This window comes from Xiphophorus couchianus, chromosome 11 (assembly GCF_001444195.1).
Source record: "Xiphophorus couchianus chromosome 11, X_couchianus-1.0, whole genome shotgun sequence".
NCBI lineage: Eukaryota > Metazoa > Chordata > Actinopteri > Cyprinodontiformes > Poeciliidae > Xiphophorus > Xiphophorus couchianus.
This window is the reverse complement of record NC_040238.1, coordinates 16,698,185-16,823,954: the sequence shown is the minus strand read 5'-3', so window position 1 is coordinate 16,823,954 and position 125,770 is coordinate 16,698,185. Positions and strand designations below refer to the sequence as shown.

The following is a 125,770-nucleotide window of genomic DNA, read 5'->3' as shown; positions in this document are numbered from 1 at the left end:
TTATACAGTTAATTGTACTGGAAGAAATATGTCACATGTATGTAGAGACATCTACATACATGTGTTCTACTTGTTCCTAGATCAGAACGCTCTGGATATGCATATCAGGAAAACAATTCTAAACACGGCAACCTGTTCCAGAATCACATGATGACAACAGGGTTAGAAGAAAGTTGGTCATACAGATAATCTCCTGCTGACACGCAGGACTTCATCTGGTATTGCCCCACCTGGCAACGCACAGTTCATTCAGAGAGATAAACGTCAAAAGTAATTTTGACGTTTACCACACACATGTACACACACACACACATGTACACACTCCTATAGATCTTTGTTGTTGTGATTTGCAATCTGCCTGCTGCAAGCGTGTTTCCACGCCCAGCGTCCCCTAAATCTATATGCTCCATGACTGGATCAAGTTGTTCATCAGCATCACGTAAAGTTACATTGAAATATTTCTGTTAAGTTCCAGAGCTGAGTCAGCAAGCATGGATAAGAGCAAGTTTGAGTGTTCATGTGACTCGGTTTCTTTGTGTTGAAATTACAGCAGAAGGGAGAACGCAGGCATACAGGCGGTGGCCAAAGTACACTTAGCGTGAGATAAGATCAGTGTCTAATGCATGTGCGAAAAATAAAATTGAAAAAAAGAGCAAAATATATGTGCAAAAACACAAACATGATTTAGCTGGCAGTTGGTGAATGTAGCTCCTTGCATATGAGCAACAAACAAGCATTCCTCATCAGATTACTGCGGAGGGCTCAGAGACCCACTCATGCAAACCCACACAGGCGCTTTCTCACTGTGTGTATCCAACTCAAACATTTATCCACTGCTCATTACCTCCCAACAATAACCCGCCTCCAACAGCCCTGATGTGACCCCTCCGTCAGCGGCGTGAAGCTGAAGGGCAGACACACAGTTCACATGACTTTACAGACTCTTTTTGTTGTTGTCATTTTTGTTTGTCTGTCGGGAAAATGAAAAAGACATACGTAATCAATCATCATGAATATCCCATTAACTCACTTGTTTTTTTTAAAAAAAAATTCTATGCTTTCTTTCTTTCTGTCACTCATTCTCTCTTGTTTCTCCTTCAGTGTGATGCAATCAATAACGTAAAAAAGTGCCTGTGCTGAACACACAGGCCAATTCTCTTGTCCCCTCTCCCTCCCTACCATTGCCCTCTTTCCCTCCCTCGCTCCCTCCCTCCGTTGCTCTGCAGCTTTTCTCTCCTGTCCTGTCTTCTCTCCCTGTGCTTGAATGGAGAGGCCGGGTCCTCTGGAACCTGCGCCCCCCTTGCAGGGTGCAGAACCCGTTGCTGGGGTTCCTGCTGCCAAGATGGAAGCGCCTCCTGTGGATGAGGGGGCAACATTTGCCAGCTCCAAGCTGTTTTGGTGTGCGTGTGTGAAGCGTTGGCTGCCTCTGGCCTACAGAGAGGAACTGTATCACGTCTTACGACTCACAGGCCCCCTGGTGAGTAGACGGAAACTTAAGTGTTGCTCTTTAATCTGCACAAAACTGCGATCGGAGTGACTTTACTTGATTTGATTTAATGTGTGCTGTGCTGTTCATAACCCAATTTCATAGTGCAATCATTTGTGAATATTTTATGTGTGCTAAAAGTAAAAAAAAAATGCTTCTGCTTATCGAATAGAAGCATAATTAGCCCATGGCTGCTAATTTCACATGAATTGCTATCTAACTTCTTTACTTTTTAGTTGCCTGGATGCAGTTAGTGGCAGTAGCTAAATCAGTCCAAACTGTGTTTCTACAGCTGCTGTCCCGGATTCTGAACTTTCTCCTGCCGTTTGTTATCACCATTTTTTGCGGTCACATTGGAAATGCAGAGTTGGCGGGATATGCCCTTGCCTCAGCGGTATGAAATTGTTCTTTTGCAAGATTAACAATGCCATAAAGTTGACGTGTGCATGAGTGTGTGTGTTAAGATGATTAGAAAATATGACAGGTGTCTGAATTGTTAGCAGTTCTTGACAGAACGCGTCTTTTTATTGACAGGATTCAATCTGTGGATTTTAAGATGTCATCAAATAAATCTTAAAAAATTATGCTTATTTTAAGTTCCAGTTTGTTCTCTTTCTTTCTATGTTTTGATCAAGATTTGTTTTCTAGTGAAGTTGAGAAATAAGATTTCAGTTTTATTGTAGGACATAAAGGGGCTTCTAATGCAAGCAATTTCCAAACTTGTGAAAGTTCTCCAGAAGTTTTCCAGAGCCGTTCAAGCTCCTCCAAAGAAAGAGTCAGTTTATGTCATTTATTTACAAAAATAAGGTTTACTCAATATTCATAGAGTGATCATTCAAAGGTTTGGCGATAAAAATGTGTTAAATAGTCTAAAAACACCCAGCTGGGCAACACAGGGCACCAGAATGCATTATGGGAAAGAAAGAAACCCGGCAAAATCAGCGTTACTTCGGCATTTATGAGCTTCCTAATCAATGCTGGAGGCCAAGCGTTTTCCCTGAAGGTTCTCTTTCCACACATAAAGCAGCAATGCTACAAAACAACAACGGTTTAGGAACAGCTTGAGAAGCACTTTAATGTCTGGACTTAGGCCGCCAAATTCACCAGAACTCCATCTAATGGATCAAGGGGCTCCACAGATCACAAGGCTGACCAGTGGAGGCCCCACTTTGCAACTTGCAGGACTTCCAAGGATCAGCTGTTAACATCTTAGCGCCAGATACCACAGTGCACCTTCAGAGGTCTGGTGAAGTCCACCTCTTGGACATGTTAAGGCAGCTTTGACAGCAAAAAGTGGTCATGATGTTTTGCCTGACTGGTGTGTTTCAAAAAATAATTTTGTTCTTAACATGTGGAATTGCATAGAACTTTATAATACATAAAAATAGTCTGATGAAAAAATGACAGCAGCTTATACTTTGCTTCAATTGAGCAAATAAATTTGAAATTCTTTTTAAACTATTCTTTCTGAGATATTTTCTCTAATGAGTTTAAATGGCTACAAAGCTCAAGGTGGTTTGTGGCAGGTAGACTATGCTGGTCAGGTTTAATGTTTTAAGTCCTCTAATAAGTTTGTTTCTCATTGGAGACGAGAAGGGCATCGCTCCACAGATAACAAAACAATAATAATAAGTGGAACAATTTTTTTCTTTTAACGTTGCAGCAATCAAACTCTTCTTATAATTACTGACCATTTTTTTATGTTTCCACTGGTATTTTGATGATGAGCAACAAGTCTTGTAAATTCAAAACAGGACTCTGGCTGGGAAACTCCAAAACATTAATATTACATCCAAAAATCATGGTGTTAAAAATCCAACCGAAACATGCCAGGCATGAACAATTTTCAGTCTGAATGATGTTGAGGTTAAAGGTTGCAGTTGCAGCAGTGATGCTCATGCCTATAATTTTTCTAGTTCCCAATACTCCACTCATACCAGCCACACAGCCCTAAAGGCATGTAACTTTTATAAACTATAAGAAAACAATTTAAAAGAGAAGAGCCTAAGTTTATAAGACTTCCCAGATTTATTATATTTGCACATTATTGTAAATATGTGTATTCTTACGACCTATTCACCTCTGAGTAATTTGTATTAAACTTAAACTGAGTTTGCAAAGTTGATAACAAAACATCTTTCAATTGTAGGCAAAATCTAGATATTTGCGTGAACAGCAGATCTAATGTGAAACGTCTCATAACCGAGTTTTGTTGTCTGTTGCTTTAGACGATCAACGTGACAACAACTGCAACAGGCTATGGCCTGACGATGGCGTGTGATACTCTCATTTCTCAGGTGACCGAGTGCTCCATCGGTGATTCATTGCGCTTGAAACCATCCACTGAAACGTCCCTGTTTTGCAGACATATGGCAGCAGGAACATGAAACGTGTGGGAGTTATTCTACAGAAAAGCACCCTGATCCTGCTGATGTTTTGTCTGCCTTGTTGGGCTCTCCTCGTCAACTCCCACAATTTACTGCTCCTTCTTCAGCAAGAGCACGAAGTGGCCCGGTATATCCTGCAGCTCTGATATCTTTACACTCTGTCTGGGAGAAACTGTGGTTTAGAACATAAAATACAAAAAAAGGCTTATCTTCATCTTCAAGGCCAAAGCTGGAATCCTTATCAGTAAAACTGACAGCTAAATTATCTTTAAGCTGTTTATTATTTAGCTTTCTATGTGCCTTATCATTGGACTAAATCTAGTAAGACCCCAAGGTGAAGATTTCTATCTTTTTAATTCATTTATTACATTTACAATAAAGATTTAAAAACATAATTTTCATTCTGCAGAAAATTTTCTTATTTATGAAAAGTCAAAAATATAACTGTTTATGGCACTTGTTGAAAAGTTGATTTTTTTCTTTCACAACATTTCAGAATTGCCCACCTTTACGTGATGGCGTTTCTTCCTGCTGTTCCAGTGAGTACAATGAACTAAACGCGTCTATTTCTATTTAAATATAAACTAAATACATATTTAAAAAGTATGTATTTAGTCAGTAAAGCAATTCAACAGAAGCACTAAAAACTGCAGTTTTACCAAAAATGTTCCACAGTGGGGAAGCTGTAGTCAACGTGCCGTCCTGTGTTAGATTTCCACAATATATTCTTTCATATTGAGGCCAAAAAGTTTAACTTTGGTCTCATCTGTACAGGACACCTTCTTCCACCTGCTTTCTATTTCATACAAAGCTTGTGGTGACCTTTCTTTCAACAATGACTTTCAAGTGTATCAACACTTCTTGCCTTTCTTCCATACACTCCAAATTTTAACATCTGACCTGTAAATCTCTGCAGCTCCTTTAGGTTTAGCATGGGACTCCAAAGCCCATTCTCCATTGTCTAGTCTCAATCTAACTGGTTAATGTCTGGTTTGCTTCTAGCCAAGTTGAGTTTATCTCCACTAAACGTGAGAGTAAATATGGGCATGAACTTGAGCGGGAATGTGGGATTGTGGTTGAAGTTCAGATGATGCAATTTTGCACATGTATCCTTGGGTGCCAGCGATCTCTCTGTATATTTGTTTGTTGTGAGTTGCTTGTTTCACCTGACAATGCATGTGCTGTTCTACCACAGTAGATAAGAAAGGTTTGGACCTGAAGGTTTGATGGTAGAATTATTAATTTGCAGCTCGCCATCTCGTCAACTACTATGGCCTCACGTTTGAAAATGATGGTGGAGATGTAGTTGTTTGAGGAGTTTCCAAGGTCCGGCCTTTGCTCATCTAGTGACGTAAATCACGGGCCAATCAGCTGTCAATAAAAATCCTTGTGCGTAATACATGGCTTGTACCTCTCTTGAGGTGGTTATGAAAAATGGGGAGGAACCATGGTGGACCTGGTAATAGAGACGTGGCTTTCGATAAGCTTTGCCTGGGTTGACATTAGGTAGACGGCCATATCTTGGTAGTGTTTTGAAGGTAATTGATTGTACTTGATGTTATTGCACGTTACCTGAGTAAAAAGGTCTGAATACAGATTCTGACTTTGTGCTGGTCAACCACACAAGATGCCAGATGAAAACACCGAAGCCTGTAGTTGGATGTGACAGAATGCTAAGAGAGTTCTCGGGTTAGAAAAAGGAAAAAGAAATCATTTGCCATTTAAATTGTAGGGCTTTACACAATTTGCAGGTGTCCAAGGTTCTGCGGGTGTACTTAGTTTTTCTGCAAGGAGAGTCTGTGGTGTGTGGTTTCATACAAAAAAGAATACAAATCTCCATGCTAAATTTGTAAAAAATGTGTAGAATCAGGTGAAAGCCAGCTCATTCACACATGAAATCTTCTGAACTTACGGGTGCATTTTCTTTTTACCATGGCTGTGGGATCATGCTTAAAAACAAAGTAAAGCTTAGAATAGTCGGAATTTGTTGGCTTGATAGTTCTGCCATTCCTGTTTATCTTTTCATTCTTATTTCTAATGAACTAAGATAATCCAGCAGTTGAATAATTGTATTATTTAACTGCACACTGAGATGGATAAGAAACACAATGTCCTTTTAAAAAGTCGATGCTGGGGGCTAAATTGTTACCATCATGGTTGACTTTCAACAAAAAATACCAAGCTCTTTTTGCCATCTACGAATTTAAAGCTTTTTAATTAACAAACTGAGTTTGCCTCATTTAAAAACTCTGCTGCAATTTGGAGGCACAAAAAATATGAGCGGACAGAAAGGACATTCAATGACCTCCTGAAGCACATTAGCCTGTAAGAGTGAAAATATCACAACCAGTTCAAGAAAATGACTGTAGAGTTTACTCTTGAATGTTTAGTTTTCCCAAGTTCAGCCCACTTTATATGCATTTCATATTTTATTCTAAGATATATGACATTAAAACAATACTGTGGGAGCTTTATTAATATGACCTACTTATGCACTTAACACTAAATAAAACATTTGAGATTCATAGATCTCAATATTACCATAAAAATGTAATGTTTTAAAGATACTGTACACCAGGAGATATGTGAGATTAGTCATAAAAAAAACAACTTTTGTCTCTTTTTGTTCCAGGCTATGTTTTTGCATCAGCTGCAGGTTTCTTATCTACAAAACCAGGTACATTCCCGGAAAAAGTATTCTTCTGCTCAACTACCTTATATCTCAAAATCTGAGTTTGTGGAAACTTGTTAAGGGAAAACCTTTCAACCTGTTTTGATAGTTTAACTGTATTTCTTCTCTGATCCTGTCTTCGTTTCCCTGTGCTGATTTTATTGGTTTACCTAGTTTATTGGTGCCACAGTTTTCTACTAAACTTTCTACTTTGCTATCTATCTTCATGATGTCATACCTGGTACTCAAGTACTCCCTGACTGGTTTATCAGTCAGGGATAACATTATGATATTTGATTTGACTAAATGATCCATTAATATTGAATCTTGTTGGATAATTTCTTTGATGTACATTTTTCTTATACATGTGATATTGCTTGATATATTTATTTTCCATTTCAGGTTTTATGGCCAGCCAGTGTTTGAAAATTGTCACTGCAGACTGCCTTTCTAATTATAACTTCTATGTTTTTGTATCTATTAGGGAATCATTCTACCTCAGATGTACACGGCTGCAGTAGCCAACATTTTGAACTTGGGGATCAATTATCTTCTTATTTCTGAGCTCAAGCTGGGTGTTACGTAAGTGTGTGTAACATTTCCTGCCTTTGAAATTTCGATGGACTTTGTATTGACTGATAAGGTATCAAACCTCGGGAATCAGAACAGATAAAATACATAATCAATATCATCAAAAGAGCAGGAAGTCAGAGAGAAAGGGAAGGTATGGGCTTATGCATTCAAGAGAAGGATTTTTTCCCCTGCATTTTATCTTACGCTTTGTCTTTGAAGGGTAATTCGTTTTTTTTGTTCAGACTGAGTCAGCAGTTCACTGACGTTTATTATTTTTGATCTTTATTTAGAGAGAAAGGGTCAGAATAGGGCAAAAAACAGACAAGAAAGAAATGTTACGGCTCATTCCAGATTCCAGCTGGACAAACATTTGATTCATCAGCAATTTGACCAATCGGGCCTCCCTGTTCGGGTCACGTCTCCCCACTCCTCACTTGCTCCATATCAACCAGGGACACCTGCTAAGGGCCTATTGAGCGATCTTACCGTTCCATTATGTACAATTCGCAGTGTATGTTTTTCCTCTGTGTGGTTCTGCAGAGATACACTTGTAAAATTACATCTTTTAACCGTCTGCCGTAAACCAGATTAAGAAATAAATCCGTTCTGTCTTGTGTGTGTTTGCAGTGGATCAGCAGCTGCCAACAGCCTCTCTCAGATCATCATTTGCCTTCTGTTGTTTGGCTACATCAGGTGGAAGAAGCTCTATAAGCAGACATGGGGAGGTAAGATCAAGAGGCTCTTTTATCAATAGACTGTCACAAAAATATACTTGGATTGTTTATTTCTGTTAATTCTGATGATTATGGATTAAAGAAACAATTTTTTTTCAATGTTTTGCCTGAATTACACCATTGTTATGTGGCATGGAGGTGATCAGCATGTAGATCTGCTGAGTTATTAGATGCTTTCAGCTTCTCTGCATTGACTATGGAGTCTCAGAGGTGGACAGAGTAGCCAAACATTTGTACTCAAGTAAGAGTAGAACTACTTCAGCATATTTTTCCTCAAGTAAAAGTAAAAAATAGCCGTCCAGGAAATTACTCAAGTAAGAGTAAGCAAGTATTTGGTAAAAAGTCTACTCAAGCCCTGAGTAGTTGATCACATTATCAATCATTTAATATTTAAAAACGACACAATCAGACAAACTAAATTGTAAAGTTAAGTGAAAACTTTGGTATTCTAAGGATCAAAATGACAGATTTTAGGAACAATAACTGCAGCTTCTGAAAGGAATAGAAGCTGCAGTTATAATCATTGCTAATACATCATTTCTACTCCATTTTTTCCTTTCGCCTAACTTTCCATTGATACATTTTATAGTTTCCCTCCTGGTAAAATGTTTGTTTGACTATCTACTGTTTTCCAGATGATTCTGTGGAATGTTGCCTATGATTTCTATTTAAAAAATGTTTAAAAAAAAAAAAAAACTATTCTTATGTAATCACATTTTTTCCCTCAAGTTTAGTTAATTTTATTAATCAAAATGTATGTCTAAAATCAAAATATAAAACCCTGACAGACTAAAAATATTACAGATATTCATCTGGGTTAATGGAGTCATGCTTTTTGCTAAGAACCTGGATAAAACTCTTTGCAGGTTGGTCCACTGAATGTCTGCAGGGCTGGGGTTCCTACATGAAGCTGGCCGTTCCCAGCGCATTCATGATCTGCTTTGAGTGGTGGGTCTGGGAGGTTGGAGGCTTTCTTGCAGGTATGTCTTGTATTTTTTCTTTTACACGATTGCATCATAATTTTGACGGGAAATGTGCAAAAACGTCTTGGCAGACCTGATGAGAGTTTCTGTAAGTTGGTTGGTTTCTCGGAATGGAGCAATGATTCCCATCCTGTGGAAATCTTTAATATGTAATATGATTTATACATACAGAGAATAAAATAAACAAAAACAACACTGTATGTTGCTTTTACACTTACATCTGTCAATTTACAAGTCTGTTCATGGAATAAAACTCAACTAAAGAAATAAAGTAAATTTACCATATTGGCTCAATTTATTTATTTAGAAATGTGCTTTGCCTGTACAAATATTAATTCTTCACAGTAAAATTTTCAGGTAGATGCATCATCTTGAAATTAGGTTTTTTTTTGTACATTCTTTTTATTGAAAAAGGTGAATCCTACTTGTCGTATTGATTTAGTTTTGCACCGGTCCAGTAATATTTGTTGTACTTGCTGACATGCTCTTTCCCAAACTGTTATACTCAAACCCAAAACTTTCGATTATTTTTAGGTTGGCTTGGAGAAGATGACCTGGCTGCCCAGCATCTGATGGTAGAAATAGGAGCCATAACATACATGGTACGCATTATCAGAAAGAAATGATCATGGTTATAAGCATTTGAGAACCGGGTCTTATTTACAAACATAACCCGGACTGAGTAATATACTTTCTTGCAGTTTCCTTTAGGTATCCACGCTGCAGCCTGTGTGCGTGTGGGGAACGCTTTGGGAGCCGGCAACACATCAAGAGCCATAATCACCTGCAAAGTTGCCTTAGTTCTTTCAGGTATGAAGATACATATTGCATGCACTTATACTGTAAGTTAATTATGAAGTGGCAGGAATCTGATACATTGCTTTAAGAACATGTGACATGCACAAGTAATCAGCCATTGATTGATACATTTGATGTGTATTTGATGATGATTACTCTTGACCATTTTAATGCTTGTGTTCAACAATACGGCTCGTTTGCTGTTCCCAACAGTTAGTTACTGTATCATGTTTTTATCATGTTAAGCACTTTGAACTGCCTCTTTGCTGAAATATGCTACATAAAGAAACTTGACTTAAAGGGTTTTTCAGTGTTTAGCTTCATCTTCTTCAGCCAGTTTCTTCTGTATCTACCATCACAGGATAATGCTACAACCATCATATTTTACTGTGGTGCATTCAGTGTTAGGCGTAGCTTTCTGTCACGAATGACTTTTCTTTATTCCACATATTTCTTGGGTTACTTGAAAGGCTTCCAGCAAACTGCAAATTGGATTCCTTCTTGGTTTTGTTTTGTCAATCTTCTGTATATTTGTGAAATGTGCGACTAAACAAATCCCCCATAGCTAACTCAATGATGCTTTGTTTTGGTCTGTCACATGAACACCTCTAAAGTTATAGTTTATAGTTATAGTTTGTGGTTTGAAATTGACAAAAAGTGGAATTAATGCTAGTGAAAAACATTTTCAAAGACTCTAAATTAAACAGCTCTGACACATTCCTACTGGAAGGAAACTGCTTGTGTTATATCCAACACATATAATGATTATGATAATTGCGCGTCTCTTAACACCAATCTTGAACAATTTGCAAAGTGTCGTATCTTTTCTTTGCACCACAGGAGTGCTGGCTCTGTTCCAGGGGTTCATCCTTGCTGGCTGTAAGTCCGTCGTTGGCTACATATTTACCTCAGACGAGTGAGTCTTCAAACCAACACACACATTCATTCCCATGCAGTGAATAAGCCGCTCTGTTTTGATGAGCTCACCTTGTCTTCTGCAGAAAAATTGTGCAGCTTGTATCAGACAACCTGACAGTTTACATATTTCTTCAGTTCCTTGATGCACTTCTGGTATGTTTTACTTTTGTGTTTTATTTTAATTAGAAATGTTTTCTATCAGTAAAATGTTTTTTTGTTGTTGTTTATTTTTGGGGATCCTTCAGTGTGTCTGCTCAGGAATTCTTGTTGGATGTGGGATGCAGAAAATCGCAGCCCTGTCAAATTTGATATTTTACTACCTCATCGGCCTACCTGTCGGAATAGCACTGATGTTTTGGGCCAAGCTGCGAATATTAGGTAATTTGTTCTTAAGCATATTTTCTGTCCATATCACCACATCAAAAATGCCCAAACATTTTGCAACTGGTGCAGAGACTGCTGGGTGTTTTGTGTGGAACCTTAAGATAGGAATGATCAAAAATCTTGTTTTCCCCAGACATGTTCACGTTCTGTTCAGTGCATCCGTCAGCTTTCTGTTATTGTTGAAAATGTCAAGGTTTTCATTGTTTGACCAATAGACAGACTCAACTTGACTAGTGCGATACATGGAAGACCACAGCCCTTTTTTTAAATTCAACGTCGTCTCCGAGGTGCTCCCTAGACGCTGGTTTTTATCCAGTCATAGGCAAGATGCTTTATGGACAAACCACAAAATAAATGTCCTTCATACCATTCTGGTCACAACAAATGGGTGGCAGAATGAACTGTGCACATAGCTGTTACTGCTCAACTTTGTAAGCTAAAGAAGACAAAATGTTAGGGATGCACCAAATTTGATATTTGATACTGCTACTATGGCAGTGTTTATCGATAATCACCAATATAACAGAATTAGATACATTGCCCTATGCTTTCTGCTTCTGTGTAATCCCCCACAATCCTTCCCTGCATCATAATCACTGTCACATGACTCAATAAATACCACATAACCAGCCCCCTAAACACAAACAAATGGCACCAAGATGGAAATAAAATTGGTTGTTCGTTTTGGTCGAGATTTCGGACTGATACTGATATGTTAAAAAATGACTGACATTGGCCAATACCCATGTTGATTGTTTCACCAAAGTGTTTTATTGCTGGGCCAAGTGTCCTCTTTTTTTGGATACTAAAATATAACGACCATGCCTTAAGTTTTTACAGTAAACTGAAAACGTCTGGGTTCTGCCTTGTAGAGAGTGAAACCTCTAAACATGATTCTCAACTGGAAACATGTTGAATCCTCCATCTGAGTCTGAGACGTCGTAAATGAATAAATAAAATCTTGCTGTCGTAAAGGCGATGGACAGACTTATTGGGGTTTTGTCTGCAGAAATGAGGGTAAAGAAAGTTTGTTGTGGTAGAGAAAGAGCCAAGCTGAACGGTAGCGCTGTTGATTTACTGGCCTGTCGATTTTGCAATTTTCGTCTGTGGCTATTCTGACTAAAACAACAACATCATGGAAACAAGTGGCTGTATTGAGCTTCCTCCACAGGGTGCCTGTCTTTAGCTTGATCAGTTTTATCAAACGTTGTCCGCATCAGGAAAGCATTTTTGTTAGATAAAGCAAACAGACGGATGCTTAAAGGTCAGATTTAATCCATTCAGTGATTCCCTCATGGTAATTTTATAGTAGCAGAAACAATAATTGAGATTTTGAGTATCATTCTGCAGCATGCAGTCACACTAAATTTACTTTACATTAATCAGAGTGTTGCCCTATTTTCTTGCATTTTCTTTACAATTGTTAGTACATGCATACTGAATGACCAGCTCCTAAGAAATAAATTGGAAATTATGTTCGATGTTGATATTTAAGCTCAGAGATATTTGCAAAGTCCATCCACCACTCTTCCAACCATTCATCATTCTTTTTCCCTGCAGGCCACAATTTGCCTCCTACTTTTTGCTGTCCACTTAAATCAGACCTACACAGAGCAGCATCACTCCTCTGACCTTGTGAAATAAGATGATTAGAGTCTCTGTCAATATTTCCTTTGTTAAGCAATTAGGAACATCGTCAAAAGTGTTAGGAAAGTGTGTTGGACGTACATATATTTCAGACTTTCTGCTTTCATCTTCTAACTGAAGGCAAATGCTCTTTAAAGTAACTCAAACAATGGATTTGGAGTTTAGTGTATCTGTAAATATTTGTTTTGTTAAATAGATACAAAAATAGGCCCAAGAGCTGAAATGGTGTCATGATGAGTATTTCTGTTTGATTCAAGAATAAAACATCTCAAACTCATAACTCATTTGGTTACTTTCTTTTACCTAACTCAAAACTTGCTGCAGAGCGTAGTAATTATTTGTCATGTCCGCTAATCTGTCTTTTCAGGCTTGTGGCTCGGTCTCCTAATTTGTGTTTTCATCCAGACGGGTTTCTTTCTTGCTTTGATCTTTAAAGCTGACTGGAAAAAAGTGACGCAGAAGGTGAGCTATTCTCTTCTTTCATTATAGACGTATACAAATGTTCAAATAAGAAGTAGATTCAATTAAAAAATATATGTATATTTTGAGGTCAAACTAAACTGTGATATACATGTTGGACCTTCATTTATGCTTTTTAAGCAAAGAGTATCATTTTTTGATCTGTTGTCTTTCCATACTGATGTTTTTTTCTGCTGTACCAAGTTTTTTTTGTTACTATCAAATTTGTTCTACGGTTTTAGATTGGTTTGCAACTTCAATTTACCATTGCTACTTCATAAAAAACACTAATTACATACCTGTGTACTTCAGGTTTTGCTTATCTGTTTATTCCCCTTATTCATATAACATTTAATGATTACATCAACGTACATAAAAATAATCATTCTCAGACTCTGCAACACATTTGTCAGAAGGATGAGTCCTATACTCACATCAGGAAATTACTCCAGTGAGGAAATATTTATTTAAATAAGATTTTATTGACCAAACAAATTATTACATGCAATCGGTGATTGTATCTATTAACTCTGAGGTCAATTTCCTGAAGTTTATTTGAAGCAGAAGAAGGACAAACAAAATAAAACAATTTTAAGTCAAAATAATGTTTTAGGATCTTAAGCCAATGATATTGTAAGGCAAAAATAATAATAATAATAATAAAAAATCATAAACTATGTGGAACCTTAATATATTTCTTTTTTATGTAACTGCTGCTTTGTGTGCTACAATTTCCTTTTGGACACATGTCTGAGGATTTATTTAGCGATAATAATTTAATTTCAAAGTGTAAACACAGTGAAATGATCACTAGTTAATAGCTAAAACACCTTTGTTTTAGCTGTATTTAAGTTTAAATAAGCTTAAACAGTTTATTTAAGGTTTGTTTATAATCTGACTGTGTTAATTCCCTTTTGGAAAAGATTGTTCTTGCAAGTAAAAGGTCAGATATGATGTTCATGGCAACTACACAGGTGATCAAACCTAAACTAATAAAATCAAAATAACTGCCATTATCATAAAAGAAATTTACAGGACTCACAAAAAGGTAAAGTAGATTTAGAGCAGATTACAGAAAATTACTCTATATCCTCAGTTATGAAAGCAGGGATAAAACTTCCAGCTTGCAGCAACACATCACTGCACGGTTGATAAGAAATGTTTTCCTTTCAGATCAGAATAGATCAGCTACCAAACGATCAAAAGTGCAAAAGCATAAAATTGCAAAGTCATGAAATGGCGAACATCTTTTAAAAAAAGAGAAAAAAACCCATTTTGTAACGTTTATTTAAAATGTGGATAATTATGACAAAACACTAGTCTACTCACAATTCACACTGAAGTTGTTCCGTGTATAACTATTATTTTTGTAATTAGATCTTTTATTATTTACTGGATCATTTTTTGTAAATGACAAGTTTGGATTAACGTTTGTATTTGTGCCTAACTGGACATCTCGTCAACATGCTTTAGGCTCAGAGGCGAGCTGGGAAAACTGTGGTTGTGGCCCCAGTGCATCCTGTTAGTGCAGTTCTAAATGAAGCAATCTTACCAGATGTCATTGTCTGCCCAGATTCGGTAGGTACACATTTCTCTCTGAAGCTTTGACCTACCCTGTATGCAAACCTCTCATTTTCTATATTTTATTTTGTTATCCTAAAGGCCCAAGAAAAGAGCGAAACAGCTCTCAGAACAGAGGGCTACAGTCGGGTTAATACCCAAGATCAGGAGCTGAAAGGAGGCCGTGAGTCAGAGGAAAGTCACACCAATGCTGCAGTAAATGAGGCAGACGCAGAAAAGAGCAAAGAATCATCTGACTCCAAAGCTGCAGAGAAGCTCTCCACCTCTCAGCTGATCATGCGTCGGGGACTAACTTTGCTGTTCTCAGTTCTTATTTTGATAACAGGTGTTGTATTCCAAATTGCTTTTCCTGTAGCAGCACCCAGTGCCCAGAGTGTGGCCAACGCCACGTTAGACTGGGTTAATTTCCCCACTCCTACCCCACTGGATGCACTGAACCTGACCACAAGCTTGTGAGCTTCTTGGAATGGAGACCCCTGCTGACAACACGTGGTTACTGCACCCGCTCCATGCAGTGGGGAGAAGAAGAAGAAAAACGCCTTACTGGCCAACTGCTGAGTGAATCCACAGAAGCCAGCAAGCGATATGAAACTCCACTGACTAGGAAGAACCAGTGTTTTGAAGTAAAGATCTGGTTTTAGCCCTATCAGTCAAAAGTACATGGCTGTACTGTGGTGAGGAACATTGATCCAAATTCCTCACCAGCACAATAAGTATAAAGTGCCAAATGTGCCGCTATCAGTGCCGTGCGGTGAGGTTCATGACTGGTGAGGCTCCACCACAGTCAGATGTACAAATCAAAAATCAAATATGGAAGCTATATTTTAATTTTGACCATAACTAATTAAAGCTTCTAACAATATAATAGCAAGAGAGATAAAAGAATGTGTAAAAAGGTAATTTTTTACAATTATTTGGATGTTTTCTTTGGCTGACCTCTCTTTTCTGATTAAAATTGAAAATTATGTGTAATCCGACCTTTATTTTATATATACAAGTACTGTATATCTCTGTCATTCTGTTGTAAAACGAAAAAAAAGGTTGTCGTTTCTCATTTACCTTTCATTATCTAAAATCTGGCAGCCAAAGAGAGTGGCTTGAGCAGTTCTGTTTGTCTGTATCCCCCCCAACCCCTGACTGTTTTCAGTCTTTTCAGTGTGTAGAAGAAGAGCACCTGTTGCTTGTTGTGTTTATGATGCTCAGCACTGCCCCCTATCACTGAGGCATGGTACTTCCTGTCTCGCTCCGCGCATTTTCACTGAACATTTATGGTCGATCAGAAAGACTAAATATGCCACAAACATTCATTAAATTTATCAAACAGACTGTGGAATGTCAATATATGTAGAAAATGTGTAACTAAACTAGTACATTGGAATGTGCCAATTCATTCAGTTGTCTGATACAGCGACCCCAAAGGTCACTTTTCAGTCTTTGTCTCCTCTGGACTACTTTTATTTTTTTTTTTACTAATTGGAACATAGTTTTTAACTTTAAAAACTTGAAAATTCAAATTTGCTTTAATTTTCTCCAAATTTATGATTACAACAATGGCGTTTAAAATGGTTTTGCTCTTCAAGGCCTGGGTAAAAAGTAAAAAAAAAGTAAAACAAACTTTTGATTTTTTATTTATAAATTGACTTTTGTTTTAATTATTGAAACCAACAACAATATTAATTTAAAGATTTATTTACTTTTCTGAATTTTGGCACTTTTGGACCTCCATACAAATTTGACATGAACATATTATTGATTTGATTTCTGTGTGAATTGCCCTGTATAGTAAAACCTTAACCCTTAAGTAATTTTATCATGCTTTAGAGAACTAAACATTGAGTGTAAATATGTATTTTGTACACATGGAAAAATTACCTGAACAGATGTAAATACGTATCACTAAATAATATGTTAAATAGTGGTTTTATTTTTGTGTCATTATAAATTTGTTCTGAGTTTTGTCTTGGCATGACTGACTAATTAAAAACATTTCAACTGAACAATGTGATTGTGTGAACATTTTATGAACATTACCAATAAAAATAATGAAGTCAATCAAAAGGAAATAGGGATGATGAAGTACTAAAGTCAGACAGGTATGACACTATATGACTAGTTTTAAATAAATGTGTCAGTTTTTGGTATTGTCTAAAGGCACTGACATCAGAAAATACAAAAAAATGCATGCCTCATGGCTTCTATGATGGTTAGACAAAAGACTACCTCCATTTTATTGATGAAAACTGAATTTCAACTATTGATTTCGAAATTAGGACTCATCATCACATTAGCGCAGGCTAGACGTTTCCCAACAACATGACACAACAAATAAGGTAGCATCATTTCTTAAGCGACCGTGGTACACCATGACTCTGAAATACAATTCAGACAGGAGATTTTTGTCTCTTTCCGCTTGTTAATGATGCCACAGCATGTTACTGATTGCAGTCTCTGGAGGTAAGTAGGCCAAGATTGCAGTCTCTGTGAGGAGCCTCTGGCAAGATCTCCGCTGATGAGCAAAATGTGTCCATGTATGAATGCAACCTGATTTACATATTGCATTACAATAAATTATTTTGCATTTTAAAGGACTAAAACAAAGAAGTGTCGGCTGTAAGATTAGTGTCTCAACTATGATCTGGCTTCATACTGTATACAGATACCTGTCAAAACTCACCAGAATGTGCTATAGTTGTAGTAATACAGCATGCTGAAAGGAATGCTTTAAAGTGAACTTTACTGTTCACCTTTTTCAACATGACTTATTACACACTATGTTTACTTTACTTGCATGTAGCTTCATGTGTATCATATAAAGAAGCAGATCAGCTACATTTGGAGGAAGGTAAAAGAAAACGAAACAAGCTGTTTAAGTTTTGGCATGTTTGTACCGGGAGATAGCACTGTGCAGTGAAAGAGTATTTGCTCCCTGACATGTTTCAATTGCTTTTCAGTTTTATTACAACCTAAATAAATCTAAATGTTTTAGATCCTCAAGCAGTTTTTAACATCGGAGAATGATTACCAGTCTGAATAAGAACTTGCCCTCTGAGCCAAAAAATTAGTTGTTTGCCTTTAAGAGTTTACAATTACTGGAATTGAGTTTTTAAATTGCTTTGGGGGAATTTTGGCACACTCTTCTTGCAAAATTAATTGTTTTAATTAAGACACATGACAGGGTTTTCATGTTATGCATTTATGGTTTCACCAATATCAGTATCAGTTTGTTATATGTTCCCTGAGGAAACAAAGTTGATCATCAAACTATCACCAGCATGTTTGACTGTCTGAGTTACTGTATTTCTCCTGTCTTAGCTTTATGACTAATGTAATGATACATACAAGTTCAACTTTGGTCTTGTAAAACAACAACATATGTGCTGGTGAAGATGTTTGTTTTTTCTGACAAATTTGAGATAGGTAGTTTTGTGCCTGTAGGCCTGTAGGATTTTCACCTTGAAACTCTCTGGCTCTGTCTTTTTCTCATTGTTGAATCCCAAACACTCCAATTTAGTGAGGCCAGCTGTTCTTTAGATGCTGTTCTGGCTTCTTTTTAACTTCCTGGATGAGTTGATGTTAGACTCTTGGAGTGAATTTGGTTTCTTTAAAGTAGAACCTTTCAAAATCTTGGCATTCTTGATGACCTAATTTTCTTACATTTCTCAGAAACTGACATTGTATTAATCATTTTCCAAAATTCACACAGCAAACTTATTCATTAACAAAAAAGATCGGACAAATTGTTCACAGTTAACCTGGGTGAATTGTTTTACTTATGCCCAGTTCGTCCCTGATAAGCCATAGCAAGCTAGTCATCAGCTCTGGCGGAGGAACAGGTGGTTGATCTGCTCACTGGGACATGTTTTTATCTGGCATGTTGTGAAGAGAGTGCACAGACATTTCATTAGAATCAAATTTGGCAATGAAGATCAAAGGAAAGACAAAAAAATCAATGAGAAAAAACAGCCTTTGTGTCTTTGATGATGAAAGCACGCATGCAAAAATGCACTGTAGCCTAAATTTAACACATAATACCGTTTTTTATTATGGCTTTTATTCAGATTTTATAAAATAGAGAATGTATGTCTCATAAGCTTAAACAGCATTTGCACATGAACATTGTATTTCATTTCCTTCATTTTTCTATGACTAATGTTTAAATTGAAAACCTGACTGTGTTCTACTGTGGAATGAAAAGCGTAGGATACACAGGCAGATTTTGTGCATTTAGAAGGCACACGGCGACAATGCAGCAGCATCGTTTTAGTAAGCAGAGAGGAGCTACATCCAGAGTGACTTTAATGATGGATGACGCTTTAAACAAAGGTCCTCTGTGTACTGTGTGAATGCAGAACAAGAGCTGTGAAATGTTCTGCTGTGTGTCGAATAATACTGTATTATTCAGATTAAAGGGAGCAGAAAATGCTCAAAATAAAATAAGATAGCAATACTATATACATAAATATATCCATAACATTTTTAAAGTGTTGATTTCGCTTCAATGGTTATTTTTAAAGGCTATAATTATGTCTTGTTTTCTTTTAAATTAGCATAAAAAATAAAATTTGTTTTATAAATCTAAATGAAGGAAAATGTGAAACGCACTAAAGTAGGTGTGTGCTCTCCAAAGATCTTTGACAAAATGTATTTTATGATGCAACTGCCTTTTTAAAAGAAAAACATTTTGTGTCAATAGTGGCTTTTATTGACTTTTATTAGACAGAAAATGGGAAGAAACAGGAGGAAAGATCTGCAGAAAAGGTCCCAAGGTTAGGAATCGAACCACAGACAAATAGTTTCAGTAACAGAAGAAAAAAACGCTTATTTCCATTGTAGCTAAAACAATACATTGACAAGAAAGCAGGTCAGTTACGGTCCTGCTTTCTTTTAACCAGCTGACCAGCAGTGTGTGGCAGCTTGGACTGTATTAAACCCAGAGAAAACATTTTCTGTATTTATTAAGATAAATCTGAAGCATAAAAATATCTTAGTTGTTGTTTTTTTTTATTATTCTTTGAGCTATCCATTCTGAATATAGCAGATTTCCATTACTTATCTTAAAAAGCTGTAACATAAGGATATGTAAGAAATGTTTTGGTAGTCTCTGAGGCACTTCTTGATTTTCTCAAAATGATGAGAGCAGTTGCTGTAAAACAGGATTTTGTAAGCTAAAATAATTACTACACTACCTTGTATTAGTTTACATATTTAGTTTGATTAGCATGAGAAAAAAACATTTATTTAATAAGTTAGTTGTTTTATATTTGTGTACTTGTTCAAAGCAGTATAAAGTAGTAGAAATCACTTTTCAAAGCTAATCAAACTCAGCCATTACCTGTTGAATTGAGGTTTTTTAGAAAAAATTCAATATTAACTTTAAAGGTCGTTGGAGGACGTCTGGATAAACTTATGGCCCACCTGAGAAAAACTGCTAACTGGTGCACGAAGTTTCAGTATGATTTACTATTGTATTTGTTTGTACTGGACAATACCAACACTGAGAACACTGGTTAAAGTTTAGTTACATAAATTATTTACATTCTGGAGTGGATGCACACAAACAAGAACACAGCAAATGAGTGTCGCAAAATTCCTAGCAGCAGAATATTGACTGAAATTTAATCCATACTTGGAGTTTTTTCAGATATTCCCTCGTGGCACAAGCCACAAAGTGCTTCAACATCAGTGAACAAAGTACACAAAGCAATCTTGCCCCTAATAGATCTACAGTCACTACTTCTGGTCTTGAATTGCACCTGATTCTGAAGATACCTTCCTGCAGCTGGCAAATGAAGGCAGGCTACAAAATTCAACCCAGCTAAATGGGGTTAATTAGACTGACAATGCTGCTCGGCAACCGTTCTGTGCAGCCTGTAAGGATGCAGATACAAAAGACACGTTCAAAGCCAAGAAGCTGAATTGGGTCCCAGAGCCGCCATAAAGATCGACGCATGCAGCTGAGCGTCGTTCTGGCAAACAGAAAAGAGAAAATTGTAAATAAGCTCCAAACAATTCACTCTGAATTACTTGATGATGTGTGATTAGCAATGAAGCCAATCTGCAGCATTGTCTGAATATGATGCGCTGATATTGTGAAAAAGGTTCACCTGGCGCCCCGCTTACTCCCACTTAGATCATGCTAAATGGGCAAATGTTAATGAGAGCAAGAGAAACCAAGTGTTTAGAGAATCACACAGGAATTAATTATTGTATAAACTACATATGTAAAGACTATCAGCATATTCAAATGACTAACATTCATAACTCAACTAAACTCCCTGGTTATTTAAATTAAGCAAGTCTCATGACTGAACACAATCACTAAAAATAAATAACTGAACAAAATACAACTGAGTCTAAATAACTAATAAAACAAATAATAAACATAATGAACAAGCAATTGCAAATTACAAACGTGGACTGAAAGGAACATGAGATATTTTTATATCAGCACAGCTTTGATTAAACCCCGCATCCTATCAAATGCCAGCTTAATTTGGAGAAAGAAGATCGTTTTTGATGGTTTGAGATTCTTTTTTTTATTTCTAAACGATGAGAGGATACGGTTGGCAATAGGTGAGTAACAGAGAAATTTCCCCTTTTCACTCCAGCATCTGACAAGAAGAAAGGACTGAGATACAATATTGTGAATTTCCCTCTGGGATTAATATATATAAAGTATATCCATTCATTACTTGAGTAGCATTTTTGACAAAAATTACTTTTACGAGTGTTTTAACTATGCTGTACTTTTTACTTTTACTTGAGTAATTTTATTAAGTATCGCTACTCTTACTTGAAATTTAAAATACTTTAGCATTCCTGGATACTCTGCACAGTGTTTTGTTAAAACAAACATGTTTTAACCAAAAATTCACCAGACACAGACACAAACCTGCAGCTTTTGTTAAAATTTCATAAGTTTTTAAGTGACAGAAACTAATTTGGAAAAATTTTCTTTTGCCTCATTTTGTTATTTATATGAATTATTGTCATTTCCACTTAACTTCAAAATTTGGTCTGTCTGATTATGTAATTTTTAAATATTAAATGATTGATAATTTAATCAGCCACTCAGTACTTGAGTAGGTTTTTTACCCAATACTTTGTAAATTTGAGTAATTTCTTGGATGGATACTTTTTACTCTTACTTGAGTACAATTTTTGGGTACTCTGCCCACCTCTGATTATGGATAACTAAAAGAAAAAAGTGATAAACATGCTTGATCTCATGTTTTGGCTCTAATAAGACACAAATGTAGTTGAAGATGGCTTTAAATATACCGTTTTGAATGTTTTGAAAAAGATGCTCTACTTCATTTAGACCACAATTTTAGTTTGGTAACAAAAATAAATTTAGGTCATTTGAAACTGAAAGGAAAACAAAGTCTCTTTGAAGTTGTGCCACAAAAAAGCTTGAATATTAAAACCAGATTGTGACACAATAAAAGTATCTCATAGAAATGAATCATTGAAAAGATGCCGATTGAGAATAAATCTCTCTTATTTGCTCCGGCAGGTGATGTGTTGCACAGCACCTTTGTGTGCCTAAAACTCTTTCGTTTTTTTGACAAAAGAATTCACAATAGCTCAAGAAGGTTTCTGACAAGTTTTTCTGCTTTAAAAGGTTCACACAAAGGAACCTAAATGCCATTATCAATTAATTTGTCACTTTGTGCAAGGAATAGTAATCAGTGAAAAGTGAAAAACCAATACAGCACCTACAAATGCTCTATTTATGTAGAATACGGAAAAACATCTAGCAATTATGCAAAAGCATGTCTGGAAAATTGAGATTATTTGATAGGAATTAATTTAGATAAAATAATGTGGATATTGTACAATCCTCCATATGGCTTCTTCAAGATCAAATAATGAACTAATTATGGCTTCAAGTAGTTCAATCAGATCACTGACAAGCTATTTCTTTTGGTTGGAATGATGTGTCTCATCTTCAGCAAAATGACAGTTTTTAAAAAATAAAAATCTTCTTGGAAACAGAAGATTTAAAACCTTTTCCTAAATGAAAAGCAGACTAATTAGGAACCTGCAATCCAGGCAGATCCCAAGCTAATAAAGTGAATACAAGACATCCGTTTTTTAAAAATATTTGTGCCATTCACATTAGATCATTTTTGCAATTACCATAATAATAAGATCTCTGTATCTAAATGTCACCTAACATCCAGAAAGCATTGCGTTTCACTCTTTTTGCTCTGAGCTGGAAACTCGTGAGGCAAGATCTGCAGCATGAGTCAACACTCAGAGCAGCAGAGAAGGTGATTCGTCTGTTTCAGTCCGTCTACTCACTCCTCCACTTGTGTTTTCACTCTCTAAATCTTTCATTCTCAGATCAGGTTCGGCAGAAAACAAGAATCAGTGCCATACTAAATTATAATTGTACGCTAAAATCTCCCATCATATACAGACAGGAAAGCTGGGAGTAATCAATAACTAATTACCAGCAGGATAATCAATAACAGAGAGTATGAGAATGGACAGCAGTCGTGCTGCTACGTCACGTAAACAAGCTTTTCACTTCTGGAAGAAAACGGCGCCAAAATGTCAGAGAGGTGTCACACATTTTCAAGGGTTTATAAATGTTTAAAGGAAAAGAATGCTTTTAATTCAAATTTAATTTTCAGCTTGCAGCTTTGCAGATAAAGTTGTACAAAACTAGAACCAACACTTTATGCATAATGCAATTTTTTAGCATTAAAAATAATACTTCAATTGTAACGGAACACAAAACGTGCAAGAAAACACCAAAAACAAACATTGTAAATAAATCTGCAAGGAAAAAGAGCAGACTTTGCTGTGTTTTGTTGGGATAGTGATAGATAAGTTAGTGCAAAATTTTGAAGTGGATCTGTATTGATAAATAGTTTATAAAGGTTTTTGACAAATAAAAATCTGAACTGTGTGCTATGCATTTTGGATTCAAATCTTACACAACCACCTTTAGTAATTTAAGTTAAGCATATTTTGAGGCTTTACACAAAATTGAAGGTATCAAATGTGACCTAAAGATGCTTTAACGTTCTCTAAAAATCACTTCCACTTTATAAGTGACTTGTGAAAGCAGTTACTTGCACTGAATTTATTTAGACATATAATTTATTTATTTGTTAGAATCCTAGTCTTTTCATCGTAACTTTTTTTGTTGGGATGTAACAAAATCCAAATAAAACACAGAAGTTTGTAGCTGCAATGTGAGAAAAACTGAAAAAAGTTCAAGAGTTATGAATGGTTTTGCGAGGAACAGTAAATGACAAAAGCCTGAAACAAACTGGACAGCCAGGTTATTGACTAAACATGAGAGCTACAATATGATGCCACTACTTCATCTGTGGTGCAGAATAAGTGATATCATTAAACTGAAAAGCTTTTCACCCATCTGTTCAGTTCTCTGAAACCCAACAATGACAACAGACAGCAGAACAATCTCATGTCATGTTCCCTACTCAGAAACACTCGTTTATTTTTCTCTTTCTGAGTAGCTGTACCACCTGTCACTATGAAGCAACACACACACCTGATTCCTGTTGAGCCATCATGTAGTACACCTCATGTTCTGCCATTGTAACCCTTCATACTTCACACAGTGAGGTGCTCCTCTCCCTCTCTCTGTCTTTCCCGTTCAAAACTCTCCCAGTGGGTGGTGCTGTTTTTGTACCTGCTCAAATTCAAACACTTAAAATTTTTGGCACACCAGGCTGCTTCATTGCACTTTGAATGGATTTCCTATCAGTTAATCAAACATTCAATGAGTATTTGCTCCCCCTTCTGCTAGGTTCAATCATTAAAACACAGTTAGGGGGTCTCCTTCACAGGATTGAAGAGCATCTTGTCAAACACTCAATTAATTTTTACAGATTCAACAACTCCCTTTTGCCTTGGTTGGGGGAAAGAAAAATAAAGGCTAGAGAAAGAAAAAAAAAGGCAGAGAAAATTTACAAAGACAAGCTTGCGATGGAGGGACAGGGGACCGTGGGGTGGGGGTGGCACTAAATGTTGGCTCTCATTCATTTTCCGGGATCAATGATGCAGCAAGGCCCAACGGGTCCTCCTACCAACCAAATTGTATTCCTCAAATCTCTCCCATCCCAACTGCACACACAGAATCACGCACACGTAAAATACGCTCCACCAACCATCATAGCCGGCGTGCGCCGTGCCGTCACACTGCAGTTCTTGTCGCACCCCGCTGGATGACACTGGCAAGACGCCGCTTACACATGCCGCGCAGTCACTCTTTAATGGCAACACTTGCAACGTCAACCACTCCCAACCCTTCTGCGTTTGCGCGTCTTAGGTGGGGTTTGTGCTGCATGGGGAGTGATTTTAGAGTTTTTTGAGGAATATGGGGTTTTCTTTGAAAAGGGTAGGGGGGCTGATGATGCTCTAGGAGGCAAGGGGGTGCGGGTGGTTAAAAGAAATCGCAAATGAGAGGAAATTGTTTTGAGTCAGAGCAGATTTGGTGGAGAGAGATAAGAGCTGATGACATCGGTTGTGGTGTGATTAGGATTAGGGGAGTAGAAGGTTGTGGCGATGAAGGGGTGGGGGCTGACTGTGTGCACAGGGGGAGCTTTTCATTTTTTTCCTTTTTTAGTGGTGGTGGTGGGTTTATCTGTCTCTCTCTGATATAAAATTCTTCCCGACTACGAGAAATGGGAATTGAGGGGAAAGATGAGGAGATAGGTGGTTTAGATAATGGTGGAACCGGAGAATGGATAAGGGCAGGGGATGTCACGCAGAAAGATAGAGTGAGATGGAACAAGAAAGAGTGGAGGAAACAAAAGAAGTGAACATTTAATAGAGAGGCAGAGGTTAGAGAGAAAAGAAGGGGGAGGTAAGCAAGAGAGGAGACACAACTAAAAAGCAGCAGAGTAATTTTTGACGTCGTCTTCCCAGCACCCCCACCTGCTACCTCCCCGCCCATTTGGTTGGTGATGGTAGCTTTGGCGGCAAGAGTTTTAGAGGCTTCGGAGTGAACAATGACGCAGAGGGACCCGTCACGTCTGCCCCAGCTGATAGCAACGACGACGATGATGCCCACGGACGATAACAAAACCCCCCTCAAAAATCAGCTTCTCGCAGAGAGCTAAAACCTGACGGCACGTAACGGGGTACGTCACGGCCCGTCACGCACGGCACGCAGCCGCCGCTATCTCACGTCGGCAGCGTGCATGTGTGTGAGGGGGTTTGTTACAGCAAGCCAGCAAAGACACAAAGACAGAGTCAGAAACATGGAGGCAAAAAAAGGCAGGGTTAAATTCAGCTGCATATACTTGACATTCACGTGTCTGTGACCTGAGAGTGAAAAACAAAATCAAAGCATTTAAAGCTGCGCCTCTTGTACGAGGGGCAATCTTGTGCAATTTTCTTTTGTCATACAGACAAAAAAAAAATCTAATGCAGCTACTAAAAAGAACCCTACTGAGAGCCATTGCTTTGAAAAGCGGTAAAAAAAAACCTCAATTAGGCAGTTGAAGGCGTACGATGGGGGTGGGGTCTGTCTGTCTCATATTTTGTGACTATATTTTCTCTTTAGATCGACACACAGCATCAAGCTTTTCACTTTCTTTTCATTAAAATAACATTTTCCTTGTAACTTTCTGACTTATTTTCTGGTAGCGTTGCATCTTTATTCATCGAATGCTATGATGCCATTTCACTTTTGTCAAAGAACCCAATCAGTGAAGAATGGACATGTCTTAGAAAAAAAAGTGACAGGCCAGATGAGAAGCAATTCAGCCACGACTGAAGCAGGCGAGAATTTGCTCTTTTCATGGTGTGATGTATGAGTGCTGAGTCTGATGAGTCATATAGAAATTACTTGAAACAGTTACGACAATGCTGCACTCGAAATTGTAAAATAGAGGCCTAATGTTTTGGGAATTTTCATCATCTTTTATGAAGACAGAGAGAGAGAGAGAGGGGGGAAAAAAAAAATCCAAAACAAATTACAGTCACGACATGTGACGGTGGAGGAGCCTCTCCCCGTAATTAGGTTGGACGATGCCTTAATCAATTTCATGTCTGACCTGCTAAAACAGGCACTGCGGGAACACATTATGATTGCGCTGTTGATTTAACAGCGGCGTCCTAATGCAATGGACGAGTCCTCTCTCAAATGCCACCAGCCCTGATTTGTCTTCTGTGAGTCATCCGGTGTCCAAAACAGTGCGGCACCGTGCTGCTCGCTTCCCCCATGACACACTGTCCTTTCCGTAACACCTCTGATAAAGCGTCGAGTCAAACAGACAGTGCCAATGGAGACTGCCTGCTGTGGGAAGAGAATGTAAACAAGGGCGCCGATAAAAAAAAATGTAAAAAAAAAGAATCTAAAATCCGAAGCAAACAGGTTTTTGAGGACATCTTGAATGAGTTGGTGAAAAGCGTTTCATTAAGCTTCTTGATGTGTGTTTTTGTTTGTTGAGGGTTCAATAGGGTTGGAGGGAAGGGGGGCAGGGGGGGGCTTGATGACAAATTCATGGTTGGAAGTGACTCCGTGCTTTGTTGGCTCCCAGGCTGAAGAGGCTCATTGACTGTGGCAGCTGGTTGACCTTGGAGAAAAGGCAGACCTCTTTCTCTCACTTTCAGCTTCACCCTCCGGAGCTTCTTTTTTTAAAAAAAAAAAATCTCTTTCAAGGATGTGAAGCGGGAGACGTCGACTCTGACGTGAGAGGCGCGGGAAGGGAGCGGGTGGCACCTGGACTCACCGGCGGCGTGTCGCGTTCTCAAGCTGTCAGTAGATTTGAATGGCTGAAGAGCCTCTCGGTTTTGAATCGATCTGCTGCTGCTCTGATGAATGGTGAAAGCAGTCATGCTGTGTCTGGTTTTGTAAACTGATTGGAAACAAATTCACCTGAGTTCTTTTGGTCTGTGTGTAAATTACATCTTGTTTTAAAAAATTCTGTAGCTTTCTTTTATAGCTTTTCTATAAAAGTCAGATTTGTGGATGGTGCTAATAATAATTGTCCAGTCAACAGATTCTCTGTGGATCTCTGCAGCTCTTCTAGAGTTGCTATTTGTCTCCTGACTGCTTCTGTGAATACTGTGACTTACTTAATACTGTGGAAAAACGGAAACTCTAATAACGTAAACAAACATTAACATTTTTTTTTTTTTTTTGCTTTTCGGCAACCTTTTTTGTAATATTTATGGTTTCTCACTGAAAGCCTTTGGGTGTTTACAACATTACACTTTTCCTTTGATATTCTCAGTGCCTCATGCAGCAAATCAGACATGATACATGAACGATCCTCTAGCTTATAACAAGCTTTGATGGCCAGTGAAATGATTCTACGATATAAAAATAGTCCAGATGTTAAGGTTGAGATAACTGTCGACAAAGGCAGCAAAGACCTGTGCAAAAGCACAAATCTTTAGGGAAGGAGAGAAAAACATTTAAGTTAATTAGTTTTGTAAATATCTATACACAATATTCTAAACCTGTTTAAATCACACTATTTAACATTACAAATTGACAAATGCACAACTTTGTCTATTTTACTGAAAATAGAATAGAAACAAATTCCAACTGTGACAAAATTAGATGAGCTGTAAAACAACCATATGGTATTCCTTTTAATGTGTCCTTTAAGCATAACTAAGTTTATTGTAGTCTAAATGTGTGCGAAAAGAGTTGAACCGAAACAACCTTTCCAACATGTGCAGGAGCCAGCCCAGTTTTTGTTCCAATGTGGATGTTTGTCTGTGTCTCACACGTAGTGTTTAAACAGTTCGACCGGATATTTGGTCGGACTGAACAAGCTGAAGGTCGCTACCAGAAAATGTAAAAATATCAGAGAACCAGCTCATGTGGCGATGACAAAGACATCCACGCAGGAACATTCTCAACTTGTCTCCCGTTGCTTTCTTAACAATGTGAAGTTTCGAGCCCAGTAAGTGGCAGGGAAATATTAATAATCAGAACGTCTGTCAATGACGCTGTTGCCCTGACTACACAGTGAAAAGGCTAATTGCTTCTCCGCGGTCTTTCTCACCTGAATGTTCCCAGACTCCTGAAACTTGCATAAATCACTTAACTAAAATGTTGCCTAAATGAAATGCTTCATAAGATGCAGCTGTGATCGCATTCACACAGGAGGGAGCGAAGGCGGCAGAGCAGGCTATAGCAACACGAGAGCAACTCCCACTCCAGTGATTTGAGTTTTTTATTTTTTTATTTTTTTGCCGCTGTTAGAGAAGCAACGCGAGCTGCTACTATTAATACAAATAGGCTGAATTAGTTGCTATTCTCATTGAGGAATGTGGAAATGGGTGGGGGTAACTGTGGAGGTGAGGTGGAGTCAGGGGAGTTAGTGGTGAGGAATGAAAGGAGCAAGATGGCAGGCGGGGTAGATGGGGGGGAGAAGGGGTGCGAGTTAAACGCAGAGTGACACACGCAGAATCAAAACAGGTGATGACTACATTTACCTCCCTTTCCCCCAATCCTAATGTTTCATCTCTCTGTAACTAAGATGAGCGAGACACTTGAGACGTTTTTATATTTTATATTTTATACTTGAATAGTCTTACCTGACCTTTTTCAGCCAGTCTGGAGTGTCAATTTATGTGTTTTTAACTAGGGGCTTAAAAATGGAAGTTAAAGAAGTTGGTGACGTCAAGCACTTATACGATGTTAGTTGATCTGTGCCACGTCGAAGGGCAGTCTTTCTCATGAGTAATATCCCTTTGCTGCCTGCAACTACATGTGGTGAAGTATCTTTATGGTGTGATACGAACATGAGGGCTTTAAGCTTTACATCCTTTTGTGTTTCTGTTTGAGAGTCTTATTTTTAAAGCACAAATTGGAGTAATTGCCCTGTTTTAAAAAAAAGAATAGGCTTCACATTCAGCAGGCTGGTAAAACTTGGTATGGGGAAAATTGAAGAAGCCACTACCTTTAAATCATGTTTGTGGCAGCATTTTATAGAAGGACAATAGGCACAGTGATAGCATGTCAAACAAATTCCAGCTTCTAACTACAAAAATGTAGAAAATGGTAAACAGCTTCTACCAATGCTAAAGTTCAACTTCTGATTGGAGGAAACCATAGGAATATTTCAATAGTGAGTCTGGATTGCATTTGATCATCCCTAATTCAAAATATAAAATACTTTGACTGAACTGAATAATTTCATACTGAACCGAGCGAGTTTAAAACACATTTTATTATTTGTTGAAACTTTACACTAGTTGTGACAACTGAAAACTAAAATCTGGTCTTGTTTCTGTGAAATGGATGCATAGTTTCATGAAATGTTTTACACATAAATTATTCAGGTTACAGAAATAAATACATCTGCATTTTGACAGACTAAACTTTCTTCAAAACATTGGTCTAATTCTTCACTAAAGGACATCATTGCTGATAAATTTCTGAAGCTCTGATAACTTTCATTGATATAGCTCTTTTGTTTGAGTTTTTGGTTATGTGTCGAGTATTAGAATCCATTGAGTCGTAGCATATGCTACCATCTGTAGCTTTTAAAAGAAAAAAGAACGGAAAAGACACAGAAGAAAATACACACACATGATGCAAACGGTTGATTTCACCCACAGATTTTGTTTGCACCAATTACGACAGCGGAAACATCATGCCAGGAGTAAATCACACAAATACTAATTTTTGCTCTTTGATTAACATTTTGTTTGTCAGTTAATCATCTGGCAAACATCTCCATTTCACCAGCGAGGCTGTGAAAGGTCAAATCATCAATCTGCTATTCTTTTTTTCAGATTCCATCTGTTTACTCTGATTTCTCTGAGAGCGTAATGTTTTCAGTGGATGCAGTCCACGAGACAATGTGGCACAGTAGCTACACAGCTGTGGCAGCTCCTTTTTTGGGCGTGTGTGTGTGTGTGCGTGTGTAGATATATATGTGTGTGTGTGTGAGAGAGAGTGAGTGTGTTGCCTACAGGTGACTCATCGCACTGCAGATGACCACAATGTTTTTCTGCCGCCTTTCTTTCTACTTCTGCCTCTCCTATGATTACCTTCCTCTGCTTCTATTTTTCCCAGCACCAAACCTCACGCTGTCCATTAGTGCTCTCCAGTAGGTGTAAAGAGCATGCAGTCCCAGAATACATGATGCCACATGTATTTGTGCCTGGACTCAGCAGAGACAAAAGGCGACAAATGACAAGACAAACCGAATGTTTGCATCTTGATTATTTTTTATTTTTTTTAAATGATTACTTCTTTGCCACAAAGTGAAAAAATGCTTCAGCCCAGGTGTAATGAGCCATAATGTCATGTTACGATCTGATTGGCGTGGCGAGCGTCACAGAAAAAGGGGTGGGATGAGAGGCTGGTGACACACAGAGATAAAGAAAGGGAGGGCTAAACAATTATGATGATGATGGCTGATGATGAGGGGCCATGAGCCAAAACAAAGGCAGCTTGGAGAATAAAAAAGGGGGTGAGGATGCCACCTCATTTTCAGCCTTCACTCCGCCTAAAACTGCCATCCGTCACCATCCATTTAGCCCATCCATCTCTCAGTTGTGCCCTCCCCCTTTATTTGTATTCTCCATTGTCCAGTCTGATTCGGACTACTTGATCTAAATATTTGATTTCGTTTGAAAAGCATATCCTCAGAGCATTGTATGTTCTCTTAAAATATCTTTGGCAACTTTCTTTTTGTCAAATTTAAAGAAGTTGATCTAATCTTATTGGGTATTTTATTGACCCTATGTTTGGGGTTTTACTTTACTTTTTTTTTTTTTTTTAAATGTTCAAGCAATGAACATACCAAGAATAAACATAAACATACCAAGATGTTTTATTTTTTCTAAGTCACTAATAATTTATGAACAAAAATGTGTTGCCATCAAATCCCAAACCTTCCTGGGCAAAAAGGACAAGAGCAGATTAACCTAATCTTGGGAACTGCAAATCCAGGCAGGATAAAACACATACACATGCACGCCCACCCCCCACCCCACACACACACACACACAAAGAATTTACATTGTAATTACCCCGGAGGCTCTCCTCGGGTCCCAGTGGGACATCAGGCTGAAGACAGCCTCAGAAGAGTCCCAGTTGTCCCATCGAGGAGATCATTAGCTCGGTTAGGGTAATCCGTGACACGCTGCGCGGCTGTGTCAGTGTGTGTGACCGTGCACGCGTGCTTGTGCGCCGCTTGTGTGCTCATGCATTAAGTGGCTGTTAAATGGACTCCGCGGCCTTTGGCGTCCGCGGACATTAGCTTCATTGGTGTGATCTGAAAAGTTATTTAGTGACAGCTGGGATTTCCCTCCCCAGGGACGTAGCTGCTGACGACTCATGATAGCGGACATGAATGAGAAAGGAAATAGGCGTTAAATTGAAAGACCTGGAAAACTGCTGGGGAGAACCCCCCTCCTGAATGGATGATAAAAAAAAAAACAACACATAACCCTAGAAATATATACTGCTGATAAAATGCTCAGGATTACTTTTTTAATGTTTTAAGATTTCAGTAACATACGGCAGGTAGAACAAAAGAAAAATGCTCCAAGATTGATTTTAATTACTTTAGATATTTTTATATGCAGGTAGATTTCTATAATACATTTTTAAAGTACAAAAGCATGAACCTGTGTTGGGCCCTGTGTTGCATGATCTTCTAAGTAGATGTTTTAATTGTCTTTGTTCCTTTTTTCACATCTCTGGAGAACCTATGTCAGGGTTTACTGCGGAGTAAAATCTGCATTCAGTGCTGAGTTGTCAGATTTGCCTTTAGACTCTGAACAGGCCAATCCACTGAGACTCCCTCTCTCTCTCTTTATCTCTTTCTCCCTCTTCTTCCCTCTGCGGTTCTCCCCCACCCCTCTAACACTGTTGTTTGGAAAATTATCCCCTCTGCTCTCTCGGTTGGAAAATAAAGTATAGTAAAGGGGCCTGCGAGGCTGGGGGAGAGCCAGAGAGGGCAACTGATTGGTCCTATTGTTTAAGAGTGAGGCTTGCTACCTCTTAGGGTGTAATTGGTGCACATGGAGGGTAAATGTGTCTGGACGTGAGAGGAAGGGAAATTAAGCGAAAGGTGGGCCTTTTGTCTGAACAATTTCAATGTATATATTTGAAGGGAAACAAAAAGCAGAAATGTTTTCATGCTGTTATGTTTTGAAATGCTTCTTTTTATCATGATAAAGGTAATATGGGCTTGCTTTACAAGGTAAAGACCAAAGACCATTTGAAGAAATTCAAATGGTCTTTGAATTTCTTTAAGGATTACAACAAAAACACCATCTAAAACCATGCGTTTCTTCTCCTTAAACTAAAGATTAATCTACAAGATACACATTTTAATTCTCATACAAAATATCAAACATTAATATACAACAATATAAAATAAGGTACTTTTTATTGATTTATAATGAAACCACATAATTTTATTAACTACAACACAAGTCCCATTTTTCTGAACCTCATTGATAATTTTTGCTTTATGAATCACTGGCACAAAACCCTCAGTCAAAATAAAAGGCTACATACATGCATCAGGGTTTAACTTTTGATAATTAAAATAATTTAAAAAAAATTACAATTTTAAAATATTATTCCATATTAAAAATTATGTTTTAAAAAATCTGTATCTCATGTTTATGTTTGGCTTAGTGTGATAAACAAAACTCTCTGTATTTCATAAGGTAAATTAAAATGACGAAAATTAAACTATATCTGATTACAACTGTATTTATGTTTACAGTTCTCATAAATTGTTTTATGTAATGAGTGGATGCTTACTGATCAAACCTTGGCTGTCCTGTTTTTGCACGGCATATTTATTGTGTTTTTATTGTGTTCTTTTATGTGTGGAAAAGCAGCGAACGAGTTTCCTATCAATAATAATAAATTACCCTTGATTCTTAATTGTTGTTGGCATTTGTTATGCTTTCTTTTTTTGTAAATCTGTTTTTATCTGAAATGGGGATATACTATTATGGGAATAACTTGATACTTTGCCACACTGGCGAAAATTGAAGAAAAGTTCAGCATTATGTTGAATCATGATTTGAGTAAAATGCAAATAATACCCAAAAAACCAAAATGTGTTTTCACTCGGTTGTTTAGGATGTAAGAAAACACTGGGAAGAGAAAAATTGTGAAATGGAAAACAGCAGGAACTCTGAAGTCGCTTTAAGTTACACTCAGCTGTACTGAATGTCTGCACAGCCAAAATGTTTACCTTTGCGATATAAGAAAATAAAGTCTGAATATCCGTGTGAAAATTAAACCACAAATACATACTGGCACACTGGTATTTATGGTGCTTTAAAATTATTTTACTCTTTTGTTCTTCTTTATTTTTACACCTGTTTTATGTTAATAAATGCACTGCTTTGTAAAATATTTCACTGAAAGAATGTTTTTAAGTAGCATTTCTAAATACATGGAAGAAATGTGAATTGCAAGAAGGTTTTCAAATATATTCTGAAACAAGGATGTTTACAATGGCTAAAAAGCAAAAGCACAACAACCTCCCTCAGATGTTGCATGTCTTGGTGAAAGCCATCCAAGTGTGAATAAGTAGACAACAACAACAACAAGCGATGCAGAAATCCTGCTCCCAGGATGACCTTTAACCAGCAGGACGACTTGTACGTCATAGGCTGGATTGTGAAAACTCTCGGTGTAATCTGTGGAGAAGAATTTGCCCCACTGCATCATCAAAGCGAGTCCTCCACATCTCGTTTCTACGTCTCTGACTCTATTTCATATTCCAGTCACAAGCAGTGTGGTGCAGCTGCTCATAGGGTGCAATTTGGTATTATGGATTTTTTTTTCCTTTCGGTTGGGTTGATAAGTTTTTTGCCTCAAGGTCTGTCTGAGAAAGGGGGTAGCTGAACCATAATCATTGGCTTGAAACCAAAGGAACGTAGGGTGAAAAGATTGAATATTATTCCAGTCGCAGGTATTCCAAACATGCGGCAAAGATCTTTGAGCGCTTCTCCGTATATACGTGCCAATTAGTGAACTTGCAAGACAATCCTTTGTGATATTATTTGATGCAAGTGTGTGTATGTAGGTGTGTGTGTACAGTGTGTCTAAATTGGAAGGCTGTAATTAAATGCGTAGACCTCTCCACTATCTCCTCCTCCAGCTAGCGCCAGTGACGCACAAACCGCAGCACAGCCATGAGTCATCAGGCCCCCAGGATCACCACCCCTCCTTCTATCTCTCTATCCCTGCCTCCATCCACCTCAACACAGCTCTCTACAACCCTCTCTGCCTCTCGCTACACATTCCCATGTCCCACTCTTTCAAAATTACCCACCAACATCACCACCACCTCCCTCAGGCACGCACACGATACAAGGAGTGCGCTTCTGCTAACGCCCCTCCCCGTAAGCTCCTCGAGATTCGTGCTCAATTTCCACCTCAATCCGACACACTCCTGTTTATCTCCACACATCTGGCCATCGATCTCCCTCTTGACTCGATCTGTCTTTACCCTCTTTATCTGCCTCCTGTTAACCTCTCCCCGCCCACCCGTGAAGCGATGGGTTAGTAAGTTCGGGGCGCACTCATGGCCAGTGTCAGGAACAGGAGGCGACATGGGCGAGGAGAGAGGTGTGAGGAGGAGTTTTATTTTTTTATTTGAGGGAGACAAATTTCAAGGGGAGAGTGGGGAAAAAGGAGTGGGAACGGCAAGAAGAGGCAGCAAACAAAAAGAGAAGCAGTGACAGTGCGAAGAGTATAGAGGAGGCAGTGAACAAGTGAGAGGAAATGAGAGGGAGAGCATGATTTTAGGCATTTGCCACCTGGTGTCCTGAATCACTATCTGACTCATGCTAATCTCTTGTCTTTCTAACCAAACGCATACAGAGAGACATGTTAACATTAAAAAAACAAAACAAACAAAAAAAAAGAAAAACTGCAAGAAGAGTCAGATCGGCACTTTTAAGTGTCGGTCGTCAGAGAAAGAAGAAGAAGAGTCAGGAGCTTGAAATAGAGAGGGCTAAGAACCTCTTGACTGTCCAACCAAGTCTGTGATGTGGTTAAAGAGGAGAAAGAAAGGAGAATGCTTCAATTCTATCCCTCTGAGTGTTTATGATACGAGTAGGAAGGGAGAGCATATTAAATGTATGACTCATAAATGTGTGCCCCACCAACGCCCTGCAGAGAGGGCTTGCATCCACTGCAACTGCAGGAGGGATAAAAAAAAAAAAAGAAGTCAATTTCGTGCTTTAGTTGGTGTGGTTATCCAATTAGTTACACAAAACATGTGGCTAAGCGGATGTATGCCTTTTTTTAAATTTATTTACAAATGTGTAGCAAAGCTGTCTGATGAAATACTACATTCGGAGTGCAATAGTTTTTGTACTGGGCATTAGTGACAGAGGAGATCAGGCGCCATTATCCTCTGAGCTGACTGCAATACCGCGAGGAATTCTGCACAGAAACGCGTGAGCTGTGTGTTCATTAACAAAGCCACCAGACTTCATTGCTCAAATTTTGAGTATTTTTGTAAAATCTGGTTCCAACATGCACATCCTGAATATTTCTGGTAATGCTATTCTTTACTAGTCTCAGCTAAAGATAACACACGTACAACTTTGTTTAGAACATATCCTATATGATAAATGTAACCCAAAGCAGATTAATGTAAGTCAAGATGGGTGGTACCCTTTGAATCTGATCCATGTCTGGGCTGGGCCAGCTGCAAAATGATTGTAAATATATAAGTAGAACCACAGTGGAAGGATAAAAGCAAATCATTGTGTTTGAATGACCCAGTATAAAACCAGCCCTGCATCCAATCAAGTATCATTTTTTTATATTTAACAAAAATATGTTACAGTTTCTTGGTCCATCTCAAATTCCCCAAAGTTACTGCGTGGAAACATTTGGAAAATTTCAAGGGATGTGACTAACTCAGCATAATTCAAAACCTTGGTCTTCGAGTGCGAGTATTTGTTTTTATTTATTTAGTGTGTGAGTGAGTCAACAATTCAGAACTGAACAACCCTAAGTTCATTTTTAACATCCATCCATTTTCTGTTCACCCTTGTCCCTAATGGGGTCGGGAGGGTTGCTGGTGCCCATCTCCAGCTACGTCTCAGGCGGGAGGCGGGGTACACCCTGGACAGGTCGCCAGTCTGTCGCAGGGCAACACAAAGACATACAGGACAAACAACCATTCACACACACACACACCCCTAGGGAGAATTTAGATAGACCAATTAACCTAACAGTCATGTTTTTGGACTGTGGGAGGAAGCCGGAGTACCCAGAGAGAACCCACACATGCACAGGGAGAACATGCAAACTCCATGCAGAAAGACCCCGGCCGGGAATCGAACCCAGGACCTTCTTGCTGCAAGGCAACAGCGCTACCAACTGCGCCACTGTGCAGCCCTTCATTTTTAACATCTGAAACTTAAATCAAAGTGTTACAGTATAAGCTCTTATTATCCAATAACCAAGGCTACAACTTGTCACTCCAACATTGTTCTGCATTAACCTACCGCTCATCCCTCAACCGATCCCCTGCTTGGACTAAAGAGCTCAGAGGAACGTGTGGAAAGACTTTTTCCATGCCAGAAAATCAGGAAAACTCTAGAACCTGATGGTGTTTCCCCCTCCTGCCTGAGACCCTGTACTAACTCAGATCTTTTACAAGATCTGCAGAGCGGAATATGATGGCTGACCTTCTCTCCATCCGGGACTCAGACAAGGAAAAAGAAGCTAAGATCTGCAGACCCCACACATTCTGAACACAAACTGTTTACCTTTGGGTTGTTGCTATTTGCAAAGACTATTTTTCCCCACGTCGTCTTCTGACCAACACTTAACTGTTGGAGTGCACAAACTACTCTGCTTTGAGTCAACACTATATATGCAGTATTTGCTCTAACTATAATTTCTAATAACACTGTACATATCCATTTTACTTTAACAAACCTACTTTTATTTCCAACCAAATTAATGTATTAATATTTAATAATTTTTTATATGTGCACAAACCTGGTCAATAAAGCTGTTTCTGATCCCGATAAGAGTAGAACAAGCAATATTATTTTGCTCCCAAATATTCCTGCTTGACGATGGTCCAAATCTGCCAGGTTTAATTGTTTACTTTTACCCTGCCTGGCTCAATTGGCAAATAAATTAAAGAAACCGGTTACAAAAAAAAAAAAAAAAAAAAAGAAAGGAGGCTGACATTTGCATACAAAGACTGTTGAGTCAATTTGAAACCCATGATTAGAAAGTTCTTGACAAAAATGTTCCTTTTCCTTCCTTTCTTCAGTGATTCTGTTTGATCTGAGTCACTGTGAGTTTTTGTTATGATCTTAAAATGTTTTCCTTCCTCCATCCAGGTGGTTTCTGGGGTAGACAATCATAATCATTTTTGGCTCATTAAACAATTCACTTTTTAACCACTATCACCAAAGGCAACGTCTCGGCCAGGAATAGTAACAAGGCAGCATTTTTTATGGCTAAATACAATAATAAATCATCGGCTTTTGTTGCTGGAAAGGGTGGACTTTCCCTGGGCCAGAATGTAATTTTCACACAATAAGTTTGAGTAAAAATAGCAGTTTGACATTTATACAAAAATGTAAAAATGTTTTATTTCATCCAATTAATATTTGAAAGCAAAATAATCATTCTTAATGCTGGCAAAATACATGTTTCTGTAATGTCATTGTGATTTATTATTAAGGAATATTCAACATTGTTCATGTGTGTGACTTTATACTTCTATCATGCTCAAAATAAAGAATAAATATAGTAAAAATAAAACATTTAGCTCATTATGAAACAAAGGCAAAAGCAAAATAAAGAATGAAGAATGACCAGCTAAGTTTAGAAGGAGTTTTCAACTGTGGAGAATATTATGTTCAATAGTTCTGCTCTATATGAGAAAAAAATCAATAAAAATAAGCCATTAGCTGTTAATTAGTCAGGCTATCTTGTGTGGTAACTAGGTATTAGCCTAACATGTTGCTTTTACTGTTTTTTACAACAGTATTTCTTAAACATGCATGAAAGAATCAAAGGAACGCTTGATAAGGGAACAACATTAGAGCATGATCTAGAGCTCAAAAAAGTCAAATTTACATAATGCCCCACCTTTAACCTGTCTTTAAAATTTAAAGATTTAAAGTTTAAATCATAGTTTAAGGTAGCTGAGGATGTTTGAGGTTTTAAAACTAAAGGTTTTCAGTTTATTTCCAATTGGAGAGGTGAGTAGCAACTTGTTTGTAACCCAAAATCAAACCTAAGTAGGTATTAAACCTTAAAAAACAAACAAAAATCACGTTTCATAACAGTGACAGTAAAATTCCACCCATTTGTAACTGGATGTCCTATTTTCTTCATGGGGCCAAGAGGGCTATGCTGCCAGATGTACTGATACGTTCCATTGATTATGTCATGCTGTTTTACTGCTCTCCTTCTACTTCACATACTGCTACTCCAATCATGGAGATTTAATACCTGCAGTCAAAATGAACCCTGGAGAAGTCACAACTGCTTGATGCTGTCTTTGTAATACACATTCAAGTGGTCTTCATGACTCTCCTAATGCTTAGGAAATCAGGCCTGACACCTCACCACCTCTAGTTTCCATTGTAACCCGGACTTGTGTCTGTTTTTCACACTTTGTCGGTTTGTGGGTGTTTTTTCCCTCAGGCAATGTGTTTTCTACGTGCTTTTACCTGAGATACTGTTGGCATTGTCTCAGTGTTTCTTGCTGTATTTACCCCATGATGATGACAGACGTTCTATAAAGTGACTCTTTTAAGTTCTTAGTAAAATTTACTGTTGCAACTAGAGATGAAAGCAAGTCATTGCATTACTATATAAATTCTTTTGGGCTTACAGGATTTGAATTCTTTAAGGTTTTAAAATCAACCTGTGCTATGCTTCCAACATAATTCAAAAAGTTAAAAACATAAACTAAAAAACACTTAGGTGATAATGAACTTTAAATAATGAAAATGTGTGCTTGTTAGTGGATTGTAATGGCTCTTTTATGTCTTTTTAAGAATAAATGGCATCCCACGGCCTTTCAACATAAAAATCTAAATCTGAATTAAAATTCCCCAATATGCCACACCCGAAACGTTACAGAAAGATACTATGGATCATAATAATATTGGCTTATTTTACACTTCTTAAATATTTAGAGAGAGGACTGCTGACCATTATCTACTCTTACTATGAAAATACTAATATTTTCTAAACATGGTCAGTTTAGGTTACGTTAGGTAATAAATGGCAGAGTACTTATTAAATGGAAGCGCATTTGCAAAGTCCAATAAAAAAGGGATTTGCATTTTTTTTTTTCTCATAAAATGTTACTCATTAGTTTTGCCCCAATTAAGATTTAATAAAAATTTCTGCATGTTGTGCAAGTGGCTAAATAGAGAAGAAGTGAGAAGGGATAACATTTTCAGGCCAAATTTGACAAAAGACATATGAGGTTGAGTGAGGTTTCTATCTTCTAATGCGTCAAAACATCAAACGGCCTTTCTGCTAGCAGAAGAAGACTTAGTTAAACCGCTGTTTATGCCTGCACAGGCAAAGTAACAACAGCTCCAGTTTTAATCTCTGTTTTTAGGTTCGTAAAGATTCAGTAAATTCACTGTCCAGTAGTCCTTGTCATCAGATGAGAAGCCAAAATAAGTGTTGCAGTAAATCAGTGTTGTATCTTTCTAGATCAGTTCAGACAAAAGATAAAAAGGTTTCCGCTGCCACACCACCCTCTCTTAGCAGAAAACTAAATGCACCAGTGAAGCAAAACAAAGTGTGTGACCAAGACCGCTGACTACAAGCTTTTTGTTGCCAGGTCCACCAAAAAAGGAGAAAAAGCCTTTATTGTTCGCAAAAAACCATGCACACCAAGTCCCTCATTTTTTCTTTTGTTTCTCCAAGAAAGAAAAAAAATCTAATATAAATATATATGAAATAAATAAATATAATTAATTGTGACTGGAAGCAGACACTACTGGTGTGATGCCATTTGTTTGTGTCAGTGACAGGAGCTGCCTAACCCTGAGCGGGAGGAAGCTGCACATTTTCCTCTCTGCCTGTAGCATTTTAAACTCTATTAGTGCAGCTTAATGAACTCAGAGTCATAAATTGTGTCAGCAGCCAAAGCATTTGTGTTTGGGGTGAGGGTGGCAGGTTATTGTCCACTAAATAATGGGCTATTATAACCGTAAATAAAAATATTATGATTTTATATTATCACGGTATTATGATTAGAGCTCTAAGATGTGTTGTTTTGCATTTTCCTCAGCATGTTTTGACGTAGATGCGTACAGGATTGTAGGACGATCTTCACCCTTTCACATAAACTGTTCTAAAAGAACAATTAGGGCAAACATGTGGATTTAACTGGAATTTCAAATTAGCCTATCACTATAATCTTATAGTCATTTTCTACCTTAAATGTCTTTGGAAGCTGTTTGTGTGATGCTGAAATTTCATTCCCGTCTCGCCTGCATGCTCATACTTTCGATTTTTGACACATAACACAAATAAGCGATAGTGATAAAGTTTACATCTAACAGGATACCTGTGTTTCCACCGATATGATAGCTAAGACAAATCCGACAACAGGCATCTTTTATGTACATAATGGATCTCACTGGAAGTTTTTATTGTGCTGTAGGTTCCAAGGTGATATTTGACTTAAAGAAGATTTTATATATATGTATATACATAAACCATATGCAAACAGAAAAAACAGAAATGAATGCATGTATAGGAAATGCGCTGTAAAGCTGCTTAGGTATAGTTACTTGGACTAGGCTGCCTTGATGCAGTGGTACTTAACACACTCAAACCTCTTTAAGGACAAGCAGGTTTAGACAATGGGCGATTGTAAATGTAATATTTACAACTAAAGAACTGTTAGATTGTAAAAACTTAATTCTAATCCTTTCTAAGCATGTAAATTGTGTAGAATATTGAATAAACCTAAAAAAAAAAGTTTATCCATGGGACATTTTGGCATTTTATTCTTCTTTGCTTCTTTTGAAAATTATAATATCCCTAATAAGAAACATTATATTCATGCTCGTAAGCTAAAACGTGAGAGGCAAAGGAAACTATCGCAAAGACAGGAAAGAAACATCATAACAGAGAAGATGATGAACTGAAACGATAGAGGAAGAAAGGGCTTATGACATTCAGTTACATCCAGAAAACACATCTTTGTTTCGGGGAGATCACTCTCTGGATTAGTAGAAGTGACAGATAGAGAAATGGGAAATTTCATTTCCAGCTGGTGCTATCTAAAAAATGAATTTTGTGAATACTCAGCTGTCTGGCTGTAGGCTTTATTCAGCCTTTTTATTGCTGGAATCCTTTCACATTTTTCAAGCCATGGGCTTACACTCTCAGTACAGGAGGATTTCTTTTCCATTTGAAAGAATAAAAAGCCAGAGTACAGTAGGTAGATTAAACAGAAGCCCCCTCATGTTGGAGTCATGGTAAAATATTTGCATGTTACAACACTCTTTCATCTCTGAGAGGTTTTGCTGTTTTTACATTCAGCGAAATGTGGGATATAACTGAAACAGAGAATCTAATTAAAAATATTCTAATACATAATTTACTTAACTTATAAGAAAGTTGGGCAGAAATAAGAAGATGCTTCAATGTACAGGACCAACATTCTCTTTGAAGGTTCCTTTTGCTCAAGACAGGTAACACCAACGAATAATAATTATAATGTTTGCCAAAGATTACAAAACTTCATTACATCTGCACTTGCCTTCTGGGTAAAGGGACAAGACTCTTTGCAATTTGTCAGTGGATGATGATGATGACAACATGACGAACACTGTGATGTTCCTATTTAATAAATGACCAATTCCGTTTATTTTAATTGTTCTCATCAAACATTGTCTGCAACTGAAAGCAAAAAGTTAAATCTATGTTTTACCAGTGTCTGATTCCTTTGCGCTGCCATTCTACCCGACTACTTTCCAGGAAAGCCAAGTGATATGCATAATATGTCAAGGCTTTTTAGCCATATTATTAAAGAGAGCTTATACTCTTTAATAACTGATTAGGCACTATAATAGGACCACCTGTCTAAATATCTGTTGGCCGCCTTCCTAATCCTTAAGGCACTTACTCCACCACATGCCAAAATTTATATCTGCTACCAATAACTTAACAACAATTCATTTAATTAAGAGCTCTAAATTACAAGGCAGGGCCTCCACTGATTTAAATTCAATCAACCCAAGTTAAAATAAATATTTTTCAACCTGAACATCAACTTTTCCATTCAAAATATGCAGATTATGATTTCATTCACAAATTAGCTTATTTATTTTGTTATCGCCTGTCATTTGTAACTTTGTTTCCTCTTCTTTTGTAGTTGGTCACATAAAAAGTGTGTTATGTCCAATGGTTTTTGTCCTTGAACAGGAACATAAATTTGAAACCAGTGATACAGTAACACTGTGTTTGACACTTTTGTAATTGTCACTTTTAGTTTAACACACTATTGTGTATTAAACAAAATCCTAACTGACAAATGACAGGTGTTATGGGATCCCAGCTATATTTACCAGTATGATTGCAGCAGAATCTTGACTGCTTTATCTTCTGCCCATGAATAAAACCACAATCCAAAAAACTGAACCCCATATTGGTTCTTTATGTACAAGGGCACTTTTTTTTAAAAAAAAACAATGAGTAGTTGACATGCGTCCTTCATTTAGAAGATATTTATGCAACACAGACATAAAAGGTTCCAGCACAACGTCAGAAAATGCATCATCACACTCTTAATTTTAGGTGTTATTTCTGAACGCTGTAAATGATTCATTTTTACTGTTACTATTTTATTGTACAAAAACAGTAGATCTGATATCACGACTCTGGGTGGGTGCTTGCAGAAGTCACAGCCCACATTTTACAACTCAATACGTTTATCTATTTTCACAGTAAGTTCAAGGTAACAAGCAGGGATAATCCATTTACACTTCAAAGGAGATAACTGGACTCGATAGGCAAAGAAAGCGCCAAAGGAAGTCACGATGTGACTCAGCAAATATCGAGTCTGGCTAATCTGCACTGCTTCCCTTATGCAGCAAATAAGGGAAGCGTCTCTTTCACAGAAAGTGATGCTCTGTACTTTGTTTTACTTGGAATTGCCATCAAGAAATCGTAAATCTTGAAGTGACCTTTTTTATTGTTTGATGTATAACATTGACCTTCATTCCGTTTCCATTAAAGACTTTTTGGAATTGGAATGACGAAGAGCAAAGTACTGAATAATTTAATGTTTCTAACACGTTGACTTGCTACACGTTGTCACAGCTTGGAAGGCACTCAGCTCTGTATAATCCTTTAATTTCACCCTTTAATTCTGTTTCTTGGAAATCACTGTGTTGCATCTGAAGATTAAAGCTCCTCTGTCAAATGTGATTATTTTTTAAGATAAAAAAAAAAGCGTATACACCTGTAAATAAACAAGTTCCACCGACCTATTTTTGGCTTTCCTTGCCATATTAGAGGATGTCACGGATGTTTTACTTTTTTTCTCCCAACCTAGATAAAAAATATCTTAGAGTGTGAATGAGAGTAAACCTGAAATGTCTGTAAAAACCATGTCCTGATACCTGTAACAATCAGATTAGATTGGTATTGATAGGTAACTTTTTCTCAACAAGTTATAATCTGCCCTTACCTGAGAAGATCCTGCATTATCGTCCCTGCTGCTGGCCTCTGGTTGTATGGCCTCACTTTGCTCTTTCTGTTGTGACAATAAAAAATTATTTTAAAGCACAAATTCTGCACAGAAATTAAGGAGAGCTGGGTTTATTCATGGCATTAAATATCCAATAAAGGATGTAACTTAGGCAGAGGAGGGTAGCGTAGCTAGACTGTATTTACGAATAACACTACTTAACTTATTGCTACTAAAAGAAAAATTTAGCTTTCCAAAAAATTGAAAAAAGCTACTTAAGCACCGAGTAACTTATCATAAAATCTAATTTAATATTTTAAAATGTCATCAATCAAAATACCGAGTTATGTTGAAATTCCGGCATTTCAATGACTAAAATAGAATAAAAAGCAGCAAATAAATACAAAATAACACATTCAGGTAGAAAAAACATTTTTTCTAATCCATTTTTTTCAACATTTAACAAAATTAATTCTTGCAATAGTTACTGTTTATACATTGGAACAAAGTATGTAAAGTAGGTCTCCAAATGGCACAACAGGCTCAGCAGAAAGAAAATCACTTTAGAACAGCAAAGCTGGTGTAGAAACAAGAGGTCTGTGTCTCATACATTTTGGGATGAAATGTTTCTTCTTTCTTAATTGAAGTTACTTGCATTGGATAGAGTATCCTGAAATTGTACCCAAGAATAGTGCTAGTTCATAATATTAATAAAGAAACAAAACATGCTTCATCAAGCGAGGTAAAGATAATTTCTGCTCATCCTAGGACCAATGTTGTCACTCTACGCAGCTATTTGTTGGGAGTAAACACACGCTGAAGAAATTTGTTAAGCGGTATTCATTTTTTAAACTTTGCAATTCTTTACTGAATGCCAATGTTATGTACGGAGAGGACACATAACCCCAAATATTTTCCTACCTGAGAGATTTTAACAGACAACATTGTGGTTGCCTCGATGGTCTGACTGTTAACTCTGCCGTGACATATTCTGAACTGCAATTAGCTTAAGCACTCGGTAGACTCTGGCTAACAGTTAGCATTGAAGATGCTAATGTTAGCATCTGCTTTGTAGCTTTCTGTCAAAGCTAAATAACTCCAGTTGTGTACTTCCCCTAACATTACCACAAGGTAGGACGGACTTACAGGTAGCACAGATAAACAGAACACCTGTTCCTCATTGAAAGTCGTTCTTCATTATAAGGGGCGGGGCTACAAACACAACAACGCAACGAGAAACTCAGAGCTGCTTAGATCTCACTCTCAGTGAAAGCGCTCTGCTTTTGGCGGAACGTTATGACGTAGCAGCCTTGCGGCCAATCACATGCGGGCATATGGGATCATACAATTATGAGAAAACAGAGCGGGGGACAGACGACAATCGGATGGTGAGGAGGAAAGTGTGTTGCAAAAACACTTAAACATAACTGACACCTGTAAGAGGAGCAGCACCTGAAGATTATATAATAATAAAATATTATTTTGGGTCGGTTCCGCAGATTTGCTTGCAGCGTGTTGTTTATTTGTTTTTGTTAAAAATTAAAATTTGGATTAAAATAGGCCCTATTATACAAAAGTAAGAATGTCTGCTTTCATAACAGAACAAATACTTGCAATTAATCAAATAAAACGTTATAAATCAAATATAGAGAACATAAGAAACATTCCTATTTGCAAAATTTTGCTAAAATATGGGGCTGCAGATGATAATAAATTAAGAGCCATTTGGGAGCCAAACCAACAGGCTCTTCCCATCACTATGTGTCCCATATGGATTTTGCTCAGGCTGGATGCCTGGTCCAGTCCTTGAGATCAAACACCCAGCAAATTTTAGAGGCCTGGTGACAAACCATTGATTTTATTCAGATGTGTTGGAGAAGGGATGCATCTAAAAATCTAAAATCACCTAATAAGATTCGCAGATAGATCACATGTCCTAATGTTTTTCTTCTAATTTCTTGTTTTCAAAAGAGAAGTGTTTGTTGTGTTTATATTAACTTTGATGGAACTTAAATACATAATCTATGTTGAAGCATCATAGAGTTCTGTATAAGTCTAACCAGGTGGACCAAGCACAATTGAGTCATTTTAAGATGCAACGACATGACAGCATACAAACATTTGATGACGTGGTAATTTGGGGAGACTGGAAAATCCCCTGGAATATTATCCAAAATGTATGTACAAGATTTGACTGAAATTGTCCACAGAAGATGTGGCAGTTTCAAGTGGAGCATTTTGAGTGTCCAATTTCCTGTATTGCGGCTATTAGATGATCTGAAGTCATTACCATCATTAATATCATTATTTATGAGTTGCCAGCTCCAGCGCCTAATAATTCACCGTATGCAGGATACATGATTGAAACTCTTGCTTGAGCTATATTCCCACCACAATAGAGCTTGATATCTTCTTTTAAATCTTGAGCCAAAATGAATCAGAGGAAGATAATGATTAGCAAGGCAAAGACTGATTACACTCCTGCCTTGCTGTAACCCTGTATTAATCATAATAATTTCCCTCAACCTGACACCTCAAGTGAGGCTACACTGTTTGCTTTGATACCATCAGGCTGTCATCAAAATTATATTAACTTGACGGTGGCTTCCTGTTTGATACCAGGACACAGACGGTTTGATTTGCATTGCCACCCTCAGAAAGGCTTCGCAACCCACACTAAGGTTGTTTTTCTTCTTTATCGAGCTTAGCATGGCTAAAATATCTATGAAGAGAGACATTTCTCAACACCAGAAATGATAAATCTAGCTATACAATTAGAAGCACAAGTACTCAAGTGTGTGCAATCAACGGTAAAAGATTCATGTGTTAATTATGCTAATTAAAGGTCAGCAAGTACAACTGGGAAAATATTTACAGCAAAAAGCAGCGAGCATGTGTGGTCCACGTTTATGTAGCTGGAGCTACATACCCTTCTATAGCTTTGTCTCTATTAACCTCAAATGCCATCTTGTTGGTTTTATCTAACACATACACACACAGTTACGTTACCCTCCTCTGCCTTTAAAGGATCAGAGTTTTTTTTTGTTGTTGTTGTTGCTGTAGGTGTCAGTGATGAGTCACACTAGCAAATTACTGCATTTCAAACAGCTTTCAGATTACTTCCCTTCCAGTCGGGTGGTGCACTGATAACCGATAACAGTTTTCACTTCAACAAGGAGTTTTGGAGGACTCATCTGTCCTTCTGTTTGTCTGCCTTAAGGTAAATCTCTAGTGGAGCCTTAACCAGCATTTGGCCTATACCACAGTAAAAACACTCAAATGCAGAAGCAAAAGAACTGAAGAAAATAGCCATTGTTTCTACAAAAGAGTTAGAAATTCGTTAATTACGAGTTCTTTTATTACACGATATTGTATTTACCTTGCAGCTGCTGGTGTAAAATCAATCCACTTACGTAGGAAAATGGTTAAGAAAAAGCCTATTAGGTTACTATTCATAGAAAGGCGCCATTAAGCCGATTCTGAAAGTTCATGTTTTTTGCCTTAAAGGTGCTGCTTAAGATGTGTTCGTGTCTTCCATTTATCGGATCTTCGTCAAACATTTGATTAAAAAAGCTTAAAATAACTGTAATCAAGCAGTCTGTTGTCATGATTGTGGACCGTGGAATGTGTTGGGTATGTTTCTGTGACTTTTTCCAATGCTTGCATCAGTGGGCAGTCAGTATTCACACCTAATACCTCATCAGGTGTCTGCTGAACGACCATTCATTGTCTGATGATCAACCTATCCAGGCTATTCCCATGATAAAGAATAACTTCCTTAGACAAAACTCACCATGTATGTCCTCAATGCTTCCCAGGTCCTAACAGCTAGGACTGAGATGAATTAGAGATGTACCTCCATGAGATGACACATTTCTTGAGTCACTTTTTTCTTTGTGAGATATTACCTGGATACTCACCTGCCTCCATTATCTTCTGCTGCAAACCAGGTTTCCTCTTCCTGTCTGGTAAATGGCTTGTACTTGTGTAGCTCTTTATCAAGACCAGAGGAACCCAAAGCGCTTCACACTACATTCAGTCATTCACCGATGACTGAATGTGTACGATTCACGAACACATTCACATGCTGAGCCCCTGGGCAAGCTACTATTCAGTAAAGGAAACATCCAGTGAGGAGTAGCTATAAGGTCAAATCTGACCATCAGAAGCCAAGGAAGGATGGATTTGAGATGATCGGAATGCAACAGTCGGTAAAATAACCAGCTGTGTTTTATTTTATGAAACTCAAAATTTCAAAGTCAGAAATCCAAATTCAAGGGGTACTTTTTCAACTGTGCTTTATTTGTTGCATTTCTTATATTTTAGAAAATTAATGTATTATTAATAAGGTTAGTATTTAGGTTGTAAAGTACACATACTAGTTTTCTAAGTTGCTCCATTTTATAGAAATTACCCCCCAAAGTCCCAGTATCACAGGTTTGTGAACGACTCTTCTCTTGCATGCTGAAGGGTTAAAAAAAGTTCAATCTACTTCAGTTAATTTTTTATTATTATTTTGGTTGCAAGCTTAGCTGATAAAACTATCATCTTTGCTTGTGCAAATTGAAATTACAGAAATAAAATTACTTAATGGCAAACCTACCAAAATTAGTAGGTTTACCAGTTTTTCTGAAAAAAAAAAGGTTGTTGGGCAAGGATGAAATGGTTTTCAGTCATATGAAAATTTGTGCATTTCGTTAAGCTGCAGAGGAAACAATTTTCTTCTGTAAAATTGCCATCTAAATTTTCTCTCTATATATACGTATCCTATCCCAAGTATAAGGAGCTTGACACTTCAACACTTGAATAAGAAGCCAACATTTGCTCTGATGGCTGATGATGAGCACTAGTGCCGTGGCTGAAATATGATTAAATATCATTTAAATGTTTACATCTGTCAATGCCATGAATTTTAATGACTTATCATTTGAACAATATTATTGTCATATGATTTTGATTGCATTTCCTATTTAATGGAAATTTGAGATGCACCAATTTTATTCGACCTGCTTATTCAAATTTTTATTGGTTCTCATTTCATTTCTCTGTACATGGTCTAAATTAAATTAAAGTAAATATGAGAATTCAGCATTTTTATTCATTATTTATCGCCATAATTCCTCAACAGTGAACTACCAAGAAAATTAAAGTGAGTATGTGGGTACATAATGTCTTATTTACACTAATGAAGTAGGCACAGTGTCACAATCATTACTTTCACACAACACAGATCTACCACACAAGAAAATAAATCAGTGAAAAAATGTCAAAGACAATTTCTCTGAAATTCTTTAAAAGTTTTTTTGTATAACTGAATAATTGAAGCTGTGCACATGTGCTCAACTTATTAGAAATTGCAGGTGTTGATTCACTTTGGTTTCTTGCAGCAAAGGTGTACGCAACTGTTGTTTTTCTGCCACAATAAATGTTTCCCATCTTTGGCTGGCTCTGTGCCATGAACTCAAACGATATGGATGCAAACTAGTATTCTAATAAAGCCACTTGCTGCGTTCTGCTGTTTTACATGGCAGCATTTGGCTGGAGGACAAGTCTCTTTCCACAAGGCCTTGCACTACTCTGTTGGCGTGTGTGTGTGTGTGTGTGTGTGTGTGTGTGTTCGCCTGGGTTGGCTCAGTTCTCTTGCAGCCGTGTGTTTGCTGATGCATGTGCCAGGTGTCTACAGGGGACAGAGGAAGAGATTGATGGTGAGCACTGCTGTTGCACGCCCTGTTATGAGTCGCCTCATCAACCTCAAATTCATTGCCTGCTCCTGGCCTTCGACACCATTCATCACTGACACCACCACTTTCTCAAAGGTTGCGATGCACATTTTAACAGCTAATAATCAAAGGAGGTAAATAATTTCTGAGTAGCAGACATTGAGAGTGCGGGACAACAATTGCCAGGAATGTGCACACATTTTTTCAAGCAGGATCCACTTTCAGAGGCACCACGGACTCCGGTCATAAGTCTTTTTATGGGTCTAAAAGCTGTTTGGCCATCACTGGCAGCTCTACGCATCATTTATACTAGCTTATAGATCCAAATATTACTTTTAACACCATATTCATCATGAGGTAGATGTGCTAACCTGCCACAGAAAACTTACAAAGTGGTGATGTTCATTTAGAGGGTGATGCAGTGTGAGCAGCAGGGCATTATTCTTTGATGTGCCGGTTAAAGATTTACGGAGCTGATGGGAATGGAAGGCGTATTTTTGCCACCTTCAAGCTCCTTCTTTCTTTCTTTTCAAAGATTTATTATTTTCTCTTACAATAAAAATGCAGAATCATATTTTTTTTCAAGTGGAAAGCTATATGTCACTGTGTTTTATGGCAAGTACTTACCCTTTTTTTGTATTCTATTTTTCTTTTTTCTCTTCCTGTTTCATTTTAAAGTTGTATTTGAGTATTTCTGCTCATCCAACACACGTCCCCAGTTGTTCCAGATCTCTGACCAAGTCTAAGAATCAGATTTGGAGCTTCAAACAACGTTTGAAAAGGCTTGCAACTGAAATTGTTGACAGATGATCTCAATCTACGTTTTAGTTGTAATTCACCAGAAAACCAAAAGTTAGGTTTACAAAACCCAATCCTGCTCTTTGTTTAATAAACAAACACAAACAACAACTCCAAGAGTGACCAGAGCACCATGAGGTTGAAATGTCGTCTGGTGATGCAGTGCTGCCTCCTTTAACAATTGACTCACATACCAATGTTAGAACGAGAGTGAATCAGATTCACAAAAATAGGCCAAAAACATTTATACATTCCTTCTCACAAAAAAAAATAAAGGTTGTCATATCAGATTTTTTTTTTAGGTTATATTGCACTGCATGCAGTAATTTCAAACTTTTGAAAAAGCGTGTTGCTATCATGGAAAAAGAGAGAAAAAAAACTTGACTGTAACTCTGTTGCAGATTATAGTGTGGGCGCCAGAGTCTCTCGCATCATCAAGTCCCTGCAATGCATTGTGTTGTAGGAACCTTATGGTGCAATTACTTCCCTCCTCTGACAAAGTGGCGTGGGCGGAAATAGCTTCTGTTAATCATGAGCTCTATTTTATCACTTCCAGGTAGAAACCGTTCACAGGGCTGAGCGAGGAGCTGCATTAGCGCGCTTGCTCAGAGATCCCCCCGCTTGTATTACCGTAATTGTGGCCAGAATTGTGTCGGCATTCATTTTTCCCTATCTCCCGGTGATAAAGCATGTCGATTTTTCACCTTACCTCACAACCCTGCTGCCTTGCTCCGTCCAATACCAGGACGGTGAAAGAAAACCTTAATTAAATTAAACAAAAGACCATCTATATGTAGCCATTGTCTTGTGTTAGCAGCTTGCACATGGAACCATCGGCGACATCTCCTCCTGTGGTTCACTTGTTTGAAATGTACATGACTGCATGAGAGGGAATGCATGTTTGAGCATGCTGTTTAAGAGATAAGAGAGCACAACAACAAAGGGAGAGATGGAACCATTACTGTGAGGCATCTGTGTGTTCTCCAGTGCATGTATTCCATTAAATGCAGCCATGGTGCATCAGTGTTAAACTGTGTGAGTGGCCGAGCAGGCGGGGGAGCGTGAGTCAGTGCGGGGGTGCGGACATGGAGTGAGGGTAAGGGGCCAACTAATGCTGAGTGGCAGTTGATAATACCAGACCGTTATATCAGCATCTGCCCTCCAGCTTCATACTTACCTCTGTGAGCCTGCTGCCGCCATCAAGCATTTCAACTAAGATGAACATACGCTCACACAAACATGTCTGCCATGCAAACACACTGAGTAACACTGCATTCTGCAGCAAACAATCACTTGTGCAGAATCTAATCAAACGGAGGTTATGCGCTGCCTCAAGGCATTATTACAAATTGCTTCTCCTTTTGATGTGTTTCTTTCATCCATGGACTCAGACCCCATATTGTAATGCAGAAAATAAGTGACACTCTTCTTCTGAGCCAAAATAAAACCCTGGTTTAGTCTTCAGGTAAAAAAAAAAAAAAAGAAAAGCCATTTCCTACCTAATTCTGCAAATGGATTCTAACACTAGAATGTATGTACGTGCACCACAAAGACCGGAGATGTTAATCCTGATTGCTTTTTAACATTTAAACGGGTCTTCTCAGAACCTTTCTGTCACACCTGTGAAATATAAAACCACCTGACATGATATTTTAGTAGCATTGATTCAGAAATACCAAAATTAAATTTTTAACTCTCCACAAATTTTTTAAGCAATCATGGAGATATCTAAAGAGGGGTATGTCAGGATCCTGACACTGGGCTGTGCTTGTGTGTGGGAGGTCATTCCTTAATGGAAGATCTTTTCTGGAGGTTGTGGTCAACCTGCTGCAATCTCTACACCTGTCTGCAATTATCCCTTAGTTAGCAGAGGCTTTTAAGAAGCTGTTGGATGGCACCTGAAGATCAGGCATGCTTTCTCGCTAGTTGTTTATTCCTTGTGTTCTTTGTTGGTTTACCTCCTGCTGTGGCTTGCACGCCATCCTGTATCCAATCTATTGCTTTATCTAGTTCTTCTCCAGGCATCCATTTACTCCTCTTCATCAACAACAACAATCTATCCCAGATGACCTTCCACCATCTGGATCCTTCCTTCCTCTCAACATCCACCTTCCACAACTGGACCATAAGGTGTCATTATTCTTCCTCACTTCAAATTTATTCAAAGCATATTAAGCCTTTTCTAATCACATCACTCTTCCTCCTGACGTCACCAAGAACCACAAGCCCAAGTCTTTCATCATTGTACGTTTTCATACACTTACTATAAATAAAGCAGATTCCTGGCGTTTAATTTTGTAAATGATAAGAATGACAGTGGCACAAGCAGAATTGTTGCTGCACAAACCAGCACAAACATTTAATATCAATTTTGTTTAACTGGGAAAAGGTTGGGGTGGCTGGTAGCTTCACTTAGGCCATTCATTTAGTGCACAGTTAAAAGTTCTTAATTGTTCACCATTATTAACCAGCCATGTGGTATCTTATGATTTGCGGCTTGTGATACACCACACAGTCCATTCATCGACTTATCAGTGCACGGTTTTGGGAAGGAGGAAAAGGAAAATTGGTACCTACTGTATCTTTGTGAGCAGTAGGCAAGAGGAGGGGCACATCCTGGACAGTCACCAAACCACTGCAGAGTGACGCAGAAATACACAGAACAACCATGCATGCAGGCACTCATAACCGAGGACAATTTACAGTAACCAGTTAATCTTACTGCCATGTTTATTTGACTGTTGAATCAAATCAAAGTACCTGGAGATACTTCATGGGGAGAGCATGCAAACCCCATGCAGAAAAATCCCAGGAGCTTCTTTCTGCAAGGCAACGGCGCTACCAACTGCACCACCGTGCAGCTTGTTAGAATAGAATAGAATAGAATAGAATAGAATAGAATTGAATTCAACTTTATTGTCATTGCACTGTCACAAGTACAAGCAACGAGATGTAGTTTGCATTTATCCAGAAGTGCTCTACGAGATATAAATATTTATTTACGGATGTACAAGACTATGTATGTATGGACTATAAGGGGTTATAGCAAGAGATATAGATATTGTGTATAAATATAAATATAAATATGGGAGCTTTATGCACGGATTATACAGATTATACAGAATATACAAGAATGTTAGGAAATGGATTATATATGTATATAATATAATACAAGATAAATAATGGCAGATAAGATTTACAGATTGTATGTGTGTGTGAAGAAAACAGTCCGTGATGCATGTTGTTGCATGAATTATCAGATGTCAAATATTTTCTTTCTTTGAAATGTATTAATTTGCATGAATGAGAAATTCATCAACTCTTTGCTTCAGGACGTTTTAAGCAATATAGGGAAAACGTGCCTTTTCATGTCCCATAGTTTTGATATTAAGGTTGTGATTAGCATTCTACAGTATTTTACTTAAAATTCGTTTTAGTTTAATGAAGCCTAATTATACAAAAAGACTGCACTAAAATGGATGCACTAAATAAATGCACATTTTGTTTTATAATCCCAAATGCTTCTCCACTTCCTGATTGGCTCTTATTTCCCTAACAAGGTAAAACGTGTTAAGACTCTAATCGGTACACACAGCAGTTGCTTAAGAAACCAGGCTTCATATGATTGACATGTTTGTCAAATATAAATTTAACCATGGAACACCGGTGATAACTCAGAATCCCTGTTTATGATTACCTGAACACACAGCGGAATATAAGCCCATCCATAAACACGGAGGCTCTCAGCCAGAAGCGAAACGCCCAGATGCAGTGAGAAATAAACTCTTTGAGGGCTGACAGCTGAATCTCGTTGCACACAAGGCCGAAGCAGGGGTTTGACATTGACAAATGAAATGTATGGAAATGAGTTTGGCTTTAATGTTGTGACTAAGCTTGTTTCTACATAATGCACAAAGATGCCAGTAATGACAGCCCAGTGTCTTACTTTATCTGCGGGAAAGCCAAATGACAGGAATAAGTGTACTTTTTGTGCCCTTGAGCCATGATGCACAAAAATGTACCATTATGGCAGACCTTGGGAACGACTAGCTGATGGGGGAAGTGGAATGCGCTTTTTATTTTGTGATAAATGGAGCAGAAACGGGGCCTTAAAAACACAGGTAAAAACCATGTGTGGGTAATGAAAGTCTCCCTGTGTGACCAGTAATTGTTTACTCCAGGAAACCTTCTGATTCTTGCTTTGATGTTTCAGGCAGAATGTGAGAGATTTAAACCCTTTCAGTGCTCCTATGCCAGCTGTGAACTGCTTCTCCACAGCAAATGCTGCAGTTTCTTTTTTTTTTTTTTTTCCAATGCCTTGGTACTGACAACGATCGAGTCACAGCCAAAGTGCACAAAACTACACTTTTAGAGAAGCTTTCAGCTAACGGCACAGTGTAGACGTCCAAAATGTCACACTTAGAAGATGCATAAATCGCAATGACATTTTAAGTCATAAGTGAATGTAGGATGTATTATGAATTAAGATCCTGTAAAATATCCCTGACCTTTCTTCTGTGTTCCTTTGTCTTTGTGATGCTGCTTCACAAGTATTCCTTAACAAACCTGTGAAGTCTTCACAGAACAGTTGGATTACTGAGAAAACCTTTCACTCTGGTGGATTTGGTTAAATAGATGAAGGCAGTTGTTTAAAGTGGATTTTACTTAGGAGTGTCAGAGTAAAATATACTGTATACAAATGCATTACTTTTCACATTTTCATCAATAAGAAAACATAAATCATGTATATATTTCAGTTCTTCAAAGTGTACACTTCCCTCCCAAAGTGAATGTTTGATTAATTAAGTAAATGAAAACAAGATAATGCTAACATTTAGCAACTAGATCCATTACAACTTTAGTTAAGTAACAAATTTCTTTTTATTAGTAATAAATTAATTAATTACTGCAAGCTTTTCGGGTGTTGGAATCCTTTCCAATTAAATTTGTGGCTCTAGTTGTGTGTAGTCATAAACGATGGTAAATCTGGATTACCTGAAGTAAAGTCCATTTGTCCCTTCTGGACAGACAGATTAATCTCAAACAACACCGCACATTGTATGAAAATTTTTTTGAACTTTCCTTTTGTTCAAGAGAACGTTGGATGTAACTTACCAGTCAGTTTTTTAAAATCTTTGGGTATCCGCTAGAACGTCGAAAATAAAAGCAGATTTAATTTTTCACCATCACACTGACTCATATCACACACCAAATCAATCCTATTAGAATTATAGAATCATTCTGGATGTTCCTGGCACAAAACCAAATAAAACCTACATAGCAAAGATTATAATGAGTAATTAGTAATGAGGCTAAATAAGCTTTGAAACTAACAAAAACCGATATTTGGTATGGGTTTAAACAGCCAGTTCAAAATGCAATACAACAGGAAAAATAGAACAATAATTTAATAAAATAATGTTTCAATAATAATTTGCTAAATTAGAAATCGGTAACAGTATGTGCAGCTGATTCTTAATGTGGGCTACACAACGTTGTAGTTGGTAGAACAGGCATTTATCTAAAATTATGTCCTGGGTCCAAGAGGATAATCTCAGTTTTTATTCTCATTCCAGTGCAAAATTGGATGCCAATAATTATTCACAAGTTATTGAGAAACTTGTGAATCAGTTTCTCAATAACTTTCTCAACTTATTGAGAAAGTAGAGATAGTTGTTAAAAGCTGAAACTTATAACAAATAATAAGTTTCAGCAAACGTATAATTTGCTGAAAGAATTTTTTCAGCATTTTTTTATTTATTGTTGTTTTGCTGAAAATTGCCATTGTCTAAGTGGAGCCTTAATCTTGGACTATGTTAAAGTTATTTGAATTATATAATTTTTCACACGTTATTGAGAAACTTGTGAATAATTATTGACAAAGGAAAGACCCTCAGTGGTATTGCAGCCATCAAGCCACAGTTGACAGACTATTTGCACTTTTAATCTTTTTGGGATCTGCTCTGTTTATATGTCAAAATACAAACTTCAATTCTAAACCTCAACTTATAAATGTATCAGGGTTGTGGAGGATTTTAAGGCTAACTGCAATAACGGATTTTTTTTTTTATACCCCTGTCCTGACTGATACATTTGTACAGAGAGGTACCTCTCTGAAAATTATGATTGCAGCTAAATAAAACGCAAATGAGCAACAGCACCTACAGAACTAACCCTGCCTGGCAAGTGGAGGAATTAATACCATTCTGAATATCACATATTCTAGCATAATCCTCATATAAACCTAACAAATGAAGTGCTTACACAGTCAGGGCGGTGATGCAGCCAGAGATGACCACCACAGACTAACAACCAGGCTGCAAGAGAAATGAGTCCGCACCACTTTAAGTGTCGGAAGCGTCAGATTGCAAGTTGTTGACGAATCTCTCCACCAAATGACCCTAAATTATAAAAAAAAAAAAAAAAACACACAGGTTGCGCCGGTGTGTGTGTGTGTTTTTAAAAAAAATCTTTCCCCGTCTCCTGGAACTTAATCAAGCCGGGGCAAAGGCAGGAGGACGCAGCCCGCTAATCTCCGAGCGTGCGAGGGGGAAGAACAGCCCCGCAGCAGCTTCATCGCTACAATTTCTCCTTTTCATTCAGGAAAGTACTATTTCATTCATGCCATTTCCGTTCATTCATCAGCTCGGGCCAGCCTAGACTCACACTGCTATCTCCCCACCAACATTCTTATCAATGGGAGTGACGTCAGCAGCGCCTGCAGCTGGGGGTTGAGGGGGGAGGGAGGGAAGCGTCACGTGGTCCAGCGAGGGGTATATACGATAAAGTTGCGCTGACCGTGGTGCTGAAAACATTCATCCAATTGTACACCAGCGCCAGTGCCGCTGCGATATAAACACACCGTCAAAGCTAAACAAAGAATCCTTGACTGAGATTTTTATTTTTTTATTTTTTTGTCTTGATGTTGGTCACAGGCTGAATAGAGAAGGAGGGAAAAGTGACATTCTCTCAGGTGATCCACTATTTATGATAATAATCTTGGCTTTTCCAGTGCTTTGTGAGTTTCCCCGCTTCCCCACCCCCCAGTGGGACTCCAGGTAAGTGAAGCGAAGTGTCATCTTTTATCTAAGGCAAGGCGATCTGACCGGAAAAAAAAAATCACAACTGGGTTTTTTTTCTTCTTTTCTCAAAAGTAAAAAAAAAAAAAAATGTTAAAAAAGTTTAAAAAATATATAGATTTGTAAAATGAGAAACGAGGTACATTTCGCGCATGTGAAATCGTTCAAAATGTAACATAAATTTGGTAGAATTGTCTTTTTTTTGTTGTTGCTGAAATTCGCCATTGTCTAAGTGGAATCTTAATCTTGGACTATGTTAAAGTTATCTTAATTGTATAAATTAACTTTATTATTATTTAAAAAAGAGGTAGCTTTAAAATTATGAAAAAAATAGTACGTTTTTAGGAAAGCGACTGTTTTAATAATTTTGGTTTCTAAAACTAATCATTGTTTCCACAATGGAAACGAGATAGAAAAAAATGATGTATATTTTTGTTTCGAGGAGACAATTAAGGATTTAGCCCTCTATTGTGCGAGTGTAAATGGTTTTCAGTAAACATTTCTCCGCAGCAGCTCTTCAGACCTTTTTTGGCGTTGAAATTTCGCGAATATCACACGTGAACTAAATAGCAATGTTTGCATTTTCATTATAAATATTCATTTAAAAATCTAACTTTCAAGAGTTCTTAATTTCCGAATGAATCAATTTGAACCAAATATGTAAAGAGCTGCTGCTTTATTCAACTTTCATTGTTTCGTTTCGCCTCTTTTTCGTTGAATAAAAAACGGGAACGAATTGAAATGCGGGCAATGTTGCCCCCAAATGTTTGCGCTGGTCTGCATTCCGCCGCCGCGGCTGCCGCCACTGGAGGAAGATACTCGCATCATGAAAAGGACAAAAGCCACGTATCCTCCCTGGCCGCTCCTCTTTTTTTCGTCGCTCGCAGGAAAACGGAATCTTAATTTTTTTTTATTGACATCCCGCTTGTTTACAAATTGTGCCGACCACTCAGAGACCGCAGGATTAAACACCGCCAAGCGTCGCTCCAAGCTTTTACGCATGACTTGCCAGTGCTTGCCATCTTTAAAGCCAGCGTCGTGCGAAATCGCCTTGACGCACGGAAATTAACCAAAGTCACGACTAAAACAGAGTTTTGTTTTTGCACTTTAATTTAAAAGAAAGGGATGCTTGTCCGAATCTGGGTTGAGCTAGCTTGGCGCAAAAGGTGAGGCTTTTATTTTATTTATTTATTTTTTAATTGATTATATTTAAAAACAAGTAATCTCGTTTATTTACGTGCAAATAATGACCAGTGTGAGATAAATCTCGTACTGCATTATGCGATTGAGCAAGAGTTATTCCAAGTCTCTTAATCTGCACCGTGTGAAAAATAATAATCTGGTTCAGGCGGCGATTTGGCAAGCGCAAAAAAAAAAAAAGAAAAAAAAAAAAAAAAGGCCACGCTCGTCATGTGATGATTTAGGAGGCGAATCGAACAAATAAAAGGCCGATGAAGCTTCACCTTCACGTTTTCCATCGAGTCTCCTTTTAACTGCATGCTGGAAAATGCAGCTACATTTTCTTTTAGAAACTATAGTTTTTCCGTGTTAAACGCACCGGTTCTATGGATGGTCGAACCGCTTTTCTCCCTGAAATGTCTTTATAATAATAATAATAATTAATAATAATAATAATAATAAAAAACAGATTAAAAAATATCTTTTGCATGAAATAAACGTAAAATATCAGGTAGCAAAGTCTCCAAAGACATTAAATGGTACTTAACACATTATAATTGAGAATATTAAAGTGATTCCTATTGATCAGATGACCTTTCTATCCACTGAAATCCCTGCATCTAACACAGACCTACTCAAGTGTTTTCTCTCCTTCTTTCTCTGCCTCGTCTTCCTTCTTCTTCAGGTGCTTAATCTCCCTCCTGCCAGTCCTGCATGGTCATGACCTGTCATAACGCCCCTTCCACAGCTCGTCTCATCCTATTGGTCCTGCTCATTGTCACTCCACAGCTAGCCAGCTCCGCCCCGGCATGGGGCGAGCAAGGGGAGGGAGGGGTGCAGGGGCGCACACGGACAGACCACAAAGAGGACTCGTTGGGCCCCCTCCTCTCGCCGCCCCAGCCCCAGATTTTCCCTGGCACAGATGACGCGTTGCCAGACCGGGTTCATGGTCCAGGTCAAGATAGCCAATTAGATAAAGTGAGTGACCCTGAGCAGGTGCTTGCTGTTCTTTTGGAGTCCCTGGACCACCCAGGGGATGGCGAAATCCTCGCCAGCAGAAACAGAGACTGGGAAGAGGAGGATCAGAGTCAAAAGCCGCCCTCCGCTGAAGACGTGCAGGGTGGTGAGATAAGAGGAGCAGCACAGACAGAGGGGGAGAGGGGGAAGGAAGAGGACAATGAGAAGCAAGAGGCTGATAAGGCAATTGAAAAGGTAATTTTAGGCCATTTGGCAGCTGTTCAGGGGGATGAAATCCAGGAAAAGGAGAAAGAGGACGAGGAGGCTAAAACTACAAGATCAGGGGAGGATCAAAATGCAACTGAGGAAGAAAGGAACGACAAAGAAGATGAGCAAGAGGAGGGAAATAATTTAGAACAACTCATAGAAAAAGTCAAATCTGCATCCACAACAGAGGCAGAAGATCCCTCGTTGGAGCGCAAAATCCGAGGCTACTTCCAGAACATCGACTTGGGTCTGCAAGACAATGAGATCCTGCCTCCCCTGAAGGGCTACAAGGCGTACAACACTCAGCTCGCACAAGCCGGGAAGAAGCAGCACTGGCAGGACAACATGTCGCGCAACAGACCCATCAAGGGGGGGAACTTCATGGACGACTTCAATGACGGCGGCGAGGAGCTGGAGGAGGAGGTCGAGGAGGAGGAGGAGAGCCTCTCCCACATGCAAGAGGAGGCGAGGGCGCGCGCAGAGAAGCAGGAGGTTCTCCGGCAGCAGGAGGAGGCGGAGAGAGCCAGGGAGGAAGAGCAGAGGCTGGCGGACATCGCCTCCGACATGCTGCTGCAGTACATGGGCAGGAAGCAGCAGTCCTTCATGAAGCCGCGGCAGAAGAGCAGCAACACTGCCGAGGACAAGAGGTCAGAGGAGGTCCTCCCAGACGAGGACGACCTGGACCAGCAGATGATCGATAGGCTGATTGAGATCAGCAGCAAGCTCCACCTGCCCGCTGACGACGTAATCGAGATCATAAGTGACGTGGAGGAGAAAAAGAAGAAAAGGAAAGAATTGCAGCAGCAGCCGATCAACAGCAATCCGATCATTCCTCGCTTTAGGCCTCTGGTGCCTCCTCCTCTTGCCACTCCACCCATTTACCACTACACAGCCTCAAAAAATCCCAAGAAAGCTCCTTACAAGCACAATAAATCCAACAAGAAATGGCACAAGGACAAAGTCAAGTCATACAAGCAGGACTATTGGTATAAGCCTCAGAAGCAGCTTGACTACTGGTATAAACCCCAGAAACAGTTTTTAGCCTTCCCCTCCTATCCCTACTACCAAAAGCCATATCGAGCCTACTACCCAGTTTACTTCCCATATCCTAAAGAACAGTACTATGGCAAGTACTCCCCCTCCAGAGATCAGCCCTTCGGCCCCCAGGAACTTGATCTCCAGCCCCCGAGGCGCAGGCACAGGGGTGGGGGTAAGAACCGGGCCGGACAGGGCTGGAGGCAGCAGCCGCCCCCGCGTCTGCCTCTCACACCTTATATCTCTAACTATATCCTTCCTCACCCACGGACCTACCAGCCTCTGCCCCCTCCTAAACCGGTGGTCGCACCCAGGAGGGGCAGACGACCACAGTACTACTACCCACAGGTCACTCCTGGAGATGATTATGAGGAAGACGGGCTGGTGCCTCAGCTGGACAGTGAGGAAGAGCTGGAGAACTTTATTGAGAGGATCTACATGAAGCGCAGAATGTATTGAGGGACTCTTTTGGACACTGTCAGATCAGAGGGACCAAAGGAGGGCTAGATCTGAAGAAAATTAGCTGAGAGGAAAGTTATAACCGAGGTGAAATGAAAGGACTCAGAGGAGATACGTTTTGAGCCTGTGGTCATTTTAAAAAGTTGGGAAATGAATAAAAGTTAGATTTCTTTTGTTCTTCACTGTAACTTTGTTATGTTTTCAGTCAGGGAGAGAATGAAGAAGTTCCTCTTTGAACTCCCTGTAATCATGTTCAGCCTCTTGATGGGTTTACATTTTAAACCAGAACATACCGCAGTGTATGTCTGCCTCCATTCAGGTCAATCTCTGATGCTCTCTTGTATATTTCAGAGAATTATAGAGCAAGCAAACACACACACACACACTCACACACACACACACGCCCGCACGCGCACACACATGCAAACACACAGAGGCATGCATACATATGCACCTATGACACATTGACATGCACACCTTAAAAAAATATGTTTACAACCTCACTTTGTATCTTTTGTTGTATATTTATGTCACATTAAAAAGGAAAAGCAGCTCTACACCTTCTCGGCGATACAAAAAATGAAACTGGAACTGTTTATTTTTTTTCTGTTGTTGTCTTTGATGTGTTTAGATTTCTTTCTTATGCCAGATTGGATTAACTTTAAACAGCTTTAAACACTTTTCAGTTCAAATTTGATATTCAGATTATTTGCCTTACCAGTGCCGTGGTTCTATAAGGGAAATATCACATTGCATATGACTTTTATCACAAGTGATCCTGATGTAGAAACCCTGTGGACTCCTAAAGCACAAACTTAAACAGTAAACACTTCCAACGTGGTGGACCAGAGGTTTTTAACTATTTTGGGATCCAGTTTTATTTGGGTCAGCACACATCTGATATTTATCTATGCCTTAAATTTTTGTTATCATCTGAAGCCCTTTTACTTCTTATGTACTTTTTTGTTCCTTCACCATCTCTGGATTCCCTTATTTTTTGAAAAAAAAAAAAAAAAAAAAAGAGATACTTGAAATCACACTATGTGTTTTGCAGCCTTTTTATTGCAGATGTTTCCACCAAGAGGCTACAAGCATTTTGTTGATTTTTCATGAGATATTCAGTGAAAAGCTTCAGTCCAGGGAGTCAGGGATTGTGCGCAAGCTGTTAAATGCACGTCTTTCTACTTGCATCTTAAAAAATGAACAAAAAAAAAACAAAAAAAGAGGAAAAAAATAAAACAGTATGGAGAATACAAAAATGATTGTTTTCTCTGAGTAAACTGTGAACCTAAAAAAAAAAAAAATCAAAGGAAAGATGGCCACTGTATATGCACAGTGGAGCCATCTGTCTTGTAAAAGGAGAGTGTTGTTGTTGATGTCACCTTTAGCATTGTAAGATGTACAGTGTGAAATAAATATGCCCGTGCAATGTGTAAATAACAGCATGATGATTACTAGTTTTGCTATATGATAAAAAAATAAAAACAATTATTTTATTAAAGTTCAGTTTTTTAATGCCTTTTTGGAGAGTGCTGTATTGTATACATTCAGCAGCAAAAAAGAAAACGAAACCCAAGCGGGACAAAAAAAAAAAAAAAAAAAAAAGACGATGACAGTCAGCCGCAGCTTAGTGACAGCACAACTCATATATGTCACAACTGCATGAGGATGGAGACAAAGCAGAATCCTTTAGAGGGGTTTTGATATATTCGCAAATAATCAAGACCAAGAAAGCAGAATGAATGGGAATGAAAAGAAGAGGAAAAAAAAAATAAAGTATGGAAAAATTCAGAAGGAGGTGGGGTGGGCGAAGGGGGAAATGGTAACTGCAGTGATTGATGAGTCACATGATTGGTGGATGAGTCATCCATCTGTACACTTTACTGCGCAGGACCACACACACATGCAGATGCACTAACACATACACACGTGTGGACTAACGCGCGCACACACACATACACGCATTCTCTTTGAGCTGTATAGTAATTTAGCTGCTGGCATTCAAGATAAAGATTGAGTCATGTTCGCCTCAGCTTGAAGCCTGCCAGTCGGCCGGTGGAAAAAGGTGTTTGGCAGATGGGTTTTGCCATATCTTGTTTTCACACCTCCCCCTCACTCACATCACACACACAATATGTCCTCCCGGTGTAATTTCCTTGAAGTGCTCTTGGTTTGCTGCTTGATTGGCATCCAGACAAACTTTATGGATGCTGTCAGCGGAACAAACACTAACTGTGATTAGCAGCCTGTCAATATGGTGCACATCAGATGTTAGCCCTCCAGCTCACTCCGCATTTGGTTCGAAGATCGCCTCTCCCTAAATTCATCTTGGTTTGGTCGCACTATTCCAGAATGACCTCAGACTCGCAGCTTTGGTAAATAGATTATATTTCATGTCAGTGACTAACTCTAACTCTGTGTTTTATATGTTTACACATACAGCTAGTACAAAGTTGGATGGGATTGTTAGTAGAATTTGATTTGGGTCCCTTCTTCTTGTTAGAAACATCAACGCCACTAACAGCGTTTCAATGCAGACTATTTGTGAACAAACCTAGCTCAAACACAAAGAAAATATTAAACTAGGTGCATCAAAAGGTGACTATGTTAACAAAGTAATTAAACAATAAGGCTTATTCTTTGCAATGTGTTGTGCAATAAACACATTGTAAATCAAACAGGATCTGGTTTGCCAATTAATGCAAACAATTATGGCATTATAAATTATGAAAATTACTAACAAAACTTCTAATTTAGATAAAAATGACCAAGTTGGAGCGCCACCTGATCATCAGGGAAATAATAGCCAAACAGTTCAGTCTCAGGTATTATGTATAAATATATACTTGATAAGGCTTAGCTATTAAAGTAACAGTAGATAAAGGCAGAAGTCCATCACTGGCATCTTTTGGAAAGCAAGACACCACACATAGAATAAACACAAACAACTTATCTCCAATATGTAAGTTTATAAACAAAAACTAATTCAACCTTATAAATATTTCACTAAGCACTTAATAACACTTAACTTACTATTAAGTAAAAGATGAAAGAATGATAAAAACTAATAAACTACCAAAAGGTACAACAGTAAAAATGAGAATAGCACCAAAGAGGCAATGATAAAGAAACCAGGTTTATTAGTTTTCAACTCATCCAAATTTATTTGTATAGGACACAGCAACACTAAATTATGCAAAGAATAAAATATAAAATTGCCCATGGAATAATATATGGTAATATCACAGTCCAGTATGAATATATATGCTCAAGGTTAAAGCTTAAAGCCAAATGACCTCTGAACTAATTTAGATTAGTTTATGTCTTGATTTATAGAATATAACTCTGTATGAACTGAGCATGATTACCTGGGGGCCCTCCGGCCTCTTGAGGGCGCCATTAAGCCTTTAGGCCTATAGTTGTAGTCATAACTCCATCAAACTGTGCACAGAACTGCACTTTGACTAAATCACTGTCGCACTGCGAAAACACAAACAAGATGGAGTGTCGAGTAGCAAACTATTTCCTTCTGCTCTCAGCAAGAAAACATTTGCTTGTTGATACATAGCCGACATCTGTCTGCAGCAGGAGAGAGACAGCTACTCTTAATATGCTTCCTTTTGATTTAATGCTCTGATATCATTTGCTAGCTTTAAATATTTACACCAGCTGTTCTGGATGTGCAAACATGTTACAAGTTCCAACCACAGAAACTGGGTTGTTTTAGTTTGTGCTTTGTTGATTGATTTATTTTTATTAGAAAATTACTCATCTGACGACAAACATTGACAAACTCTGTATGGATTGGTTGTTGCATTGTTGAAATATCCTAACCACAAAGGATGAATTTTATATTTTAATACTCAGATGCTGGAAGGTTTTAAAAAACTCACCTTAAGTAAAGTTTTGCTTAAACCAGAATTATATTAGAAAACTAATGGGAGTTAAGTGGAAAAACCAAAAAACAAAGCATAGCCTCGCTTGTGTCCACCAGTCTGGTTGTAACTCAAGGTTCCTTTTAAGTCTTAGTGAGAAACAAAAACACCAATTTCTTTGACAATGAAAGAGGATAGATTAAATTTAATGATAACTCAGCAGTCTGTTATTGGAAAACATTTAGACCAGGAGTCTGCAACCTCTACACTACAAAGAAAATTGTTTTGAAATCTTGTTAACAAATGGTACATGATTGTTTGACAAAAAACTATATATTGTTTTCAATAGATATGAATTGTAAAAGAATTTTTTTTTTTTTAAAAACATCATTTTATTTTTAGGTTCCAAAATAAAGAAAAAAACATATATTTTGCAAAAAGAGGGTGAACATATCGTCTTCTATGCCATAGAATCTATGGGATATTGATATCTGTGGAAAATGATGCAAAAAGAAGAAAAAAAAAGGTTTTTAACCTGATGATGAAAAAAGCAGACGTATGATTGTTGAGACTTTAAAATTAGAACTGTCCTACAAATAGCAAACCCTAACAATCAAGGAGGAAAACACCAGCCCAGATTCACACAACTGTCAGCTTTGAGCGGCTTAAGAAACTCAGTTGTTATCATCGTTGTCTCAGCAGAAGAGAAGACGCGTCTTGCAAATGTGTTGCCTTTTTCTCATTGGATCGACACTAATTTCCCTTCCCTTTTGCAAAACAGCTGACAAGTGTCATTCAAGTAATCCAAACTTCGGTGTTTTAGATGTGGTAGCCAAGCAGAAATCACCATATTACAAACTAATAGATGTGCCTGTTTGACACTTGTTCACACAAATCAAGTCATAAGTATTACTAGATCTATTTAATATTTTTTTTCCACATATTTACATTAATGCAGAATCTTTGATATCACAAAGTAATATGATTACCTATTTTATAATCTTATATAATGTACACAGCTAACACAATTATCACGAGGCAAAGTCACCCTGTGCTAAATTAGCTCAATGTCCCACAGGATGGATTTATGTAAAGAAACAAGAAGGAATTTTGTAATCAACCACAAAGGGTGAAATGGACACTTTAAAAAGCTATTACCATATTCATAGAAAAATTAGTCTATTCAAAGAAAATTATTGTCAAAAGAATATTATATAGCACCTATACTTGGAAACCAACACTGTCACTGAGTAGTAAGACAGAGAAAGGGAATCCATTAAAAAAAACGTATAAAACTACATCATTTGCTGAGCAAAAATGAGACAAACAGGATGCTGTTAGTTGCCATGCAACCTAATAGGATCCATTTTTATAGCAATAATTTGGTCCTTTTAATGCCGTGGTATCGTAATGGCATTCACTGTTTAAACATCTGCACTGGGTTACTAAAATCTGATCTGGGCTTCACACCGTAAATTTACAAATAAAAAGACATGTTTTGACACTACGTTAAAATAAATGGTTAATACAAAACCGTACGCGTTGAAAAATCAATTATCATAATTTGATGTTGATTTGAAGGGTATTCAATATTCATGTAGCTAATGGCCGACATTTTCCCTCTCATTTCTCTTTCTGTAAACGCATGGGCTTCTTGGGGCCATTACTGATAAACTGTTGTGCTGTCGGGCTCGTCTGAGCCAGGAACTGGATGTGTACCAGGTTTTGTGCCTGGGAGAGTTGGAGTCTGTTGAAATATTCAAATTGCATTTTAATTACAGCACGCCCACAGGGAGAACCGCGAAGGATTAGTATCAGGTTGTAACACAACCTTACACACGGCAGAGATTATCCATCCATCCATTTTCTGTTCACCCTTGTCCCTAATGGGGTCGGGAGGGTTGCTGGTGCCTATCTCCAGCTACGTTCCGGGCGAGAGGCGGGGTACACCCTGGACAGGTCGCCAGTCTGTCGCAGGGCAACACAGAGACATACAGGACAAACAACCATGCACACACACACTCACACCTAGGGAGAATTTAAAGAAACCAATTGACCTGACAGTCATGTTTTTGGACTGTGGGAGGAAGCCGGAGTACCCGGAGAGAACCCACGCATGCACAGGGAGAACATGCAAACTCCATGCAGAAAGACCCCGGCCGGGAATCGAACCCAGGACCTTCTTGGCAACAGTGCTACCAACTGCGCCACTGTGCAGCCCGACGGCAGAGATTAATTGGATAAACAGAGATATTAATTGGTTATAACTTTCCTCTCAGCTAATTTTCTTCAGAGCTAATTTCTTCTTCAGATCGGCAGAGATATTAATTGGATAACTGCCGTTAATTGGATAAAAATATTAATTTTAAATAATACACAATTATAATTAATATTTTTATCCAATTAACGGCAGAGATTAATTGGATAAAAATATTTATTTTAATTGTGTATTATTTAGTAACATAATTGTGGCATATAGGACATTGTGATATACAGAATAGGACTTCCAGCATGAACTCGAAGTTTTAAAAAGACTCCTTAGGCGAACCATCATGCCTCCATTGGCAAAAATAAATCTGAATTATTGAGAAACACATGGAGGATGTAATTGGCAAACAAATTAATGCTATAAAAATTTTTGTTGAAGCCAAATGGCCTCCAGCCTCTACAGTTCTTCTTGATAGCTTTTATGCAGCTCTCAACTCAAAACTCCACATTTGGAAAACAGTAAACACAAAGGCCTAAACAGTGGCACCGACACATGGTCAAAGTGACACATTCTGTTTGCAAAAGGCTCTAACTGTGTCAAAGCATGAAAAACATGAAACAAAAAGCTACTATTGTCTTCAAACAACACAACTTGCAACCGAGTGCATGACTGTGGCAGTGAAGCATCTTCGGATCCAACACATGAAAATCCCTGCTTTAAATTATTGTGGTCGTATTTTCTTCTTTTTATTTTGCTCGGCCCAGACTTTGTCTCCTTACTCACCGTAGCTACTAAAGTCCATCAATTTTATCTGTGGCATAGGTTTGGTGAAGTTGGTTAACTGTGAATGAAAACAGAAGTACTCTAAATATCACAGAAAATACTGTAAATGCAAACCAAAAATAAAATCAAAGAATAAAAAATTTAGAGAAAGAAAAAAGAAAGAAATTCCCGTTATCGATGCTCCGTCTCATCTTCCTTGGATCCATACTGGAAAAGAACAACACAGACATGGCACATTTCAAGGCGAATGAAGGAGAGTCAAACAGGTGCAAGCCTGTAACTCTTTTTAAGTCGCGTTTCTCAGCTTCTTATGTGACTAACATTTGTATTTCTTGATCAATTTCCAATCCTGAGCGTTATTCAACTGCCTTTTGAGATGTGGAATTTAAAGCAAACAGTATCTAGTGACGCATCGTCACCACTTGCTGTTGAAAGACTAACAATTCAGGCCATTTCAGCTCTTAGAGAGACATCTTTCAGGCAGAACCACTGATGATGCATAGTTGTTTTGACAACTTTGTTGCTAGACAATTGTGACTGTTTTCTCATTCCAGCACGCTTCTTCTGCCTCCAGGCTCTGGGAGTTAAAGGTGTCTCTCCAAATGTGTTTTAAAATGATTTTTGCCTTGTAGAAAACGTCTCTCATCCCTTTTTCTAGCATTTTCAGTGGTGCAAACAAATGTTTATGTTAGTTTTCTGGTTTGACAGTGAATCCACTCCAAACTGCCTAGATCAATAATTATAATAGAAAAACATCTGTGCATTTTTATTACTGCTAAAAATACTTCAGCTCATTTATTTTTCATTTGTTTTATAGCAGATCAACAGTGTTGGGTTACCTCAGCAAGGAAACTTCAGCAGCAGTATTGAGTTGCTATGTAATGTAATAGCGCATGTTAATTATAGATATCAAACATGAATAAACAGGCAAAAAGAAGAAAATGATATTAATGTAGAGCATTTTCAGTCGAACATTACTTTAAAAGTCCCCACCTAAATTCTGAAGTTCTGTTTAATGAGTGTTTTTTGATTCAGCTTCAAAATAGACTAATTTATTTTTGTGCTAAATAAACGAGGCATTGAGATTGTAACACTACATGCAGCCTCATACAAAAAGAAAAAGTCACAGATAGGAATTGTTGAATTACATTTTGTAAGTGCTCTATTGGAAAATAAAATGCCTTACAAAAATCCATAATTTTTTTCACATTTTGTCACATTACAACCAGAAACCTCAGTGTATTTTGTTGGCATTGTTTTGTAATAGACTAGCATCAGAAGAAAGATTTAAAATGATATCATTTGTTCGCTATTGTGGATCAAACATTTGAAATTCTGACATTTTTATTGAGATTAAACACAGGCGGAGTACTAATTGGGTGACAATTGTATGTATTAAGTTGATTTTTTGTCTATGGGAACCTGATTGAAGGTGATTGAATTGAATGCATATGCTTTCAACAATTTTCAGATAATTTTGTTTGTTAAAAAAAAACAACTTTGAAAACAATGTGTCATTTTCCTTCAAATTATGTTACTTCCTGTTGCTCCATCACATCAAATCCCAGTAAATATGTTTGAAGTTAATTTGATCAGATGTAGAAAGGTCAAGTAATGTATTACTGTGCTTTTTGTCATGCTGATGTAAAGATGACTACTGAAAACTGTTCATCTTGCTTAGAATATGTTAACTTGTCATTTATTAAGCATGAATATCACCTCATTCCTTTCCATGTTTCCTTTTTTAATACCAACTTCATTGAACATGACACACTCCATCAAACATGCTTTCAGCAGCCACTAGGACACTGGTGGCAGAACTGCCAGGATCTCGATTCTCTCCCACTGCAACACTCTCCTTGTTTATGATCTACACCTCCCCACAACTCCTCCCTAACCACCACCACCACCACCACCACCTCTATGGAGAGCCCTTTCAGCCAAAATTCAATAAATAAATAGATAGGGAAAATAAATAAATGAGTAATTGGCCTCTTTATTCCCATTTATATTTATTAATTTATACATTTATTTACTCCCAGATTTATTTCTGCCTGGGTTTTTTTTCATTTCCCTATCTTCCATTTTCATTTATCCTTTTCTATTTTTTCATTTTCCTTAATCTGTTTTTCATTTATCCATTTCTCCCTTTTTCATTACTCCTTTTTTCATTTATCCTTTTCCAATTTTCCATTTGTCCTTTTTAAATGGTCAATTTTCATTAATTCTTTTTCAATTTTCCTTTTTTCATTTGTCTGTTTTTCCCCAAAACTGAGAAAAAAGATAAATAATTAAATGCTCATGAGGAGGGGCAGCGTCATCGGGCTACACCTTCTCCAATTGGTTGCTTAGCATCACTCCGTACTTTGCTTCAAGAAAAATGGCGACTTACCACCAGCTTATCAGTGAGTTGAAGCTCAGCAACTTTATTAGAAAATAGTCTTACAACTCATGACTTAATTATTTTTCGTGTAGAGACGCTCAGATAGATCGTGTTTCTATGAGAGGCCCTATGGGCCAAAACTTACAAACCCTTTCACATGTACTATCAAACTCTCTTACATGTACTACCGCAACGGAAGTTAACTTAAAATTTCAGTTTCTGATTGGACCCCAGGCAGGAGAGGGCGGGTTTTCACGGACAGAAAAATAGCTGAGCGGCAGCTATACTCACAGAGGCAATGAATATTTTAAATGACATCGTTAGTGCTCCTACAGTAGTGTCAGCATTATCAGAAGTGTTAGATAGAACCCGACAGCCAGCGTCGGAACCCCCATCTATCAGTGCCGTAAAGCTAGCCTGCACTCGATTTTAATGTGCGCGACAGCACAAGTTACGACGCTCTTCTTTCAAAATAAAAGCGCACCTTGTTGCTTGTGTTTTTCAGGAGTGAATAAACAGAAATTTATTTGCAGATTTCTGAAGCAGCTTTCCAGAGCATAATGTTGCGTTCACTATCCACCTTATTCCTGGGTGGCTTACTGGGGAAACGATTATGGTTCTTACTTCCGGCGCCCACCGGAAGTAGCCATATTTCACTGTAATTTGTAGGGTTTTTTGCTAGTCTATATTCATGATAGAAGTTACATCTCTCTTTTCCGTTATAATACAATATTTAGTCCAACTTGTTTACGGGCACGCCGTCTGCTATCAAAGAGCTGCTCAGTAAAGAGGGTCGTAATGTGAGTTTAATCACCGGGAGCGACAGGAACACAGCGTTACAACGGAATAACGTGAGTTAGCAGCGCTGCTAGCAGCTCGTTCCTCTGAAGAACTGACAGTAATAAAGAAGAGAAAAGCAGAGAAGCTGGTCAGAGTTCTGAGCTGCAATTTTGCGCCGACGGTGTGATGTGAATTTTAATTTTTGCTTGAATTAAAAAAATAATAAAGTTCATGATCTGAGTCTTTATCATTATATTTGGGCCAGTAATATTTTTTTATAAGACAAAATAAAATATCTGGGTTTATTTAGTCCATCACAACAAGAACCTCCGATTCCAGCTTCCGATTCGGGAAATAGCTAAAGGGCAATTCCACTTAATTTTTCACTACTTTCCGCATCTTTAATCGACTCTAGTTTAAAAAACTACAACACCCAGACTCTTCTAACCTGGACTGGATTATTCTCCAGATTAGAATATGTAGAACCATGTTTGTGACTTGTGAAACTTTTATCTGATTTGTGAAACTTCAATAAAGGTTGATTTTACCTCTTTTTTTTTTTTCCACATCTGGATCACACAAGAACTGCTCCAGCACCAAAACTACAACACCTAGAGACACTTCAAACCTGCACTGGATTAGGAGCAGGCTAGCCCCAAGGAGATTTATTTACTCTTTTTTAGTAAATGTATAAATGAATAAATATAGTTGGGAATAAAGATGCCCATTACTCATTTATTTATTTATTTTACCCATTTATTTATTTTACTCATTTATTTATTAATTTAATTTTGACTGAAATGGCTCTCCATACACCTCCACACTTATCTTTTTGCTCACCTCTTTCGTCTTTTCCCTGCCTTACTTACCCCGATCTATATCATCCCTTTTCTTACAATTATCCATGCTCCTTCCACCTCTCTTCGTTTATTCCTAATGCCACCTAACGCCCAGTCTTGCCCGGCTTTCCTTCTATTCTTTCTCCATTTCTTGTTTAGTATGCAAACCCCAAGAGAGGGGGAAAAAATGGGTGAAAAACGCTCTCTGCACCACTGTCACAAAAGACCGGTGAGTCATCTCCACTTATGTTCCTCGTCTCCCTCCTACAAAAAAAAAAACAAAAAAACAACGCATGCATGCACACACACACACACACACCCACACACAAAAACACTTAAATTACCTACCGCGCATTTACAGCAAGACACAGATGCACAAATGTTGGTGAGCTACAGACAGACATTTAAAAAGAAACAGATTCTACTGTCCTCCAAGGAACTCCTTGATACAATTCATGGTTTGAATTGTTAATGAAGAAAATGATAATGACGGCAAAAATTTGCACCATAAAATGCCACGCACTATTTAAAACCTTTTTAACGAAGAGTGATTAAGACAAGTTGCAGGAATGACGATACACAAATGAACACGCCACAAAACTGGTAATAACAGAACGTGATCTCTATAATCATGTGCTTGAAGTGATTAAACAGAAAAAAAGAAGAAATGAGAACGCATAAAGAATACAACCAAAACCCAGAGGGGATATTAATTCTTTTTGTTCATGTTTATACACCTACATTTTAAATATCACAAATAAAATGCTCTTTCCCCATCTGCTGGCGGGATGCGTCTCTGCAGCCAAAGAAGTGCTGTGATCAAGATGGCAGTTATAGAAAACCTCTGGTTTTTTTTCTTCTATGAATGTGGAAATCGAAATAAGATATTTACATTTATTGATGATTTAATATCTGAAAATCAAATAAATTATCTTCCACTTTCTTTCCAAGCAGTTTATTGGAAGGCTTCTAAATGTAGGAGGCTGCCTGTCACAAAAACACTATTTGCTTTCTTTGGTTCAATCGAATCTGTTTGATAAAATGGGTATAAACCAGCTTGGTATACTTTCTCACACTATCTACCGTTGATTAATTTCTAAAGATATGAAACAAAACCTAAAGGGCATACAGGCTATCAGATCCGTTATTCTCTTCTCATGTGCCTCTTTGTTTGTATAATTAAAAACATGTCCTGCCTGTAGTCAGACAAAGAATAAAATCATAAAAAAGAAGGGTCTTAAGGCTCTTCTACACCTTTGTGAGAGCAGTGGGAAAGTTTCTGGCTTCTGGAAGTCTTGCTCACGCCAAGCCGGACTCCACCGCACAGACACTGGAGCCCTCATCTGATTACTCTTTACAGAGGCCTGCTTGTGAGCTATTCAGACACATGAAATATTGAGAGTGTGGAGCTTCCGTTTCAGACACAGAGAGGAAGGGAAGATAGCAGAGAGGCTGGCAGGCAAACCAAGACTAGGGAAAGAAAAAGCCAAAGAGGGTTGGGATTAGCAGGAAATAGCACGTCAGGCACCGTGGGAGGGAGACACATGAGTGGGGATGGAGGAAGAAAGGTAAGGCAAGGAGTGGATGAATGTTTAAGACTAATCAAGCTCTCGCCTTCAGAGTAACAGTAGAGGCTGAGCTGGTGCAGATGATTGAACGGCTGATAACCCTCTTGTAGATCAGTTAGGAGGGCATGTGTTTTTTTGTTTTTTTTTAAATTCTACTCCCTTTCCCCGAGAAAGTAGTGGGGCAACGTCTGTCCAGGCAGAAATACTGACGGAAAAACCCAGTGAAGAAATCATTGAGTCCAGAAGTATCCAGACACCAGAGGACACCACCAGGGCTAACAGCGGAGTCTGGGATGAAGAGGTAAAAAGCAGATGGGCAACAGGAAGCAAAACAGGAAAATTAATTGCAACTTGTACTTTTGTTTTGGTGTTTGGTCTGTGTGGGTGATGGTCATAGATTTTAGAGGATCAATGCATTGAGAATGCAGAGACATTAGCAGAGGAGACTGTGATAGCTACGGACTACCTCCCGGAGACCCACCTGTCAACAGGAGAGGACATGAGTCCCCAATCTGTGTCATCTCATCCCTCCACCACACAGAGTAAGATACACACAAACTTGTATTATGTTCCCACATTCCTGTGGGGACATTGTACTGACTCAATAGATTCTCTGTTTGAGCTCTCTAAAGATCAAATGCTATCATCTCATCTCCAGAAATACTGCCATCCTCTGCTTTATTTATCTAATAAATACATTTTTAACAAAATACTTAATTTGTGTTTGGAATGGGTAAAATGTGGAGAAGATCCATCCATGGTTGGGTGGGTGGCAAAAAATGTTTGCAAAATACGACCTTTCTTTGCCTTTATGTTGGACTTTTTACTTTCAAGAACATTTGTTGTACTGAATAATGGTCTAATGCATTGGATAATTTGTGTCTTTACAGATGCCCCAACTGAGCCATGCTGGTATTGTTTGAGGTCTCTTGACTCTGAGTCTCATCCCAACGTCACAAAACAGGAGGTAATATTTCTGACACAACTTATTTTGTTGTTGTGTAGCAAACAGATTCTCTGATTCTCCCATATATTGGAAAGCTTTTGTTTACTTAAAAAAAACCCATTCAAATTATAAATTAATAGCAAAAAAATAAAACAAAATTGATGCTCAAAAAAGCAAGAGCTGTAAAGTGAATCAAGTCAAGAATTATATGATTCATTTTTGTTACTTGTAAGAAAAAAGAAATAGACAGCAGCATTCGAACAAGAACATTGTAAACACTTAACCATTCATCCAACTGTAACTACATGTTCAGATTACATCTAACCCTCAGTAGTTATTTAACTATGAAGAACTCATCATTTAGGTTAAGGTCAAGTAAATAGCTCAAACATTCCCTAAGTTACTCTAAAAACAAATCTGATTTTGCTTCTTTAAATGTAAGCAAAAAATTGTTTTAAAAAAAATTAACAATTAAGCTTTGAATCAGTAAAGCACAGCTTTGTTTTGAACACTTCTTACTATATCCTGTAGGTCTCTATTCCCTGTGTTTCAGGAAGACTCTGATCCTGAATCACATCTGCCCTCTAGTGGCCAGAAAGTGAACTACCAGACAGATCCCAGACCTCACTTTGGTGTAGCCTGTTCCTCCCACTCTACATGTCGCCCCCTATGGGGCAGCGAGGGGCCTTATTGGGGACCACGAAACCAGGAGCTGGCCGAACAGACAGACACCTGTCCACACTGCCACCTGGGCTTGCCCTCCGACACACTGCGCTGGCATGAGGTTGGCAGGAATACTAGCATGGTGACACAAACAACATCTGCTCTAAATTCACTGAAATATTTCTCTATTCACAGGCAAAATGTCTTCTGTTTGATGGGCTGAGGAGCTCGAAGAAAGAAAACTAATCACTGTGAAAGAAAGATGTGACTTGTACATATTTTAGAAATATATTTCTAGAAACAATCGTCTGGGCAAATTTTTCAGGGAAATCTTTGCTCATGTTGTGCAGTTTTTTTCCAGAGCAGATAAACTGTTTAGAATGACACATTCATTCCATGTGACACTTATTCTAGTCTATACTGACCTCTGTTACAAAATATTTGCATATTTTTGTATTCATCATTTATTGGTACATCCCAATTTTTCGCCATCCTCATAATCTTTCAAAAAAAAAAAGTCAACATTTTTTTTGCTTTTGGCTTTATCTTACATAAGGAAGTGAGAGGTGCATTTAAACAAATAAAAATGATTAACTGTCGAACTGGGTAAGGCTCTCTGGTCCAGTACTCATTGGTTCAAATCTTACTAAAAGAAAGTAGATATCGTCTTATTGGAATGGACAGAAGTCACATGAGAGGTTAAGTGGAACATTGATTGACATATTTAATGTACAGTATATTAAATTGATCATTTTGATGATGGCATTTGAGAAAATGTAATGTTTATTGCTTGTTTCAAAATTGGTATTATGTTTTTATAGCATTAAGCACTTTGAACTGCCTTGTTGCTGAAATGTGCTACACAAATAAACTTGACTTAAATTAACAAGCTTCAAATCATTGTATCTGTAAAGCCTAAACAAGAGCAAACATATCAATTAAGAGTTTTACACAACCTTCAAAAATAATAAGAATATTAAAGCTATCCTATTCCTGAATAACCGTATTCTATTAAAAGTGTGATCTATAATCTATTTTTTAAAGACATTGTTGAAACAATAGTCAGGTAACATAGATTAAAAGGAAAAATATGAAATATTCTCACATTGCAATGTCCACACAGATTTTTTTATTTAGTTAAGCTCTAAATAACTTTGAGAAACTAATATTACTCTGTGATTAAATGTGGTCAGGTTTGAGACTGAAAATTTAAATTTATTGGGGAGATTTGAGACTTCTTATTATATCGAACTTCAATGGTTAGACCAATGTCGTAGCTGTTTAAGTGAAACGAAGTAACCAATTGAACCTTGTATATAGTATGTTTTAGAATACAGTTGCATTAATTCAACTGTTTGAATTAATACAATTGAATGTGGAACTGATATTAGAACTGGGTCCTTGTGATGTAACGGAACCAGAGGGTTCTACAGACAGTACTTCACTAAGTTGCATGTTCTGTCAGTTGGGGCTCATTCAGGCTTTATCTCACAGTTTCTGAGTGTCAGGATTTCTCTTTAATGTTTACTGTTTAATGTTACTGTCAGCTGGATTTGCACATGAACCCGTATCTACTAGCTGCTACTGTGACACAACAGGCTGTTTTAAATCTTTAAATCCAGATAAACCATGGAGGAGTGCGAAGACAGACTATGGGAGGACGATTGTACTTCCTCTGACGACTGTGGGGAAGAGACCATGCATTTAGACAACCGTGATACTGAGGAGATAGGTGAGTGGGAGATGCTTCCTGATGTCTGCTTGCTACACATCTTCAAATATCTCTCTGATGGTGATCGCAGCAGGGCATCTCTGGTTTGTCATCACTGGCACAAAATCATGCGTCTGCCCTGTCTCTGGCGCTGGCGCTCCTTTCACCTCAGTGGCCGTCTCTCTAAATACAAGCAGTCCGAACACTTATCGGCAGTGGGCTATGCTGACAATCTGGGAGTCTTCTTGGAAAGCTTGGAGGTGACCGTGTGTCCTCCAAGATCTGTTGTGTTGGCCCAGCGTCTGCATAACACCATCTGTGGGCTGTTGAATACACTGGTCAGGTAAAAACAATTTGCATCTTAAGACTGCAGTATGTAACGTTTACAAAAATATGCTTTTTTACATATTTACTAAAAGTGTTGCCATGTTGCGACAGTGTAACATGAGACAATCTGCGAAAAGATTGGTTTCCTCCACCTCCTCCTTGAGTTGCTATTGCTGTCTGAAGAAATGCGCCGCTCCCAACCAAAAACAACCAGTCAGAGCCAGAGGGAGTGTCTTAGCGTTGTCAATCAACCTCGTGTATGTGCTGCTCAATGTCCTAATGGCGGAGAATCTTTCCAGTTACTAGTTTTTTCAGGAAAATACCAGGAAAACTGTTAAATTCCAGTTTTCCTGTTAAATTCCAGTTTTTATCCACCATCATCCACCAATGATGGTGGATAAACAGTTTTCCTGGAATGGAAAAGTTCCAGGAAAACTGTTTATCCACCATCATTGGTGGCCATGCTAACTAGCTTTAGCATTCATGACAAGCTCCACTGCTATGCTTCTAGCTGTAGCATAGCAGAGAGCAAGGGGGAAGGTGTGAGCAGTGCGTACATAAGTGTGATTAAAAGCACAAAGACCCTCCTCCTCTCTCTAATTGGTTGTTTCTGAAGGAGGAGAGTATCTGTTCAGATGACAGCAGGATCATAGGCAAGAGCCAGATGAACTCAACTTTTTCTCATGTCTCATACTATGCTGCCATGCTATAGTGATAATAAAACACACACATATTAAGAAATATGTAGAATACATATACAGTACAGACCAAAAGTTTGGACACACCTTTTAATTCAATGAGTTTCCTTTATTTTCATGACTATTGACATTGTAGATTCACACTGAAGGCATCAAAACTATGAATAACACATGTGGAAATATGCACTGAACAAAAAAGTGTAAAACAACTGAAAATACCCCTTATATTCTAGTTTCTTCAAAGTAGCAACCTTTTGCTGTGATTACTGCTTTGCACACACTCTGCATTTTCTTGATGAGCTTCAAGAGGTCGTCACCTGAAATGGTTTTCACTTCATAGGTGTTGCCCTGTCAGGTTAATAAGTGGGATTTATTGCCTTATAAATAGTCATGAAAATAAAGAAAACCCATTGAATTAGAAAGGTGTGTCCAAACTTTTGGTCTGTACTGTATATATATATAGAAAAGTTACATAGTTCAATTTTAAGTGTCTATCTGCAATCTGAAATCAGACTCCAAGGACATTTTTATTCATAAAATTGAACATCATTTTGTCTTCACAGAGTTCAAGCCCCATTAAAGACCCTCTCCATCATACGGCTGGAGCTGGACCGTTCCTCTTGGGGCCAGGGCCTCAGAAATACTGTAGTCAACAAACTCATTTATTTCCTCTTAGAAGGTCCCTCAAGACTTAAAAACATTTGCCTGATCAGGATACGGACAGAGACCCAGCAGGTAATGTCAAAAGATACCGAATAATACTTGACAAGAAACATTTAGCAAAAGAACAAAAAGTGAATTGGAACATTCATTTGTAATGTAAAGCTACCAATGTTTTTATAGGAGATGGATAAAAGAATTGTTATTTAGACTTTTTCAACAAAATACTGACTTATTAACTTCTAGAGAAGTTAATATGTTTACATACACATCGGGTTTACTGAAGTGACTCACTCGAGCAAATAATAAAGCAATACATTAGGAGCCTTAATTCACAGGTGAAATTTAATGACAATCAAATACCACTAAATTTGTGTGCAGCCATAACAACAACTGCTATAATAGTTTCACCTGAATCTGGTTTATTTCTCAATTCTTTTGACCCACAGGGTCTGGAGCTGCTTTCTGCAATAGTACAAAATCAAAGAAGCCTCTCTCCCCTCTGTGGCCTTTCTTCTTTGGATCTAAGAGGTTTCTTTTCTGTCACTGTGCCCAATCACCTTAATCGCAATATACCTCAAATGCTGCAAAAGTTGCAAGGCCTCACCCACTTGGCTCTTAGCTACTCCTGGTTGTCAGATGAACTGCTGCTGGCTCTCAGTGAAAGTATCAGAGCGAGAAGGGTAAACTATGGCAGAGATGGTAACTTCCTGGAAAACCTTTCACTGTACTGCACTCAGAATGAGCCACATCAACAGGTAAGCAGGGAAAAAAAAGAACATTAGGTCAGTCCAAAGACACTGCCCTATCCATGTTTTACCGAGAAACTACAAAAGATGATTAAACTACAAGTGCTAAATAATCTCTTTCAAGGTGGTGTATGGTTACTCATGGGCCACTTTGGTGTCCAGCTGCCCAGATCTAAAAGTCAGACTCACAGTCGAACAAGTCGTTGACACACAGCAGCTGGCGAGGATCCTGCTGCCCGAGATTCCACTCGTGGAGTACAACATGACTGCATTTTATTCAACAGATGAGATCTGCAGCGCCAAGCCTCTGCTCCAAACCATGCTGCCCTGGTACAGACACAGCCTGCAGGTCAGAGTCCTGAGAAAGATGCATCACGTGAAGCAAAAATGTTCTTTTTTTTCCAACAAAATTTTCACCCGGAATCTGCAGAGGGCACAGGCTTGCTGTTAAATGCGTACATTTGTATAATGAAGTTACAGTTTGGCCAAGTGGTTCCCAAGCACTGCAGTTTCTGATCATCAAAATGACAGTGGTAGAAATGTTGCCATCCAGACAATTACTGACAAACTTTGGCTTATATTGGCTTATAAGCAGTATAAGAATATTGTTTGGCTCAAGTAAAAGCTTATAAAATATTCAAATTTTGCTTATAACATGAGTTTCAACAAACATAAGACCTTTTTTTTACTTAAGCCACTTTTCATATATATATATATATATATTTACTTTTCAACCATTCAACTTTAAGAATCTTCAGTACGATAAGGGAAATGTGTTCTGCTATAATTGTTATACTTTTTAAAACAACGCCTCATTAAAATTAATTTATAACATTTTAAAATTCTACTTCCATGTACTTTCACCTAGAGAGCTGTTCAAACTTTAACATTTATTGCTTTTTGAGTTGTGTCAGCCTACTTCAAGTTCTATTGTGTCTCTACTTGATTCTGTCTGACAGTAAGTAGCCCTGGGGGTTATGGCCAGAATTAAGCTTAAGTATGTGAGAATTAAAATGACTGGATAGCTCTATTTCCTCATAAAATCATTGCTTTAAGACAGCTGCTTATATTGTTGTCAGATATTAAAAGTTGGTACATGACCTAAAACATTTGGGTGTAACAAAACAAGCAAAAACAGACAAGAGGACAAATTCAAATACATTGGAAGAACGATAGCTGCGTAAAAACCATTTGAAAGTGTTCAGTCACAACAATGCAAAGAGAAATGTTCTTGTCTGTAGAATCTAACACTGGACCTGAGCAACTGCAGCGAGTCACTCGATGATGAGCTGCTGGAGTTGGTTAATGTGTGTGAGAGCCTCGTAGATTTGAGAGTCTGGGCTTTCTTGGAGATCTCCACTGTGGGTCGGCTCCTGCACATCCGGATGACTAAAAGGATGTCACTCAACAAGATCAAAGTAAGAAAACAGGGAGAAATTCCCCTTGAAGCTACGGAAATTTAGTGAAGAGAAAGATAATAGTACATTTGATTGCAGGTGCGAATCTACACAACGGTAGAGAACATAGAGGAGCAGGAAGATCAGCTAATGGAAATACTATCTCCCTTTTGTTACCCTCCTGAGCTACAGTTCCTGGCAGTCATTTGCCCCTATATATGACACCTTCAAGTGTGCCTTAACACCAAACGAGGCACAAGCTCCCTATAAAACCAAAATAAAGTGAATGAAGCATAAAAGACATCTATTTCTTCATTTAACCACCCAAATGATAAACACCTTGTCAGGGTGATGTGGGTGTGTTTATGTTTTTCTCCAGGAGACTGGGTGAGCTGGGGTTGTGTATAGAAACTCTGACCTACTTTCACTGTAAAGGAGGAGCAAGCAATGTTGTGCCTGTGTTTGCTCCGGCATGGGGAGAGCACTATTTAAAGTAGCAGAGATTAAGGGCCAATAGAAATAAACTCTTGTTCGGAGGATTCACGCGAGACTAGAAAGAGCGTGAGCCTTCTTTGTGTTTTTAATCCTCTTCATTTGATTTTGGTCTATTATGAATAGAGTCTTTAAAGGTTGTATTAGATTTAAGCTCTTAAGTACGACACCTTATAATCCTTACACACTCTCCACTGATTGCTTTGTTAATTCCTTCATGACTGAATACCTTTTTAGTCTTCTGTTTTGAATAATTACCCACCATTTTAAATGATAATGACATATTTCAACAAAAAACATGTCAATGCTTCCTCATTTGCTGAGTATAAGGTCACAACCTCCCCACCCCCACACACACACCCTCACACACACACACTAACTTCTTGACACTTTACCAAGTTGAGCAACTTAACCATGATCACACCAGACCACTGAAAAATCAGGTTCTGCTGCAAAGACTCCTGCCAGGGAAGGTAGGTGGAAACAGCACAAAATTACTTTAAGTCGTGGCTACTAGTGTTAATGTCGTAACCCGCTGCCAAAATGTATTTATTCTGTCAATTATGTCTTGGAAAAGTATTGCAAAAGTATCCATAACCCTCCTTCTTTTTCACAGTTGATCATGTAGGGTATTATAAACACAAATAATATTTTAAGGAATGTTATGAAACCGATGAACGTGCCTGTGAAGTGCGAGGAAGCTTTTACTGTTGTGGATTTGCATTCAATTAAAAACAAAGCCTCTGTTGTCAACATGTCAGTTTGTACTCTTTCACTAATTCAAAAATAATGTCAATATTAATATGTTGAACAAGCCTGGCATAAGAAAAACATTAGTATTGCAGAGCGCGTGACTGTAACGGAGCAGCATCCTTCACGCCATTGGCTGTTAAAGTCCTCACAAAGTCACGTGACTGTAGCTATAGCAGGTCGCCGCCCGTCGCCATCACCTGACCGCCGTCGCCACGCCGGTGCCCCGCCTTCCCGTGTTGTTGTTATATCCTCCACATTGTCTCCGCCAGTCCGCCGGACTATCGCCCCCCTGTACCGACGTTTTGCGGAGTCATTCCCCGACCGTCGAAATGTCCTCGCTGCCGAAGCCCTTCTCTGTCTGCGAGGGGCCCTGCGAGAGCTGCGCTGCCCGAAGACGAGGCCTGAGCTCGGCTCTCCATCAGCGGCTCCCATCCCCGCTGCTGGCCGCCTCCGCCGCCTCCGCCACCGGGTTGGTGTCGCTGAAAGAGCACCGGAGGTTGTGCGAGGGCAGGCGGAACCTGGCGGCGGCTGCGATCGGAGGGAGGAAAATCACTCATCCCGGAAAAGCTATACTTGCAGGTGGATTTTCTGGCTCTTTTAATTCAGACTGGAGATTTCAAAGCAGTAGTTGCTCTTTGTGTGTTGCAGAGAGAACAGTATAATCCCAGTCTGTCGCCCTTAAAGCTATCCAAGCAGAACTGGGTCAAAAAGCCCCATGCCCAGCAGGATGCTACAGCAGTTGCATCATGTAGCCTCATCCCTGTTTTCATTGCATTATGCCCCTCATACAAATGTAAACAATAAATGTTTACATTACAAATCCACCACTTCTTCTATGTCCACAAGTTACTTTAGGCAACAGAACATTCAGGAGCAGTTCTGCATCTCTCTCTCAGGTGGCATAGCAGGAGCAATAGAGATCTGCATCACCTTCCCCACAGAGTATGTGAAGACCCAGCTGCAGCTGGATGAGCGAGCCAACCCTCCAAGATACAGAGGGATCGGTAGGTCACCGGGCTGGGATGAGTTTCTGTGCTGGCCTTGTGATGCTCTCTCACTCCGTCCTGCTCTGGGTTTGGACAGGTGACTGTGTGAGGCTGACTGTGCAGGATCACGGGCTCAGAGGGCTGTACCGAGGTCTCAGCTCCCTGCTGTATGGGTCAATACCCAAATCAGCAGTCAGGTGAAGACAAGCACACTGTACATGGCAACTTTTACATCATACAGCCTTTTTTAAAAAAAAAAAAAGTAAAAAGCAAAAGAAGCTACTAAAATAATTCAGATTTTTGTTTTTTCACACGTCAGAGGTTAGCAGGGTGGAAAATGTTAAACGAGGCGGAACAGATCCAGTGACATAGAAACCAGACCGGGTTTCTTTACTGGATGTGTACCACACATACAAGCTTTCTTTTTTTCTGTTTTGTTCTTTTATTTTTCATTTAACAACTACATGTGACAGCTTTTGACTATAAAAGAAAAATGTGCTGCTGGATCCTTGACAGTAGTAGTTTTACTTGTCAGAAAATTCCCACTTATGTATCTCAGCATACGTCCCTTACCTTAATAGGATACGAATGATATCAAACCAATCACATAAAAAAGTAGAGCATGAACAAAACTACCTGATTTAAATCTGACTGGATTGAAACTTACTGACTGATTCACGGACAAATATCAGCTATAGTTTTTGAAATTTCCACATTAAATAATTTTTCATAAAACATGAATTGCCATCAGAAAATAAAGTCACTCTGACCAGCAGCAGATATCTAAATTCTTCTCTGCATTTTTTCTAAAACTCCAGCTTGAGTTAAAAAAAAAAAAAAAGTTTTGTACAATCTTACATTGATTTGTTATTGAGTACAGAATTAGGTGAAAGTAACGAACCAGCAAGTATGTCTTTTATATGTTGCTTCCAAATACCTTTATCGTCTTTTGAAGTGATCTTGATTTACCCTTCCTCGGGTTTTTTAATGTTTTATTTTAACTTTTGCTGCTTTTTTAAACAAATACTTTGTCAAATCCGTGTACCTGACCTAAGACTAACAGTTTCTAGTAAAAGGACTGTATCATGTCCGAAAAATACAGATTTTTTTCTTTTTTTTTGAAGTTAAAAGAATCACTGTCCTCGATAAAGTACTATTCTGCCTCTCTCAAGCTATGTGATCTTGGATATTATTGTGTAGACTGACTTAGAAAGAAAGTGACTGAATTTGTGACGGGTGCCAAAAATATTTTGGTTTTTGCCTTTCTAGAAAATCTGCAAAGAAGGAGCATTCCTGTACAAATTTCTTTCTGTTCCTGTTTTATAATACTGAAATGTCTCCATCCTTCCAGGTTTGGCACATTTGAAATGCTTAGTAATCCGATGCGAGACCACACGGGCCGGCTCGACAACAAACGGAGCCTCCTGTGTGGTTTGGGAGCCGGGATAGCAGAGGCTGTGCTGGTCGTCTGCCCCATGGAGACGCTGAAGGTTGGTTGAGACGTTCACTTTCTGCAGGAAGTTTTGTGATGTGTCACAGAGATGAAACATCTGGATAAAACGGTCTGTATTTGACAAAGGTGAAGCTCATTCATGACCAGTGTTCCCTCAGGCCTCGCTACAGAGGCTTCTTCCACGGAGTCAGTGAAATCATCAGGGAGCAGGGTGAGTGAGCAAAACTGGAGCAGCTGCTTATTTTGTATATTAGCAAAACTGCATCTGTAGTAGTAATGTCCATTTTTCCTGTGTAGGTTTGAGAGGAACGTATCAAGGCTTGACACCAACTGTGCTTAAACAAGGAACTAATCAGGCCATCAGATTCTATGTTATGAACGCTTTGCGGAACTGGTACAACGGTGAGATGGTTTTCCCTGAACAGATGATAGAAATAAGAGATCAATAAGTTATTGTCACTTTCGTCAGTTTTTTGGCTTTGGCCCCTAAGGTGATGAGCCTAGAAGAGAAATGCATCCAATCGTCACTGCGATGTTTGGAGCCACAGCAGGAGCAGTCAGCGTTTTTGGAAATACGCCTCTAGACGTCGTCAAGACCAGGATGCAGGTAGGAAACAACGCAACCCTAGTTTTTATGTATGTATATATATATATATATATAAAACTATTTTAGATTTGATTGCTTACTGGCCAAGCATATGATTTAAAGAGGGAATGTCATTTCCCATCTAGTACCCAAAAAGTAGCGCCTCACAGTGGCTGGTGTCTGAATTATTCGATGTTCTTTGGTAGAATAGCTTGTTATCCAAACACCCTAGCATGCAGAGCATCTTCTGTTTTGTCTTTCAATTCTTAGTTTTCTCTTATATGCTTAGTTTTCTCTTGTTTATATTGACTTGCCTTGGAAACAAAATTATCTTAATAGAGACTGACAAATGTGCATAAAAATCTATTTTTTTCAAAACCCAAGAACAAAAAGATTCACATTTGGATACTGTTTAAATCTCTTTACATGCTGGTCTTCACCTTCTATATATTTAATGTTTTGTGCAAATTGTCAACCATCACACACCTTCTAGATTGACAAAAGTAACACTGTTTTCAGCACAACTTCCATTCTCCTGAGGTCCTGAGTTCAGTTCTAACTGGATTTCAGAAGCTAAAAGATTGTTGTTTTTTTTTCTACCTGACAATCATCAAGCTTAAACATGCCATGATATTTTAGTTTCTACATTAACATAACTTTGATTCACCTGTGTCACATTTCTGCAAATCAAATGCACTAATTAAATAGAATCCTCTTGGCATCTAGCATCGCTAAGCTTCTGGATTTGTATTAGCTAATAATTCTCTGGTACAGCTGACATCGACCTTTGTACATCTTCTGAGACCTAGCTTAGAAACTAAGCATAATTTATTCTCAAATCCACATTTATCAAACCCAGAATGAGCGCAGAAAAGAATGTTGTCACTGTACGTTTGTTGCTTGTTAGAAAATCTTAACACATTTTTTTTAATATATGTATATATGTTAGGGTTTGGAGGCCTATCGCTACAAAAACACATTGGATTGTGCCTTCCAAATCTTGAAACACGAAGGACCACAGGCGTGAGTACCATGTAGCCACTACTTTAGATTTCTTTCCCCCTTTAGCAACCAATTGTAATCTCGTAACGTCCTGCAGGTTCTACAAAGGCACAGTTCCCAGACTTGGCCGCGTGTGCCTTGACGTGGCCATAGTCTTTGTCATTTACGAAGAGGTGGTCAAACTACTCAACGACGTGTGGAAAACGCAGTAAACCGGCATGAATGTGAAAAAGGGTCCGGGAGGAAGCATGGACCAGTGCCTCTTGCTACGCACAACACAACACCTCTGTTCCAGTTCAGTTTAGCCGTCTGGATTCTCCTGAGCAGATGACGCGTCATCTTGACCGGTGTCCACACTGTTAAGCAACATGTTCGGTTACGTAGGCTCACTCTAAACCCAGCAATGAAGATTAGAGCGGGTTTTTTTCATCAAGTGAATTAGAAGTAGGTACGGATTAAATAACAAAAGGCTGAAAATACGATAAAAGGAGTATTAGGAACGACATGAAACGAACACTTTGTTCTGAAACCAAAAAAGTGTCTTGATTCACTGAGTACTTACCATATACTGTGCTGTGAATGGACTTGAGCAAGCTTCTTGAACCACTGCAACCAGTCTGTGCAGCTCTTGGCTTTGCTTGTGGTGCCGTCATGCTCGCAGCGTCCAGGTGACGGTTCATGGCGAACCTTAGTGCCCAGTGCTGACCACAGTTCATCTTTGCATGAGCATTTTTAGACTCCAACAACGAGTCGCAGACCTGCTGAGGCTACACAGACAAGTTTCGAAAGGGAGTGAGTTTGTAACTGAAAATATAAGCTCATGTTGGTACATCCGTCTTGGTTCATGAACATTGTAGAACTTTCTGTTTTTGTAGTCTGTTTTTTATATCATTTTTCTTCTAGTCAGATCTACCACATTAAGGTTCTTTTTATTAACCCTGGTTTGATCTGTCAGACAGACTTTTGGTATGCTAACATAATAGCTAACTCAGTGTGACTAGGATCTTGAAAAGGGAAAAGGTTTGTTGCCACCTAGTTGTTAGACGACAATAACTAGGAACTGATCTGTTGAAAGACTTTTGACATAAGTGAGAAGTCTCAAAGCAACAGATCAATTTTTGGGTGATCTTAGTCTTGGACAAAATCCTTTCTGTCTTTTTAATCCTGTCTTCATCCGCCATCTTGTCCTTCCTCATTTGTCCTTTCCTCGCTTGTGTCCTTCCTTCACTATTTCCTTCCTACTTTCTTTCTTGTTCCCACCTTTCCACCCTAATGTCCTACTTTCTTTCTTGTACCGTCCCTCCCCTATTGTCATTTCTTTCTCCACTTTGATCCTCTTCCTTTGCTCCTTCTTTCCTGATTACATATTTAAAATCTTTCCCATGTAGGAATATTTTAAATTTATCGGGAATTTATGGTATTTCATATTACGGTATCTGGAAATGTGGAATTTGTCCACAAGAAACAATATTCCCCTTTTAAATATTGTATGTTCCAATAATTACCAGGTTTCACACTTTACACAGGGATACAAAGAAGGTTGTTTTATCACTCGTCATTTGTTCTTTTTTTCAGAAGGCATTTACTGCACAGTATTGTTCATGGTTTGCTGTTTTGGTTTTTCATAAAATGGCCAATTTTAATGCACACATTCTCTTTAATTTCTGTGTAAGCACCAACACTGCTCATTGTAGGGCAGATTTAAAGCTTTTTTTATTGTATGGGAGATACCAAAATACAACATAATGCACATGACATAAATGCTGTTGGACAATTTCAATGATTCAAGTTTGATGTTCTTGATGATAATAAACTTGTGTAGACCAAGTCTGTGTGGCTGTGATAAGACTACACATAACGTTTCAGACGTAATTTTACCGTGCAAACTGAAATGATCAATATAGCAAATCAAAAATATCTAAACTTTTACTCTTGAACTTATCAACACTTAAAACATTACTGTACTTTAGTGGGACTTATGTGATAGATCAAAACAAATTGATGGTTGTGTATTTTAGATTTGCTGTCCACCTGGAATACAACTAGTGATCAACAGGAGTCCTCAGTGGGAGGGAGAGCTGCTCACAGGTTGGAAAAACACTGGCTTTAAATAAACATTTGGTGATTTAAGTTGACATCTATTTAAACTTTACTAGCAAAGGAGCTAAGGGGGAAGTTCCTGCCTTGTTTATCACATTAAATTCACTCAAGTGTTTAAAACAAAACCTCAGGTGCACCATTTCTAAAATACATACAGGTATATACATATTTTTTTAAATGGTTTCTAGTTACATGTTGTGGATCAATAATTTGTAAAAGCTTTTGAGTAAAATTAGAATTCAGTATTAAAGATTTTCTTTTTTAAATGTGCTTCCAAAACAAAAATGTCGCTCTGATAGATTTGAATGAAATTAAATTTTTGGATTAACAAATATGAAGATAAGAATTTTGAATTTGCATCTTCACAAAAATAACTCTTACACTCAAAGTGCAAGCTTAGACTTAATGTGGTAATATTTGTTATTGTAATCCTATTTGTATAGTATTAACTCAAAAAGGACAGCTATTGAAGACCACAAGTCAAGTCTTTATTATCATTATAAAGCACAACATAATACAATGAAATTGAATAATACATGTGTACAAACTGGTTGTAATCAACATTTCTCAACCATTCAGAGGAAAACTTTGTTTCTTGTTCATCTACCAGCCACTTAATTTACTGTTAAGTCAACAGTATGGTGGGAGGGACCTCAAGTTAGAATGCGTCAAGAGTAAATCATCCAGCAATAAATTCATGCTATGGACAAGAAATGAGGTTTCCCAATATGGGATGAAAGAAATGTTCAGGATTTCCTGCCGCTGCAACTTAGAGATGTGTTTAATGTCGCGCTGACGGCAGAAGATTAAAGACTGAAGGTGCAGGGCAAGCAACAGTGGACTTAACATCACAGAGGAAGGTGTTACCGCTCCCACATGCTGCCTCAACAGACCAACTGTTCATGAAAATATCGCCAAAATATCTCAAGAACTGAGATGAAAACAGGAGCTGTATAGCTTTCTGATAATTTGCTAAAAAGTATGATTCTTTTATGTATCTTTACATCTATGATGATGGCTAACAAGCTTTCAGTAATCTGCAAACTGGTACCTGATTTGTACAGATGAGGGCTGTTATATTCCGTAAGGTAAATGTTTTGAAATACTTTTATATGTAGCAATCTGAAGGAACGGATGTTTCACGTTTTAAATTTCCATTTGGGTGAGCTTTTGTTTGCAGTCTTGCATTGTAAATGATTAACATTTGGACTTGAAAACAAGACTCAGCATTTGTATTGTGACAGGATCCAAGTTCCTCGACACAATTGCTCCTGTGGCAGGCGCCGTAAAGATGAACAGAGGACTAGATCTGCTCTGGACACCCTTTGCTTCAGCTGTCTGAAGCTTTAAAGAAACCCATATGAGAGGAAACATAATTGGTTATCTTCTCCATCTGAAAAAAACAAGGCAAAGGTTTAGTATCTGGATATGTCCAACATTTGTGGAAACTGTACAAGTAGGGCAACTCACATTCGAAGACATTTGTCTTTCCCACCACTTGCCACTCTCTGTCCATCAGGACTCCAGTCAACAGCATAAACCTACGGACAGAAGGAAAATCATCAACTAATATCAATAAAATGCAAACATTCGTTAATAATTTGAACACATCTCTTGTCTTGCCTCATCAGCGTGTCCAGGAAGGTCCATATTAAGCTTCCCAGTCTTTATGTCCCAAACTTTCAGCGTGCTATCACTGCTGCCACTGACCAGCAGCCGGCTGTCTGCTGACCACGCCACCTGATACACAGATCCCACATGTCCCCGCAGAGACATCAGGTATCTGAGAACCAAAAGACGGGGATGGCACTTATTTAGCTTAACGGCACCATCTTATGGATCTATTTGGTATTGCACATACAGATACATCTAAATTACCTCAAAGTGTAATCAAAAACTGAGCCATATTCAAGCATTTTAATGGAAAATTCAGTGGAAGGAAAAAGTATTCACAAGCGTTATTATGTTTGGCCTTAAAGTGATTGTATAGAGCTCTGTGTGCAAATCTGAGTTTCAATTTTTTAAATAAACAAGCTCTTCCATGTTATTCTGATTTATGTAGCTGCACCTGTAGATTTGCTAAAAATCTTATCAGAAATGGAGAAGAGGTGAGGCTTAGGCCACACATAGCCAGGTATCTGGAAAAATTGAATTTTTTTTTAGCATTTTAGCCTTTCGTCCACACAAAAACTCTGTTTAGTATCACAAAAAACAATTTCTTATGAAAACTGACCAAAGTGGAGACTTGAGAAAATTCTGTATTTGTGTTTGAGTGAATGGAAAAACTGAGTTTTAGGGTCAAACACATTACAGCCTGCAACAAATAATGTGTCTATATATCAACATGGCTGCTTTGACATAATTTCCAATCGACATTGTCTTGTGCTTCATTAACTTCTAATATGCTATTTAAAAGTAGTTCAACTTATATATCTATCTACAAAAATGAACCTTGTTTAATTCCCAACAGGAAGTTGTGGTTGTTTTCAAGCAATACGATTGGCTGACATACATTTTAGCTTTGCAGGACACTATATCTGTGGGTTTAGAAGGTGTAAAACAACCATCAGTAACATATTTATACATGTTAATGGAGATGAACAATTTTCTGAAACCGATCCCGTGTGTAAAATCTTATTTTCTTTTAAAGTATGTGGCAGAGATATTTGTTTTTAAAAAGACTCAGCTATGTACATTCACTCGACCTCCTGAGTCAGAGGTTTTCTTACTTTCCAGTACGTCCGTCCCAGATTTTAATGGACTTATCGAATGAAGCAGAAGCAAGGAGCCTGGTGTCGGGGGAGAAGAGCACTTCGTTGACCAGAGCGCTGTGGCCGGTCATCCTGGCTAAAGGCTTTTTGTCTTCAGCAGGATTCCACAGGAATAAGGTGAAATCATCAGAGCCAGACACCAACCGCTCCGGAGCGGAGCCCTGCAACGGAAGAAGACAATAAATTGAGAGAATCAACGAGGCGTTAGAGAAACTTTCCTCTCACGTAAATAAAAGGTACTCACCCTAACTTTATTGTATCTCTGCAAGGCTGTCTCCTTTATCTCATCCACTAGAGGGAAATGATGCCAATTAGGCAGGCACAAAACTCAAAATCCAGCATTACAAAGGAACAGCAGGCCTTACAAGATCCAGTGAGATCCTGGGGGTTGATGGTGGCGGTAGCAGGTTCAAAAGCTCCAGTGCGTAATACATAATCTGTGCTGAGAGCCAGAGTGTTCACCCAGTGGGCGTGACCCTGCAGCGTCCTGCACAGCACGCCCTGAAATCAGCAAACAAACGTGAACACGTCTGGAATCTCAGAGCTACTTCAGTTAAAGATTAAACAGACACTCTGCCTTACATCTTTGGGCCTCCACACTTTGACTGTGCGGTCCTGGGAGGAGGTGTAGAGCAGTCCGTCTCCGCCCCATTTCACACAGGTGACTGACTGAGTGTGTCCGGTCAAGATCTTCTCATAGCGTCCCAGAACAGTGTCCCAGATCCGAACAGAGCCGTCCTTAGAGCTGCTGGCTAAGTATCGGCACTCTGGGTTACTGAAACATAGTTGCAAAATGTTTAGGTTTCTACAAACAACTAAAAATACCCAAAAGATCACCAATAAAAGAGGAATTGAAGGCTTACAGATGAAGAGGTTCCCAGCAGAGCCAAGTGATCCACTTGGTGTGCCCCGTCAAAGTCTTCCCTATCTGTGTTCCTGTCACCGGATCCCAAAGACAGATCTAAAGACGCAGCATTGTGAAAATAATTTTAAAAAATTTGTGGAATTCATGTTTAGAAAATAAAAAAACAAGAAGGTTGGAACAAACCTGACTGTTCTTACACCCTGAAGCTAACTTCTTCCCATCAGGTGACCAGGCGATGCTCAGGACCCAGTGGTTGTGTCCTTCAATAAAGCACAGTGGAGCTCAGAGGTGTCCAGATGTCAATATGTAATTTGTATTTTTTGAGAGAGAAATGATGCCTCCTTATAGAAGTGACTTCATACCTCTGGCAGTGTGATGGGGGGTCTCAGTCGTCAGATCCCAAAAGCGCACCGTGGTGTCTCCTGATCCACTGGCCAAATATCTCAAACAAACAACAACATAACTTATAAATCAGCCTCTTGTGGGTTTTTATATTATATATATTTTGGACAAATACTCTGAAAAAGCATGCAGCTGGTTATCATGTCTGAGAGTAACTCACTTGCCGGTAGGACTGAAGGCAGTGGAGATGACTGCCTCTGTGTGTCCCTGCAGCGTGCTGGTGCAGCGGGTCACGGCCCGGACCCTGAACACAGCCTGAGGTTGGTACACCACCGGCAGAACCTGCTCCGTCTCCACCCCGAGAGTCTGGATGCAGGAACCAAGGCTGGACACCACCTCTGCCTCGCCGCGCACGAAGAATGCCAGAGGAACGGGCTCCTCCTGCAGCAGGTACAGAGTCGCAATATGTAGATTAATACATTTTAATATTCAGCTTTAAACACAGTGCCTTGCAGAACTGAAAAAATGCTTAGTTTTCTGTTTTTTAAAATAACATACTTAACATTGGCATACTTTGGCATTACTTTATTCAGCCAAATACGAGACAATACTGGAGGAAAAACAGCTAGAGGTAACAAAAAACTTTAAACGGAGGCAGAGATGTTTGCTGATCACTTATCACCCCAATAAAATGCACTGAAATTACAGAGTGAAACATGACAAAATGGAGCAGAATGATTACACATAATGGGACTGCGACTTAAAAAAAAAATCATTCTACAAGTCTACGTGATCTCATGAACATTCAATCTGTATAATACAATGCTAGAAGATTTTGCTCTAACATACGACCTATAAAATACGCATTTAAATCAAATTAAACAGAAGACCTACATTTTACAAATGTTACCTTGTAGCCTAAACATTTTTTTTTATTTCCTAGATATTAAAAAGCATGTTCACGCCAAGTTAGTCAGTGCTACCTTTTGCAGCAATGCATTGCAGACGAGCTGCAGTTTGTCGGGGGTGATGTCGAGAGGCACATCGAAAGGTGAGCCCAGAACTTCCCCATTCTCGTCCTGGAACTGGATCAGCAGCCGTTCCACATCCTCACTTGTCATCTCGAGTCCGGTTCGGTTAGAGCTCTGACAAGATGAAATTTGTTAGACCTGGTTTTGCTGTACGTTTGTGTGATCTCTGAATGTTACGATCTCCAAAGCATCTCAATTTATATTGTGACAGTGAATGTTTCAAGCAGCTAAGTAACGTTTAAAATAAGGAACTTCTAGTTGCATTAAATAAAGCCAAAATATTAAAACTCTTTTGTATTTTTAAACCTGGAAAAGTTTGAAAGTTGTTATTGCCAAGAGTACAGCTTCAAACAAGTTAAGCTGAATACAAATGCACTAAGATCATGTCATGTGGTTGTGAAAAAGAAATGTTTCAGAATAACTCAATGACTTGATTTGTCAGCATCAACTCAACTGGGAATCTGAGAGTTGCTCTGAAAGCGACACGACCGTCTATTTTTTCCTATCATGAAAGTAAATACTCGTTTTGGACACTCATGTTTATTGATAATAACTGTGACATGATATACGCGTATTCATACAGCCAACACAATATAATGAAAATCAACCAAATGATAATTAAACTTTCTTCCAGGTATTATAATGTTTGGCAAAATTCTCTCTTGCAACCGAGCGCAGGTAACCAGTAGCACAACACCTTTACTTTAATTTACATATTTTTATTTAGAAAATGTAGCTAGAATTAAACGACACTTCAAATTGTGGGTAAATGTAACAAATAAACAAAGACAATCTGTCAGTTTTATGTCTAGCTAACTGGCGGTGTCCATGTTCTCCGTTGAAGCTAACTCAGCTAGCACATTCATTAGCCAAACCTTTTAGCATCTTGAAGCCTTTTTTGCACGAGCCACTGAACAGGAGTAAATCTAAAGTTAATTCATAAACTTTCATTGGTTTTATATAAACACCGAATGATTTACATATGAACTAAACGTTTACCTTTAGCTTAGCGGGTTGATATGCAGTCTCCACGTGTTTACAGCCAGAGAGCCTACCGCTGAAAAGATACGCTGCTAGGAAACGGAACGTCAAGTGAAGTTACACTTGCACTGCAGCACGACTGCTGACAGGAACTCGAAAGAGGGAACACGTGACCCCTGTCCTGGCCTCACTTCACTGGCTGCCTGTATATTTTAGGATTCATTTTAAAATTCTTATGTTTGTTTTTAAATCACTACATAATCTTGCCCCGGCTTACCTCTCTGAGCTTCTTCACCCATACATACCTTATCGATCTCTTAGGTCCGCAGATCAGCTGCTTTTGGAGGTACCGAGATCAAGAAGGAAGCTCAGAGGGGACAGGGCTTTCTCTGTCATGGGCCCCAAATTATGGAACAACTTGCCTTTGCAGGTCAGGGAGGCCCCTTCACTGTCCACTTTTAAAGCTCGTCTTAAAACCCATCTATTTTATTTGGCTTTTGACTCTAGCGGGATCTAGTTTTAAATTGTAGGTTTTTGTTTTTAAACTGTAAGTTTTTATTTTATGCTTTTTATTGTTATGTTGTGTTTTGATGTACAGCACTTTGTATCAGCTGTGGTTGTTTTAAAGTGCTTTATAAATAAAGTTGGTATGGTATGGTATGGTATGGTACTTGCATCCATTGCATAATCCCGCAATGGATTATGGGAAGGTTACCAAGTCGGTAGGTGCTGCTCACACGCACCCATCAGTTATCTTTATGTTATTTCTACGCAGGGGCGCAACTACATACTTTCTGAGGTGTATGCGAACAGACCAAAAGTTTGGACACACCTTCTAATTCAATGGATTTTCTTTATTTTCATGACTATTTATAAGGCAAGAAATCCCACTTATTAACCTGACAGGACACACCTATGAAGTGAAAACCATTTCAGGTGACTACCTCTTGAAGCTCATCAAGAAAATGCAGAGTGTGTGCAAAGCAGTAATCACAGCAAAAGGTTGCTACTTTGAAGAAACTAGAATATAAGGGGTATTTTCAGTTGTTTTACACTTTTTTGTTTAGTGCATATTTCCACATGTGTTATTCATAGTTTTGATGCCTTCAGTGTGAATCTACAATGTCAATAGTCATGAAAATAAAGGAAACTCATTGAATTAAAAGGTGTGTCCAAACGTTTGGTCTGTACTGTATATGTGAATAAATTGTTGCCTACAGGGCAATTAAAAAAGAATGAAACAAAAAACTGCAATATTTCATAATTTAATATATATTTGAGCCAAAGAGCCACTTCTGTTAGAACTGCCTGTGGGCTGCAGGTCTGAGGCATTTTGTTAGCATGTTTTCTATCATTCTTATAGCTTGAGGAAGCCTTATTCAAACTGACAACCCACATTAATAAAATGGTGAAATAATATTGACCACAAAACATAAATAAACTGAATCTCTCAAGCAGCTCTTGGGATCTTACCATTGTGTCCACTCTCCCTTCAACAGTCTGGAGTACAGGAAAATGAATGTCTGAGGTTCAAACAGGGCAAATTTCCTTCAAAATCTTGAGTAATGATGTTTTAATCAGAATGTATATACAATCATATCATTAGACCAGTCAATCATTAAAGTGATTTGATTTTATTAGTAATTTATTCTCAACCAAAGGTCCAATTTTAGAAGAATGAATCTTAAGGAAAACAGCAAATACAAGATTGATGTTCCCAACCATCTCATCATGTAGCTGGGCAATTTAGAATAGAATAGAATGGAATTCAACTTTATTGTCATTGCACTGTCACAAGTACAAGCAACGAGATGTAGTAAAGTCTGAATCACAATCATGGTGCAGAAGTTTACATCAGGGCACTGCAGCAATGTTTCTTTTATTTGTCGACCCCATTGATGTCTTTAGATACAAGACCTTCCATGGCAGCTCGCTTGGATTCCAGGATCTACAAATTCATACAAACATTTAGCATAAAAAGGGAAGCTAATCCACTGCTATAAGATTATCATATTTAGTTAAGAAATGCTTAAGTACAAATATGTGCACAGATTGTAAAAAGTAAAAAAAATGTAAAAGCTGTCTAACATAGACAATGTCAATGTGCATGAGACTCTAGAGGACCACAGAAATAGCTGTGGCGGCCTGGATTTGGCCCACGTGCCTCAAGTTTGACACATGTGGTTTATATTGACACAGACAATGTGTGGTCTGTTAACATTCTCTGTTACAACACAAAAAAACTACAATCTGTCCAGCTACCAGGTTCTCTGATTGGCTGAAAGACTTGATAAACCTTTCGTATGAATGCAGCAACAACTGAGCCTATGTGGCATATGTCAGAGCATCCAGTTTACCAGTAAAATAATAGAAAATTACCTCACTAGTAATGTATTTAACATAGTAAATATCTACATGCTAGAAACCCAATTTTTCTCGGAATAATTAGAGTTTATTTAATAACTTTTGCATTGAAAATCGTATGATGAAAAAGGGAAAATAAAATGATTGGGTATGCCATCCATGAGTGGCATAGTGTGCTACCTCACCTGGAAGTTATCGCTAAGGCCAACGATGCTGTTCAGGTTTGTACTGTAGTAACCCAGAACATATTCTCCGCTTAGCAGAGGGAGGTCATCTTTAACCACAGATTTCTGCAGCCAAAACAGGAGTGTATGCTTATGAAGAAGGTATTTATATATGGGCTTGACAAAACATTCTTCAATTCCACTTTACCTCAATGACCTCATTAACTTCTGGCAGCTCGTTCTCTCTGACCCATACAAAGGTTTCATAGTCAGACGCACTCTTGAATCCGACCTGCAGGTCAACAAGACATTCAGTTCAAATCTGTATGGTTTGTATTATTGTAGTGATGGACTTTTTCCTGGTTTGCAAACCTTGTAGAGGCCAATCCAGTCCCATGTAGAAGACATGAAGTCCTCTAGGATGGTATAAGTCAGAAGTGCATTTTGGTCTGCGCTCCACTCGCCTACAGGTGCCAAGTCTACCAGTTGTGTGTCGAAGTATTTTCTCAGCTGGAGGGATTACAAAAGGAAAGATGTGGTGTAATAAAATATAACCCCTGGGGTCATGTGACACTTTTGTACTTGCCTCCAGAGTAAAATTTCCAATGACTGGCTTGTGGTCACTGACTCCGTAGCTCATGACACTGGTGTATGTGTTCTGGGTGACCATGATTGGATACTCCTCTTGCCCATCATCAGGAGAAGTTGATGCCTTCTCATCATCATCATCATCCTCTTCTGATGGGAGGCTTTTAGGCTTAATCCGCCAGAGGATCCGATCCGTCCAGGCTGGCTTTCTCTTCTTGCTGCTAGACAAAATCAAAACAAGAGTGAATGATAACGCGTGAACTCGTATTTTGGTTAAAATCTTATCTGTTGCTTACCTGAGGACACATTTGTATTTACACTAATTCATGTGAACATTTATAAAAACACTGGAAACAAGAGCCGCTAAAACACACAAACATGCAGTGCAAAGGTAACTATATTCTAGTGTGTGGCTGACAATACCGTCTAAAGTAGAATTGGAGTTAATTAAATGTCTTCTAGAAAGCAAAACACGTATTATTCAGGTACAAACAGCGGGGAGCAGGCAGGAGCTCAGCTCAAATGAAAACATAGACCACATCTGAAATTCATCCACAGTATTCTGTTAGCTAAACCCATCTGAATTTTGTCCGTTAAACTTGTGTCTCCATAAGTTTTGCGGTTGTAAGTTATGCCCCCCCTTTGTATTGTAAGGACAATTGTTTATTTTCAAGTAGGACTGTATGTAACTTTTAAACATTTTATTTATTAATAGCCTAATTGTTTCTCTATACCAAGCCCCCAACCAGAAACAGACCATTCCCTAGAAGAGGGAGGTGAGGAGGAAGAGGAGGGTGGTACTGCAGCGCTGCAGAGGCCTTGGTCTGTACATGGTCAGTGCCACAGTTCTCGTTCTAAGGCAGACACATTATGGTGGGATCAGAGGAAAACAAAACTGCCTTTGATGTGATACATGCTGTGCACACTTGAAGCTGAGTTCTGCATTAACTAAAGGTGGAGTGGCCGACAAAAAAGGGGAATGTGGAGCATGCGACACAGAAATGAAGAGTTTCTTACTTAAAACCCAACCATGTCTTTGCAGAGCTGCAGAAATTTAAGTTCAATCAGAATGCTGTTAAAGGTGTTAATCTGTGTGATATATAAGCGTCAGACACATGGTACCTGGAGTCATAGGAGTCAGCTTTACGGTCAAACTTATAGGTGGGTTTAAAATTCAGTGGCCCTTCGTCAAACTCCTGCAGAAAGGGTTCCTTTTTCTTCATCATGATGAGCTGCAACAACAAAATGTCAACCAGAATATCTTCATCCACAAATAGCTGGGTGTACTATTCTTAATCCCATACCTGGTCCTTGCTCCACAGCAAATTGAGGCGTCCTCCATTGATGGATGAGCGGACAAAATGCAAGCCATGGTCCTCGATACGGAAGTTCAGATCACCAAACCAGAACACCACCCTGGTAAGAACCACAGACACCTCTATTTCAGCACTGGGTTGGATGGTAGCATAATTATGTGCGGGCACACTGACTTGTGGTCCAGGACATGAGGCGTGTCAAAGATGTCAAAGTCTTGTGTTTCCAGAATGTACTCAAACTCGTCAACGCGTTGCAGGGCATTGTGCATGTGAGCTGCAAGGTGGCAGTTGAGGAAGCACATCATATGGCCGTAGAAGGAAAGGCGTACAGAGACGGCACCTTTATTTCCCTGAGATAGAAAAAAAGAGGAAAGAAAGAAACTATTTTCATGATAGCACATAGCATGATTTTTTTTTTCACTGAACTTTAATTATTTGTTGGGACACATCCTAGTGTTTACTAAATGTCAGTGTTCTCTCATGTTCCCCACTTTCCACCTCACAAACACAAAAGGCCTTTTATTTAAAACCTTTGATGTCACTGGAATACCAACGCCTATTAAGAGTTGATCTCTCTACAATGTTTAGGGTTAAGCCAAGGCCGCTAAGAAATTTCCTACCCAGTAGCCAAAGATGCCAGTGCGAGTGTAGGTGGTCTGGATGTTTCTGATGAAGGGGAGATGCATCATTTTGGCAAAAACCAGCAGCAGCAAACCCTGCATCCTCACCGATGTGACCTGAGCACAGATAGAAAAACAAGGATTTGTCATTTAGTGTTTGGTGTGTTCCTGTGACTTTATATTTGATTTTTGTTTGCAGCTTCTATGGGTTACAGTGTATATTATCTTGGAAAAATTTACATTTTACTTTATTTGTTAGGAGTTTAATTTGGCTCCAGCCGCAAATTTCAACATATCCTTAAGGGACTTTATGTGATGGAAACAACAGAGGACTCTTTTTAGGGAAAGGAAGACTTTGACTTTTTCACCTCTTTCAACTTTCGTTGAGCTGCAAATTTTTTTTTGCCATTTTCCAATGAAGGCTTAAAAAGTTGCCATATTTTTCCACTTGAGGTGTCAAACTCTCATACATAAATAGATGGAGCACAAAAAGACAATATAAACCACTACTGAATATTCATTTACATGCATCTATTGCTACACTACTATTTCCTCTTTTCTCACCTTTACAAAGCCTTTGGGTCCCAGTGTGTCCATGAAAAGATGGCTCCAGGAATCTTCTGCTATCAAGTCTGAGATAAATCTCACAGGTGTGGCATTTACTTCCTGCAAGCTAAGTAACACCAGTAAAAATGGAAAGCAAACAAAATGATTCAATCATTGATCCCGCTGCTAATCATAAATATCTGTCTGCTACGGTTTTCCATACCCAATCACATAAAGGTCTATGGAGGGTTGATCATTTAGTTGTAGCAATGAGGCGACGTCCTCAAGAGGTTCTGCTGTTGCCACATTCCAGGTGACCATGTACAGCCTATAACAATTATTAATTATTTATTTTCTATTAAAATTTCACCACCTCTTTATATTTATATATAATTAAATAATACCGTAAAGCAGGAATTACCCAAGGTTATAACATTTGCAGCCGATCAAACTATTTCCTACTGTCAGCAAAAAATCACCTCTATGAAGCCCAACATTTCATAAAAAAACGTTTTCTTTCTGATGCCTGCATAAACATGTGAACATATGCATTGGTCAACCTGAATGCATCTGTGGGGAGTAATCGTGCACAAAGCTGAAAGGCTTCGTCCAGCGTGCGGGACACTTCCTCGCCGGCTTCGTCATCAGAACTCATGTCCTCTATGCAGGTCATCAGCTCGGACAGGCGCTGGCGGAGGATCGTCTTCGACCTGGAGCCCTGAGACTCAGAGCTGCTCGTGCTGTCCGAGCGCAACCGTGAACCATCCGGTAACAGGTCCATCTTTTAAGCATAAAAAAGGAGCTTCCCTAGTGCCTCAGAGAATCCTTTTGTATCAGGAAACACGCAAGTGAAGGATAAAAAATGTAGTCCTCCACGCAGGAAAAATCCAGTACAAGAAAGTTATTTGGCTCTGTTTTTCCTGATTCTTTTAGCTGACCTGGTTGCGACCATTTGATTTGAGATACTTCCTCTCTGCTCAAGCAGGTGGAAGTAATCCAACTTATTTGTTGTTAATCAAATCTCTTTTGCGCTGTAGTAAATTTTTGCTAAAAATCCTAAAAGAGGATGAGAATGAGAAGAGTCTGTGTGGGTGATGTGTCTCCTCCGGTTCTGTGCAGTCATGCAAGAACGCCGCTCAGTTTGACGGAGCAGTGGGGTCGACTGAGGAATGTTGGCAACCCAGATTTGGTGCCTAATCACAGGCAGGAGACAGCCATGTGAATGTGCAAAGGTTTGTTCCTGTGAGTGTATGCAGACTCAGAGGCTGGAGGAGGGGGGCCACCGGCTGATCCTCCATAACGGAGAGTATTGTTGCAGGACTTAGGTAAGTCTTCAGATCCCTAAGAGGTTTACTATCAGCACTCTCTCCATCAGCTGAACACACAGAACAATGCCTGAAACCCCACAATTACACCCGTGCATTAGTCACCAGGGCAACGGCGAATCGGCCTTGTTTTGTCTCAATCCAGATTCTTTTCATGTGGGGGAAAGGTTATCTCTGTAAACCCAGAGACATGCAGGTCACGTTCAGTTTTAAACCTAAGGTCTTTCACACGTTTATCCAGGCATCAGTTTTAAGAATAAAACCTCAAATTCTTTGATGTAATAATGTTGTAGCACAATTAACAGTAAATCAATTACATAACAGTTTTGGAGCCACGCAACAAAATCTTAAATAAGGATGGGGAAACAGAAGATTAACTGATTTAAAAATTGCAAAGGGTGAGATAACATTTCCCAGTTTACAAAACAAAATCAGATTTAAAAAGCCATAAAGTCTAGCTCAGTAATTGAGTAACAGTCTAAGAGTGGTAATTACCTACATAAAGGCTGATATATTCACAGTTTTGTTTAAATCGGTCAAATTTCATTTGTTAAAGCACCTTTTTTTACAGCATTATTTAAAACAATCCCAAAACAGTTGCCACCTCATGAAACCCTTTCCCTTTAAGAAACTCATGACAATGAGAAGAGTTAATAGGATAACAAAGCAGCTCGTTATATTAAATTATACAGTGCCTTGCTCACCTGTGTTTGTCTGTCCAACCACTTGTAAATCTCTCAGTGCTCATCTTCTATTCTGCAGATGCAAACTGACACAGTTAAAAAATCAGGAAATAAAGAGGTTTTATGCACCACACAGAAGCTCACTCTTTTTCACAACGAGTTTACACTAAGCATAGTCAGGTCAAAATGCAGAGGAAACAAACAAAGCCAGCTGAGATGGAGATGCCTGATAGTCATTTCTGAAATGGCTTTGTAATCATGTTTGATCATGGTGAGCTTTGCTCACATTGAAATGACAGTGTATCACGGATTGCATAATCTGAGAAAGCTGATGGACATTTTAGTGATTACATTTTCCACTGTGCGATATGTAGGAGGCTGTCAAAGAGGAAAGAGAATCCTCAGAAAATATCAGTGGTGAAGGGCTTTCTAAAAGTATTTGAAATCTAAGTAAGTAAAAACAGTTTTATTATTATTATTATTATTATTTTTAATCTCCCAAGAATCGTACAATAAATGTTTGGAACAAAAATTGGAGCTAATTTAGTAGATACTAAAGCAGAGCATTTTGCCAAATTGTTTATATTTTATTTATACTTCTAGTTTCTCCATTTTATCCTGTAAATGCTCACATTTTAGTAATTTCTTTTGGCTGTAATGAATTCCAAGGTTTTGAGATTTTAGACTTTTTTTCCCTTAAGAAATGTAGAATCATTGAAACAGCTTTAAAATGTGGTGTTCTGGTGTTTGTTAGCCTGAACACCTAAGATATGTCATTTATTTAGACCAGCAAAGATTTACAGTGATTGCCTGGCATGTTTCAACACATTTTCTTTAAAAATTGTTAGTGTAATAAAGTTACCAAAGGGTTTTAAATATTCATACTGCTGTAATTGGGGCCTGCCACAGCAATGCATACGCATGGAAGGCACCTATTACTTTACACCTCAAAATAACTGTAGCTTCCTTTCACCGTTCACTCATACCTCTGCGTGAACCCCCACAAAATATATCAAAACATGCGGCTGAATACTCTGTTGGCATTTCGAGTAACCATGGCGATGTAATTAGCGAAAGACGAGCCAAATTCAAATCAAAACAACTTCTGAAACTGTTTTGTGTCAGTACAGACAGAACACTGAGCAGGGCAGAGATGTAAAGAACTACAAAGATGGCGGAACACTCAGTTCCTACAGAGGAGGGCAGAGCTTCCAGTTAGAACTGACATAAAAAAAACATTTACATTTTTTTTTTCCAAATTAACCAACTGCACAATTCTTGTTAAGTAGTAAGTAGTGTGAAATAAGTCGTATTTTAAAAGAGCAGAAGAAATATTATGTTTTTTGAACAATAATCAAATTGGTTTTAAGACATGAGCGTTTTTTTTTTTCTTGTAGCGAACTGCCACAAAGTATAGATCAAATTTTTTACTTTTTACTTTTGTGTTTAGTGTCTGTCTTATAATATATTCACTACCAATGACAAAAAACAAAACAAAAAACATTTGTATTTTTTTGAAAAATTCACTAACTTATTAAAAAATCTGATGCTAAGAGATATGCGTTTTCTGGTAACCAAGTGCCACGAAGTAAACATCTGATTTGTATTTTTGCAAAAGTAAAAATCAGAAGGCAGCGCATTAGCATTAGCACAAACATTAGCAGTAGCTACTGCCCACATTAGCAGTAGCCTTTTCCCTAAAATAAGCTTTTTAGCTACTCTATTTATTAGCCATGTTTAGCACACTGAATTATGGAGGAAGTCAATGTAAGACGATATGCTAGTTATACCCCTCATGTCACTGGCAGCATTAGGCTAACATTAGCATTTTGGCGAATTTTAACTTGTACACTAATTTTAATATTCTAAATGGAGCAAGTACATGTTACTCAACATGCTTGCGACTCTCCACATGCTATTGAGTATATTGTAGCTTATTTTAGCTTTGATGCTAATTCCTTGCATCAGAACGCTGGGTTCTAACCAACGGGCACACTTTATCAGGCCCCGTTTAAATTTCTTCAGAAATTTTATAGTTTTCTACTTTATTCTTATGTATCACCTGAAATTATTCTGTTTGACCACATGAGGGCAGCACTGCTAGTTTCAAGAAGCTCCAAAAAACCTCTAAATATGGCATCCTACAAGCTGTGAAGTTTTTTTCTCGTCAGTGGGAGTTTGAGTGACACTAGACTTTATTTTAGTCAATATACCACTCCCAGGACACTCTGTCTTCAGTGTTCTGGTGAGCCTTATGAGGAAATATTATAATTAAAGGGATAGCTCAAGATTTGTAAAGGAGTTCTACTGAAAAGTTACAGGCATATTAGCTAGTAGATGTGTTTTATAGTAAACTGAGATTAGTTTGTCCTATTTAGTCTAAGAGGTTGCCCAAACCAAGTTAAAAATAACTTAAAACATCAAAGTGGTTTATGTCAAATCTATTTAAACTGTTATAATTTTAATAATAGGCAGTTATTTGCAAAATGATGCAACTGTTTCCATTGAAATCCAGGTTGGGGGTGGTTGACCAACAGCGTCCTCTTTGAAACACCTACTAAGAAATAAATATATAAAAATATCCCTCCAGACAAACTAATGATAAAGAAAGAGACTGTAAAAATCCAGTAAATAGAGAAACACTAAATGTTCTGCTCTCAATATGTTCAAATAAGGAAGATTGGTTTTGGTGTCCAGTCCTCTATCTCTATTTCACACATAAATATTCTTTGGTTTCTCTGTAAATGATCACCTAATGTGAACAAAAGATGAGTTTATGTGTTAGAACAGGCTACATGATGTTGATTAGAGTTGTTTTAACACAATAGTCCAATAGTAAAATGATAAAATCTACATTTAGCAAGCTTATGTATGTTTTTATGATATGTGCAATTCATCTGCAGAATAGCACAGTGAGAGTTTTCTTTGTGAATGTAGCAATTTAGCTCAGATTTGGACATGAAATCTACACCAGACCTGGAATATAAATGAATAACAGATCAAGCAACTGCCCCAGGGAACCACACAGTGTCACAACGGTGCTTTACCTTTTAAATGTCACTGAAAGGACACAACTAAAGAGAGACACAACATGACTTAAAGCACACACACATACACACAAGAGCCACTGTAAAAACTCTACAGTTATATAAAATACATCAGAAATTTTTAAATTTAACTAGAACTAAAAGAGAGCACAAAGCATGAGAGTTAACACAAGAAATGAAAATGATTATAAAGATCAAACCAATACAGATATGATTACATACATCGTTTTTGTAAAAGGGTCATTATAACCCTTTTACTTGTTTTTTTTTTTGTTTTTTACTTTAAGCCTTCACAGCCAAGACAGAGACTTTCCTACTGATACATTTTTCATGGCAGAAAAATCAAAAGAACAAAGTAAAAAAGTAAAGCAAAGCACTTGAAATTCTACCGTTGTTGGTATATGAGTCTTATGTTGTCCAGAAAAATTGTCTTCAAAGGTAAAAATCTCCAAGAACGTGACAAGAAATGTAGTTTCTTCCTCTCTGGACGGCTGTGATGTTATTTGACAGTTTGTTAATTTCCCTTGTTGTACTGTGCCCTGACCCACAGCAGACTAACAGCGTAACATCGGATTAAGCTAAGATCCTTGGTTGGTTAATAACCCAGTGAGAAAGTATTGAATAGCTATAAAGGACGTATTGTATGTTTAAAAATAATCCTTAGATATTTAACAGTATGGAATGTGTAAGGTGCTCTAGTATCATAATACATTTCTTTTTTTATATTTAACTAAAATAACATCTGACAAAACAGACAGTGGAAGTGTTTATGGTCTGTTGTCTTCAAAAGGATTTCTTGTACAGTCTTTTGAAAAGTACAAACCTCAGTTTATATTACAAGTGGTAAAACACATTATTACGACTAGCATTACTTAAGACATATTTGCTTGTTAGCTTGAGTGCAAAATTATTAGAAAAGGTTATTAGGGTAAGTAGACTAAAACCCATTCGGTTACTTATTTTTACATTTTCAGCTAATGACTAACATTAATATTGCAAGAGAATCTTTTTCTAACAATTTTCTCTGTCAAACTTGGTGGTGGCAGCATCATGCTTTTTGACTGTCTTTCAATTCTGACCATCAGAGAAGTTGGTCAGTCTTGACTGGATAATTAACGGAGTTAAATACAGGTGTCGTGTGTCAAATTTATGTGTTCCCATTCTATTTCTGATCTACCCCACTTGTTCCCCATTACCTTATTGAATAGTTATTTCACTTTAAGGTCTTTTAACATAACATTTGACAATGTGAATACTGAAAAGCTATTAAAGGACTTTCCATTCATAAGTATGGAGTTTATTACAAATCAATGATTTTGTTATGAGTCCGACACCACAGAAACTCTAACGAGGCTTCAGGACAAAATAATCTACATCATGCTCTAAATTTGTATAGTCACTTTGAGTCTTTATTCATTTCGTTATGTCTCTGATGTACAGTAGTGTTATTAGAGAATAAGATGACGAAAAGGCACAAATTCACAATAAAAGAAAAAAAAATAGGAGACAAGGTAACAGGAGTGAGAGAGAAAAAGAGAGACAGAGAGATTTAAAAACAGTTCAGGATTATGGAATCATTTGGTTTCTTCATACTCCAATTAAAAATCAAGGAATCTAAAAAGAGATATACGTATTAGATTGTCTCTGTTAAAATATGTTCTCTCATAACTTTTGTGTCTTTGAGCTCTTAAAATCTTATCTCGGCATCTGTTTGGAAACCACATTCCTTGTTAGGGTATTTCTGTGCTTCCGTTGAAGGCCAGGCAGGATAATCATCTTTCATGACTAACAACGGGAGCACAACAATCCGACATGCACTGGGGATCCACTTCCACGATTTTGCCATGATGTGGATCAATGCACTGACCCAAGCTACAGTAACGTTTACCATTTCAATGAGAGAAGAGAGTGTAATCCAGAGACTGACAACAGAGGTACTACAACATTCAGAACAAAAATATATATTTATGCTGTCCTGCCAGTGAGAAGACGTCCCCTCTGAGGGACAGTGAACGGGGTGCTTGCTTCACTTCAAATGTTTTCCTCTGAATACAAATAGCAAAGCTCAGCTCCTAGCTGCTGCTAAATTTTTATTTTCCCTAAATAAATACATTTCATATTGTTCTAAACAATGTCTGACCTGCACTAAATTTTAGCTACTATATCTCTACATTTTCACACTCAAATGTTTCTGTAGGAGTCTGTGAGGTTTTTGAATAATGGATCAGGAGTGTTTGAGAGGGTGTTGTGCACACTTGGCAGGACAGTCTCATTTATATATATATGTGTTCATCTACATTAATTTATTTACTATTTACAAAGTCAGTACACACAGTACATCCACAAATCTCCGTGACCCAGTTGACAAACCCAAACAGAGAGGGATGATGGACACAGACGTGGAGGGGTGGGACATCCATGTTCTCTTCAGAGGAGGTAAAAGACAGTGAGAAGCAATTTGGCTATTGAGGGCCAAAAGTGCAACAAGTCGATGCATAAAAGAGATGTTAAACAAACATGTGTACATGTGTTAAATTAGGAAATAATTACATAAGTTGTTCATTCATCATGTTAAAAAGATGCTTGAATATGTCAGTATTTAATCCCATGTTGAGTGTTATCAAGAATTTATTTGCCTTACCTGTCAAGGTAAGTGAGTGGGACTAACTGCCCTGCAGATGGCAATTACAGATGATTGGTCTGTAATTGCGCTGTGTAACTTGTGAGTACATCATTTATTCAACATATAACTGTTGATTTTCACTAGTTTTCATTAGTTTTTAAAATACATTTGTTTAATAAATAATTATATAAAAAGAAAACAAGATAACATATTTATAAATATTGAATACATGCTTATTGACATTTTATTTAAAGTCTCACTGATATAAATAATTATTCATCAATTTATTAGTTCATTGAATTGTGTCACTTTTGACCCTTGGTAGGTCTATTGAATTACAGCGCTGTGGAAAAAAACAAACAAAAAGACTTCTAACATAATGAAAGAAGATTCTAAAAAGTATAGATAATAATAGTTGCTCTCTCTAATGATTTTATATGATATTGGTTGTTAAATTATTTAAATGATCAGTACAGTTTCAGGGTTTACTGTGAAACAACAAAACTAAAAAACGACTGAATTTGTCTAGACTTAATAAACTGACCTAAAACCTAATTTAGGATTAAAATTATGTTAGTGATGACGTGATGATGACATGTCCTTATTCCAAACAAGCGTTCCCGTAAGCACAATTTCTACAACAGAGGGATCAGTAAGACTTTGTAAAATGTCAAATTAAACCTGCTTTTTTAAAAACAAACTATGACATCATGTGATCTATGTCTAATAAAGGCCAATGGGAGTAAAGGCCCTTCCACTAAACCTTTTGTTTATTATTGCAAGTAAATATGTATATAAACTCCACACATGTGTCCAGAATTAAGCCTTTGAAATTGTTGGACATAAAGTTCCAAAAATAAATATAATTTTGTATATTATTGTCTCCAAATTTTGTGGCAGTTTTTGTAGCGATCCAAATATAATCAATCAATGTAATTGATTGCCTCCTTTATGTGATCTCTTGCACACTCTCCTGTTAAAGTACATGGAATAGTAAAGTGTATGAAACCAGCGTTATCTGGTTATCTATAGCATAATAGATATCTCTTGTTATCTATAACATAAGAAGAAGAACAATAAGATAGGACAAAGGAGACAATAAAAACAGAGAGCAATGATGTCGAGTGAGCCGTTCCTCACTTCTTCACCCAGTCATTCATCAGGTCTCTGCAAACTGTCACACCACTAATCATTACTCATTCAGTCCTAAGCACAATACCAGAGAAAATAAGTAAGAACAATGAAATAAATAACAAGATAACACTCTATAGAAAGACTAACACTTAAATTCTGTTAAGCTCCTGACATTCAGCGCAGGCTCTGCTTTCCTAAAACTGACCTCACAACAGAAACAAACTAAGGACTAAAACAGATTTGTGATGTTAAAAAAGGAGACCCAACATGTCATGATAGTTATTGCTTTTGCTGGATAAGACCATTTATCCACTGGAAATGACACATCAAGAAAAAAAAAAGTCTGTCAGAAAAGAAAAACGACAGTCCTCAAATCATTTATGGCTGTTTTCATTTACCGTATCAACTGTGATTAACATTTTATGTGCATCTTTTTAGACTATTTCTACCTAAATATTCACAGAGTTAGACATAATCTTCACATTACTGCATGTTCATCCAGAGCTTGAAATAATGTGTTTGAAGAAAAACCTGGCTGGACACTTTGATGACCTATCAACACACACCGGCACACAACAGAAGCGTGCACATACACACACACACACACACACACAAACTCACAAAGCAGCAGAAAAATTGACAAACGCCTTGAAGCCGGAAGGCAGGTACTGGGGATAAAACCTTACTGGCTGGTTATAAGTACACAGCAGACTCCATTACACTATACTGATGTGCCACTGTGATATTTTGTCTAAAATATGTCCTCAGTTGCAGAGATGAATGACAGTGTTCTCACTGTTCTCTGTAGTTTAGAACAAAATTGAGAGAAAGAGATCGGAGTAACTTACAATCTTAATAATGATGCTATTGGAGACCTTCAAAAGTTTAAGCTAGGTGGAAACAGCAAATGAGTAAAAACAACAAAACAAAATAAGACAAGTAGGACTCAAGGAAGGACAGACGATGTAGAGGAGATCAGCTGAAAACTGGAAGTGTACTGGGTCCAGGTCCGAGAAGACCAAAATCTACTGCGGAAAGTAGGATTTGGACCGTCCAGTCAGACATATCAGTTGAGACAAAAGGAGGAGTGAATCCGCTGGTTTCAGGTCCAATCTGGTGGGAAAGGGAGACATGAGTGAGAGAGAGAAAAAAAAACAAAAGCAAAGTTTGAGCCATGAAGAAAAGAAGTTGACGTGTAGATATATGCTGACGGACATGTCTACACATCTGTTTCCATTGCAACTCTGCTTACCTGATGAGCGGCAGCATTTATGTCCAACAAAGTCTCAGTCCTCTAGAGCCACCATTCCTTTCACAGGATCCTTGACTCTCATCTGACAAGAATATACAACAACATGCTTGTTAGAGATACACTGAGAAATCATTGAATGAAGGGTTTTGGATGATAGATGACAGACTAATCTAAAAAGATAACAGGAAGGACTAAAAAGATAACAGGAAGGCTCTTTGGCTCTCAGGGTTTCTTAGAAACTTAATTTTAATAAGGTTAAGATCTTTTTTAAAATGTGCTTTGAATCTAAGAAGTTGTAATATTTAAATTAGAGTAGAACGTTCTTTTTAATACTGTCACTTATTGTCTCTAGAGAGAAATATGAATTTACAAAAATTGCCATTAGCATATTGGAACTTAAAAAACTGATAATCAGAACTTGGCCCCAAATTCTCAGGTCATCCTGCATCTCAAATGTCGGTCCAGTGAGTTATACGTAGATAATTTAGCAGCCGTTAATTTAGATTCTAGGTTATTAGAAACAAGTTTTATATAAGTGTAAGAGATTTGGCAGTATGTGGTATTTCTGTTGGCTTACTTCATCTAGCTCCCTACGAGTCTCCTCCTCCATGCGACGAATATCGTCCATGTTCAGTTCAATCCACTTATCAATCCAGCAAAACAGTTGGCGGTGGAAATTTGTGAACAAGCGCTTCTCTTGCTGTAAGACAACAACGGAAAAAATCAAATACCTTATTGTGGCCCAAGGATAACAGATACTTATTTCCTTATGAATGGATATAAGTAGCACTATCATAATTATTTATGCTTTATTACCACACGTCAAGCTGCTGTACTGCCAACTATTCTTAGCACATTAAACAAAAATAAGATCTGGAAATTCAGTAAGAAGTACATATTATTCCCTGACTCGACCACTGTCTTGTACAAAAGTTGAAAAGAATAACAATGCAAGAAAAAACAACAGTCAAAGAACCTTTTGGATAAAGTTCTCCACTTTATTCTGCAGACCCCACCACTTGAATTTGACAGTGACCAGTTTGTAGGCACACATGTGTGGGCAGTCTTTCTTGTTAGGAAGCTCCTTCTGCATGTAAACAAAAACACTAGCATTAGGGTTGTCATAGGCAACGGAGACCTACTGATACACATTTGGATTCAGATTTAATGTTTAAGTGTTTATATATCTGTAGCAGAAATGAAACAAAGCCTAATATAATTACCACAGCTATTTCAGCTGTGGGGCTGATTATGGGCTGTTTATGCATTAGGGTACAAAAAGGCTTTAAAGGTTATTGTTTCAAAAGCACAAAAATATGTTCTCATATGAGTCAGAGTAACAGTTTTATTCAGCTTTCGGAAGCAATTGGTGCATTTTGTTTGTACGTGGAAGTCATGTTTTCTATGTTCCAAGACAGAAATACAACAAGGACATTCGAAGTTGAAATTATGCATTGGGAAGTTGTAAATTAACAGGTGCAGGTGGAAACTATTACAGGCGTTTGTGTCTTCTTCTTGTGTCGGATCCCCTCAGGACAAAATGTTAGCTTCGAGAACGCTCATTAGACATCATAGCTGCTGGACAACACATGCCAGTGGGAGGGAGAGTTTTTTTTCATTTGGCAAATTAACAGAGAAGAGGTCGCATGTGTGTTTTATGGAAGCTAACAATGAGGCATGGTCCAATAAATGAAAGTATTAAGGAACAGTAAATGAAACTTAGGAGGAACTGAAAATGTATCTCTTTAGGTTAAGTTACTAAGATCTTTTAGAACAAAAAGTTGAGAAAAACATGAACGTGCCCTTCCACCTTGAAAGATTAACAAGGGCTTTGTGCAGGATTAACCATCGGCCGTTTCACAACATGTGAAAGCCAAATGCTAGGAAAGCCACCACAGAGAGTAACAGCAAAAAAACATTCCAAAACCCTATAATGAAACCTCTGTGAATCTATTTTTTGACACCAAAAATAATAATGTAATAACAGGAGGTAATACATAATACAAAATGTAGCATTTATTGTTAAGATGAAAATGTTGGTATTGTTTACCTTCCAGTCTGGTCCTAGAGGACCTCGTCCTGTCTTTGCTGACTTGAACTTGCAGGGATCCTCCTCTGGTTTGTAGTCCTGATACAGACCAGAACAAACAAGATATACTGCATGTGGGGCATATAACAATACAAACAACAGTAGCTGCATTCATCATTCCAGTAGTAAAAATGGGCCCACTGATTTACCTTTGGCTCCACCTGGCTTCTGTCTGCAATATCAATATAGACTACATCCACCTTTTTCCAGGTTTCTGCATCCAAACCGTGTACCTAAAACACAACCACAGGGCAAAGTCACAACAATTTGTCTACAAATTTAAATAACATACAGAATTTTTTACGCAATATGTTCCTAATGTTGTAGTTGTAAGCCTAAGCTCAAGAAAAAATACAATTCAATAAATGTTTACCATGTAAAATGACACAGAAATGCAAGATTTGACAAAAATCATGTCTGTGATCAACATTTTTAAATAATAAACGTCAAGGTCTTTATGATTGCAAGTAATAGACCAGCACAAAATAAATAGATGTGGAGTTGGAGGAAAGTGATAAATGGCTTTCAATTTTTGTTATTAATAAAAATCTAACAGTTGTGACATGCATTTGTATTTAGCCCCCTTTACACAGATGTCCAGTGCAACAATTTACCCTCTGAAGTCAACTCATACGTAAATGGAGTCTACACCGTGTTCCAAATTATTATGCAAATTGGACTTAAGTGTCATAAGAGAAAAATTGTACAGGAAATATTGTTTGGATGCATGCTACTGTCTGTAAATGGAAAAGAAGTTATTGATGTTGGTGTTGGATGGTAAACAGAGGGAGAGAAGGAGCAACAGAAGACAATAGTGAAAAAAACAACAACTCAGACATCAGTTGTAACATCACCCACATTGCTTGATTGTATATAAGCAAAAATCCCAACAATGCTAGATATTTGTTACAGGTCGTTCTGGTCAGGGGAATGCAGCATCAGTGGTTGTTGTGTCTGTTACATTTATCAACCACAATCTATTGATTTCAGCTGATCATCCCGTGATTCCTTAATGAAGATGCTCAATAATCGTTAGAGAGGCTTTGAAAAACTGGAGGTGAATGTGCCACATAACTCAGAGGTAGAGGAGGCACAGCATAAGTAGAGGCTACAGCCCTCAAAGTAGTTGGTTCGATTCCCCTTCTTCCTGTTCAGCTACTAAAACATAAACCCCACTAAAACCACAAAAAAAGAAAAAAGACTTGAGGTGGAAGTTCACCATGAACACAGTTTGAGAAATGATGGAGTGATTTAGATCAAAGTTATTTCTGAGTTAGAATGGCCCAGCCATAGTCTAGACTTAAGTAGTAAATGATTTCACAGTTGGTGTTCTCAGAAGTCCTCCTTTCAGTCTGACTGAGGATATGTTACCATGCAAAGAACTGTCAAACAAAAAATACACATTGCTAAACATAATCCAGAAAGATCTGTAGCTCTTATTTCTGTGAAAATAGTTGTACACAATTCTAACTGATGTAACACCACACTTAGCAGTATTTGATTTTATTAAATAACAGAAACTAAGATATTTCGAAAGCCATGTATCATTTTTCAGACATGAAAATACACTTCCATAGCTTATGATCTTATTCACTAACATTTTCCTGGCGTCCCATGTCAGGTTTGTGCCACGTCTCAATCTTGATCAGGAAGTTATCTTTCATATACTCATTCTGCAAAGAAAAACACAGACAACCCTGAGTGAAGGGAGTAAGAATCCCATGTAAAAATCTATAAAAGGTTCAGCTGACAAGGATCGGTATCTTGCTGTCGTTCTCTAACACCCAGCTACACAAACACAATCACAGTGTATTTCTATCCCTGTTACAGTTTCACTAAAAAGATCACGTTTCTTTCTCAGCTTTCAGGTTAGGCGCCTTCTCGTTGTGCACCTTAGCTTAGTGTGTTGCATGTGTTGATTTCTGAATTCTTCAAAGCAAACACAAGCAAAAGAAATACTCACAGTGATGACTGCAGAGCCAGGTGGGGGGAAAAGTGCAGCCACAAACACAGAGAAAGACACAATTAATGACAGCAAAGAATATCTGAGAAAGCTGTTAGCATTTGCACAAGCTGGCAATCTCAAAATGATATGAGAGCAGTGTTTGAGATGCAGAGTTGGTTTGTGCCTTTAAACGTGTTTGTGTGACAGATGGCGGTCTGGCAGCTGGCAGTGTGTACGGGTGGCGGGATCTTTGCCTGAACGGCTCAAGTGATTGCACGGCTCTTCTCACAGGACATGCAGTAAATTATTCAACTACTCCTTGAAAGTGACAGAGACCCAAAGGCACAAGGAAAGAAGAGAGGAAGGTAGGAATCTCGAGCATGAAAGCACTTTTTACCTGAAGCAATTTAAAACGTTCATAAAAATACCTTTTTGAAGACTACAAACAAAGAAATCTCCATTGTTTCCTTTAGCTGACAAAGACGTCACACCAAAAATGTGCACTGGGCATGTAAACAAAACTGCTAGCGTTAGTAATTTAGCTGGGAGATTAGATCCATTGCAGGAACTTGTTCACAACTTATTCCCAGAAGGGATTTGGAACGTCCAGGGTCTGGTCCAAAAGTAGATCATAATTAAAAAATTAGGCTCAAATCTTCAATCAAGTCTAGACAAAATTAATGTACTTACTAGAAAAAAAAATGCAATCAAGATTTTGCAGAGTTCTAAAGTATGTTAGTCTGTAAATAGTCATGTGTGCCCATCCACAGTGTGTAATTATACATACCTGTACGACAATAAGGGTATGCATTCCAGGCTTTCTCATGGATGTTCAGAGCTGAAGATGGAGCCAACATTCTGACGAATGATGGCACTTTACTACAAGAGAATAGAAAACAAACTACATGAGTTTAATTGCTGTAATTCCAGCTGCAAGACTTTTGTTGTCCTTGATATACAAAGGTGGTAGAATTTTGGACATCTAGCAAACACAAATCACCAAATCTGAGGAGGAGAAAGTGGCAAAAAGATAGACATTGTTGAAAGAAGTTTAAATGTCCACAAACCATGTAGGGGACACTGAAAACATGTGGTAGAATTAGACCTAAACATGATGTGGGAAGGCATATTTTGAGCTAGGACAACAAACCTGGTTAGAGTGATGGGAACATGGATGGAGCTAAGTACGGGTAAAGATAGAGTGAAAACCTCTTGGATTTGAAACTGAGGCAGAGGTTAATCCTTCAGCAAGATGACATAAAACCAGAACTTTAGTCAGATTATTTAGATCAGAATATAGCCAGGTCTTAGAATGGCCCAGTTAAAGTCCAGACCTAGATCCAATTGAGAATCAATGGCAGAAATTGAAAGTGTATGCTCTGTGGTCTCCATTTAATCTGTTTCAACCTCAGTTAATTTCCACCCAACAATGGGGGATAAAAAAAACACATTCTACATGTGAAATGTCATTCTATCGCTGAATAAAATAACATTATAAATCTTTCAAATTAGTTATAGTAAGGATGATTAAAAACTCCCACTTTTATGAACTACTTTGTTCTAGTCCATCATTTAAACTCTAAATAAAACAAATTGGAATTTCAGGTATAAACTAAACAAAATGCGAAAGAGTTACAGACATGGATACTATTATATGGCATTGCTAGTACAATGGTATCAATGGCACCATCATTAATAAAATAAATAAAAGAGTCGCTGCAAAAAGGTCAGTCATATAAAACTGATCTATGGACAGGCAACAATCAAAGTGTTTAACGCTTGGCTTAGTTATTTATTTAAAATACTTTTGGTTTGTGTCATCAGAATTTTAATATTTCCACCAATGACAAGCTGAAAATATGCATTTGTACATTTCATGACACGTTTTTATTTATGTAGGTAATCTGAATAACTGGAACAATAATATTAATCATAGTATATCTAAAAACTTTTTATTAGAGTCAAATAAATACCAAACTGCTACACTATTTGGTCCAAAGAAGCATGCTAAAGTCTTGAGTTCCTGGTGACTGAAAGATGTGGAAAAGGTCTGAGTGGCTATAAAGAAAGATAATGGACTCAAGACAGAAGATGAGAAATTCATCCTGTGTAGATGTGATATGTGGACTCTCTACAAGACACACTTTCTGGAACGCCTCTTGTGAAAATGCTTACCTCTGCAAATGGTAAATTTTGTGTGTGTACTGGCCCTTCTCTCCATCCTTCTCATAGGGTTCATTCTTTAGCACCTCTACTCCTTCGCCTCCGCCCGTCTCATTCTTACTGGCTTCAGCTACAGAGTACAGCTGGCCCACCTGGTACTGAGAAACAGAACAATGGATTGGACTGTTAATGAAACTTGAGCAAAAGAAAAGTCTATAATCACAGGTTATATTTAAAATTAATACCTTGTTTTCTCTCTTATTTTTATTTAATGGAGCTCTGAATTATTCCATCTATTGTTGCAACTATCACAAGCTTCTTTCTCTTTCTCCTCATTTTACCTCTTTCTCCATCTAAAGGCTTTGCGTTCAAGCGATTTCAAAATAGAAAACAATGGTTTCCTTGTTTTCTTAATCAGCTCTAATCTATCATATAACCTCAACAAACCTGAGCCTTGGCACAATAACAACACAGCCAGTATGAAGTGACTCAATAAAGGCTCAATTATTCTATTGTTTTCACAAATAAGATGTTTATTTTCATTTTTCTAGCATTTCGAACAGCAAAGTTCAAACTATGTAAGCACAATCGAGTCAATGCTGGGAAAAAATGAAAATGGTAATAGATTATATACTTTTAATTAGAAGGTGTGAAGTTGAAGGAATTGAAATAACGTTTCACTCATGTCTTTAATTACAGGCAATTCGAACTCAAAGGATAAAATCTGTTTTCCTTTTTCACAGAGCAATTTTATTGAATTTTCTCACGCTAAAAGAAACAGGTTCATGGACATACACTGAAAGATTGAACTAATGGCAGAATGAATAAGGAGGTCAGGCTAGTTGGCAGCATTTTCACCTAGTTGCAAATAACAGAAGACAACTACGTAATTCCAAGTCACTTTGGAATGAAAGACATTTCTCTCTGGCTCTTTCTTTTCACGTTTCTTTTCACTCATGACTCATTCTAAGAGACTTGGGCTGCTGGAGGAAAAACTTATCACTTCCTTTACTAATCTCCAATTAACATTATATGCTGTTATTTGCCGAGATGAATCTGCCCACAACTAAACTCCCTCCCTCCTGATATTGAGTTGTTACTTTTCATTAACATAGAAAGTACTCCTACATCAGTTCATCTGTTTCTTTCTGTGCAGGCTTGCTCTTTAACAAACATTGCCTTGATATGATGTAAGAAAATGTAAAAGACTTTAAAAACACATAAAATAAAAACAATCAACATATTTTGAAAACTCAAACTGACAATATCTTGAAGTAGAGGTAAATTGTCCCCAATGTGATTTAGGAGAGTAACAATTTCATGTGTAAACATACAGTATATGTTTTATGTACTTCTAGCAATAAAAAGCAACAGCCAACTATGTTAATGCTTGTAAATCAGTGTCATAAACTATTAGTCAGAGAAGGGTTGAACTCTTTTCCTTTCCATCTTTTTTTTTAACACATAATAGAAGAAAATATTTAATTTCTTCATATTTTTGAGGATTAAAGGTTTATGCAGAATCTACACAAAAAGTAATATTTCAACAAAAGATTATAAGAAGGTCCAGTAAGAGCCTTTTTACTGATCAAACTACTTGTGAAAGATGAAAAGGAAAAATGTACTCACAAGCAAATATAAAGGCTAAAAACCAAGGTGCACAACACCAGGTCTGTAACTATAAGTAGAGAGGAAAGTGCTTTAGTCATTAGGATACTGCAGGTGTTTGGTTCTGATCCAATGTCTCTCAACTTTCCTGTTGGAAAAATCTCAGTTCAAGTATCTGTTCAGTGGTCTACAGTTCGATCTGAGACTGGCACCTTGTTCTGGCACAGGCAATACTTGTAAAAAAAAAAAAAGAAAAGAAAACTAAGTGAACACCTGTCCAAGGTGTTTGGAAAGACAAACAGACGAACTGTAGAGCTGCTGCAATGTAGAATACAGGCAATGAACAAACAAAATTGGAATCTGAAAGGTTGATCAGTTCTTGTTGACCTAGTTAGAAAGACCTTTTACAGTTATGTATAAAGAATATTATCACATTTAAGTTTGCAAAATGTAAACTTAAACATTCAGTAGATCTTGATTGATTCAATCTTGCAAAAAAATCTTGAAATGTGTGTTTGCTAAAGGCTATGTAGGTTGTTTATACTTACCTTCTGAACCTTTGCAGATAATAAAAATGTTTTTTGTTTTCTAATAACTGAAAAAAAAAAATCTGATTTAACTATTTAGTTTCTGGCATATTTTTATATTAGTTACTTCTGACTGATGCATTTTAATTGAAATTTTGTGTCAGACCTAACGAAATCACCAAAGTCAATATTATGAGACGCAATCAGACATTAGCGAAGCTTTTCTATCACTTGTGCATCCCTCTAGTAAGCTTTACATGATAATAAAAATACTCAGCAATATAATGACAAAGACTACCAGGGATGAGCTGTAATGACAATATGAGACAGCATCAGTGGTCTCTGAGTTAGAGGTTCCCATGTTGTTGACGTGATGTGGCACACTGCACAGTGTGTGTGAGCAGAGTTTTTCAGATTAAATTGGAATGTTTTGCCTGCCTAAAATGACTGTTTTTATACTGTGGATCAAGTGTTCAATGTAAAGTAGCATACAGGGGTGGGTGAGTAGGTGATGTCATGGAAGTAGTTTCAGATAACTCATCTGTGATGCAAGCCTTAATAGAGGGGGAAACTACTCATTTGAAATAATACTGGTAAGGCCCAAACAAATGGAGAGAGGGAGAGATAAAGAGAGAGAGAACAAATGAGAGAGAGCGAGGGGATGATAATAAGCTGTTTGTTTTAAAAAGTCCTATTTAAAGGAACAGCTTTCAGGGTTCCTACACATTTTGCATGTCAACAAATCACACTTGTCCAGTCTCAAATTTCCAGAGTTATTACTGTATTTAAGCTCATGTCCTAAAAGAGGAAGCGAATCAGTCGATGGAAAGACGGACGTATGGATGGATGGAGTCAGCTGACTCACACACAGATATTGAAGAGTATTAAACTACACTTACCTCTTCCACAGAGATGGGAAGAATCACTCGACTGCAAGAAGAAAAAGAAGTTATTCAAATAAGGACTCCGAAATTTTACTTCTCCTAAACAGAAATATCACACAAGAGAGCAAAACAACAAAAAAATATATATATCCACGTGGTTACATACCGAACTGCTTTAGTCAACCCAGCAACCCAGATTGGCTTAGATTGCAAGTTTAGCCTTGTGAGAAACATTCAATTAAATCCTAAAACGTTCTTTCTCTACAAATTAATTTATGACAGTTATCGACTTAAAACTTTACCAAAACTCAGAAACTGAGGAAACAATACTTCTGTCTTGGAACCAAACTGAATAAAAGCAACACACTGATAAATGAATCCGATCACTGCTTTGCAAGCGACATTGAGAATGTTCCTTGCTCAAGCAACATAAGGGTAAAAGAAGAAGTTGAATGTTAAAGGAATTTTAATATGTTTCAATTGGATTTCTGAATAGGTAATGTTAAGGCTTATGTTTCAGAGCTCATTTAGCAGAAGTCAATAAAAATGCTGTTGATTTGCTGCTTTTTTAATTTTTTTAGATTTTTACGATACGCCTGAAAGTGTCAGTAATTCTCTGTTCTGCCTTTGTTTACAAGAGCATGACGAAGGCTGCTGGCTAACAAATGATCCTAAACCTTACAGATCACCAACAAATTGATGATGTGGCTCTTAGCCAAATGTCCTCGCACAAAAATATAAATGCAAAAATTAAGTTTTATGCACAAATGATGAATGATACACCGGCAAACAAAGCACACTGTTGGGTGCAGAATTTCTCTGAGAAGGAACAGGAAGATGTATTTGCATTTGGGTTTGCTTAAGAATCTATCATTGAGCTAAGCTATTAATTGACAGCTTACCTAATCCAGTTGCTGTTACAACACTAACATCTTCCTCTATTGGTAAAGTTGGGATGCACTGATTTCAGTTTTCAGACTAATAAATCTGAAATGGTCAAAGTTTCAGCTGCCACTAAAACAGGTGACTTATGCAGGACAATTTTACTTTGAGAAGCATTAAAGCTTCTGTCACACCATTGAATATCTGCTTTACATTTTAATACTGTGAAGATATGGGTCCTAACAGGCTAAATACTCAATCATTTCCTTTCTATGCATATTATGCTGTCAATACTGCTTTGAAATTGTGTAAGTCCTTACACATGTTGCAGCAATATTCCAATAATGACGTGTTTTTTTCCCCTTTATCAGTAATTTAGTTTACCATTAAGATTTTAATAGGAAGACATATAACAAGGGGACTTTAAATAATATACATATTTCACAGACATGACAAAACTTGGTGTTTCACAAAATACACTTTAAAGGTGCGCTAGTTTATGGCAAAGGAGAAAACTGTGTGTCAACATGTTAAGTTTGCAAAAAAAATGTACAAATGTAAATAAAGACAGTTTAATTATGTTTAACAATGTGTAGTTGGTAGAGTAGACTGTGTCAAACAATCCATCCATCCATTCATCCATCCATCCATCCATCCATTCATCCATCCATCCATCCATCCATCCATCCATCCATCCAATTTCTGTTTCTGAAATCAGATTCATGGACACAGTTGGGTTGGAGCTCTCTGCAGCCATTGATGGCAGAAGCTGATTACAACCTGGACAAGCTGTCAAGAGTTAAGAAAAATGCATTCTGTTCGTTGTGGATCTCAAGGAGAAATCTGAATTGCTATTACACAAATAGATAATCGAGACAAAGTACGAAAACTCTCTAATGTAACACAAGTGATAACCAAAGGAAAAAACAACAACACTGAATTAAGTTCTTCTTTGAAACAGTTTTAAGATAAATTCCTGTTCAGTTTAGAAAACGTAACTAACTTCAGCAGCCACACTTTGGCTGCTGAAGGGAGGGATCTTAGTCTAGAATTGTAGCCCACACATTTACATTTGACAGCAATGAAACATGAATTCATTTGTGACAGAATTTGCAATGTGCATATTTCCAAATTCAGACACCTCATCTGAGCAATATTCCTCCAATTCACAATGCTTCCACCGTTACAACACACTGCTCTGCTTCCGTTCTCTGACCTGTCTGCATCTCACACCCCTCTGTGCACGGGTACACTACACAGCTTTGTTGATTTTGTTCTGTGAATATGTGAAGTATGCCAAAATTCCCATAATCCTACACCCACCTGCCACTTAATGTAATCTGGGTCCAATAAAGGCGCTCACTGAATAGTAGGCCATACGCTGCTGCAGGTTACAACTGTTCATTGCAAAAATATTTGATTGCTCTTTCTTAAAAGGTGCACCTCATATAGCACTTTTTGCAAAGTATCTGTTTCAAAAATCAGAAATTAATCCTAAAATGAAAAACAGGAACTGAAGATTATTTTTTTCTGTCTTTGGAAGTCTCCTTGGTCCAAAGGTCTTGAGGGATCATGTGTCTCTCTGTGGCTTCAGGAAACAAACACCCCTTCTGCATTGCTCATCTTATATGTCCTTGTAGCTTATTTCTCTTTCTCTTTTCATTCTCTTCCCTCTTTCAGCTTCTACATAATTCGCTTTATTGCTTCACGTATTGCAAAGAGGATTATTTATTATCGTATAAGTACCAAAACCTACTGGGAAATAAGGAAATAAAAAGAGATCCAGGTCAGTGTCAGGTAAGGATCACTAGGTCACAAAGCACCTGTAAGACTTGACTCCATGGTCTCCATGATGGTTTCCTGTAGTGGATGCACAAGTCTCTTGCCTGTGTGTTGACAGTGTGTAGAAGCTTTTAGCCTTTAATCGTAACCAATTTAATTAATATCCAGGCTTAATGCAGAGGGCCTGACTCTCCCTAATCACTTCAGATCTTTGGCCATGCCACCACTCCGATCTGCGGCTTTTTGCTGACATTCATTGATTAAATACATGTGATAGAAAACCAACACAACAACTGTAGGTGATTAATCTACAATGCACGGAACAGTATTCACACCCACTGAGCTTCCTCGGATTTTCCCACAAACTTCAATGGACTTAATTTGGATTTTGTGAGGGAGCATGAGTCAAAACATTACATGAAGTAGAATGATAATGAAACGATTGGTGTGCATTTGTAGTCAGTTGCAGAGTGACCTTTTTGCCCCTGGTAACTCGGAAGGAGCTCCAGAGATCCACAGCTCAGGTGGGGAAATCTGTTGCCAGGACAACTACTTGTGATACAGCCCAAAAATACTTGGTATTATAGAAGACTGACAAGAGGTCATTGTGAAAACAAATGACTTCTGAACTTTGCCACATAGAAAGCACATAAAATATGCGTTAGAAGCTACTCTGGTCAGGTGAAGCCAAAGTCAAACTTGTTTGCCTTCATGCAAAACACTTTGTGGGGCAGAACACTATCATCCTGAACAAACCATCCCCACTGTGACACCCTGTGGTGGCAGCCTCTTGCTGCAGAAATGCAGGAAAGAGTTGTTGGAAGGATGAATGGAGCTATTTGCAGGGCAGTACTAGATGAAAAGTTGTTAGATGTCGAAGTGGAGATCTAAGCAGCATGTTGACCTTAAGCATCCAGTCAGAACTACAATTGAATGGTTTAGAGAAAAGCTTATTCGTGTTAGACTGGCCCAGTCAGAGTCCAGACATAAATACAGTCGAGAATCAGTGTAAAAATTCAGACTGACCTTAACCAATAATTCAAAAAAGAATGAGCAAAGATGCCTTTATTGACTTAAAATTACATTTTAATTGTAAAACGTCTTAAATCATGTATATTTTCATTCACTTCAAAGTTATGCACAACTTTGTATTGGTGTATTGCATAAAAGCCGAATGAAAAACTTTTTGGTTGTGATTCAAAGAGCTTTAATGCTTTCCAAGGCATGGTGAGCCTATTGGAAGTAGATTTTTTTTTTTTTTTTGTAGCTTGGTGTTCAGAAAGTAGCTGTGACCTTACAAAAGTTGCAGTGGGGAAAAAAATAGTGTTTTAAATACAATATTTAGAAGAAGGCCCTTTATATTAAGGTTAGCAGAGTGAGGTTTTCTTCAGTTGGCAAAAACTGAAGTTGCTGTAATGAAAACACTAAATATAATTTTGGATGTCTTCAGTATTAATATCCAAGTGTTTTAATTTCAATCCCAATAACATCCTAATTTGCCAGCATTGCATCCTTCTTGCCCTTCTGATTCTGAGCAAAGGACTCAATCCGTTCTTCTATAAAGAACAGAAAGTCCTTGTGGGGGGTGGAGGGGCAACATTGTGTTAAAACAATGCAAAACAATGAATTTCAAATATCCTTCCTCTTAGCAGGCACAAATTAATATGCCACTGCTTCCCTTAGCCCAGCATCTGACACAAACCTCGCCATTTGCCCTTTACGCCACCTCCTCTACACCTGCCCACCCCGCACCTTATCCTCTCCAGGCATCCCCTCCACCCCGGGCCAACCAACACCTTCTTCATTCCTCCAGAGCTGAACACCGGAATGCTCCGTCGCTAGTTTCACCTTCACCAGAGCGCATCAATAACATGGCCACAACGGCGCAGCGCGGCAGAGCACGGCACGGAGCGGCTTATGCCAGCCATTTCTGCCCCAGCACCAGCATCCGTCATTTTAGCAACACTGGCAGAGAGAATTAAGAGCTAGAACTTGTGATGAAGGACGTGAAGGGCACAGGGAAGCGCCGGCTGCAGTTGCATCAGCAGCCGGCGCTGTTTTATCCCTCCGTTGACTCTGCGTGACGGCAGGAATCTGATCATGGACATAAAGTCCTCTGGATGTCGACATCACTCCGGACGCGCTCTCCTAATTCCTCTCCCGGGCTGCTGGCCACAATGTCAGCTCTGCGAAACCGCACCAGCGCTCTGTCACGCAAACGCACACGCACGCACAAACTCCGCCGTGCACACGCCGTTTTACTTACTATTCCTTTATGAGCATCTTTGTGTTATTTCAGCGGTGCAGTGGAGCTATATCCCAGACAGGCGCCGCTCCCAAACGGATCCAGAAACAGGGTCGGATTCCTCCCTCCGTTTATATAGTCGCCTTTATTTATCCGCTCGATTCTCTCCCACCTCTCTCCCCCCCACCCCGTCTCTATGTCATTCTACCTCCACAGTCGCTTATTTTCTTCAGATTCACTTCCTGATCGGGGCCGCCGCGCGGCGTTGCTGCTGCTCTGCTGCTGCTGCGCGTAGATCACCGAAAAAAAAGGGGCGCTGCGTGAGGAAACGGACGCACACTGAAAACGACGGTTCGCCCGGAGAATGGTCTGCGGTGCACCCGCAAGGCCCACAGGTGGCCAATGACACGGCTGCACAAATTACAGCATTGGCAATTTATTTTGACTGAAATGTTTTTTTGTTTTTGTTTTGTTTTTTCCGGTTGGATATGAAATTGCTAAACAGATACACGAGGAATAAAAAGAAAAAAAAAGAAACAGAGAATCAAACTAAGAAAAACGAAAGGAAGAAGGAAAGAAGAGAATAAAAAGATTTGTAAATTGGAATTACTAAATTGTCTTAACTCTGTGCCATTTCTTAATAATAATTTTTTTTTAAAATAGCCCACTTGTTAATAAAACGCACTTTTTATTGAGAATGACAGCATAAATGCAAGACATCAAAATAGCCTCTGTCCATGCAGTGGTCACAGGAGCTTTCCTCTCACCTTTTTTACTAAGAGTGTGCAGCTCACTGCGTCATCATGGCAGCGGTGACGTAGAAGCGCGGTTCAGCGTCAAAGGATGAAACGGGGACCACCGCTGGCAGGGACCAGACGCTCTCTAAGCCCTTTTAACAAAGTCCTCGCTTGTGATGCGATTATCTCCCACCGCTGTGTGTCCTGACATCATTTCTGCTTTACAGACACCTTTATTGTCTTGCATAGGTGGCACGTAAGCCTTGCCACTAAGGTAAAGCTTCAATAAACATCCTAAAATAATTATAAATAAGAGGCAAAGACCGAGCCATAATTCTTTGGCAGTGCTTTGTTTCCCAACACAGGGGGTCTTTAGTACAGTACAAAGGATTCCAGGACCCTAATCTCGACCCACTTCCTGAATATCACGGGATGTGGATGCTATGTGAGTTTAAAATTATGTAACAGCAAGCTGGAGCTGTATTTATAGCTCATGTCTCCGTTTGACAACAACCACA

At 38.2% G+C, this 125,770-nt stretch overlaps 8 protein-coding genes across 12 annotated transcripts; 5 read left to right on the top strand and 3 right to left on the bottom strand.

Moving 5' to 3' along the window:
- Positions 1 to 1,177: 1,177 nt before the first annotated feature.
- slc47a1 (solute carrier family 47 member 1) lies at positions 1,178 to 16,618 on the top strand. The gene is made up of 17 exons (XM_028032397.1): positions 1,178 to 1,477; positions 1,779 to 1,880; positions 3,715 to 3,783; positions 3,852 to 4,000; positions 4,370 to 4,412; positions 6,506 to 6,550; positions 7,029 to 7,126; positions 7,745 to 7,842; positions 8,718 to 8,831; positions 9,369 to 9,436; positions 9,536 to 9,644; positions 10,473 to 10,548; positions 10,634 to 10,703; positions 10,796 to 10,928; positions 12,949 to 13,043; positions 14,514 to 14,618; positions 14,703 to 16,618. Exons 1-17 carry the CDS (start codon positions 1,265 to 1,267, stop codon positions 15,075 to 15,077), a joined length of 1,962 nt encoding a protein of 653 aa, XP_027888198.1. The 5' UTR covers positions 1,178 to 1,264; the 3' UTR covers positions 15,078 to 16,618.
- A 40,996-nt stretch (positions 16,619 to 57,614) lies between these two features.
- Positions 57,615 to 63,299, top strand: LOC114153721 (protein Ycf2). Of its 3 annotated transcripts, none has more exons than XM_028032436.1 (2): positions 57,615 to 57,775; positions 59,746 to 63,299. In XM_028032436.1, the coding sequence occupies exon 2, from the start codon at positions 59,775 to 59,777 to the stop codon at positions 61,776 to 61,778; it is 2,004 nt and encodes a 667-aa protein (XP_027888237.1). In that variant the 5' UTR covers positions 57,615 to 57,775; positions 59,746 to 59,774; the 3' UTR covers positions 61,779 to 63,299. The 3 variants fall into 3 exon arrangements, with proteins under 3 accessions (XP_027888237.1, XP_027888235.1, XP_027888236.1); XM_028032434.1 differs by having other exon boundaries at positions 57,615 to 57,860; XM_028032435.1 differs by lacking the exon at positions 57,615 to 57,775 and adding an exon at positions 58,249 to 59,047.
- A 10,387-nt stretch (positions 63,300 to 73,686) lies between these two features.
- LOC114153412 (uncharacterized) lies at positions 73,687 to 76,647 on the top strand. The gene is made up of 6 exons (XM_028031950.1): positions 73,687 to 74,215; positions 74,390 to 74,516; positions 74,613 to 74,757; positions 75,106 to 75,182; positions 75,715 to 75,945; positions 76,020 to 76,647. The coding sequence occupies exons 1-6, from the start codon at positions 74,202 to 74,204 to the stop codon at positions 76,068 to 76,070; spliced, it is 645 nt and encodes a 214-aa protein (XP_027887751.1). The 5' UTR covers positions 73,687 to 74,201; the 3' UTR covers positions 76,071 to 76,647.
- Positions 76,648 to 76,894: 247 nt separating this feature from the next.
- Positions 76,895 to 81,714, top strand: LOC114153409 (F-box only protein 39). Its single transcript, XM_028031948.1, has 6 exons — positions 76,895 to 77,878; positions 79,124 to 79,295; positions 79,670 to 79,978; positions 80,094 to 80,318; positions 81,211 to 81,387; positions 81,466 to 81,714. Exons 1-6 carry the CDS (start codon positions 77,454 to 77,456, stop codon positions 81,586 to 81,588), a joined length of 1,431 nt encoding a protein of 476 aa, XP_027887749.1. The 5' UTR covers positions 76,895 to 77,453; the 3' UTR covers positions 81,589 to 81,714.
- A 1,097-nt stretch (positions 81,715 to 82,811) lies between these two features.
- Positions 82,812 to 88,465, top strand: slc25a1a (solute carrier family 25 member 1a). Its single transcript, XM_028031949.1, has 9 exons — positions 82,812 to 83,190; positions 83,508 to 83,615; positions 83,695 to 83,794; positions 84,949 to 85,087; positions 85,177 to 85,261; positions 85,348 to 85,452; positions 85,542 to 85,657; positions 86,586 to 86,659; positions 86,736 to 88,465. Exons 1-9 carry the CDS (start codon positions 82,941 to 82,943, stop codon positions 86,848 to 86,850), a joined length of 1,092 nt encoding a protein of 363 aa, XP_027887750.1. The 5' UTR covers positions 82,812 to 82,940; the 3' UTR covers positions 86,851 to 88,465.
- A 739-nt stretch (positions 88,466 to 89,204) lies between these two features.
- Positions 89,205 to 94,856, bottom strand: nle1 (notchless homolog 1 (Drosophila)). Its single transcript, XM_028031947.1, has 13 exons — positions 94,747 to 94,856; positions 93,700 to 93,861; positions 92,937 to 93,157; positions 92,737 to 92,816; positions 92,558 to 92,634; positions 92,373 to 92,470; positions 92,092 to 92,284; positions 91,875 to 92,010; positions 91,754 to 91,800; positions 91,468 to 91,670; positions 90,362 to 90,521; positions 90,209 to 90,279; positions 89,205 to 90,131 (listed from the first exon to the last, which is right to left on the bottom strand). Exons 2-13 carry the CDS (start codon positions 93,835 to 93,837, stop codon positions 90,119 to 90,121), a joined length of 1,437 nt encoding a protein of 478 aa, XP_027887748.1. The 5' UTR covers positions 93,838 to 93,861; positions 94,747 to 94,856; the 3' UTR covers positions 89,205 to 90,118.
- Positions 94,857 to 96,355: 1,499 nt separating this feature from the next.
- inpp5kb (inositol polyphosphate-5-phosphatase Kb) lies at positions 96,356 to 103,571 on the bottom strand. Of its 3 annotated transcripts, XM_028030562.1 has the most exons (15): positions 103,321 to 103,571; positions 102,356 to 102,407; positions 100,550 to 100,654; positions 100,345 to 100,453; positions 99,781 to 99,897; positions 99,335 to 99,510; positions 99,149 to 99,260; positions 98,967 to 99,076; positions 98,862 to 98,888; positions 97,843 to 98,065; positions 97,629 to 97,766; positions 97,465 to 97,548; positions 97,278 to 97,382; positions 96,548 to 96,676; positions 96,356 to 96,477 (listed from the first exon to the last, which is right to left on the bottom strand). In XM_028030562.1, exons 2-14 carry the CDS (start codon positions 102,397 to 102,399, stop codon positions 96,608 to 96,610), a joined length of 1,419 nt encoding a protein of 472 aa, XP_027886363.1. In that variant the 5' UTR covers positions 102,400 to 102,407; positions 103,321 to 103,571; the 3' UTR covers positions 96,356 to 96,477; positions 96,548 to 96,607. The 3 variants fall into 3 exon arrangements, with proteins under 3 accessions (XP_027886363.1, XP_027886361.1, XP_027886362.1); XM_028030560.1 differs by lacking the exons at positions 102,356 to 102,407; positions 103,321 to 103,571 and adding an exon at positions 100,887 to 102,227; XM_028030561.1 differs by lacking the exons at positions 98,862 to 98,888; positions 102,356 to 102,407; positions 103,321 to 103,571 and adding an exon at positions 100,887 to 102,225.
- Positions 103,572 to 106,762: 3,191 nt separating this feature from the next.
- On the bottom strand, positions 106,763 to 124,849 carry pitpnab (phosphatidylinositol transfer protein, alpha b). The gene is made up of 12 exons (XM_028031964.1): positions 124,537 to 124,849; positions 119,622 to 119,652; positions 116,600 to 116,745; positions 115,212 to 115,303; positions 114,443 to 114,450; positions 114,078 to 114,152; positions 112,629 to 112,712; positions 112,441 to 112,518; positions 111,367 to 111,477; positions 110,968 to 111,090; positions 110,391 to 110,472; positions 106,763 to 110,251 (listed from the first exon to the last, which is right to left on the bottom strand). Exons 1-11 carry the CDS (start codon positions 124,551 to 124,553, stop codon positions 110,425 to 110,427), a joined length of 813 nt encoding a protein of 270 aa, XP_027887765.1. The 5' UTR covers positions 124,554 to 124,849; the 3' UTR covers positions 106,763 to 110,251; positions 110,391 to 110,424.
- Between the last annotated feature and the right edge of the window lie 921 nt (positions 124,850 to 125,770).

Excerpts from the sequence above, each read along its gene's own strand:
- slc47a1 (XM_028032397.1), top strand. The coding sequence starts at position 1,265 with ATGGAGAGGCCGGGTCCTCTGGAACCTGCGCCCCCCTTGCAGGGTGCA. Across the intron at positions 1,478-1,778 it reads TACGACTCACAGGCCCCCTG|CTGCTGTCCCGGATTCTGAA; the intron begins GTGAGTAGACGG and ends GTGTTTCTACAG. Across the intron at positions 4,001-4,369 it reads CAAGAGCACGAAGTGGCCCG|AATTGCCCACCTTTACGTGA; the intron begins GTATATCCTGCA and ends ACAACATTTCAG.
- LOC114153721 (XM_028032436.1), top strand. The coding sequence starts at position 59,775 with ATGGTCATGACCTGTCATAACGCCCCTTCCACAGCTCGTCTCATCCTA.
- LOC114153412 (XM_028031950.1), top strand. Across the intron at positions 74,517-74,612 it reads GCGGAGTCTGGGATGAAGAG|ATTTTAGAGGATCAATGCAT; the intron begins GTAAAAAGCAGA and ends TGATGGTCATAG. Across the intron at positions 75,946-76,019 it reads ACACACTGCGCTGGCATGAG|GCAAAATGTCTTCTGTTTGA; the intron begins GTTGGCAGGAAT and ends CTCTATTCACAG.
- LOC114153409 (XM_028031948.1), top strand. The coding sequence starts at position 77,454 with ATGGAGGAGTGCGAAGACAGACTATGGGAGGACGATTGTACTTCCTCT. Across the intron at positions 79,296-79,669 it reads TACGGACAGAGACCCAGCAG|GGTCTGGAGCTGCTTTCTGC; the intron begins GTAATGTCAAAA and ends TTTGACCCACAG. Across the intron at positions 79,979-80,093 it reads AGAATGAGCCACATCAACAG|GTGGTGTATGGTTACTCATG; the intron begins GTAAGCAGGGAA and ends ATCTCTTTCAAG.
- slc25a1a (XM_028031949.1), top strand. The coding sequence starts at position 82,941 with ATGTCCTCGCTGCCGAAGCCCTTCTCTGTCTGCGAGGGGCCCTGCGAG. Across the intron at positions 83,191-83,507 it reads CGGAAAAGCTATACTTGCAG|GTGGCATAGCAGGAGCAATA; the intron begins GTGGATTTTCTG and ends TCTCTCTCTCAG. Across the intron at positions 85,088-85,176 it reads GCCCCATGGAGACGCTGAAG|GTGAAGCTCATTCATGACCA; the intron begins GTTGGTTGAGAC and ends TATTTGACAAAG.
- nle1 (XM_028031947.1), bottom strand. The coding sequence starts at position 93,837 with ATGACAAGTGAGGATGTGGAACGGCTGCTGATCCAGTTCCAGGACGAG. Across the intron at positions 92,817-92,936 it reads GCCTTCAGTCCTACCGGCAA|ATATTTGGCCAGTGGATCAG; the intron begins GTGAGTTACTCT and ends TGTTTGTTTGAG. Across the intron at positions 92,635-92,736 it reads CCCCCATCACACTGCCAGAG|GACACAACCACTGGGTCCTG; the intron begins GTATGAAGTCAC and ends GCTTTATTGAAG.
- inpp5kb (XM_028030560.1), bottom strand. The coding sequence starts at position 101,107 with ATGGACCTGTTACCGGATGGTTCACGGTTGCGCTCGGACAGCACGAGC. Across the intron at positions 99,511-99,780 it reads CTGGCATCTTTGGCTACTGG|GGAAATAAAGGTGCCGTCTC; the intron begins GTAGGAAATTTC and ends TTTCTATCTCAG. Across the intron at positions 98,889-98,966 it reads GCTGACTCCTATGACTCCAG|CTCTGCAAAGACATGGTTGG; the intron begins GTACCATGTGTC and ends AAATTTCTGCAG.
- pitpnab (XM_028031964.1), bottom strand. Across the intron at positions 112,519-112,628 it reads GAAGCCAGGTGGAGCCAAAG|GACTACAAACCAGAGGAGGA; the intron begins GTAAATCAGTGG and ends GGTCTGTATCAG. Across the intron at positions 111,478-112,440 it reads CTCTAGGACCAGACTGGAAG|AAGGAGCTTCCTAACAAGAA; the intron begins GTAAACAATACC and ends GTTTACATGCAG.